This window comes from Haemorhous mexicanus, chromosome 14 (genome assembly GCF_027477595.1).
Source record: "Haemorhous mexicanus isolate bHaeMex1 chromosome 14, bHaeMex1.pri, whole genome shotgun sequence".
NCBI lineage: Eukaryota > Metazoa > Chordata > Aves > Passeriformes > Fringillidae > Haemorhous > Haemorhous mexicanus.
Window position 1 is genome coordinate 1828946 of NC_082354.1, and position 135839 is coordinate 1964784.

At 55.4% G+C, this 135839-nt stretch overlaps 6 protein-coding genes across 16 annotated transcripts; 3 read left to right on the top strand and 3 right to left on the bottom strand.

The window, feature by feature from the left end:
- The first annotated feature begins 4749 nt into the window (after positions 1 to 4749).
- On the top strand, positions 4750 to 32621 carry LOC132333963 (H(+)/Cl(-) exchange transporter 5). 4 transcript variants are annotated; one of them, XM_059859579.1, is made up of 14 exons: positions 4764 to 4870; positions 5483 to 5535; positions 14636 to 14785; positions 20663 to 20814; positions 21848 to 21947; positions 23283 to 23467; positions 23914 to 24036; positions 24473 to 24679; positions 24960 to 25040; positions 26211 to 26753; positions 27334 to 27520; positions 28660 to 29058; positions 30547 to 30763; positions 31107 to 32621. In XM_059859579.1, exons 3-14 carry the CDS (start codon positions 14653 to 14655, stop codon positions 31195 to 31197), a joined length of 2418 nt encoding a protein of 805 aa, XP_059715562.1. In that variant the 5' UTR covers positions 4764 to 4870; positions 5483 to 5535; positions 14636 to 14652; the 3' UTR covers positions 31198 to 32621. The 4 variants fall into 4 exon arrangements, with proteins under 4 accessions (XP_059715563.1, XP_059715562.1, XP_059715561.1 ...); XM_059859580.1 differs by lacking the exon at positions 5483 to 5535 and having other exon boundaries at positions 4750 to 4870; XM_059859578.1 differs by lacking the exons at positions 4764 to 4870; positions 5483 to 5535 and adding an exon at positions 12403 to 12532.
- Positions 32622 to 35325: 2704 nt separating this feature from the next.
- LOC132333964 (tumor necrosis factor ligand superfamily member 10-like) lies at positions 35326 to 41949 on the bottom strand. 3 transcript variants are annotated; one of them, XM_059859583.1, is made up of 5 exons: positions 41634 to 41949; positions 39696 to 39842; positions 39393 to 39429; positions 38772 to 38879; positions 35326 to 38539 (listed from the first exon to the last, which is right to left on the bottom strand). In XM_059859583.1, exons 1-5 carry the CDS (start codon positions 41901 to 41903, stop codon positions 38106 to 38108), a joined length of 996 nt encoding a protein of 331 aa, XP_059715566.1. In that variant the 5' UTR covers positions 41904 to 41949; the 3' UTR covers positions 35326 to 38105. The 3 variants fall into 3 exon arrangements, with proteins under 3 accessions (XP_059715566.1, XP_059715565.1, XP_059715567.1); XM_059859582.1 differs by having other exon boundaries at positions 35326 to 38542; XM_059859584.1 differs by lacking the exon at positions 39696 to 39842 and having other exon boundaries at positions 35326 to 38542.
- Positions 41950 to 45831: 3882 nt separating this feature from the next.
- Positions 45832 to 50321, top strand: LOC132334001 (HEPACAM family member 2-like). Its single transcript, XM_059859658.1, has 6 exons — positions 45832 to 45904; positions 46989 to 47318; positions 47408 to 47677; positions 47847 to 47906; positions 48277 to 48325; positions 48987 to 50321. The coding sequence occupies exons 1-5, from the start codon at positions 45832 to 45834 to the stop codon at positions 48312 to 48314; spliced, it is 771 nt and encodes a 256-aa protein (XP_059715641.1). The 3' UTR covers positions 48315 to 48325; positions 48987 to 50321.
- A 966-nt stretch (positions 50322 to 51287) lies between these two features.
- Positions 51288 to 59751, bottom strand: LOC132333687 (uncharacterized). Its single transcript, XM_059859015.1, has 10 exons — positions 57822 to 59751; positions 55858 to 56199; positions 54383 to 54652; positions 53793 to 53909; positions 53488 to 53589; positions 52928 to 53050; positions 52653 to 52745; positions 52305 to 52397; positions 51974 to 52046; positions 51288 to 51443 (listed from the first exon to the last, which is right to left on the bottom strand). Exons 1-10 carry the CDS (start codon positions 58117 to 58119, stop codon positions 51395 to 51397), a joined length of 1560 nt encoding a protein of 519 aa, XP_059714998.1. The 5' UTR covers positions 58120 to 59751; the 3' UTR covers positions 51288 to 51394.
- Positions 59752 to 59897: 146 nt separating this feature from the next.
- Positions 59898 to 70624, bottom strand: TMLHE (trimethyllysine hydroxylase, epsilon). 5 transcript variants are annotated; one of them, XM_059859018.1, is made up of 9 exons: positions 70485 to 70622; positions 69943 to 70074; positions 66789 to 66961; positions 65993 to 66169; positions 65039 to 65318; positions 63853 to 63972; positions 63285 to 63521; positions 62435 to 62573; positions 59898 to 61556 (listed from the first exon to the last, which is right to left on the bottom strand). In XM_059859018.1, the coding sequence occupies exons 2-9, from the start codon at positions 69957 to 69959 to the stop codon at positions 61425 to 61427; spliced, it is 1275 nt and encodes a 424-aa protein (XP_059715001.1). In that variant the 5' UTR covers positions 69960 to 70074; positions 70485 to 70622; the 3' UTR covers positions 59898 to 61424. The 5 variants fall into 5 exon arrangements, with proteins under 5 accessions (XP_059715001.1, XP_059715000.1, XP_059715003.1 ...); XM_059859017.1 differs by lacking the exon at positions 70485 to 70622 and adding an exon at positions 67272 to 67401 and having other exon boundaries at positions 65993 to 66194; positions 69943 to 70069; XM_059859020.1 differs by lacking the exon at positions 69943 to 70074 and having other exon boundaries at positions 70485 to 70620.
- A 20441-nt stretch (positions 70625 to 91065) lies between these two features.
- SPRY3 (sprouty RTK signaling antagonist 3) lies at positions 91066 to 101553 on the top strand. Of its 2 annotated transcripts, XM_059859130.1 has the most exons (3): positions 91069 to 91374; positions 94968 to 95923; positions 99738 to 101553. In XM_059859130.1, the coding sequence occupies exons 2-3, from the start codon at positions 95015 to 95017 to the stop codon at positions 99897 to 99899; spliced, it is 1071 nt and encodes a 356-aa protein (XP_059715113.1). In that variant the 5' UTR covers positions 91069 to 91374; positions 94968 to 95014; the 3' UTR covers positions 99900 to 101553. The 2 variants fall into 2 exon arrangements, with proteins under 2 accessions (XP_059715114.1, XP_059715113.1); XM_059859131.1 differs by lacking the exon at positions 99738 to 101553 and having other exon boundaries at positions 91066 to 91374; positions 94968 to 98677.
- Positions 101554 to 135839: the final 34286 nt, after the last annotated feature.

The window sequence follows — 135839 nt, forward strand, 5'->3', positions numbered from 1 at the left end:
GCCAGGGCCTGCCCACCCTGCCAGGGAGCCATTCCCTCCCAATATCCCATCCATCCCTGCCCTCTGGCAGAGGGAAGCCATTCCCTATTGTCTTCTCCCTCTTTGTTCTTGTCCCCAGTCCTTCTCCAGCTCTCTTGGAGCCCCTTTCAGAGCCCAAAGGGGCTCTTAAGTTCTCCCCAGAACTTCCTTTTCACCAGGTGAGCAGTCCCAGCTCTCCCAGCTCGGCTCCAGAGCAGAGGGGTTCCAGCCTTTGGAGCATGGAGGGATTTTTCCCCATTTACAGGCCAGGTAGAATTTGGGCCCTTTTGGGTTTGCTAGGGGTTGCTGCTGCACCTCAGGGCTGGGAGGATCCTCCCCAGTGCTGGGACTTCACCGACTCCCAGTGTCCCTGGGGAGTCCCCGTCCCTGGTCCCTGGAGTGACCTCCAGCTGCCCAGGGGACAGGAGAGTTCCCCCTCCAGGGATCCCAGCCCCAGGGGTGGAAGGAGAGTTCCCCCTCCAGGGATCCCAGCCCCAGGGGTGGAAGGAGAGTTCCCCCTCCAGGGATCCCAGCCCCAGGGGTGGAAGGAGAGTTCCCCCTCCAGGGATCCCAGCCCCAGGGGTGGAAGGAGAGAGCCCCCTGCAGGGATCCCAGCCCCAGGGGTGGAAGGAGAGTTCCCCCTGCAGGGATCCCAGCCCCAGGGGTGGAAGGAGAGTTCCCCCTCCAGGGATCCCAGCCCCAGGGGTGGAAGGAGAGAGCCTCCCCGCAGTCCCCGGTGAGGTGCAGGGCGCGGCGGGCGCCACCATCAGTGGTTGGTGCTGCTTCCTCCGGCCGCTGTTCCCCGCTCAGCCTCTGACCTCATCCCGCAGCTATCCGAAGAGACAATGCCGGTGGCGGTGGCCAGCACGGTATCCTGTCCCCTCGTGTCCCCCCGGTCCGGTCACTTCCCGGGATTGTTCTGCTTCCCCGCTCGGGCCTGGCCGCGCTGTCCCCCGGGAGGGGCAGGGATGAGCCGGGGGCCGCTGGAGCTTTTCTCCGCCGGAGCACAGCTGGAGCACGGCATGGGGCAAGGAGAAGTCTGTCACTCTTGCGCCGAGGTCGGGGCAGCAACAGGCGAGAGGCAGGATCGTAGAAAAGGCAAAGAAGGCTTTATTTAAAAAAAAATGCTCGGTTTTTATAGAGTGGTAGAATAGATAGATTCTATTCTATTGGCTAACTAACAGAAACATCTTTCTCACGCACTGTCTTTGAGAGGAACAGAAAAAGAAAGTAGAAAAACAGCACTTGCAAATTGTTTATAGTCAACAGGTTATCATATCTTTCCAGGTCCCTAAAACTTCTCACAAGCTGCTGTGAGAAACGTTTGCCATTTCTCTCTGTCCCATGCCATCCACAGAAGTCATCCTGTCCCTGAGCTTCCTCCTTCCACCCTCTGCTCTGCCAGGAGCTGCCCAAACGCCCTGGGTGTGATGGTGCCAAGCCTGAGCCGGGTCGGGGTGAGCTCAGGAGCAGCGGGGTCGGGGCTGGACCGGGCAGGGCTCCCTGCTGGCCTAGTGGCATTAACCTCACAACTGAGCCGGTTGATCCAACACCAGGAGAATCCAGCCCCAGGTCACCATTCCCTGGCTCCAAGCCTCCATTCAGGCAGGGGCTGAGCCTGCAAATATCTTCCTCACCATTATCCCCGATTTCTGTGCCTAGAGGCCAGCAGCTTGCTCCAGCAGCGATCTTTGGACCTGGAATATCTGCCTGTTCCCATGCAATTATTCATGTTTTGGGAGCACAGTGCCCAGATAGGCTCCTTCCTTGCTGTGTCCCACCTGTCCCTCTTGTGTCCTGCCTGTCCAACCTGTTATGAACAAAAAAAGGGTTACCCTTTTTTTCCCCCAAAAGTTGTAGAATAACAAGTTTAACCAGTTCTGGCAGGGGAGTGCTTTTGTTAGCTGCTTGTTGTAATCACCTGTTAAGTATCGGGTCGTTAGCCATCTATGGTTGAGAATTCACTCTATTGTATCAGCATCACCCTGCTTGTGGCCAGGTGGGAGGATGGCATCCCCCCCAGACGGTGGAGGAGAGGGAACCAGGAGTTGATATGCAGATAAGTTTAGAGCCAAAATGCAATGGGCAAGCCCCCATTCCAAACGCAATTAATAAACCCCTAAACCAGCGAGCCAATATGGAATTCAGAGATCAAAGTGGTCTCTAGACAGCAGGGGTGAGGTGAGAAGCCAGCAGAGACTCTGAAAACCTTAATGGCCCCTCACCACAACTTAAGAAGTTGTTGGTTGAGCCAGGAGCCGAGACTGCCAACTCATAGTCGGGATCCTGGGGGTGTATACCCCTGCCTTCTCTCGTGAGGCCGGGCTCCCAGCTTTGCTCCCTGATGGACAAAGCTGCATTTGCCTCCTCCTCCGAGTCACTCCAGGGAACTGCGGCGGCGAATCTGCGGATGTGTCAGGCCTCCCAACCTTGAGCTGATCACTTTTCATAAAGGCATCAAAAAAGGAGAGATATTTCCTGCCCTGTTTATTTCACAACCGCTGTGGGGAAGTGTTTAGATTGTGAGGTTCAGCTTGTAAAGCCGAGTACTTCAGATTGTAAAGTTCAGCTCTTTTCCCATTTGGCTGTGATATTTACTTTTTTTGGGGATATGTTCATAGAATCCAAGACTAGTTTGGTTTGGGAAGGAACTTAAAGATCCAGTTCGACCCCCTGCCATGGCAGGGACACCTTCCATTATCCCAGGACACTCCAAGCCCCAATGTCCAGCCTGGCCTTGGGCACTGCCAGGGATCCAGGGGCAGCCACAGCTGCTCTGGGCACCCTGTGCCAGAGCCTGCCTACCCTCATGAGGGAGGATTTCTTGCCAATATCCCATCTACCCCTGCCCTCTGTCTGTGTGAAGCCATTATTCCTGGCTCTCAGCTGGCTCCAGCTGCATTCCAGCTGTCAGCCCTGGATGGTCGGTGCTGGGTGGGCATTGCTGGCAGCCCCTCTGTGCAGAGGCCAGGGGGATGAAGCATCCTGCTGCTCATCCCTGCAGCTGTGCATCCTCTGGAGCATCCCTCCTTCCCTCCTCCCTGCCTGCTTCTGGTGTGGTCAGCTCAGACCCCTGATCCCTCTGGGACAGCAGCTCTGGCCTAGCACTTGCAGTAGGAGCTGCACCAGGAGCTGGTTTTATCCTCCCTGAGGATTGCCCTGGTTTGTCCCAGCCAGGGAAGCAGCAGGGGAAGCAGCAGCTCTCCCCTGGATGCCCTCTCCAAGTGAGGTGCTGGATCCAGGGCAGCTCAGAGCATTCAGGGATGGCTCCTGGAGCACCCAGTGCTTTGGGTGGGGTTCTGCTGGCATCACATGGGTGGGAGATGAGGATCTGCCATAGGAGTAGAGGCAGAGGGTTCATCCTAGAATGATGTCAAGGGTCTGTGCTGGGAGCTGGGGGGACACTGGCCAACTCCCCCTGGCCACATGTTTCCAGCTTCTGCTATTTCAGGGCTTCCTGTTTCCCTCAACAGAGTGCCTTCCCGCAGGCTGGGACCAGCCTGGGGCTGTCCCTGCCTTGCTGGAATGGGGTTGGGCTCCATCCAGCCAGGGGGATTTGTTCTTCCTTCTGGTGGTGCTCCTGAGCATGGAAAACAATGGGCAGGAAATGGGGATGGGATCTGTGTTCCTCCCCCCTGGAGCAGCTCAGCCCCGGCTGAGGGAGCTGGGGGGGCTCAGCCCGCAGAAAAGGAGGCTCAGGAGAGACCTTTCCTATCCCTCCAGTTTCCTGGAGGTTGGGTGGAGCCGGGTGGGGATTGCTTCTCCCAGGTAACAACTGGCAGGACAAAAGGAAACGCCTCAAATTGTGCCAGGGGAGGTTTAGTTTGGATATCGAGAAAATTCCTTCACGGACAGGGCTGTCCAGCCCTGGCACAGCTGCCCAGGGCAGTGGTGAAGTGCCCATCCTCGAAGGGGTCAACAGCCCTTTGGATGTGGCACGCGGGGACACGGGCTAGTGGCAGCCTCGGCAGTGCTGGGATCTTGGAGAGCTTTTCCAACCCCCCAAATTCCATGGATCTGTGATCACTCCAGGGCTTCGTGCTCCTCTGGATGGTCTCCTAGCAGGAGCTGGCCACGTTTCCGGACCCGGAGGAGAAAGCAGCGGCTTTTGAGGCAGCCGCGGGACACCGGGAGCTCCGGGATGCTCGGCGCTGGCTCTGCTCCTGCCCGGGCCTCTGCCGCCCTCTGGTGACCCCGGCACGGGGACACGGGGGTGGCGCTGGGGACACTGGGGGACACAGGGAGGGCTTGCGTGGGGGGACAAGGAGAGGGCAGCCCTGGTGGGGGTCTCTTCTGGGGAGGCCAGGGACGGTGAAAGATGGGGGGGGACCAGCGATGGAGGTCAGCGATGGAGCTCAGCGATGGAGGTCAGCGATGGGGAGTCAGTCATGGGTCAATGATAGGTCAATGATGGAGGGTCAGGAGCAATGTGGGGGTCAGTGATGGGCAGTCTCTGCTGGGGGACCGACGGTGGGGCTGAACAGTGACGGGCGTCCGAGGTCGGGTGCGAGCGATGGGAGGGAAGGAGGGGGCGGGGCAGGGGCGGGGCAGGGGCAGGGCGGGGGCAGGGCGGGGCGGGGCGGGGCGGGGCGGGGCCGGGGCGAGGGCAGGGCGGGGGCCGGTCCCGCTGGTCGCGCTGTCCCCGCCGTGCAGAACGGGATGCGCGGTGCCCTCACCCAAGATGGCGCCGGCGCGGTCCGCCCGCGCTTCGAATGCGCCTGAGGGGGGCGTGGTCTCAGCAGGCCACGCCCGTGGCTCGCCCCGCCCTTTCCGCCCGCCCCGCCGGAGGAGCCGCCGGAGGTGCCGCGGGCGCCGGGCCCGGGACGGGCCAGGCCGGAGAGAGCGGGCTGAGGTACGGGGACAGGGCCGGGGCAGGGCCAGGGAGAGCTCAGAGGGCGGCAGCGCGTCCTCTTCCCCTCCGGTGTGTGCGGCCGTGCCCTGGGCCCTGGTGGGGAGGAACGCGGCCGCCGCACCGGGAGCTTTGCCGAAGGCAGTGGTGGAAGCTCGGGGCAGTGACGGAACCAGGGGCTTGCGGATCCCCGCGTCGGGCAGGGACGTGCCCGTCACTCGCAGGAGTCAGTGACTTCCAACTGCCGGAGGGCAGGGTTGGCGGGCTGGGGTACTGGGAAGGAGTTGTTCCCTGGCAGGGTGGACAGGCCCTGGCACAAGGTGCCCAGAGCAGCTGTGGCTGCCCCTGCATCCCTGGCAGTGCCCAAGGCCAGGCTGGACACTGGGGCTGGGAGCAGCCTGGGACAGTGGGAGGTGTCCCTGCCATGGCAGGGGGTGGGAGATGGACTTTCAGGTCCCTCCCATCCCAAGCCCTTCTCTGACTCCGTGAGTCCCGTGTTAAGTGCCAGCAGCCCCCCTGTGCCAGGTATAGGCTGGTCCTGCCCCACGGCTCAGCCTGGGGAGTGCCTTGTGTCCCGGCTGGGCTTCCTTGCCTGAAACCCTGTTTCTCATCCAGTATCTCCAGGAGGTGCCAGAGTGGTGGCAGGAGCAGCTGATCCTTGGCAGAAGGTACTGACACAGCTTGTTGGATGGATAAATGACCCTCTGGAATGGTTGCTGACGTCTCCATGGGGAATGCTGATGCTGGGGGCAGAGGATGGGGTGGGGCAGCACAGGGATGGGATTCCCTCCTGTCTGTCCCTGCTGCAGTGCTCGGGGTGGAGCTGGTGTCCTTCTGGGTCTGTTTGGATGCCCAAGGAGAACTCACCTCTGAAGAAACCTCCAGGAACAGAGAGGGTGAGAAACAGAGCAAGTGGAATTTGGGAATCCTATGGTAACTCTGTGTTCCCAGCCTCTGGGTGCTGTGAGCTTTGGCTAGTCCAGGCTTTACAGCCTTCCTTAATCTTGGATCTTGTTCCTCAGGTTTTTGCAGCCAGAATGAAATGAATGATTCAACTTTTTACATCTGTTCAGAGCAGGTGTTTGTGGGATGCACACTTTGGAATTTTCCAGGTGTTAGTGGTTCTGTTCTAGGCTCAGGAGTCTTTGGGACAGGACTGGGAGCACCTGGGAGGCGGTGGGGACATGGCTGGCAGACACTACTGCTCTTCTGACTCCCTTTATTCCCACAAGGACTCAAAAACAGGATTGCTTTTGTTTTCATGGGCTGCATGGGTGGCGCATGTGTAGAATAGAGAATTGTTTTTACTTCTTTGGGATGCAGCAGCCAAATCATCTTCTGGCTGTGCTGAGCTGCCCCCTTGGGAATGGTCTCCATCCTGTGCACGGTACAGGGAATGGGCTGGGGGGTGTGACCTCACACTTGGCTGCACCAAAATAGCTTTTGAGATTTGGATTTGTGCTCCTGTACCTTGCATCTGCCTTCGCCCCCCCCCCCCCCCCATCCCAAAATCCCAGATAATTTCTTTCCCTCTGTCACAGTCCCTCATTTTCTTTTTCCCTCCTTGTTGTGCAAGGTGGCACCAGCTGTGTCTCCAGCTGGATGTGGCTGCTAGTAAAGGAAGGCAAGTTGGCCCCAAATTTCTCACCTGGAGCATGTTACACAGAGTTCATCCAGACAGTATCCCACATCCCTTGGGTGTTCTGGGAGTTGGCCAGGGTGTCTGCAGCCCAGGCTGCCCAGACAGGTGAGGGCTGGCACTGACTGACCTTGCCATGGTCTGGTCACGGACTCATCCAGCAGGTTTGTCCAGCAGCTTGGATTTGGGTGTGAGTGCAGAGGTGACAGCATGGGTGGGAGGGGTTCTGTTCATCAGGCCTTTAATTGTTCCCTCTGGGATAACAACCCCCTCCTGGTGCTGCAGCACAGCCTCACAGCAGGTGTTTGTGAGGGACTGTGAGCCCTGGATTTATTGGTCACGGAATGCTTTGGGTTGGAAGGGACCTCAAAGTCCATCCAGTCCCACTCCCTGCCCGGGACAGGGACTCCAGGCTGCTCCAAGCCCCAGTGTCCAGCCTGGCCTTGGACACTTCCAGGGATCCAGGGGCAGCCACAGCTGCTCTGGGCACCCTGTGCCAGGGCCTGCCCACCCTCACAGGGAACAATTTCTCCCCAGTATCCTACATAGCCCTGCCCTCTGGCAGTTTAGGCCACCATTCCTTGCTCTCTGTGGGTGAATACATATTTTAGTTGGAACAAGGATGCTACAGCTGTCCCTGGAGCTTTGGGAGAGGAGCAAGCCTAGCTGAGCACTTTGGTCTGACAGAGCAACTGGTGGCATTTTGGGGTGGGATATTTCCATTGTATCCCTGGTTTTCTTAATAGTCCCTTTTCCTCTTCATGGCTTTTCCTCCATAATATTGGACCCAAAATGTCCCAGTTTGTGCTGTTGCTGGGTGGAAGGTGAGGTTGGAATGTGTGTCCTGCTTTGGGAGGAGGTTGGAACCATCCCTGGAAATTCAATGAGCCTGGAGAGTGGCTCCAGTGCTGTGCTGGCCCTGTGCTACTGTGCCAGCCTGTTCTGCCTCAGTGCACTGAGGTTCAGAGCTGCTGGGCTGTGATCCAGCACTTCCAAAGGGCTGCTTTTATTCCTTTCTTCTTCAGGAACTTCTGTTCTTAACCATCGGCAAGGAAGGAGAGTTTATAGTTCAGGTCAGGGAGGTGCCTGTGAGTGGAATGAGATCCTTTGGTTTGATAAAAATGTATAAAATCATCTCCATGTTGTGTGCTGAGCAGCTGGGATGGATTTTGTGGAGAGGGAGGGCTTGGAAAGGTATGTGGTGTGCTCAGCTCTCCTGGTGTAATTCCCACTGCAGTTGGCAGCAGCTCTGGGTCATCCATGTGGCTCCCCGTGAGCTCAGCAGCTGCCCCAGCCTGGGCTCTGGCTCTCTTCCCCTTAGCCTTTCCCTCACCTCAAGGAGGCTTTCCCGGCCTGTTCTCTCCTAGGATTTTGTGCAAACTGGGTGTTTAGTGTTCTCTGTGCACCTGAAAATCCCCTGTTAAAACTGTTGCAGCCAATATTTCGGTATGGTGGGGGTTTTCTACCTTGCTGAGCAAGAGGCAGAGCTTAGTTCTCGTCAGCGTGAATCTGGACCTGGTTCTGTGTGGTGCTGTTTGGGTTATTGGGTGTGCTGAGAAGTGTCTCCTAAAAAGAACACCTAAAGTGGAAGGTGTTCTCTGGAAGAGATCCAGCTGGGTGTTCAAAAAATATGGAATGACAGATTTCTGGCTGGGACTTGATGCAAGCATGACACTAAACTGGACTATAAAATATAATTGAAAATATCTGTTGAAGTCTTGCTTTTGCCGTGAAATTCCTTAAAATAATTAAAGGAGAAAGGAAAAATGGGAAAAAATATGTGGTTTTTGAGACGAGATGGTATTTTATCAGTGGTTATTTGGCTTTTTTCTGTCTGGCACAGTTTTGGGTATCAGCTTTCTCTGTTAGATCTGTAAGAGCAGATCCTTTTTCCTCTTGAATTCCAGGAGAATAACTAAATACAGCAGATATGGGAAGAATGGGGTAAGTGTGAGGCATGTGATCCAAAGGTACGGATCCTCTATGGTGGTGAATGGACAGCGTGTGACTCCAGCAGAGTCATTTATAACCTGGAAAATGGAAATGAGCTTACAAAATACTACAGAACAAATTCACAAACCAGTAACTTACTTATTTGGGAAGTAGAGAATTCTCTTATTTGCTGCACAGAGAAGCTGTGGCTGCCCCATCACTGGAAGTGTCCAAGGCCAGGTTGGACAGAGCTTGGAGCAACCTGGGATAGTGGAAGGCGTCCCTGCCTGTGGGAGGACATGAACTTTCAGGTTACTTCCCACCCCAATCATTCTGGAATTCCATGGTTCTGGGTATTAACATCTCATTTGCACCCAGGCCATTTTCCAGTTGCTTTTGTGGCAGATGTGCTGGGGCTGTTTTCACACTCTGCTGTGAACTGGGGTGAATCTGTGGGGCTGCACCCTCGGGACCCAGTGAACACCAGCCCCGTTAGCTCGGGCTGCTCCCCTCTGGGTATGTGTGGTCACGCTGGTGCCGCGGGCTGTGAGCGGTGCCAGCTGCGTGCTGGGCAGCGTGCAGGGTGTGCCATGGGCACCTGCTCCTCATCGCTCACCAGCCACGCAGGGTGATCCTCCCACACGGAGCTGTGACACCATCCTGGATTCCCAAAGTGGCTAGCAATGGCAGAGAAGCTGTTATTGTGCTTGAGTGTGGAAACTGCTGTAAACAACTTTGTTTACAGCAACTTTGCTGTTGAAACTTAATGTTACAACTTACTTTAAAAGTTTTTTGACCAATCACACAAAACAAAAACATATTGATGGTAGTTCTATCCAATCACTATAAGTACACGTACTTTCAATTAAAACAATGCTTGCTTATTACAAATACAATACCTGTTTGTTAGCCTTAAAATACAATGTACACAGCTCCATTCTTAAACTTGAAACTTCCTAATATCTTGCTAAATATACTTTCCTGCAACTTAAACAATTATTCTAGACAAACATTAATACCCTAACAATTGTTCTATTTGTCCTTACTTTTCTACTTGTTACATAATTTTTCTGTTGGCCTGTCTCATAGCTACTGCTTAGCTCTGATCACAGTTCTGCTGTCTCTGAGGCCTGCCTCTTGCAGCTTTCCCAAAGCCCTCTGATTTTATTTAAAATTCCCACACTATGCTGGGCAAACAGGGTGATCCTCCCACACGGAGCTGTGACACTGTCCTGGATTCCCAAGGAGACTAGGAATGGCAGAGAAGCTGTTATTATGTTTGAGTGTGGAAACTGCTGCAAACAACTGGATTTATTCTGGAAAATACAGTTTAGAGTCCAGTAGCAACCTCCCCTCAACTGGTCACAAGCTACCTGTAAATTTGATCTTGGGCATTTTCATGTTGAGCTGTTTTTAGTCAAAACATTAAGCAAAAAGGAAAGGAAGCTGGCAGTACTTATGAGGAAACTCCTGGGAAGAGGTGGCTGAGCTGAGATTGTGGCTTTTTAAGTGAGAGCTAAAATGGTAATGACTGAAAGTTTAGGAGGGAAAAAAGAGGTTTTGTGGTGAAACTAATGGATGGGGCAGATGACTGTGAATAAGTAGTCAAGATGTGTTCCTGATTCTGAGTTGTGATGTACCAGTGCTCCCAGCTCAGCTGGATTTGTGTTAAACAGTGTTTATTTTGGCTTTTGGAGGACTGGTGCTGGTTCTGAGCAGGGCTGGCAGTGCCTTTGGGCACATCTGTGCACTTACCTCGGTCTGTACCTGCTGCTGGAGCAGTTGCTGGGGTGGTTTTGGGATGGGTGTGTTGCTGTTTGCCTCCGTTTGAGTATTCCAGTGTCCTGGGCTGAGGGGCAGAAGCTCTGTGGAATGGTGAATTGATCCAGAAGAGGTGGTCCTGGTGTGGATGGAAGGACAAGGACTCTGTGTGTCTGTGCATCCTGGGATGGCAGTGAATCCCACAACACCCTGTGAGCCCGGATGCCTGGGAAACCCAAACTGCCACAGGATTCATGTGCTGCTCTCTGCTGTGACTGGTGACAGCCCCCGTTTCCTTGTTGGAGGGATGTCAGAGCCTGCTATATTGGCTCCCAGGGCCCATGAGGGTATGAGGTGTCAGAGAACAGCAAAAGAGCCCCAAACAAGCCCTAGAACAATGCAAGTCTTTGTGTTCAGCCTGTGTTGGTAGAATTCCCAGTTTCTCTCAAACCTATTGTTCGGGCTGGCGTGGCTGGACAGCCCTGGCCCAACACAGGCAGCATTCCCGGGATGTCTTTGCCTGTGCTGGAGCAGCTGCTGAGGGCGAGAGGCTGCCTGGAGAGGTCAGCCTTGTGCCAGGGCCAGCTCTGTGCCCCTGGCCCAGCAGGGACAGCTTCTCCAGGATCCTGCTCCTGCACTGGTGCGAGGCTGGGGCAGCACTGGCGTCCTCTGTGGCCACCCCAGGAATGGAGCTGTCAGAATCCTGGAATGGGTTGGACTGGAAGAGACCTTGAAGACCCTCGATTGCCATGGGCAGGGACACCTTCCACTATCCCAGGTTGCTCCAAGCCCTGTTCACCTGGCCTTGAATATTCCAGGGATGGGGCAGCCTGTGCCAGGGCCTCCCCTCTGTCACAGGGAGGAATTCCTTCCCAATATCTAACCTGGTCCTCGCAGGGGTGAAACCATTCCCCCTAGTCCTGTCACTCCAGGCCCTTGGAGATTTTGTGTAGCTTCCTCTCTACCAAATCTTGTGGTCACTTCAGACAGCACAGGGAATTGGAGGAGAGTGTGTCTTGGAAAAATAACAATCTTGGGAACTGCCTGAGGCAAATCATCGGCTCTTCTGTCACAGCATGGGGACACAGGGCTGGCTCCTCCCTGGGGTATTGATTTGGCAGCACAGCTCTGCACGAGGCTTCTCAGTTCAACTCCTGCAGAGGGTTCCATGTCTTGAGGGCTGGAATACAACAAAATCCAAACCAGCTCTCTCAGTTCACACATAGGTGGAGTTTCACTCTCATGGAATCCCTTCCTCTGTTTAGGATGGGAAATGTTGGGATTTTTTTAGTGTTGGTGGAAGCCTGTAGATTGATGATGTTGCTCAGAGATGTTGTGGACTCCCTGTCCCTGGAAGTGTCCAAGGCCAAGTTGGATGGAGCTTGGAGCAACCTGGAATAGGGGAAGGTGTGCCTGCCCATGGCAGAGGGGATGAGCTTTAAGGTCCCTTCCAACCCAAGCATTCCAGGACTATGAAAGCCTGGCTCTGCTGGCTCCCAGCCAGGCACCAGGAGTGTTGACCCAACAGCCAAATGCTACATTTTTTCTCCTTTGTTTTTGCATTCAGTTAAAATTGGCTTATTCTGCACTTTTTTCCTAGTCTGTACACCAGTGGTCTGGTACAGGGATGTGCCTGAGAACCTCATGGGGCTGGCAAGGAAGGAAAGCCCCGAGTTGTCAAAGCTCAGGTTAGATTTGCTGATCTTTAAAGAAGCCCTAGTCCTGAGATGCAGGTTTTGGTTTCCCAGTGGAAAGAGCCACTAGGTGGTAAGCTCGCTCCTTCCAACAGCAGGAATGGCTCCCGAGGTGGCTGCTTGGGACTGCTGCCTGCTCCTGGGGGGTGCTCCTGGTGTGATTTCCGTGTGGTGCTGCTGGAGCTGGCAGCAGCTGACAAGGAGGAAAAATTGCTGTGGGAGCTTTTTCCGTGCTGTGACTGGGGAACCCTAGATCCTGTGTGCTGGAAGGGCTGCTGTGACGGAGCTCTGGAGTGCTGGTCCCATCCCCTGTTGCCACGGTGGCACTGGGATGAGTGGTACAGCGAGACTGAGGGAGCCCATCTCGGTGGCACCCAGCCTGGAACTAGGAGAAAACCTTGGAATGCTTGGGTTTTGGATTGGAAATAGTAGCGAGGCTCCGGCTTCCTGCTGCCAGTGCTGTCACTGAGTCACTTCTAGGTGGTGGCCTGGGGACCCTGCTGGGTTCTGCTTTGCTGCTTCCCTTTCTCTGACTGCCATGGGGAGCACCAGGACGGAGTAGAAGGGCAGAGGAGGTGGATGGCAGCAGCTGGAAGAGGATGGTGTCACATGGGCGTTGGGGACACCAGCTGTCCTGGGGTATGTACGAGTGCTCCCTGGGTTGTGGCAGTGCCAGGGCCTGTGCAAAGAGGCAGCTGTTGCCTGATGGAGAACTGGGGTAAATGATCAACCAGATAAGCATGAAAGTGGTCTATTTTTATTTAATTGTATTCCTTGTGCCTGGGAAAGCATCTGTAGAGGGTGTGTTTTGGTAAGAAAAAGTGTCTTAAACCTCTTGTCTCGATCTGACAGGAGAAGAGAGCACGGAATTATCCTCCTGTGTGTCCTTCTTGTGTTGCCAAGCGTTCTCTGGGCTCTGCTGTGGCTGGAAGGTGCCGTGTTTGCTGCTGTGCTTTTGGGTTTTAAAGCTGTCAATGAGAACCACCTCAAGGAGGGATTGAGGGGAGCAGGAGCTGCTGTTGCTCTGCCTGTGCTGCAGGAACTGCTGCTTTCTGTGCAAATCAGAGAGCCTTAGAAAGAATATTAGGGAGAAATTCTTCCCTGTGAGGGTGGAGAGGCCCTGGCACAGGGTGCCCAGAGCAGCTGTGGGTGCCCCTGGATCCATGGAACTGTCCAAGGCCGGGTTGGATGGGGCTGGGAGCAGCCTGGGACAGTGGAAGGTGTCCCTGCCCATGGCAAGGGGTAGAATGGTATGGACTTCGAGATCCCTTCTCACCCCAGCCATTCTGGGATTGTACAAATACAGAGATATTTTAGCCCCATTTCCCACATATTTACACCCACTGAGTCTTACTGGAAAATATCTGTAAAACCATGTTATGCTGTAAATGAGCCCTGAGACACATGAACATAGTTCCCTTAATTCTCTGCCAGGCTGACTGGGCCATCCCTGCCTCCCAGGCTGGGACCTGGATCTTCTGTGCTCCCTGGAAGCAGTTTACTGGCAGAGCATCACAGCACTTCAATGCCATTGAATTGTTTTCATTGTTAAACTGGCAAATAACTTTGAATTCCTGGGTTTCTCCTGCCCTTGGCTCTCTGGGCCGCACTGTCTGTGTGCTCTCAGGGTGTGCAGCTGATTCTGTGCCTTCCCAAGCACTCAGCTCCCCTTGTCTCCCCCCTTTCCAGGATCTTCTATGGCAGTTTAGTGAGAAAACATGGTGTAAAAGTTAGGGAATGTGGTGTTCCACAGTGTAAGGCTCAGCAGAGAGCACCCTGTGTAGTTCCAAGGCTTTTTGTGTGTGCTGTGATGGCTTCTTCTGTGTAATAGGAAGTGTTTTCTGCAGAGTATGTAATTCAGCCTGTTGGGAAGTGCTGGCTGGTGTTTTCCCTTCCTGGTACAGGTCTGAGCTATGTAGTTGGTTTCTCTCATAATTCTCTGGAAGAAAATCAGTGTTTGCAAGAGCAAAGTGCACGTGGCCAGCAGTGAGTCCAGGTAGGCAACCTGGCCTGGATCAAGAACAGTGTGGCCAGTAGGACCACGGCAGCCTCAAGCTGTGCCAGGGGAAGTTCAGATTGGACACCAGGAGGAATTTCTTCACAGGAAAGCTTGCTAGCATTGGAAGGGGCTGCCCTAGGAAGTTTGGAGTCCCCATCCCTGGAGGTGTCCAAGGAAGGCCTGGAGGTTTCACTCAGTGCTCTGGGGTGGGGACGGGTGGGGATTTGGCACAGTTTGGACTCGATGGTCTTGGAGGTCCTTTTCAACTGAAATCATTCTGTGCTTCTGTCTTCTCATGGAGATGCAAAGATTCCCATGTCCATGTGGCAAGAGCTGTTTTCGAGGCTCATATCTCACTTTCCCCCCCATTTAGTTTGTTATTTTGTTTTCAGAGCTTGTGCTTTTGTAGTTACTCTGCTGTCCTGCAAAAGAGGAGGAGAGACAATGGGTCTCTTGTTGTGGTGTGGCATGGGCAGCTCCTTGAGATTGATGGGGTCCAATAAAAAAATCATTGCAAACCTCCTGAGAGCACGTGTGGAGATTATTTAATAAATACATAGAAGTGGCTCTTGCCCTGGCTAACACTGGAATTCCAGCCTGAACTTCAGGTGACATCACTGCATTCAGCCTTCCCATGGGAAGAGCAGTGCAGCCTCTGGGTCTCCAGGGTCAAGTGTCAGTCCAGTTGGGTGTAAAAATGAGTTTTCCTGCTTGTGCTCTAAAAAGCTTCCCTTTGCTGGCAGGTTTGGAAGTTCTGGCCATGGATCAGAAGGGCTTTCGTCGGGAGAGCTTCCAGAGTGCGACGAGCGATGAGGATATGCTGGAAATAGCTGGAGCATCCATGGATTTCTCCATGGCCGACGATGACCCGCCACTCGACAGGGAGATGGGAGGTAACACCCACGAGCTCTCCCCTTTCTCGTTTTCTTGATGGCTTTGGATAGGATTTAATGGGAATATTTGCTGTGTGGGTCTCACTGGCCTCTGCCCAGGGTGGGTCTGGTGTTTCCTGGCACCAGGGTGAAGAGTTTACAGGATTCTATGCTGGATTGTGTCCCTATCTGTGTGGCTCCTGGGCTGTGACATGGAGCATATCCTCTGGCTTCAGGAGAATCCTTCCTGGAGTTTTCTGAAGTAGCTGCTGTGGAGAAGAGCTGGCAGTGGCAGGAGGGAGGGCTGTGAGCACCATGAAATTGCAGCACTGAGCCATTCCTGAGGGTTGTGATATGAGCACAGTCTGTCCCCTCCCTTCCTTTCTTGCTTATCTGTAATTTTGGAGGTTTTCTGTTGTGGAGAGAATCTCTCAGTGTGGCAGCACAGAGGATTTGGTGCTTCCCCTGCCACCCCTTGTCTGGCCAGAGGGTCTGCTCCTCCTCCTGGAGTCTGAGCAGTGAACTTCATTGAGAAGGGATGAATCCACATGGATATGCTGAACTCTAAGGAGTGCTTCCCCTGGATGAGGCTCTCTCTGTTGACAAGTGCTCAGGTCCTCAGGGGAGGGTGACACTGAAGTAAAAGAGGGAATTTTAAAGGGGAAGAGCTTGCCCAAATGCCAGTTTCAGTTCTTCCTGTGAACTTCCCCTGCTGACTTCAGATGTTTGCTGGCAGATGTTGTGGTGCCAGTGTGAAACCAGAAGCTGTGGGGCTCAGCTGGGAGGTGGTGGCCAAGGTTCTCTCATCCGTTCAGAGGAAGACTCAAAAATGTTCCAGTGGTGGAAGGTCTCCTTTTCTCTGTGGCGTTTTAAAAGTTTTTTTCTCCTTGAGTTTTAAAGGCAAGAATTGAGGCAGGTAGTGACAGGGTTTGTTTTGAACTGAAAGAGGGAAGATTGAGGTTAGATTTAAGAAGAAATTGTTCCCTGTGGGGGTGGGCAGACCGTGGCACAGGGTACCCAGAGAAGCTGTGGCTGTCCCTGGATCCCTGGAATTGTCCAAGGATAGGTTGGACACTGGGGTTTGGGGCAGCCTGGGACAGTGGAAGGTGTCTCTTCCCCTGGCAGGGGTGGGATGACATGAGCTTTAAGTCCCTTCCAAGTCAAAGCCTTCTGTGACTCCATGATCAGAGGTCTGAGTGCCCAGTTTACCCTCAGTGATTCCCTGGTGCTTATAAGCACTAACAGGATTTAGCAGCGAGTTATTCTCCATCTTAAATTAAAAATTAAAATTGAAGTGGAAGCCTTCAACTGGCTCATCTCCCGTGCTTTCTTTACCCGCCTTCCTCCTTGACCTCACACAGAACCCGGGAGCTTTTATCAGGGAGACCAAAGTCGATGTGGGGAGTGTGCAGAGTTTCAGCCTCCCAGACAATGCTTGAATGTCAAGTTATCACCAGCAAATTGGAGCCCGAGGAGCTTAATCACCAGCCCCTTTGAGCTCTGTGTGCACTGAATAAAGGTGAGATAAAGGCTGCTAGTGTGTTGGGAGATCCTTTGAAGTCTGACTGTGACCAGAGGACAAAAGTAAAATTCAGTGCCTGCCTGCTGGAAAGACAGGGAGCAAAGAGCATTCCTGGAGTTATTAAATAAGGAAAATGTTAGCTGGGTGGGAAGAGAAGGGGGTTTGTCTGTCAGTGCATCAGTGCATCCTGACCCACCTGGTTTGTCTGTCAGTGCATCCTGACTCACCACTGTCAGGCGACTCTTGATAAATGTACTTTCCTGTGCTGCATTGTGACTTGGGGCAGAGCTTTGGGAAGGGGCTGCAGAGCAGGGAGTGTCCCAGACTGGGGTGCCAGGAGCATCTGATGTGGGAGGTGGTGAGCAGAGTGCTTGTGTCTGGGTGTCCCTCCATGGTTAAGGTTGGGTTTGGTGGATCCTCGGGACTGGGCTGTCAGGTAAAGCAGAACTGGCACCTGGGTTGGGGTAATCGCAGGAACAAATCCAGCCTGGGGGGGAGAATGGATGGAGAGCAGCTCTGAGGAGAAGGACTTGGGGCTCTTGGTGGATCAGAAGCTCAACTTGCCCTGGCCATGATGTTGGAAACCCCTGTGCCCTGGGGTGATAGCGCAGCATGGGCAGCAGGGGAGGGGAGGATTCTGCCCTGCTCAGGTGAGACTCCACCTGCAGAGGTGCCCCAGCCCTGGGGCCCAGCACAGGAAGGAGCTGGAGCCGCGGGAGTGGGTCCAGAGGTGTCCCCCTGGTGGGGTGCAGGGCTGGCCCTGGTGGCAGTGTCCCCCTGGTGGGCTGCAGGGGCTGGCCCTGGTGGCAGTGTCCCCCTGGTGGGGTGCAGGGCTGGCCCTGGTGGCGGTGTCCCCCTGGTGGGGTGCAGGGCTGGCCCTGGTGTCAGTGTCCCCCTGGTGGGCTGCAGGGGTTGGCCCTGGTGTCAGTGTCCCCCTGGTGGGGTGCAGGGCTGGCCATGGTGACGGTGTACCCCTGGTGGGGTGCAGGGCTGGCCATGGTGTCAGTGTCCCCCTGGTGGGCTGCAGGGGCTGGCCCTGGTGTCAGTGTCCCCCTGGTGGGCTGCAGGGGTTGGCCCTGGTGTCAGTGTCCCCCTGGTGGGGTGCAGGGCTGGCCCTGGTGTCAGTGTCCCCCTGGTGGGGTGCAGGGCTGGCCCTGGTGTCAGTGTCCCCCTGGTGGGGTGCAGGGCTGGCCCTGGTGGCAGTGTCCCCCTGGTGGGGTGCAGGGCTGGCCCTGGTGGCGGTGTCCCCCTGGTGGGCTGCAGGGGCTGGCCCTGGTGGCAGTGTCCCCCTGGTGGGGTGCAGGGCTGGCCATGGTGACGGTGTCCCCCGGCAGTTGGAGGGGCTGGCCCTGGTGACAGTGCCCCTGGCAGTTACAGGGGCTGGCCCTGGTGACGGTGCCGGTGACGCCAGGGACGGGGAGGGCCCAGCAGCGCTGCGGGCTCGCCCGGAGGAGGAGCAGGAGCATGCACGGAGTGCCGCTGTGAGCCCCGGGAATGTCCCACTGCGCCCGGCCCCGGCACGGACAGACCCCCGGAGCTGCTCCTGAGGGATGGGGAGTGGTTGAGCCGGGGTGAGCAGACCCTTCCAGGAAGGAAAAGGAGCTGTGAGCCGAGGGGAATGTGTCCCTGTGTTCGTGCACGCTGTGGGGCAGCAGAGCCAGGATGAGGGTGGTGGAGCAGGCTGGGTGGGCTGTGGGATTTCTGCTGTGTAATGGTTGTTTGTTCACTGTCCCTGTGAACCCCCTGCGTTTCTGGGATTTGCTGGTGTAGGGAAGCAGCCACGGAGATCTCCAGGTGCCGTGGCTGTCCCCTTGGCACTGGCAGGACGGTCAGCAAACGCTGTGGCTATGTGGGGTGGCACATGGCACAGCCTGGAACTTCACAAGTGCAGCCTGGTTTTCCTAAGCTTGGCAGGGTCTGAGGTGCAGCATTAATTAACCCCTTCTGGGGAGTGATCAGAACACTGAGAAATCTCTGTTTGAAATGAGCTGTGACAGGGTCACTTTTCACTCACTGTCTCTGATTTGGAGATGTGGATGTTACAAACAGGGAGATCTGTGCAGTCTTGGATGTGTTTTGGCAGGGCATCATGGAGCTCATTTTCCTCCTTTATTCCTATCTGGGAGTCCTAGGAGCCTTGATTTGCAGCAAGCTGAAGCAGGAAATAAGATATTTATAAATATTTATAGCTGTCAGCCATTTCATAGTTCTGGATTACCCCTGAAAAAAAATATAAAGTTGTTTTCTCATTATTGTCTGTCAAATGAACAATTGTCTGTGGCTGGAGACCTCAGGATTCTCCTTTGGGAATAAAAATCCTGGTGCTGTAGGAGGGCAGGCTGGGCTGAGCAGGGATCCTGGAGAGCAGGATCCAGCCTGCACCTGCTTGGTCTGGAGTGGGATCAGCCCATCCCGTCTGCCCATGGGCTCACTGGGGCTGTGGATGGGATGGGATCACAGGGGTGTGCCTGAGGGCTCCTGCAGGAGCCATCAGGGTCTTGCTGGGGGTACCAGGACTTGCAGCCCCTCTGTCATTGCAGCTCTGTGCTTGCTTTGTGCCTTGGGGTCTGGTTCCTGGTGCTCCAGGACAAGCTTTTTGCTGGGAGAATGTTCTCAGGACAGCTCAAAGTCACTGGTCTGGGCAGTCATTCCAGTAGAGTGAGCATGGAATGTGCCTGATCTCATCTTCTCGTGGAAAATGCTTCTCAGGGTGTTCTATTAGCTTGGTTAACTCTTCTTCATGAATACTTTTCTTTAGGACAGCTGTATCTTCTATCTTTAGAAAAGATTTGGTAGATAGGCAAAAAAAAAAAAAAAGAAATAGCCAGAGAGAGCCTGCTGTCTGCAGCACAGAGTCAGGGATGATTGGGGTGCTTCTGGGAGAAGTTTCATTCCTGTGGGAACAAACCCAGCTCCTGCTCTGGGCTGCAGGTGGGACTTGTTCAGGTGACCAGGATGAGGCCTCTGCTTGTTCCCTGGATACCTGTGCCAGGTAGCTCTCATGTCCTTGGAGCAGCACCAGCCAGGTGGCAGGAGGGGTTCCAGGCACTTCAGTGTTCCATGTTCTCCCTTTGCTCATGTTGTTGACAGGATGGTTTATTCCAGGAGGTTCTGATCCATCAGATTTAGAGAGCTGCATCTAGGATTTCCTGCAGAGATGTTTCAGTGGGAAAATCTCTGGAAGCCTTGATACTAATTTTGCATTTCCAAGCTTCTGGTCTCAAAAATGCTGTTAAAACCAGGGATTCCTCACGGAAAATGTGCCTCATTTCTCTCCCAGTGCAGTTGGGTCTCAGAGCCTGTGCACTCAGCATTTGGAAGAGCTCTGCAGAACTCCATCTTTTTGTTTTTGTCCCAGGTGAAGCGAGGAGCTGTTTTAAGTGGGTTATTTTGTGGTGGTTGTCAGTTCTGTACATGACTCATCTTGTTTTTCTGCAGCTGTGGCAATCTGCAGTCTGGGAGATGGACTTGGGAAGACTTCACAGCTCTTTTCCCTTCCTGCTTCAGATGATGGGGCAAAGGGCAGTTCTTTGAATTCCTTATTTTTCCCATCTGGAGGCACCTTTGCCCCTGTCATATCTGCAAGCTAAATATGCTCAACTATCAACTGTTATCCTTCTGCCTGGGAGTTTTAACCCTCCTTTCCCCCTCCCCTTCCAGTTTTGACTGGATTTTGGTTTTCACTCTTCTGTTTTTCCCTCTGAATGACTGCAAACACTCAGTGTCTCCCAGAACCGAAATTTGGGGAACGTACACCCGAGCTAAGCGTTGTTTTCCATGGGCTGGAACAGGTTAAACAGGAGGCCCAGTGGCTTGGCTGAGTTCTCACCTGAGGGAGGCTGCAAGTTCCAGTTTGGTGTTTTCCCAAGCCCCCATTTGGTACCAATTTCTGCTTCCCAGGCCCCATTGGACGCTTTGCTTTCCCTGTTTCCCTGCTCCCATCATGCCTTCCTGCCTATCCTGATCTCATCCTTGCCAGATCTACCTGGGATACCCTTCAGCTCTGTTGGAAATCCTAAATATTCCTTTTCTCCTCTCCCTCTCCCATCTGCTTGCCTCAAATGGCAAAATATCCTCGTGGCAAGTCCTGGATTTGGGGAAAAGGCATCATCTAGATGCTGGTGGTGATTTACTTTGCTCTGAACAGTCATTTCCAGGAGCAACCCCATCTCCAGGTGATCTGCTGAAGCTGGGGAGGGTGTATCTGGCACAGATCACCTGGGAACATGTGTCCCTGGTATTCAGCTCAGGAAACACCTCAGTAGCTCTTTATTTCTGTTGAAATCTGTGGTTTTCCTCCTAAATGAGTTTTGTTTTTTTTATAAAAAGAGGAAAAACTAAGAAATGCTCAATTTTCCGCCTTCCTCCCCCACCAGGCTTCTCCTCATATAATGGAGGAGGGGTGAACGGCAGGAGTGCCATGATGGATTTCCTGGAGGAGCCTCTTCCTGGCGTGGGCACCTACGAGGATTTTAACACCATAGACTGGGTGCGAGAGAAGTCCAGGGATCGAGACAGGCACAGGGAGGTAAAAATTCCTCCTCTCTGGCTCTGAGTGCAGAATAATTCATGTGTGACTCTTGCTAGGGGAGGGAGGCTCTTCTTGGAGACCCATGGGACGGAGGGATTGCCCTTAGGATGGGAGCTGAGAGTTCAGTTTGAGGAAAGGGAGCACTAAATCAAACGTGTTGCAGTTTTTTGGTTGCTGCTTCTCTTCTGAAGGCTTTGATTTATTCCAAATGGGGGTTTGGAGACCAGAACCTTCCTTGTTTTCTGCTCTCACATTTGCACTGGTGAATGGTGCTCTTTCCATTGAATTTTTTTTGTTTGAGAAGACTGAGTTCAATTCTTCCAGAGTTCCTTCCCAGGTCTTCAGCACTCTGCAATGAAAGGAATCTGCTCAGAGTGCAAGGGGGGCTTTAGCTGAAACACCCATGTCCCCAGCCTGCTCCTGCCTTGCTTTGTCACAGGGAATGACAGTGGTGAGCTGGAGCGTTTCCCTTGGGAGAGGCAGCTGGACACACAATGGCTGTTCTGTCACCCTTTGTCTGCCTGTCAGGAGCAGTGAGACTGACAGGCCTCAGCCATCCTGGGCATCTGGGACAGGGCTGAGTCCCACTTCCCAGTGCCACCAGTGCCCACTTCCCAGCTGGACCATTCCTCTCTGCTGGCATTAAATCTGTGACCCCAATCTCTGGCCGTATCGTTCAGACTGTGGCACAGGTGCCCACAGAAGCTGTGGCTGCCCCATCCTTGCAAGTGTTCCAGGCCACGTTGGATGGAGCTTGGGATAGTGGAAGGTGTCCCTGCCCATGATGGGGGGTGGTACTGGGTGATCTTTAAGGTCCCTTCCCACCCAAACCATTCTGGGATTCCATGATCCTTGATCCATTCTCCTGCCCACACCCAGAGCTGCAGCAGCTGTAGGAGCAGCCACTGATGCTTTTTCTCTCCCTCCTCAAAGCAGAGTCCCAGTGTCACCAAGTAGTTTTAGAGCATTTACACCACAGTGGATCAGAGTCCTCACAGGTTTTTGTTTTGTTCTGCAAACCCTTTCCCAGATCACCAACAGAAGCAAAGAGTCCACCTGGGCCCTGCTGCACAGCGTGAGTGACGCCTTCTCTGGCTGGCTGTTGATGCTCCTTATTGGTTTGTTGGCAGGTGAGAGCAAACCTCCAGGTAAAACCAATTTCTGCACTGCAGCATCAGGATACATTCCTCCCTAAGGCCTGGCAGATCCTTAGAGCAGCAGGATTTTGGAGTAAGGACTTGTGCTGACACCAAGGGCTCTGTTGCGGCCTTGTAAATTCACAGGGAATTATTTTTAAGTGCTTTGAGCCTATGTTTGTGCAAAACCAAAATACAAAACTGAGGCTGAGAGATGTCCTGGACACCCAGACTGGGTCTGCTGCTGGCATAGAACTCTGAAATTAATGAAAAACGTTCATTAAAGCAGAGCTGATTGAAACACTGGGAATGTCTGTGCTGAGTGCTCCTTATGGGTACTGAAGTGGTTAATTCCAAGGGCTGCCTGCAAGTTTCTTATTTTTTGGGTTTTTTCTGTCTATACTTAGATATAAAAAGAGGGAGGTGTTGTTTGGAAATCAGGTGTCTTTCAGAATTCAGCTGGCTGAGATATATTACTTAGAACCAAACTCTGGTCCCAGGGCAGCAGGAATAAATCACTTGGATACAAATCTTCCTCACAGGAAGCAGCAAGCATCTGTCACGAGGGATGGAGCGAAATCTTGTGTTAATGTTTAGCCAGGAAGGCTGCTGGCCAGTTGGTCATTAACTGGGGGATTTGCTGCATGTTTATTGCAGCCTCTGGAGCTTGTGCTGTCACTTGCTTCTGTGGATCAGAGGTCCCTGGCCTCTGCCTTGGTTTGGGGGTTTTGGGATTGGAGGAGTTATTAACAAAAGTAACTTAAAGATTCCTCTTAAAACCTGACTTCTCTTCCGTGCTGGCTCTGCTTGCCTTGTTTTACTTGGCACAGTTGTAACTTTCCCCTGCTTTATTTTTCTTTTTTTAAATTAGGGTTGGAAATGTTTTCTCCAAATTCAGAGTTATTCGTGTCACAGTGTTGCTGTTGTTGGTACAGCTCCTGGATCCTGGTGACACATTTTGTCTGAGTCCCCAGGAATGTGGGACATCCCTCTCTGCCCTCCCACTGCTGCTGTGCTGTATTTAACAAACAGTTATTTTATTGAGAAGAATTAATTGCTGATGATGCGGGGGTTGGGGGTTGGACACAGTCAGCCTTTGAAACATCATCAGCCACGCTCTGTTTCCTGACTTGCTCTTTTCAATATATTGAAATTGTTCAAAACTAGGCAAATCCTCTCATTTAGCTCTCCACAGAATAAAAGTGAGTTGTAGGCAGAAACACTGCTCTATGTGTTGGGAGGCGAGTCCAAAATTGGTCGGCAGACTGTGACCTTCAGGTGTTTGAGTCTGCTCATTAAATTATTTTGGTTTTTTTCCCTTTAAACCAGGTTCCTTGGCAGGTCTGATTGACATCTCTGCCCACTGGATGACAGATCTGAAGGAGGGAGTGTGTCTGGCAGGGTTCTGGTTCAACCATGAGCACTGCTGCTGGAAATCCAACACCACCTTCACTGACAGGGACAAGTGTCCTGAGTGGAAGAGCTGGTCCCAGCTGATCCTTGGCCATGGAGAGGTGATGGGTGCCTGGAACTGCTTTTGGTGCTGAATTCCCTGTTTGCCCAGGCTGTACAGCATCCCTGGGGTGATGTGGGTGCCAGAAGTCCAAGCTCTGGGTGGTTCAGTGGTTCATTGTTGGGGCCCTAAAGGGTTGTGGGTGTTGTCCTTGCAGGGGATGTGGGGAGGCTAAACACTGCCACATTTACAGGTGCAGTGTGCCACTGGAGTGTCCAGGATGTGCTGTTGGGGGGTATTTTGCCCATTAACGTTCTGGGAGAATGCCATGATTGGTAACCCAGCAAATGGAACCTGGCCTTGAAACCTGAGAGACTCAGATCTCTCCATTTTTAGCTGATAAGTCTGTGTGGTGTCCTGCTGATTCCCTTTGCCCACTTTAGTGCCCAGGTCTGATGTGGTTTTAGTTGAAACCATCTGATTTTGGCAATTTCCTCTGTGTTTCAGGGGGCCTTTGCATATATCCTCAACTACTTCATGTATGTTATCTGGGCCTTGATGTTCTCCCTGCTTGCTGTGCTCCTGGTAAAGGGCTTTGCTCCCTATGCCTGTGGCTCAGGGATCCCAGAGGTGAGTGAGAATGAGAAATGAGTTGTTTTGCTGGCAGGGTAGGGATCCACTACCCAAAATTTACACATGCGTGTTATGGAATAATATATTCCACTTTAGATGATGGCTTCATATGTAGGTGTTTTTCCAAGCTGTTTGAAACATGTCTAATACTAAAGTCTCTGTGCAGTTCCTTAGAAAATCAGATGTTCTGGCATTGCTGCAGGAGGTACTGCTTAGGTGTTCCTCCAGCAGATATAGTAGCCCTCAGGGAAGGACTCGGATGGCTGCTCCTACCTTTGCGTGGAGAGATATTTTTATGGACTCTCACTTTTGATAGCTCAGAGGAACTCTTGTAAGCTGTGGAAAAGGGCAGGATTTGGAACTTCCAGTAAATCAGGAGCTCTGACCAGGGCTTGAATGAAAGCCTGTAGAGCTTTGTGTGCTTGACTTCCAGATCAAAACTATCTTAAGTGGTTTCATCATTAGAGGCTACCTGGGCAAGTGGACGCTGGTCATCAAAACTATCACCCTGGTGCTGGCCGTGTCCTCAGGGCTGAGCCTGGGCAAGGAGGGGCCCCTGGTCCACGTGGCCTGCTGCTGTGGGAACATCCTGTGCCACCTCTTCACCAAGTACCGCAAGAACGAGGCCAAGCGCAGGGAGGTGCGTGGGGACACCAGTCTGGGGAGGTCAGATGGGCTTGGGGCTCTGGGGCTGAGGGTAAATGGTTCTGTTTTGGGGTAAATGGTCCTGTTATGCTGATTTTTTTGGAGCTCCTTCTTAGGGAATTGGCTCACTCCACCTTTTCCCTGCTGCCTTAAAGCAGGTCAGACCTAGCTGACTGTGCCATAGATAAACATTGTACAAATTTAAGTGAAGACAAACCAAAAAGGGTGGTGGTTGGGAGGGCTGAGGAGTCTGAGTGCCTCTGTCTGTCCCTCAGGTGCTGTCAGCAGCTGCCGCCGCCGGTGTGTCCGTGGCTTTTGGAGCTCCCATTGGAGGAGTGCTCTTCAGCCTGGAGGAGGTAACCTTGGAATGCTGTGGGTTAGAAACACAGCCCATGGAGAACCAGCCCTTCCCCTGGCACAGCCTGAGGCCATTTGCCCTTGTCCACTCTCCTGACAGCTGTGTCCCAGGGTACCTGGGTGTTGCAGCAGTCCTCTCATTAGGGGTAGAAATGAGCCAAGACACAGACTCTCATTTAACAACGTGAAAAAGGTTCCAGTTTATTATTCTTTACACCTTAGCCATTCTGAGTGACTACAGCAAATTCCTGCTGTTGGCTTCTCTGACAGACTCTGACTGCTGGCTGTTTCCTGCTGGAAGATGACTGCAGGTATTTCCTTGCTGCCTCTGACCAGGCTTTTGCCTAGCTCCACTATGACTGCAGGCTCCAACAGCAGGCTCTGAGTCTATCAGACCCAAACTGATCTCACAGCAGATCTTTTGCAGCAGATCTCTTCCTTGTTCCTTCTTCCTCAGGGCTCCTCTACCTCCTCAAGATCTTCTCCCTCAAGGTCCTCTTCCTCCAGGCTTTCCTTGACTGGCCAACCCACCCCTTTTATCACACTTATCTTTATTAGTCACAGCTGCAACCCATTAAGGGTAAGGCTGTTCTTCTTCTTTGGTAATTAGTACAACTGTGATTTATTAGGGGCAAGGTCACTTGTAATCCCTTCTTCTACACCTACATGTAGGAACAAACTTCCCTGGTTTATCAATCCTCTTTTCTTCCCGAGGACCACCTAATCCTTAATCTGTTGATCTAGATGTGAAAGGCCGTTGCTGTTTAGCTCAGGGGAGTACCAGAATAGGTTTCAGAGGAGGGCTGGGATGGATTTGTTCAGCTGAGCAATAGTTGGTGGCAGTGATGGCAGGCACTGCTCTTTGGTACTTTGGACCTTGCAGAGCCACGGAATTCTCTCAGTTCAGCTCATGGCTGATGTGTGACAGGTTTTATTACCCGAGTGAGTTGCTCCAGGGATCACAGAGGACACATGCACGTGCTGCAGTTCAGGACCCATCCCACTCACTGAAGCCCTCATTGAACTGGAGCTCCACAGCAAGCCTTGGGTGCTTGGCTGGAGAGCAGGGAATGAACCAGTACTCATGGGTCTCTGTCCTGGCTTTACTCCCTGCAGTGTGGTCGTGCTAAGTGTTCAAGTGACCAAATGTGCTTGGTTCTCCTCTTCAGGTGAGTTACTACTTCCCTCTGAAGACCCTCTGGCGTTCCTTCTTTGCTGCACTGGTCGCTGCCTTCACCCTGCGCTCCATCAACCCCTTTGGCAACAGCCGCCTCGTGCTCTTCTACGTGGAGTTCCACATGCCATGGCATCTGCTGGAACTGGTGCCATTCATCCTGCTGGGAATATTTGGTGGGCTCTGGGGAGCTTTCTTCATCCGCAGCAACATTGCCTGGTGCAGGCGGCGCAAGACGACGCGTCTGGGCAAGTACCCGGTTCTGGAGGTGATCGTGGTGACAGCCATCACGGCCATCCTGGCCTTCCCCAACGAGTACACCAGGATGAGCACCAGCGAGCTGATCTCAGAGCTCTTCAACGACTGTGGGATCTTGGACTCGTCCAAGCTCTGCGAGTACGTGAACAATTTCAACAGCACCAAGGGGGACGATCTGCCTGACCGCGCCGCTGGCCCCGGGGTGTACACAGCCATGTGGCAGCTGGCACTGGCCCTCATCATGAAGGTCTTCATCACAATCTTCACCTTTGGCATGAAGGTGAGAGTTTCCTGTAAAGGAACTCATCTTCTTCCCATGCTCTTTAAGACCCTTAAAGTTTTATTTCCTCTCTAACCAGACTTGTGTTACCCCAAGCTCTATCAGAAGGGGACAGACTGCAGTTGTTTGTCCTGCTGCTTGGACCTTCCAGCCTGACTGTGGGCACCAAATGCAGGCACAAAACTGGTGCCTCAGGGTTCCACATTCCATTTTCCAGACACAGAATGCTCCTAAATTGTCCTGCCTCAAGCATTTTTGATAAATATGTGATTTAGATGAAAGAGCTAATTGCAAAGCAATCAGTGTCTTAATTTGTTAATGCATAATTGGGGCTGTTCCTTGCTCAGAGGGTTTGGAAGTTGTTTGGCGCAGCCTCTGGAGCTGCAGGTGCAGTTCCCAGGTGTGAGCTGATGGACAGTTTTATGTCCCTGCTCATTGCAGGGGAGTTGGACTAGATGACTTTTCAAATGTCCCTTCCAGCTCAGCTCCAGCAAAGCCTCTGCCTCACTCTGGTTTGAGGTTCCATCACTCCTCTGTGCAGTCCCTGGGCTCTGCAGCTCACTGCCCCTTGTTCCCACAGGTGCCCTCGGGGCTCTTCATTCCCAGCATGGCTGTGGGGGCCATCGCGGGCCGGCTGCTGGGGGTGGCCGTGGAGCAGCTGGCCTTCTACCACCATGACTGGGCCATCTTCAGCGGCTGGTGCAGCCAGGGGGCCGACTGCATCACCCCTGGCCTCTATGCCATGGTGGGCGCTGCCGCCTGTCTGGGTAAGCTGGGGCTGCCTGGGGCCACTCTGGGGCTGGGCCTTGGTTGGCTGCGTGAAGAGGTGGTGTGGTGGGTGAATGGTTGGACTCCCTGATCTTAGCGGTTATTCCTGCCTTAATCATTGAACCACAGAATGGTTTGGGCTGGGAGGGACCTTAAAGACAATCTCATTCCACCCTGTAGTGATTCTACAGCTGAAGAGCTGTGGTTGTGACTGACCATCAGAGCTGGCGTCAGCTCAGGAACCCCAGGAAACTCTGTAATAGAGCGTGCCATGTGTTCCTCACCTTGGTGGTGTTCTTTTGCCATCTCCAGCCCAGTGCTGGGCACAGCAGCTGCAGTGGGGAGCTCCTGAGTGGGAGCCAGAACAGTTGAGGCTGCCCAGGGACTTGAATTTTCCTGTGGGGTTTTAATTCATCTTACTTCCTGTTCTGGCCTTAAATCTCATGATGCAATTCTGCTTTTAAGTGCTCTGTTTTTTGGTAACACTTCTTCCTCTTGGCTGAGTTGGAGACTCTGGGTGCATGACACCGAACTTCACTGTCACAATTCCCAGCCCCCTCATCTGTGGAATAGTACAGGAGTCCTAATGGACTACTTTATCCGGAGAAACTCTCCTCTAAAAACATGCCACCAAACCCCATCTTTGGCCTTTTAGAGAGAATACACCTTGTTTGAGTAACCCAGTCTAGTGGGAGGTGTCCCTGCCCGTGACACGGGTTGGAATGAGATAGACTTCAAGGTTCCTTCAAACTAGACCCCTGTGGGATTGTTTGCATGTAATTGATAGAAGATAAATACACTTTGACTTCATTAATGGTTCTGTTTACTGCTGGGCAGCACTGAAGGGTCTGTGCCCCTTTGGGAAATGGATATTGGAACAAAACTCCTGTAAAATATTTGGGAGTAGTTTTGGGACTTAAATCTCAAAAGCGTAATTAGAACATGCCAAGACAAAAGCCCGCAGAGACCCTGAGCTCTGTGCCAGGGCCTGGTGGCAGGACAGAGGTTTTTGTGCTGTTCCGATTGTGTTCGGTGCTGCTGAACGGGGCAGTCCAGCTGTGCTGGCACCACCCTTCTCTAGAGCTTGGAACTGGTGTGACACAATGCCAGAGTGACCTGGGCTGTGCTGTGTTGGCAGGGGGGGTGACCCGGATGACCGTGTCACTGGTGGTCATCATGTTCGAGCTCACGGGGGGCCTGGAGTACATCGTGCCCCTCATGGCAGCAGCCATGACCAGCAAGTGGGTGGCCGACGCCATCGGCCGCGAGGGGATCTACGACGCCCACATCCGCCTGAACGGGTACCCCTTCCTGGAGGCCAAGGAGGAGTTCTCGCACAAGACACGGGCCATGGACGTGATGCGGCCGCGCAAGAGCGACCCTCCCCTGACGGTCATCACGCAGGACACCATGACCGTGGAGGATGTGGAGACCATCGTTACCAGCACCACCTACAGCGGCTACCCCGTGGTGGTGTCCCGGGCGTCCCAGCGCCTGGTGGGGTTTGTGCTCAGGAGAGACCTCATCATTTCCATCGGTAAGGGGTGGCACTGCCTGGGTGAAGGTGCTGTCATTAATGCCAGCTGTCACTCCTGGTGCTGGTGGCTGGGCCAGCCGGTGCATCCCTGAGCAGTCTGGGTGGGCTCTGCTTGCCTTGGATGTGAAGGGCAGGAGGTGGCTTGTCACAGGATCACAGCATCATTTAGGTTGGGAAAGCCCTCCAGGATTATTGAGTCCAACTTGTGTCCGATCCCCACCTTGTGACCAGCCCAGAGCACTGAGTGTCACATCCAGGCCTTCCCTGGACACCTCCAGGGATAGGGACTGAAGCTCCCTGGACAGCCTTTTCCAATGTTAGCAAACTTTCTTGTGAAGAAATTCCTGCTAATGTCCAACATGAACCTCCCCTGGCACAGCCTGAGGCTGTGTCCTCTTGCCATGTCACTGCTTGCCTGAGACAATATAGAATAAAACAGGGGAACAATGCATCAGGATATTATGTGCGTTGCCTGCCTTCTGTGGTACCACCGTGAGTTCCTCCACTTGGGTTCCTTGGAATCTCCAGGGATTCATTAAGAGTGGTCCTGTCCCTAAGCTGTGCACAGTGATGCACAGGATGGGATTTGGTTTTTCATGATCAAATATCCCAAATATTCTGAAGTATTCTGAGTATCCAGCCTGGTGTTTGGGCTGCCAGGATGCCAGACCTGGCCTTCCCAGGAAGCCTTGGAATGCTGATATCAGATTGCAGTGTGGCAGGTACCCACAGTACCTGTGTGTGCACTGCTGTGAAGGTCTGAGGGATGGCCAGTACTTGACTTGTTTGCCCTTCCTGACCCTCGTGACATCCATGGAGCCTGTGCCAGTCGTTGAGTGCTTGAAAACAGTCCTTTAACTCTTCTGCATGGGACCCAAATCAGTGACTCATAAAAGTACAAAGCATTTTATTTATCTCCTCTAAAAACTGGGAAGTTAAAAGGTCTCCAGAACTTGTATTTACCTGGCCAGAGTACAATGAGATGCAACAGCCTTGGCTTTGGGCAAAGCTGATGTGCTGAGCCTGCAAGTGGAACTTTGGAGATCTTGGAGGTTCTCCCACGTAATGAGTGACAGGACAAGACCTGAAGTTGTGCCCAGTTGAGGTTCAGTTTGGATATTGGGGAAAATTTTTTCATGGAAAGGGTGGTCCAGTCCTGGCAGAGGCTGTCCTGGAGTCACCATCCCTAGAAGTGTTCAAAAAAATGTGTGGATGTGGCACTTGAGGACATGGATTAGTGGTGACCATGGTGGTGGTGCTGGTCGACAGTTAACCTTGATGGTCTTAAGAAATCCAACCTTAATGATTCCATGGTTGCCTTAGAAGAAAGTCTGGAAACCCATCACACCCTCCTTGGGTAGGAACAGCTCTGGCAAAGGGAAGGAAAGGACTTGTAAAGCCATTAAATGTGAACTGAGGAAGGGGAACACTCTTCTGTTTGAAAAAGGAAAAGAGTGCTGATACTGATTCAAATATTTCTCTTTGCAGAAAATGCCCGGAAGAAGCAGGATGGGATTGTGAGCACCTCAGTTATTTGTTTCACTGATTACTGTCCCCCCCTGCCTCCGAGCTCCCCGTCTGTGCTGAAGCTCAGGAGCATCCTGGATCTCAGTCCCTTCACGGTGACAGACGAGACGCCCATGGAGATCGTGGTGGACATTTTCCGCAAGCTGGGATTGCGCCAGTGCCTGGTCACTCACAACGGGTAGGAGCCCTGGGGTCACAGCCTCCTCTGCTCCCAGGACATAGGGGACTGGGATCCAGCTGGGGCTGGATCCTGGAGCAGTTCTTGCCTGGCAAAGGTATTTGTGACAGCCCAGCTCCAAGCCCTGTCCAGCCTGGCCCAGGACACTTCCAGGGATGGGGCAGTCACAGCTGCTCTGAGAGCCAGTGTCAGTGTTTTACCACCCTCAGAGGGTGCAATACTTTCTGTGGGGTGTCACTTTGGATCCTAAAAGACTCTTCAGCACCTGCAAGGGCCTCAAGTGGCCCTGCCAGGGTCCCTTCTGGCAGCGTCGGTTCATTAAAAGTGTTTTTTCATTTTCCAGGAAGCTGCTGGGGATCATTACCAAAAAGGATGTACTAAAGCACATTGCACAGATGGCCAACCAGGACCCTGATTCCATCCTCTTCAACTAGAGGCAGACTGTAGGGATTGTGTGTCCCACATACCTGGAACTTTGTAGCCCATCCTGGGTAGACTTTCCTATTTTTATTGAGACCATGGATTTCCAGCGTTTTCCTCCATGGAGCTGAAGAAGATATGTTTTTTTTCTACCAGATAACGAATTGCACTACAGAATCTGTGGAACATGATCTTCTTTTTAGAAGACAAAAAAGAGACTTTGTTTTTGTTGCTTTTGTGAGGTTGCATTGGAAAGATTCCATGAAGGAGTAAAAGCAAAATGTTAGAGAATTTTATTTCCTCCTCTTCTTTTGTTGGAACTGCTGTTACAAACGTAGGGAGGAAAAGCCAAGGTGTTTGTGCACTTCCAGAGGTGTGGAAAGAGCAGGATGGTTTTGCACACAGTATTCAGGTGGTGGCAGAGGGACAGGGCTGGGCTCAGGGTGGTGTATTCCCAGTTGTCTCCTTGGGAAAAATCACAACCTTGGGAAGCCAAAATAGGGGAGAGAAAAATAAAAATTTGGCTGACTGAGGCTGCCCAGCTGAAAGAAGGAAAAAATAACCCAGCAAACCAACCCACAGCCCACCCCCCCCCCCCATCAGATCTCCTTAAAATGGGGCCTAGTATCTGATTGGGAAGATGCTAGTTTTGATTAATTAGTGAATGTATTAATTACTCTGCCACTGCCATGTCAGGATGTCAGGAGAACCCCAAGGAGGAGATAGGAAGAGCTCACAGGTGTCTTCCCATCCTGCTGCCTTTCTCTGATCCATTCCCAAGGATTCCTTCTCTTTGATTTCCCCTGAGCACGAAAATCCCAGAGGCTGAGTCCTGAATTCCTGCCCTTCCCCAAAGCCCGGTGGTGTTGGACGTGGCACAGGTGGCCTCCTCCTCACCCTGTCCCACCAGGGAGCCCGGTGCCTGGGACAGGGATGCTGTTCCCTGCTCCCTCCTGTCCCTGGATCCCAGCTGGAGGATTCCCAGCAGGGAATTCCCAGGTCTCCTTTGGCCAACAACTATGCAAGAAACCCTTCCCACCACAGCCTCCTGTGCTCAGTCCCTGTCCCAGCGCTGACCAAATGATTTTCCTGTTAATAAAACTGTGTCCATTTACTGGAATCTGGGAGGCTTCTGGATGTCTTGGGAGACTGATGCTCTTCATCCTGGCCTCAGTTGTTTTATGTTTGTGGGCAGTGGGGACTTCTGGCTTGACTTGGCTGGGTCCCTCTCAAAATCTCTCCGATACAAACAAATTCCTTGTCTTTCCAAGGAGCAAAAGCCAGATTCTTGATTTTCCAAAGCCATCCAGCAGCCAGTTCCTGCTCTGCTGCTTCCAGCTGATGTCTCAATCCTTGTACAGCTCAAAGCTGCTTCAACCTGAGATGTCACTGATGGATCCAGTTCCTTCTGCTTGAGAAATAAATGCCTGGACTGGTCTGTGTTGGTTTTGTGCAGCAGGAGATGGTTGAACTTCTTCATGTTTTGCCTCAGCCCGTGCCAGTAGCAGCTTTGCCTTTAAATGCCCTTTTTTGCTGTGTTTGGAGGGCAGGTGGATACTCCTGGGAGCTGGGGCTGAGTTCAGGGAAGAAGCTGTCTTCTCCCAATCCCCTGGGAGCTCCTTTCTGGGAATGCCTGTCCTGTGTACTTCTCTTCCTGTGGCACACCTGGGATACCAGAAACACAAAGCTTTCCTATTTTCTCCTCACCTTACCATCCTCAGGAGAGTCCCAGCTTTGGGAAATGTGGTCCTGCTTCAATTAGATCCATGATCCAAGAGTGGATTCCTCTCCCTGTGGGAAGGCTGCAACAGCCAGTGCAAAGGTAAGGTGCCAAAAGGGAAACCCGCGTGCAGGGTTATCCCAGTTGGAGCATCCCAGCTGGTGGTGGCTCATTCCAGCTGCTCCTGGAGAAGGAGGGCAGGGAGCAGCTGTCAGAGGGAATTGCAGCTGCTCTGCTGAATGGGGATGGGAGCCCAGGGCAGGAAACACCTTCCCAGCAGCTCCTGGCTCTCCTCAGCTGCTGCTGTGTCTGTCCCATGGATGTTTTTTTCAGTGGGAGAGGTTTCCTGGGGCTGCTGTCCAGAGAAAGTCCAGTCCAGGAGGGTGGGAGTGGGAAGGGCAGGAAAAGCCCAGTAGGGCCGGGCTTTAGGGAGGGTCACTTTGGGTGCCAGCAGATTCTGGAGTCCTCACGGTGCCAAACTTCCTGCTCCTGAGAAGGGCTTTGCCCAGTCCCGTTCTTGCTCTTCCATTGCTTCACTCCAGGAGGAGCCCTGTGGTTCCCTTCGGCAGACAGACGGAGATGCAAGACAGAGCCGGGGAGGTCCATCCGCTGGATGAGTGACCCGCGGGGGGTTGTTGCAATATCCCATTTATGGTCCATAACTTTGGGGACCTCTCTGGGACAAGGGCTGGATGCACTTGGCTGTGGGATGCTGCAAGGGCAGGATGGGACTGGAGGGAGCCGACTTAGAACCTTCCACTGAGCTGATCTTTAAGGTCCCAACCCAAACCAGTCTGATTTCTTGGTTCTGAGGAATAGTGCAGGGATTTAAACAGGACACAAAATGAGGAAATTTCTTTAAATGTGGAATTAATCCTTCCCGATATCTTCTGCTTGTCTCATGGGGGAATAAAAGGAGAAAGCCGCGTGTGAGCGGTGCGTGGGGCCCGCGCAGCCGGCTGGAGCTGGCTCAGCGCTCCCCTTGGGCCCAGCTCCCTTCGCCGCGGGCACAGCCGGGGCCGGGGCTGCTGAGAGCGAGAGGGAAGAGGGGGAACTGCCCCGCTGCTGCACGGGGAACAGCTGCTCCTGGAAAGGAGAGAAATCCCCTTCTTCCCCCTTCATTGGGGCTGCGGGAAAGGGGCTGGGAGCGGCACAGCTGGGATGGGACTGCACGAAATGGCCCTTCAAGGTCCTTCCAACCCGAAGCATCTGGGATTCCTCAAGGGATGAGCTGAGCCTCCTGCCCGCAGCAGCACCCGGCCTCCCCTGCTCGCTCACAGCGCCCCAGCATCAGTGCTTTCCTGAGGGTTTAAGGAGCATCCCGCAGCTCCATGAATCCTTCGTGCTGTAGGAAAGTGGCTTCTGTTTCGTTTACCTCTTCTTTCAGGCAGAATTCCTGCCTCGGGGGAGTGGTGGCTGGTGAGGTGCCCTGGAGCAGAGCGAGGGGCGCTGCTGGGCTCACACCACGCCCCGCTGCCTCTTTGTGTGCTTTATTTACAGTGTCCCAAGGAATGATTTCCTGCCGGGGCGACGTAGATTTCGGCGTGGATTTCCTCTCCCTTCTGTGAACTCGAGCCAGACTGGGGACTTGAAAGTAAAACGAGATCGTGTCTGGGCAGGGATGGAGACTCGGAAGTAGCAATGAGCTGGTTTATAACAACAAAAAAAGGAAAAAAGAGCCTTTGGCCCAGGATTTATTTAGAGACGAAGGCTCAGGGCTGTGAACGCCCTGGGCTGAGGTAAAAGCAGCTCCTCAGCAGTGGAGATAAGAGGGTCCTTTGGCAGCAGCTGCAGGAAGCACTTTGTGTCTGGATTGAATCCACAGGGCGAGACCATGGGAAATCAGGTCAGTGTGCAGATTTTATTAGTGCTGCCGTCACCCCCCACCTCCTAGGCTGGGTTAGAGCAGGAGGGAATCATAATTCTGGTTTGGGTTGGAAGGGCCATGAAGCTCATCTGGCTCCCCCCCCGCCATGGGCAGGGACATTTTCCACTGTCCCAGGCTGCTCCAAGCCCCATCCAGCCTGGTCTTGGGCACTACCAGGTATCCAGGGGCAGCCACAGCTGCTCTGGGCACCCTCTGCCAGGGCCTCACCTCTCTCACAGGGAATTTCTCCCCACTACCCCTCTACCCCTTCTGACCCTGTCCTCCTTCAGCTTGAGGTGTTAAGGAAGGGCCGGGAGGCTCTGAGCTCTGTCACTGCAGGGACACTGTGGGGATGTGCTGCCTGGGGAGCTGGAGCTCTTGGTTTTGGGGGACAGGGTCAGAAGGGATAATGGAGAGTTGTTTATTCTTGTGGCTCTCCCCAGCCTGAGAAGGTGCTGGCAGAGGAGGCTGTGTGAGGGGCTGCAGAGTTGGTTTAGGGACCATTGACTTTGCTTTTGAGGAGGAGTTACAGTGAACTTGTCAGCAATACACACATTAAAATAGTGAGTTGTAATTTGTAATAAACAATTTTAACAATAACAGAAAAGTTGTATGAGAAATCTTCAGTACTTTGCTCCATTTGCACAGCAGATTTTGTTTCCTTACAACAAGGAAAAGTGGTGTGTTCTCATCCAGGTCTTTCCACACTTTGTTCTTTCTTTCCTGGAGCACGTCCTGGGACAGGTACTGTTAGCACAGGTGCCTCAGGCAGTTTTTGTGGAGGCCAGGTTTTCATGCTGCTGGGTTCTCCTGCTGGTGGCCAATCCATTTGTCCAGGTGAGAGCCTGGCCCTGGCCAGGCTGGGGGTGTCCAGCCCTTCTGCTGGAAGCACCAGGACAGGGAGGACGATGGAGGAGAGAGAGGGGCCACAGGGACTGAGGCTCTTGGGGTAACCTGTGCCAGTTCCTCACAGCGAGGAATTCCAGCTGGGCTCTCCCCAGACAGGGTGAGGCTGCTCTTTGCCCTGATGCTGCTGCAGTTCTCCTTCTCCCATCCACCTACCCACGAGCCCTCTCCTTTCCAGGAAAGCAGGGTGAGCCATTGCCCGCTGGCACCGAGCCTGGCTCTCCCCACTCACTGCTTTCCCTGCTTCCTCCATGGCAAACACAGCCTCTGCTGGCTCCCTAGGGCCGTGTTAAACTCCCTTTCAAAGGAAATCTTGGAACCACCTGCTGCATTTCCTGCAGCCCCTGTTCCCTGCTTCAGCTCTGCTCTTCCATGGCTGCTGCCAGAGGTGGGATAAGCTTGGTGCTCCCGGGGGTGTTTGAGACCTGAGGATGTCCAGAGCCCTGCTGTGGGACACCGAGGTGGCTGGGACAGCAGGAACGGGGATGAGAGATGGAGGAAAAGGAATGGTTTTAGAATAGAGGGGTTTGGAGTGCTTTTTTTTTGCTTTGGGCAAGAGCCCAGCATGCTTTAGGGGCCAAATGTTGCAGAGCCAAGGCTCAGCTCAGCTCCCTCCAACCCTCCAAGGGGACTGGGAAAAGGGAGCCTTGCAGCCCTGCCATGGGGGGCTGTCACCCCTTTGGAGGCTGCAGGAAGCAGCTCTTGGTGCTCTCTGGCTTTGGATGAGCTTTTGGAGGTTCTGGATGAGCTGGGGAATCTTCCCTTGCATTGGGGCCAGTCCAGGTGCCTGTGTGCAGGTGCCAGGGTGGCAGTGTGCTGTGGGGGTTGTATCAACCCCCCTGGGTCAGGAACCTGCAGGAGATGGGGGCTGGAGAGTGGGAATTCCCAGCAGCTGGGAGTGGGGGGGATGTGGGAACTGCCTGGCTCAGCCCCCAGCCCTGGCCAAGGATGTGGCGGGCCGGGAGTCAGGCCTGGGAAGCTGCAGGAAGGACGGCAGGAGCTGTGCAGGAACAGCCCACCGGTGACCCCGGGGGCTGGCTTCCTCCTGGGCTGGGCTTGGCAATCCCAAACTCAAAGAGGAGGAGCACTGGGACCCCCTGGGAGCTGATGGGTGCAGGGGAGGAGCTGGGGTGGGCTCAGATTTCATGGGGTCTCTGCAGGAGCTGAGCCCAGCGAGAATGAAGGCTCTGGGTTGAGAAGCAGGAACACATCCCCTGGGGACTGCCTCGGGTGTCTGTGGGGGCTGGCAGCTGCAGAGCCCCTGGAGGTGCTGTGGGTGCAGGATGAGCAGGAGACTTTGCTGGGCTCTGTCTGGAGCTCTGGCAGTGCCCCAGCCCTGTTCCACCTGGCTCCAGGTCTACCCTGTCCGGGCTGTGTCCTGTGTGCAAAGGGGCCAGACCTGTGCTGGAGTACAAGGCTTTATTCTGTCCTCCCTGGGAGCCCCATGTCTGTGGCAACCCACACTGCCACTGTGTAAATCCCCCCAGTCTTAGTAGGATACAGAGAGTACAGGGGGAGTTGGAAAAGGGGACTGTGCCCACCCAGTGTCCATGGCCTGGGCCAGCTGGGCCCTGCTCTGCCCTGCCTGAACCCACCTCTGGCCTCTGGGCTGGTCTCCATCACCCCAGGGCTGGTTTGGTTCCTCCAAGGTCTTGCTGTGACCACTGGGCTCACCCAGAGCTGGAATCCTGCAGGGATTGCCAGGGCTGGAGGTGCGAGGAAGCGGGGACTGCACTGTCTGTGAGGTCTGGGGGAGACAAAATCCACCTGGGAAAGAGGTGCTGGGTCAGCAGCCGTGCTGAGCTCCTGGTCCTGTGCAGCCTGGCTTGGTCCACGTGCCCCAGTGCCACGTGCCGGGTGTGGTGCCAGGGCTGGCGACTGCTGTGGTGTCACGGTCCTGCCCTTTGCCCTCCCTGCAGCCATCGCTGCTGTCGCCCCAGGGTTTCATTTCCCAAACTGAAACTCCTTCATTCCCTTCCAGAGGCTGACACTGGACCTGCCCCATCCCCACAAGGTGTGCCAGCCCTGCGTCCCAGGGTGCTTCCAGCCCCAGGTCCTGGCACCCACAGCTCTGCCCAAGGTGGCATCAGACTCATGGGTGTCACCCTGCCATGGGGACACTTTGTCTTGAAGTGGCAGATGTGGCCCTGGTGCCTTTCCTGCTGCAGGGAGCCGTTGGGAGGTGCTGTGCCACCAGGGCTAGGATGTCCCTCCTTGTGCATGTCCCCTGTAGGCCCTCGGAGACCCTTCCTGGTTCACGGCTGTCTCCGTTGTGGAGGGTGGCACCGAGCACAGCAGGGCCCTGCAGGCAGCCATCGCTGTGCCCTTCTTGGCTCATCTCTCACCACAAGGGACAACGTAGCCATAAGAGCCCTGCGCCACGCCAGGCCATTTGCGCTGTCCAGGGGCCAGGTGGGAGCAGAGGGGTGTCACAGGTCGAGCCGGAAGGCCCCGAAGTAACTGGCGGCTGTGTCGCTGGAGTCGATGGCCAAGGAGGAGACGGAAACGAAGAGCTCGTCACCGGCCTTGAGCTCGAAGAGTCCCCCCTGGTAGAGCGCGTGGAGCCCGAAGTCAGCCTCGGGTGCCCAGCACTTGGTGCCCACGCCCTTGAGCAGCAACACGGGTGGGCTGTACGCCGGCTGCCACTGGATGCACTGCACGAGCTGCGGGCCCGAGTCGCGGCCGGCGCTGCGGTAGCGGAAGTAGATCTGCGCGTACACGTAGTACTTGCCCGGCTGCTCGATGCGCAGCCGCCCGGCCCGATACGTCATGTTCTGCACGTGGGACAGGAGGCTGCCGTGCCCCCAGTGCGTGATGGCGTGGCGGCACGACTGGGAGAGATTCCCGGAGCGCTGGGAGCGTCCTGCTGGTAGGGAGAGTTGCTGAGGGGAGCGACCTGACACGGTCACAAGGAGGGGGAGGGGGTGGCTCTGACCCCTTCCCAGTCATCCAGCTTGGAGGGCTGGAGCTTGGTGATCTTGGAGTGAACAGGAGACACCTCTCCCTGTTAGCCACCCAACCATCCTGGTCCCCTGCCCTTTGATCTCTCTGGAGTCTGGAGACCCAGCAGTGCCCAGAGGGGTTCCCCAACTCACCATCCTGAGCCAGGCTCTGTGGGCGGAGGGTGAGATGTGCTGAGGGTTTCCCGGTGATTTTGGGAGGAAGTTGCCCCTCTGAGGTGTTGAAGTAGCTCCGCCAGGCCTCTGCAGGAAAGGGACAGATGCTGTAAGAGCAATGTGGGGCCACATGGCCCCATGCCAGCAGGGCAGGGAATGCCCCACTGACCCACCAGAGCAAAAGGTTATTGAGGGATGGAAATGTCTTGTCAATCATCAACCAACACATCTGTGAGTGCCACGGCCCTGCCTCCCCAGCCTCTGGACAAACAGACACGGCTGTCCCCCAGCCCATTCCCGGAACATGTGCCTGTCATGGCAAGTGACAGTCCTGGCTCTGCCCTCTCCTGCCCCAGCTTACAGCACTGGAGTTTGCCCCACCCTCTGCTGGCCTCCGGGGATCACAGCTTCCATAGATCTCAGCTCCCATGGATCCCAGCTCCCCTGGGTCACAGCTCCCATGGATCCCAGCTCCCATGGATCCCAGCTCCCATGGATCCCAGCTCCCCTGGATCACAGCTCCTCGGATCACAGCTCCTCGGATCACAGCTCCCCGGATCACAGCTCCCTGGGTCAGGCTCTGGCCCAGGAGGGACTCACCCTTCATGGCGCTCCTGCGGATGATGTTCTCGGTCACCTGTGCCACAGAGAAGAGAAAGTTCCCTGGTTAAAGGTGACATGGGGATTCCCTATGCCTGAGCTCCTACTCCAAGCCTCCATCACCTTCCCTGTCACGCTGTCTCTGGGCCCTGCCACCTCCTCACTGTGAAGGACTTGAGTTCCACTCCCACCTTGAACTATCCTGGCTATTCCCCCCTCCCATTGCTCTGGTGAGGTGGATGGAGAAACTGAGGCACGGGGACAACCAGGAACTCTCCCGTCCACCCCTGGTCCCAGGCTCACCGTGGCCACATAGGTTTTGATGGTGCTGGCCAGCTTGAGGCAGCCCTGGCTGCTGCTCAGCTTCTCCAGGCTGGAGCCCTCGGGCTGCTGATTGAGCACCTGCAGACACCGCAGCTCCTCTGCGTTGCCCGGAGCCTGGGACTTGAGCTGGGATGGAAACAGAGCGTGATGGCAAACTGGGACAGAGTGAGGGAGCAGCCGGGATCCTGCTGGGGTGTGAGCAGGGGGCAGCTGCCTTCAGCCCGGCTCCTCCAGCACTCGGGCGCTCAGGGAACAACCAGGATATTGGGATCAGTTCAGCCTCTGTATCCACAGCACAGCGCTGTGAGGTCAGATTGAAAGGATCTGTGTTCATCTCTGCCCTCCTGATCCCCCGGCCGGCCCTGCCCCTGGCCATTCCCCGCGGGAGGGCTGCGCAAGGACTCGCAGGCTGTTCCTGTACACACCTGCCCGCCCAGGTGGCAGCGCCGGGTGCTGCCAAGGCAGCGAATTCCCCCGGGATGGAGCTGTTCCCTTGGGATGCCCGCGGCGGGTGCGTGTCCGGGCAGGGCCGCCCGCGCAGCTCCTCCGGGCTGGCTGCGGCGTGTGCCCGCAAGCGGAACCGGGGCCAGCCCGGCACGGGAAGCTGCTGGAGCGGCTCCAGAGAAAACCACGGAGGTGTTCCGAGGGCGGGAGCCCCTCTACTCTGGAGCCAGGCTGAGAGAGCTGGGGGTGCTCACCTGGAGAAGGCTCCAGGGAGAGCTCAGAGCCCCTTCCAGGGCCTGAAGGGGCTCCAAGAGACTGACTCCCTACTCTCAGCACAGATCCAGTGACCGGCCGCTGAAATGAGCCCAAATTGTTGCACTACAGTGGTTTTCTCCTCTCTCCGCCTCTTCCCCGGGGCTGTGTCTCCCAATTCCCCTCCTCTCCCCGCCTTTCATGTAAATCCCTCACAGCAGGACCTCATGTGACCCAGGGATGGAGACAAAGCCCGAAGGAGGGCTGGAGCCCCCTCCGAAGGCAGCTCCGATGGATCCAGACAGACTGTTTATTCTCCCTGCATCCGTGGCAGGGCTTTTCCTTCTTCCCTCTCTCTGGTGTGTTTTGTGGAATGTCTGGCACTGCAGGACCCTTTTTTTTCTTGCCGCACCCTCAGGGATGAGGGCGGCTTCCACGGGGTTGCTGCCAGCCCCGAATTTCTCTCTCCCCATGGATCTCCTGACTGGCGTTTCCCTCCCTCTGCAGAGGGGTTGCTGTGGATCGGAATCAGCAGCTGAGGGGAGGGGCTGGCGAGGCTGTTGAAAGGATCAGACCGTCACGGCCAAGTTTGGGAGTGGTTTTGCCCGACTCACCCCGTGGGAGGTGGGAATGGCGGAATCCCAGCACAGTTAGTGGGGCTGCATTGGAGCAAGCAAAGAGCTGCTGGAATGGGGGTCCCAGCATCTCACAAAGGGGGTGAGGAGGATTTGGGGATCCTGGAGTGTGGGAGAGAAGGGAATGGGAGGAGGGAAAGATGAAGCCAGAACCAGAGGTCAGTGGGGCCTGGAGCCCAGCGAAGTCCCCCCGCACCCCCATTTGCGGCTGGAGACTCCGAAGGGATCCCAGGGCAGAGTTCCCCTCTCGCAGTGCAAACCTCAGCTCCAGGCGGGACCCAGGACAAAGGCGCCACATCTGGATCGGCGACAGTGCCCGCCCCTCCGCCCACGCCTGCACAGCTGGATCTGCAGCTCCGGGCGGAGTTCGGGCAACGTCCACCCCCAATCCACATCTGGCCCCCGCCTCCCTGGGGAGCTGGGGCAGTGTCCCCCCCGCAGCCCGCACCTGGACCCGCGGCGAGGCGGCGCCAGTCGCTGCCGTGCCCAGCGGGCAGAGGCGAGGGGCGGGAGCTGGCAGAGCCCTCCCGCAGCCGCCGGGACTCCCGGGGCCGCAGCCCCGCTCCGGTCCCGGGACAAAGCTCACCTTGGAGATGGCCATAGTGAAGTAGACGAAGAGGCCGGTGGTGGAGGCGATCTGCAGCGCCAGGATAGCCATGACGGCCACGGTGCCCCACAGCGGCCCGCACCGCCGCCGTCGCTGCCCCCGCGCCGCACCGGGGCCGCCGTCCGGACCGGGACCGGGACAGTCACCGGGAGCAGGCCCGGCAGCGGGACCCTCGGCCAGCATAGGCGTGTCGGAGCCGCCGCTGTCGGAGCGCAGGTACTGCCCGGCGCCGGGCGGGTGCGGGGCCATGGCCCGGGCCGGTCCCGGTGCCGCTGCCTCGGGGCCGAGCGCGGCGGGACGGGCGGGGCGGGGGCGGGGCGGGGGGCGGGGTTGGGGTGGTCTGTGGCCGAAGGGGCGGGGTCTCTCGTGGCCACCGTGGGGGTACCGGGTGCGACGGTGGCCCCGGGGCTGCGGCTCGGGTGGCAGCAGGGCTGCGGGACGGTGAGTGTCCCCAGAGAGCCCCAGAGTGTCAATTCACGGGTACACAGAGACAGAGCACAGGGAATGGCTTCACTCTGCTAGAGGGCAGGGATGGATGGGATATTGGGAACATATTCTCCTCAGTGAGGGTGGGCAGGCCCTGGCACAGGGTGCCCAGAGCAGCTGTGGCTGCCCCTGGATCACTGGCAGTGCCGAAGGCCTGGCTGGACACTGGGATTTGGAACAGCCTGGGACAGTGGAAGGTGACCCTGCCCATGGCAGGGGGTGGCACTGGGTGAGTTGTAAGGTCCCTTCCCACCCAAGGCATTCCATGATTCATGAATATGCTTCACACCGCCATCACAGGACAATGTGGGAGCTGCTGGGGTGACCCCAGGTGAGAAGACCCCAGTGACCCTGGGCTGAGAACAGAGGGGTCTCAGGGATGGAGGGACACGACCTGAGCCAGGTTTAGGTGATGGGGCTCACGTCAGCTCTGGCGACCAGCAAAGGCTCAGAGAGGAGCAGGTTTGCAGGACAGGGAGAAAGAGCTGCTGAGCATCTCCTGGAGGCCTTGCTGGGAGGGCCGTGCCCACCCGGCCCTCCTGGACTGGGCATAGGGCTGCCCTTCCCTGCTGAGCCCCAGGCTCTGTCCTGCTGCTGGCTCACATTCCCATTGCTCCACAATAGAAACGTGGAGCAGGTTGGAATGCAGAAAGGTGGGACAAGCTGCTGTTCCCTGGTGCTGCCGTGGCAGCTTGGTGCTCAGGTGAGTTTGTGGCTCCAGGTGCTGTTACCTGTGAAATGAAAGTGAGACCTGAGAAAGCACAGGAGCACTGGTGTCCCTGCAGAACCGCTCTCTCCTGTCCTGCTGGGCCTTGGGGAGGATGGGTGGCCTCAGCCCAGATCCCAGCCAGCTCAGCAGCCCCCAGACCATCATGGAGGTGGCTGTCCCCTCCCCAGGACGTCTGACCCTGCAGTGTCCCCAGAAGCACCAAGAAGCCCCAGGCGCTCAGAGCAGGGGGTCTCCCACCCCAAAGCATCTGCCAGGTTCAGGACTGATTTCCCTGCCTCTCTGCCAGCTCAGTGTCTACCCAGTGCCAGCTCCCCATCCCTGTCCTGGCATCAAGATCTTTCCCCAGGCGACATGTCTTCCTTGGAGTCTGGGAAGGGGGCTGATCTGGGAGGGAGGTGACTAATTATGTCAAAAAAAATCCCCTGACAACTCAACCCTCCTGTTTGTTCTCAGGAAAAGGGCTCAGGACCTGTTGAGCCAGGTGAGGGGGGAAGAACTGTAAAGGGCACATCTGGGGAACAGCTGCCAGCCTGGTCTAGTGTCCCTGTCCATGGCAGGGGGTGGAATGTGGAATGGGATGGGTTTCAGATCCCTTCCAAACCAAACCATTCCACGATTCTATGATTTGCCATTTGGGACATAGATGTTTGTGCTGAAGGAACCTGAGACACTGCTCTCTGTCCTGCTCCATGGGATGGGACAGGGGCATGGCTGAGCTCTGCTGAGGAGCAGAGGGAAACCAGCAACAATCAGAACCCTGGAGCCTGGGGCTGCCCTCTTGGAGAGAGCAGGTTTGTCTGTGAGTCAGGGCAGGACCAGAACTGGAGCTGTACAGAGAAAACTGGGTGGGAGCCAGGGGGAAAAGCATGCCTCAATCCTGGCTGAGGAGTTGTTTTTCACTTCTAATGTTTCCTGGTCTGTGCACTGGGAGAGCCGGGTCAGGCAGAGCCTGGAAATCTGTTTCCTCAGTGCCCCGTGGTGCAGAGCAAGTGCAGGGGAGCAGGAGAGGGGCTTGTTGGGCTTTCCCAGTGCTCTCAGTGAGGCTGGGATGGGAGAAACTCGGCAGGAGATGCCGACACGGATATGGAGCTGCGTCTGGGATTTCCCAGCCTGTCCCTTGGATTCGCTTCAGTTTGCTTCAGGCAGGATGGTGGAACGTGCAATTTTAGTTGTTGTCCATGTTTCCTGGGATGGCCAAGGCAGACCCCCTAAGCTGGGTCAGTGCAGGATGCTCCTCCTGGGGAGGTCCCAGGGCTGGCTCTCAGCTCCCCGCGCTGCTCCGCCCAGCCCAGCCCAGCCCGGCACTGGCTCCGGCCGCTGATGACTCCGAACAGGGTTGACCACACGGTCCTCCCTGAGGAAACAGCAGCCCCTGCGACGTGAAGTCATTGCGTGCGGCTCAGGAGCTGCTGTAACTTCCCTGGAATGTGCCCTCAGATGTTTGTCTTGCGATTGGAACCCATCAGCTCCTGTGGTGAGATGTTTTTCGGGAAAACCTCTTCCTCATCACACCGTGCTTCCAGAGGGAGAGGGCCAAGGTGTCCAACCGCCTCTCTCCAACCCTGGGAGCACCCCAGCCCTTCCCTGGCTGTCTCCTGCCCCTGGGCTGGGGCCAGCGTTTGTTTGTCCCTGTTTTCACAGAGGAGGTGGAGACATTCCCTGCCTGGTGGCATTGGAGCTGCTCCAGCCTCACACGTGCCAGCTGCAGGGTTGGGTGGTCGCCCAAGTGGGAGAGGACATTGGCGTGGACGGGCACAAGATGGTCCTCACAGCCCTTCCTGGCCTCTAGCTGGTGGAGGTTGGGAGCCAAGGCATAGGGAGAAAGGGAAAAGAGGAGCAGAAAGGCTGTGTGGGGACCCAGGGGGGCTCCCTGCGCTGCTGGCTGGAGTTTGGCAGGGAAGGGATGGATGGAGGAGCCCCATTAAACCCTGGACCCGCGAGCTTTCCCAGGAAGGATGAGGAGCAGTACCCTCTGGAACATCCCAAGGCGGGACAGCAGCTCCCGGGACATCCACGCTCCGGCGATGGATGACAGACAATGACAGACATAATGACAGGCAATGAGAGGCAAGTTCTGCTGCAGCTCCTTCCCTGGGCTGGGCTCCCCGGTCCCAGCGGCTCTTGGCACAGCTGATCTCCTCGCTCCCTCTAGTGGGATTGGGATGGCTGCGTGGGCTCCTGCCTGGCCACACCTGCGTCCCCTCCCACCTCTTGATGTACTCCCGGAGAACCTCCCAATGGGATATTTTTTTTCCCTGCCACAAAGCCCCCAGCACTTCCCAAGCTACCCAACGTCCTGGGGAAGGAGAAAAACATTGTCCCGACCCCTCCTGGAACATTCCGAGGTGAATCTCCTGCAGGAGCAGCACCCCAGCCATGTCCCGTTCTTCCCACAGACCTGCCAGGAGCTGGAAGGGCTGCTCCAGTAAATGGTTAAAGCCCCAGTTTTTGTGGCTGAGGTGAGATCCTGAGGAGAGGGGACAGGGGGAGGCCATTCCCCTGCTGCCCCCGAGCTGGGATTTGGGGGTTTTACACTGTGATAGGGAGAGGAGGGACGGGAGCAGGCAGCGCCTCGGGGGGTTCTGTGTGCTGGGTTTGGAAGTCTTGGAAAGGTGAGAGGGACGGAGGGGAAGGAGGAACAGAGGAGGAGGAGGGGGAGCAAGGGAGAGGAGAGGCGGGAGAGGGAAAGGAGAGGAGTGGAGGGGAAGGGAAGAAGAGGGGAACGGAGAGAAGGAGAAAGGCGGAAGGAAAGTAGAAGAAGAGGAGGAGGAGTAGAAGAGAGAAGAGGAGGTGAGGAGGGGAAGGGAAGAAAGGAAGGGAAAGGAGGGGAGGGGAGGAGAGGGGAAGAGATGAGAAGAGGAGCAGGAGGAGGAGGAGGGGGCGGAGGGCAGGCCCCGCGCGGTCCCGCCCAGAGGAGCTGCCCCAGCCTGGTGGCCGAGCTGTCGCCCGGCGGCCCCGCAGATGTTCCCCGTCCCCCTCCTCCTCCCCCTCCTGCTCGCCCCCGGCAGCGCCGCGGTCGCCCCGGGGGTCACAGGCGAGTGTCAGCCCCGGGGTCGGGGTGGCCGGGCCGGACTGGTCCCGTCCGGGTCTGCCCTGGCCCTTCTGGGCAGGTTCGGCCGAGCTGGGCCGCGGGGGGAGGCGGGCGGGACCCCCTGTCCCCCCCAGCATGGAGCCACTTCCGGCCTGGGGAAGCTTTTCCTGGCGCCTGATTTAAGACGCGGAGGCGACTCCCGGCTCGGGCACGCCTTAATCCCGGAGAAAAGCTTTTAGGGAAAGGTCGGGAAGGGACTTGCGGCTTTTCTCGGCTCTCAGCTCGGGTTCCCGGCAGGGGCCCGCGGGGCGGGGGCGGGGCTTTGCCCGGGGGTCCCACAGCTCCGTCTGTGCCCCCCAAAGCAGCCGGGAGCATTTCCATGGCGATGCTGAAAGATTTGGGGGTGGGAGTACCCGGCCAACGCGGCTTCAGCCCCAGAGTGTGGGCAGGGGGGAATTCAGCCCCTCTGCCCCTCAGTGAGACCCTGGCTGCAGAACTGCCCCAGCCCTGGGTCCAGCACAGGAGGGACCTGGAGCTGCTTCAGAGAGCCCAGAGGAGCCATGGAGCTGCTCTGAGGCCCGGAGTCCCTTTGGAGCCAGGCTGGGAGAGCTGGGGGTGTTCAGAGAAGGATCCAGGGCAGCCCCTTCCAGGCTCCTCAGAGCCTATCCAGGGCCTAAGGGGACTCCAGGAGAGCTTGGGACAAGGGATGGAGGGGCAGGCCAAGGGGAAATGCCTTCCCGCTGCCACAGGGCAGGGTTAGATGGGATATTGGGGGAAATTCTTCCCCGTGTGGGTGGTAAGGCCCTGGCACAGAGTGCCCAGAGCAGCTGTGGCTGCCCCTGGATCCCTGCCAGTGTTCTAGGCCAGGTTGGACACTGGGGCTTGGAGCAGCCTGGGACAGTGAAAGGTGTCCCTGTCCCTGAAACTGAGTGATCTTTAAGGTCCCTTCCAACCCAAACCCTTCCATGATTCATGATTCTATAAATAATTCCCTCTGCAGCTGAGGCAGGAAGGGCTCCTGCAGCACCTCCCAGGTGGATGAAGTGGGATCCCTGGGGCTGTGGGGTGACTCCTGTTTCTCTTCCAGCCCGCACGCTCGCTCCCTGCTACTCGGCTGACCTGCGCCCGGCCGCGGGCAGCCTGGTGTCGGCCGTGGGCTGCACCGTGCTGCTGACGGCCCCGGCGCTGCGCGGCAGCCGGGCCGTGTCCTGGGAGTACCGAGTGGGCTCCGAGGAGGGGGTCATCCTCACCTACGGCTTCCCTCACCCCCCCAACGTGTCCCGGCTCTATGAGAACCGTGCCACATTCAACGAGTCCAACCTGTCGCTGCAGGTGGTGCTGCAGCGCGGGGACAGCCGCCTCTACCGCCTCAGGGCCCAGGAGGAGGCCACGACCTGGTTCCATCTGCGCGTTGTGGGTGAGTGGTGCCACGACCAGCCCTCCTACGTGCCTGGGAGCTGGGATTGCCACGGGTTTGAGTGCTGACGCTGCCTCTGCCTCTCCCAGAGCCGCTGTCCCCGCCAGAAATTGTGGGCAACTCCTTGGTGAAGGCAGGAGGCAACACCAAACTGGTTTGCAGCGTGGTGCGAGGGACAGCAGATGCCTACTGGTGGAAGAAAAATGGGGAGCTGCTTGTGGGAAGTGAGCGCATCCAGTTTGTGGAGAACACCACGCTTCACATCCTGCGGGTGTCCATCAGTGACAGTGGCTACTACACCTGCGTGGTGAGCAACGCCGTGAGCCAAAATGAGACCTCCTTCCTGCTCAAGGTCCACCGTGAGTGCACTCCTTCCCTGCCTGGGAAAAAACCAGGGGGACAGCCCCAGAAAAGGAATACTCTCTCCCTGCCTGTGCTGAGCAGGCAGGTTTGCTGGGAGGCTGTGGGTGGGTTAAATTCAGGTTAAACTTGATCTGGTGCAGAGGCTCCGTGTTCTCCCCTTTGCAGACTCTGCCCATGTGGTGCTGCCTGTGGTCCTGTCCTGTGTCATGGTCGGCTCACTCGCAGGTGGGTGCGGGGGTGGGCAGGTGGGTGCTGAGGTGACTCTGCCCTGTTTCTGGCTGGTGGATGCTGTGGGCACCAGAGGTGGGTGAAAGGGTCCTGTGGGGCACATCCCTGCCAGGACCTGGCTCTCTCACCCTGGCATCCTGTGGGCAGGGGCTGGGTTGTGTCACAGCTGCTGTTTCCAGCAGGGTGTCCCCAGTCCAAGGAAGTCATGGTGGCCTACATTAATGATGATGGTGGTGGGGCTCTGAGCAGCCTGGGCTAGTGGAAGGTGTTCCTGCCCATGGCAGGGGTTGGAACTGGATGGGCTTTTGAAAGGTCCCTCCAAACCAAACGGTTCTGGGATTTTCTGATGCTGCTACTTTGTCCCCAGGTGTCTTTGTCTGGTACCAGAGAAGGAAGAACTCATGAGACAGCTGTTGGTAAGATGCCTCCAGCCCCCTCTTGGGGCGGCCCCCTTGCTCCAGCCAAAATTTTCTCTCTACAAGCCCAAATTTCTCCTTGGCTGGATCCAAGTGAGCTGGAGAAGTAGGAGAGCTCAGGGCACTATTCCAGCTTCTCTAGTGCTGCTCTCCCACCCTGGAGGCTCAAAGGGTTTGCTGTGCCCTCTATTTAATCCCCACTCTGGAAATATTCCTGATTCCTCCACCCAGAGCCTGACACTCCTGGTTACCTTAGCTCTGAATAATGGGTGGGCTTTTGAGTACTCTGGAGATTTCTGGGAAGTGAGTGATTCTCGAGATTTTTTCAGAAATTGCTCCCTCTCTGTGACCACAAACACATTCAGCCTGTTCACTGGAGCTTCTTGGAGGCTGAGGGTAAGGATGGAGAGGATAAGGATGGAAAACCCATCCCATGAGGTGGTAGGTTACAAACAAGGAGCTCTCAGGTGTCTTGTGCAGTCAGAACCCAGGGAACTCCAGGCAGATAAATTGGCCAGAGTAGCTCCTGGAATCTGGAGTAGGGCAGAAGTCCAGACCTCCTGGTGCTGCCACTGCCAGCGTGGGACACTGAGCTAGCTGAGGCCCTGGGGGGATCCAAGTGCCCAGAACATGGCTCACGTGGGGCCCTCTCTTCTTGCAGGTAGAGCTGGGTCAGCCCTGCTGCTACCCTTCCCTGGTGACCCTGGTGATGGATACTGCTGGGAGTGCCAGGTGTCCCATCCCATCCTAGCCTCTCCTGTGCTCACCTGTGAAATGTTCAAGCTGCCAGAACCTGCAAATATTTTTTTGGAAAACACTGGTTTGGACTATTTCTATGTTGTCCTGTTCTTCCTGTTGTTCAATCCTGGGGAGAGGGATGTACCTGCTCCCTCCATCCTCCTGGCTTCCTCCAGAGGCCTCGATGTGCTCTTGGCTCTGGAAAGAGCCACTGTCCCTGCTGGGCAAATCCACAGTCCTGGGACTGCTGGGAGGTGCCTCCTGGGGGCCTCCTGGTGTCCTGCTGTGCCAGGGGTTTGCCAGGGGACTCAGGGGCTGAGGCTCTGGGCATCCTGCTCCTTGTGACCCTTGGAGGGAGGAGAAAGGGCAGGATTGTGCTGGGTGTGCATCTGGAGAGAGCGGAGGCAGCAGGAGCCGGCAGGGAATGGGGGAGCAGCAAAGGAGTTCAGTTTCTGAAAGCAGATCCCAAGGAAATCCCTGCAGCTGCCTGAAGTGGGGATGCTCCTGAGCCCATCTCCTCCAGCCCTAGGCTCTGCAGGATCGGGGGATATTCCTGGGGACATCCCTCCTCTTCCCAGCACCAGTGCTGATGCCAGCTTGTCCTTCCTATTTGCTGTTCCTGCGGGTGACATCGGCCTTGGCCTGGCTGGATGCAGGGAGCCCTGCTCCTGTCCCCTGATGTCCTCTCCCTCCCCGTGCTGCCTCTGCAGGGCTCTCCTAGGCTGTGCTGTTGGGAGGGGATGTTACTCTTTCAGCTGAGCCTGGAGGCAGAGCAGGCATCCTCAGCCTGGAGAGACCTGGATCCTTTCCCAGGTGCTGGACCCCACTGTTGGTCACCCTGGAACATTTGCACCCCCTCTTAATCTGAGGGGGAAATCCCAGGTCCAGGGCCCTCCCTGAGCCAGTCCCCAGCCCCTCTGGAGCAGGCTGGGGACCTCTCAAAGGCAAACTGGAAAATTGTGGGAGAGATCACTGGGAGATTCAGGGGCTGTTAGCAAGGGGCCATCTCAGCCTCGGGTTTTGTGGAGCCATTAAAGGAAGCAGAGGAGTTTGGGTGGAATAAATGAGATTCCAATCCTGTTGGAAGCTGCAGGGCAGATTGTCATGTTTTCTGTTGCACTTGAAGGTGTAAAATGTAGCCACACGTTTTACAAGAAGTACTTTTCTAAACGTTTTGGGGAGTTGTCTCTGAATGGTTTTGGAGACTTTGTGTTTTGTTGATATCTGTTGCTGCTAATAAAGAGTGTGTGTTATTCCAGAGGGTATTGCTGTGATGTTTAGGGGTGGGAAGTGCCCCCTTGGGGTAGCTGGAGCCTGGGCTAGCAGTGGGGTAGGAATCAGCCCCTGGTGGGATGTGGCTGGTGGCAGACTGGGGAATGCTGGATTTGTCCCAGTGTTTGGCTCTGGGAGATGATCCCTTCCTCTTGAGGACATCATTTGTTCCTCTTGTGGGGTTCGTGCATCCCCACCCCCTCCCTCACCTGCTCCTGTAGCAGTGACAGCCTGAGGGACTCAGCTGGGGTTAAGAACAGCCCAACAACTCTGCTCCAAATCTGGGTGAGGGTATTTTTAACCTGGCCCTGTTCCGAGTTGTGGGAGCCTGGCAGTGGCCCAGGCAGTGCCTGGGGAGGAGCTGCCTTCCAAGGAGCTGGGTCAGGGCTGCCCCAGGGGGGCTTTTCAGGGAGGTTGGGGGTTCATCTGGGGGCCTTTGGGTGCAGGGCTGTGCTCAGCAGCTCTTTGTGGTTGGGAAAGGCTCCTTTGGGCTGCAGGAAACACCTCAGTGCTTTGTGACAGCCAGGACAAACAGCCCCTGGCACAGGCTGAGTACGATTTACAGAGTAAACAAATCCCAGAGTGTGTCAGACACCCTGGGATGGACCTGAGGAAGTGCTGTTGACAGCATCCACCTCCTCCCTGGTTTTTGTGCCTTCATGTCCTTCCTCCACCTTTACTACTGGTAAAGCCAGAATCTATTTCAGGTTACTACAGGGTTACTCCCATATTTCATGCTATTCCCAGGTATATCTTAGACAAATAGCTCTAAGTTGTTGTAAACATTAAATGAAGATAAACCAGTGAGAGACTTCTGCAGCTGCTGCTGCTGTAGGGGCTTCACTACTTCAGGCTTTGGTTTTCTGCAGAAAGAAGGGGAAAAATGTGCATTTGGCCTCCCCTGGGTCTGATTTATTATTAAAAAAGGCAGAATCAGGTTAATTTTGTGGACATTTATTATGAAGATCACAGAGGAACCAAACCTGAGACTCCTGAACCCACTAAACCTGGGGGAAGGCTTGGGCTGGCCCAGCCAAGTGAGAGACACCCACATGGATCTCAGCAGGGAGTGGTGTCCTTGGTGCGTGGCTGAGACATTTCGAAGGACCTGGAAGGAAGAGGAGGGGGGACATGCTGAGCATCAAAATTGTTCCCTGGGAGGATGGGCAAGCCCTGGCAGAGGGTGCCCAGAGCAGCTGTGGCTGCCCCAGGATGCCTGGCAGTGCCCAAGGCCAGGCTGGACACTGGGGCTTGGAGCAGCCTGGGACAGTGGAAGGTGACCCTGCCCATGGCAGGGGTGGCACTGGATAATCTTAGAATTCCCTTTCCACCTAAACCATTCTGTTAATCCATGAATCCAGGAGGAATGAAGGTTTAAAAACTTCAGGTTGAGACCATAAGGGGGAGTTTTGAGTGGGCTCTCAAGTGCTTTGTTGGATGGGGACCCCACCAGAGCTTTCCCTTAATCCCAGCAAGAACCTAGGGGCTGGAGGGCAGTGCTGGCTGGATCTTTCTTGGGATCTGTGTCTTAAACTAAAACACAGGACCAAATTCCATATGCTGCTTCTTTTGCTTCAAGATGTGCAAATTCATGTGGAAAATAGGAATTTATGTGGAAAATAGGAACAAAGGACCTACCTGGCTTTGTCCACCCAACAGACATCACGGTCCTTGCTCCAGCCCTGAGCCATGCGATATCCAAAAGACAAATCTGTCCCCAGATCAGGAGAAGGTGTTAGAGGCACCAAGGATGGGGTGTTGTATTTGGGATACAGTTCTTGGAGTATTGCACTTGGGATACAGTCCCTGGGGCTTCCCAGGGGAGGGAAACAGTCAGTGGGAACCATTAAACATGGGGGCTTCACACAAGCCGAATAAACCACTTCTAAACAATTCCTGTGGCTGCTGGGTGGTGAGGGGGACACCGAGGGTTGGGAGGGGCTGGAGGAGGAAGGAGGAGCAGACTTACAGCAGAGGCCAATGACGAGGAGTGGGAGGGCTGACACGGCTGCTGCGCTGCACACCAGGATGGTCATGTCCAGAAACTTGGCGCATCCTTCTTCTACCGCCGGAGAGAACAGCAGGGGCAGTGAAAGGAGGAAGGCAAGTTGCCACCATGAAAGCATAAACACATAAAAAATGGAAAATAAAATTAGTGGACAATGTTGGAACTGGATTTTGCTCCTGCCGAGATTTCACTTCCCTGAATCTCCTGGTTTGTTGGGTTTGTTTTTGGAGGCCTAGCAGCCGAATTGAAGGGATGTGGGGATTACATGAGCTGTGCTCTTGGGGTGGTCCCTGGAGGATCTCTGCTCACCATGGCGGTGGTAGATGCTCTTGATGAGGAAGGTGCTGCTCAGCACCACGGCCACCACGGCCCCCGGCGCGGCGTAGCCCATGGTGCGCTGTGCTGTAGCGGTGCACAAGAAAAAGAGATGTGAATGTGGAGTGCCTAGAGGTGTGGGTGCAGGGCTGGCCTCACCCAGCCTGAGTCACTACAGGAGTTCTCATTTTAAAATGTTAGGGATGATGTTTTGGGCAGAATAACCTCCCTGTGGACCAGTTTGGTCCATCCTTGGTGGGGCCGCTCACCCTTTTTGCTCTTCAGATGGCTGAAATCTGTAGGCTGGAAAATCACAGTGGTGGCAACCAGGAAGGTCACCACGGTGAGGTAGCTGAGGGTGATCTCGGGCAGTATGACAGCCGCAGAAGGGCCTGAAAGACAATGGGACAAGGCAGAGACCTCGATGTTCCATTGCCCATCCCCTTCAACACCTGGCCACTCTGTATTACATCCCTTCTCCACCCTCCTCTGACTTCCAGCCTTTCCTTGCAGCCTCTCCATTCTCTGATCATTTTACTGTCCTGCTGGGACCCATCCTGGGAAAGGGCTCTGGGAAAAGGGGAATAACTGTATTAATTGTCCTGGGGGGGGGGTGTGTAATGCAGGTGGTCCAGGCTCCCTCAGACCTGGAGATCACACATGGAGATCACAAATGGATCATGTATTGCTCTGAATGGGTCTGTCCCCCACATTCCATGGCATGACTCCCCTGTCCCTCCCTGCCTTCCTCCCTGGGCCCCACTGGACTCTGCATCTCCCATGGGGTCTGTCCCCCCTCCCTCCAAGCCTCCCCCCAGCCCCCTCTGACCTTCCTCCCACATCCAGAGGATGCCAGCGGTGCCATCCAGGATGCAGGCAATGCACACCAGCCCACAGATGTAGGAGCTGAGCCACCTCCAGAGCTCCCCCCCTAAAAACCCAGAGCAGAGTGGGGGTGACTGCTGTGACCCACGGGAATCCCGTGCCAGCTGTCACCCCTTTCCTCAGGGTGGGGTGCAGCCCATCCCCACCCAGATGCTGTAGGATATCTCAGGATCTGGGGGTTCCCAGAGCAAAGCTCTTTGCTCTCCCCCACCAGACAAGGGAAATGAGGTCCTACTCTCCCCAGCTCACTTATCCTGAGCTTTTCGGACTGGCAGACGGGAATAATTAATCCCCACGCTGAGACAACAGCAAAGACCACAGCGACCACCGCAATCCTCAGGGTGTGCTTCAAGCGACGGGAGAGACCTGGAAAAAAGCGACCCCGAGGGGCCAGGAGATGGGACAACAGCACGACCAGCCCCCTGGCTCTCGTGGCCACAGGGATCCTCCATCACCAGGACAGATTCCATTTATTTGCCAACTGGTGGCCACATAAACTCCATGCAATGTCCAGCCTGGGGTGGGTGCTCCCCACAGGCTTCCCAGCCACCCTCCTGCTCATGTCCTGCTCAGCATGACCTTGGCCAAGGGCCATCCTTTTGGACCTGCCCCAAGAGGGAACGGCCAATCTCCTGCCAAGGACTATGCCCCAGTGGGATCGGAGGCCAGGAAATGCTGCTCGTCATCCCAAGATGGGCAGCTCCTGGCAGCAGCATGTGGACACCCTCTCCTGGGGAGGGCAGCCAGACTGCAGGGGATGGAGGCTGAGGGATTGGATGGAACCTCTGAGACATCCCCAGGGAAGGGTGGAGGGCAGGAGGGGCAGTGGGAGGTGAGACCTTCAATGGTGACCTCCAGGGAGGTTTCTTGCCAGCTGATCCCGTTGCTGGCATTGCAGGAATAGGAGCCGCAGTCTGACTTATTGGCTGGCCTCAGGTACAGAACACTGTGGCTGCTGGACAGCTGGGAAACTCTGCCTGGGAGAAGGGGCTGCCCATCCTTCTTCCAGGTGATGGTGTCCACTCTGCCCTCTGCCACCTCACAGATAACCTGGCCAGTGGCCCGAGCCAGGAGACTGCTGGTCCGGAGCTGAGGGCGGGACACAGGCTCTGCAAAGGGAACAGAGACCCCAGCACTACTCTCAGACACAGAATCACAAAATAGTTTGGGTTGGAAGGGACCTTAAAGCTCATCTCATTCCACCCCCTACCATGGGCAGGGAGACCTTCCACTATCCCAGGTTGTTCTAAGCCCTGTCCAGCCTGGCCTTGGACACTTCCAGGGATCCAGGGGCAGCCACAGCTTCTGTGGGAATCTTTGCCAGTGAATGTGACCCAGAGCATCCCTGATGGGCCCTTGGGCTGCAATTGCCACCACAGCATCAGCCACAGCATGGTCACAGGTGCCTTTCCCTTGGGAAGGCCATCCTGCTGCTGTGCTTTCCAGAACTGCTTTTTTTCCCAGTTGAATCACTGCTTTAATGGATGTGGGTAAGTATGGAGCACTTTGAAATGCATCAGGAAATGAGAAAATAGCAGAGAAGGCAGCAGATCCCACTCGGATTGTGTGTGGTTGGAAGGAGAGGTGGGTGGTGAAGGGCTGCGGTGGCATTATGGCCATGGTGTAATTTGTGAGATAAGCAGAGCAAATGAAGGGAATTGCTGGCAGCAGTGCTGAGGAGGGACTTGTGGGCTGTTTCAAGTGCCCCTTCTCTCAGTGGTGGCAGCTGGCTCCCACAGAGGGCAAACGGGATGGTCTGGCCTTGAGGGGTGGTGGCTTCTCCAGAAACCTCAGCTCCAGTGGCTGTGCTAGGTGTCCCCTGGCAAAGTGCTGGGGGGAGGGACCCTGCAGGTGGCAGAGTCACAGCAACCCACCAGTCCCTCTGTTATCCCTCTGCTTCCTCCACCACCCCCCCAGTTCCTCCATCCTCGCACCGGTCCCTGCATGAGCCCCATCACCCCACTAGTCCCTCCATTATCCTATCAGTCCCTCCATCCCTACATTGAAATGTGGGAAACAAGGGATGGAATTGCCTTTCCAGGATGGAACTTGTCCCTCTGTCCCAGCCAGGCCCCTGGAAGGTCTCACTGGGCAGCACTTCCAGATTTGTTCCCCTAGGACAGGTTGGGAGCCTCTTTGCAAGATCTCTTGGTGCCATCTCCACACATGACAGGTGCAAACAAGCTCTGGACTGGCCCATCAGCCTTTGCTCAAATCCCCTCTCCAACCCCTTTGCCCTGGCTCTTGGTCCATGTACAGACAGATTCTGCTTGGATCCATCACCCTGCTCCTCCCTCCCACACCCTCCACTCACGGAGCACATCCAGCTGGATTTCCAGGCTCTTCCTGTCTCCTGTGTTGACAGTCACTCTGTAGGTGCCACTGTCACTTTCCTGGACATCCTCCAGCAGCAGAGATCCATTGGATGGATGGAAAACGGCTCGTCCTGCGTAGGGAGCGTGGATGGCTGGGGCGTGGGCCCCCACTCTGTGCTGCAGGATGGGCTGGGGGCCGGTGCCATTGAGGAACTCCCAGCACACGGAATTGCTGTGGGTGACATTATCCGGCCCAGGGAGCAGCACCGAGGATCCCACAGCAGTGGCTCTGTGGACAGCTCCCGTTGCTCCCAGAGCTGGAGGGAATGACACCAGCAGCCCTGGAGGGAGGAGAGGGGCTGGGAACAACTGCTCTGGGGAAAAGTGTCTCTGCCCATGACAGAGAAGTGGAATGAGCTTCTCCTACCTGAGTTTTTTTTGTACTGACCTAATTTCCATGTCTCATTCCCAATTCAGAGAACCCTGGAAAGGTTTGGGTTGGAAGGGAGCTCAAAGCCTGTCTCATTCCAGCTCTGCCATCCGCAGGGACATCTTCCACTAGGCTAGGCTGCTCCAAGCCCTGTTCAACCCACCTTTGAACACTTCCATGAATGGGACAGCCACAAAATTCCTGGAACTGTTTGGGGCTGAAGGTGTCCATGTGCCCCCCACAGTGCAGGATTTCTGCCCAAAATTTCTGGGCTTGTCACAACTTGGGCTCTGGCAGGTCCTCAAGGACTTAAGGAGGAACTGCTGTGGGAAGGTCACAGCTGCCAGACTCCCATCCCCAGAAAAGAGGATTCCAGGAGAGAGGAGAGGGAGGGGGAGGCTCCCCAGCCCCTGTGGCTCCAGAGCTGGGCAGAGGCCAGGGATCCTCACAGGCTATGTTTGCTCTCAGCCCTGTCTCAGTTCTTGCCCCGATAAGCACCTGTTCACCTGCATTCCCACTGCACCTGCCAGGCAAACTGCCCTCGAAACTCCTGCTGCTCCCACTGGGGATTGTGCAGCACAGGTGGGAGGGAAAATAAGTGTGACAATCCAGGTAAAGTTAAGTTCATCAAGTGATTTTAATTTTTCACTCTTATAACTTTGAAAGGCAGCTGTTTTCATGCCCTCCTGACCCCCAAACTGTAGATGTGGAAGAAGAAAATACAATTTAATGATTAAAAATTCTTATTCTCTGAAAAATTTCCTTTTTCTGCTGAGAAAACACTATTTACAGAGAGAAGAACAATGAGCTGAAGGAAAGAGGAAAACACTCCATCTTTTGCAGCTGCAATGGTCAAAACTCATCCTACAGACACTGAGAGCTCACTGACATCATCCCAAAATCCCAAAATCAAGCTGTAGTGTAATGGGCTTCCTTTCTATTTTAGATGCTCGTCCTGAAAATCTTTGTGCATTTGGATCCAGCACAGGTTGTGCAGAGCAGGTGTGGCTGCCCCATTCCTGGAAGTGTTCAAGGCCAGGTTGGACGGGACTTGGAGCAACCTGGAGATGGAATGGGAGGAACTTCAAGGTCCTTTTCAACCCAAACCCTCCTGTTATTCCATGGTTTGTGTTTCAATGCAGGCAGTGACTATTTAAAAGAGCACAGTGAAATTGCTCATGCGAGTTTAACAGGAATAAAATTTGTGGTTTTAAAACCATCAAATATTTTTACATAACTATTTTTAACACAAACACAAATATTAACATATATACCGATATTTCTGTGTGAGTACATCTATCAGCCCCACTATAAATCTGGCTGCAGCAGGCTTTTATCCCCGGAGCTGTGCGTGGCTCTTCCACTATCCCTCTCCTTGGGCAAACACGCCTTTGCCTTCCAGGTTAAACCTTTTACCCACCTAAAACGCCTGGCCCAGAGCTCCCCACGCTCAGCTCCAAAGGGCTTTGGAAGAGGTGAGGAGCCCCGGGCAGGCCCCAGCTCCCAGCCCAGCCCAGCCCGGGGACCCCTTACCTGCGAGGAGCACCCAGGTGGTGCCCAGCAGCTCCGCGGGACGGCACAGCAGCATCTGCCAAGGGAAAACAGCCCCAGATAGCCCCGGTTTCAGAAATCCCCTCACAATTGCGCGCTGTGCTGAGAGCAGCAGGTGAGGCGGTACCGTGGTTTTGCAGCCCTGGGATGGATTCCCGGTGCCGCTGGTGTTCCCAGCCTGTTTTCCTGCCGATTCCCCTCCCAGACTCTTCCCGGGAGTGGCAGCAGCGGCAGCTCCCGCTCCTGTCCCCGCTCTCCCGGGGGAAAAGGAGCTGCCCATGGCTCCGCGCTGGGATCCATCGGCGGCTGCCGGGGGGCTCTGCCGGCACAGGGCAGGGGGTCACACAGGAATGGAAATTACAGGGGGCATCCCAGGTCATTTTCATGCCTCGAGGCCAGAAGATCCATGCCTATCCCTTTCCCACAGCTCAATCCTCTCCCAGAGCCTGCAGCAGAGTTGGAACTCGCCCCCAGCCCGGTTCTGAGGGGAGCAGGGGTTCTGTCTGGCTCTGAAACACCTGTGAGCAGCTTTTTCCTCCACCCCTTGAGGTGTGCTGGGATCATCTACATCCCACAGGCTTTCTGCAAAGGGAATTTCAGTTTACAGGAGGGATACTCCTGGGATCAGGACCCCGGGACCTCATTTTGTTACATCTATCTCAAAATAATGGAATTCCAGACCAGTTTGGGTTGGGAGGGACCTTAAAACCCACCCCGTTCTACCCTCCAGCCATAGGAAGAGATCCCTTCTACTGGACCAGATTGCTCCAAGCCCCAAATGAGGAGGGAAAAATGGAAACACTTTTCAGCTGGGCTGGAAGCAGCATCCCCCGGTTTTGTTCGAATCTTGGGAGGGTCCGGATGCTCTTGGTGGCACCAGAGGCAACCAAGGGGGATGCACTGAAAGCTGCACCTGCACAATCCTGAGAGCTGGGAGTGAGCAGAGGGCTCTGCAGTGCACTGGGGGGAAGTGGGAAGCTCTTGGAGGTACTGGAGGGAAAATGTGGCCGGCAGGTGAAGAGGGAGGGTTTGGCTTCACTGCAGGGCTGAGGACTCTGGGGAGCCCCAAGAGATGGACGAGAAGCTGAACTGCAGAGCCAAGAGGAAAGGAAGGCGTTCCAAGGGAGGAATTGGGGTCCCTGTGGGACAAGCCAGCAAACAGGGATGGGGAGAGTGGAGCCAGCTGAAACCAGCTGGGTGTGCGGGAGGGACACACTCGGGCTGAGGGACAGCGGGCAATCGGGACCCACCCGGGGCCCTGGAACGTGCAGATGAGGAGGATCCCGGGATACAGCAACACCCTCCAGCCTCTCTCCGGGCCCCATCAGCTGCGCTGGCCTCACCTGCCTTCAGACCAGCCCCAGGGTCCTGCAGGCACCCGCAGGTCCCCCAGACCGAGGTCTCCAATTCTCTCACGTCATTCCCGCCCTCTGCTCCACCCTTTGGTACGACGGGCACCACATCCCACAGCTCCTAAAAAAAGTTCACAGCCGCAGAGGCGCTGAACAGCAATTCCTGGGCTTCTCCAGAAGGATGGAGAGAGAGAGCAGCGGCACGAACTTCACCGGCACCTCAGCAGCCCCGAGCCCGCCCGGGATGGGACTCGTGGGTTTTTGAAACACGAATTTCTGGCATCTTGTGCCATCGTGTGGCCAGCGAAAGGCCCGCTCAGCGGCACGGTATGCGGGAAGGCGGCAAGGGGGTGCGGGATGCCGTGGCTGGCTCAGCCCAGCCCGAGGGTCCCGCTCGCCCAGGACGGGAACATTCAGCGCGCGCTCGGCCGCGCTGTCCCCGCCGCTGGAGGAGGGCGACTTCCAGCTGGGAATGCTCAGACACTGCAAGCAGAACCTTTTTTTCTTTCCTTGGCTGTGGGAGTGGCTTTGTCCCCTTCCAGAACCGGAGGTGGAAGAGGAGGGATCCTCCTCCTTTTGCTGGGCTCACTCCAGAAGGAGTCTTCCCCACAGAGAGCACCTGGCCACACCACTGCCACCTCTCACCTTTGCCCCAGAAGCCCGGCAACACTTTTTGATGGTAAATATCCTTTCTGTGGGCAAACTATTCCCATTTTGTACAATCTTTTATTAATATCATTGTGACTATTGCGATTTCTTCAGTAAATTGTGACTCCAACTCAGAACCTCTCCTAGTGTTTTTCTTCCACTATGGAAAGGAGTTGGCTGGAGGGGGCTTAATTTTCCTGCTGAGTTTTAAAATTGGCTCCTACCAGGATTCAAGGCTGCCATTGGAGCTTCACGTGACAGAGGGCAGCTCCCCTGGCACCACCTGCCCAGCCTGGGCTCAGAAATCCCTTTGAGCCCTGCTGACTCCCAGGAGCTCACTGGGGATGGGAAGCACTGGGGAGGGAACGCTGGGACTGGGAGCATCAGGGAGCTCAGCCCACAGCAAGAGCAGATTTCAGGACTGTCTTGGCACCACGATCTCTACATTCAGTGTTTGGATTAAACAAGAGCAGCAAGTTCAGCACCTGTGCACCTGCACTGTCCCTGCCCTGAGGACACAGAGCACCGCACACAGCACAGCCAGGGGTGAAGGGGCCCAGCCCTGCTTTAAGGTCTGGTCAGAGCAGAAGGAACACCCCAAAAGATATGGCACAATGAAAAATGTCTAACGGCAGGATTTGCTTTTGTTCCTTACCCTGTGGCACTTCAGCATGCCAGATCCCAGCTCCCAGGAGCTGACAGGCACCTCTGAGTTACATTCAGAGGAGAATTTTGGGAAAAAATGCACCCAAAGAGTGAGTTTCATGCACCGAAGAGTATGATGATGACCTAACACCAATTCCTTAAGAAAGGATGGAAGAGGAGGCACGGTGGGAAGTTTGTTGGAAGTCTTGGGACTGCTGAGCGTTGCCCTCAACACAAGTGCAGTGCAACAGGCAGAGGTAACAGCAGCATGGCAGTCCTGGAAGTCAAGGAAAAGTGGGAATTCCATCCCTCATCTAACATTGTCATCTCTGCTTCACAACATGCAGATCTTGGTGCTTCCCTTTTCCTTCTCTAACCTAAACCTTCTCAGAAAGGCTCAAAGTACACCGGGATCTCTCCAGGCCCTCTCTCAGGCAGCTTGGCTGCTTGATCAGTGATAAGAGACAAGATCCCAGAGATTTCCATTCTGCTCTGCTAAAAGTCCCCTAAAACCAGCAGCTGGAAAAAAAGGCCAAAGAGGGAATCCTGAAGGCACTTGCTTGGAGGAGCACTTACTGTGGTGGGATTAACCATGACTGAGCCACCCTGGCTGGGAGAATGGACAGCAAGAGCTGCCTGTGCTCAAAGGCAGAGTGTGGTCCCAAAATATGGTACCACAACCTTTGGTTTCCACCTGCCCCCTCACCTGAGCAGGCCCTGGGAGCTGCTTAGAGAGGGTGGAGGTGCCTGAGGTATTGCAGTGTCCTTGCCGTGGTGAGGCACAGGCACATAGGGCCTGGAGCACCTGGGGAGGCACCAGCCCACCTGGCCTGGTGTGGAGTGGGGCTGGGGGCTCCTGCCTCTCCTGGCAGTGCAACTGGGAGGGTCCTGCCTCTCCCAGAGGTGGGACTGGGGGCTGCCTGGCTCTCTGGAGGGTGGGCTAGGCCTGCAGCCCCAGCAGGCGGGCAGTGTTCAGCACATCATCTCTCGTCAGGTAACACCCACAGAGCTGCCGGTACCCGGTAAATGCCTCCCGGCCGTGCAGGACGCGCCAGTTATCCACAAACAGGACCTGCAGGAAAGGGAAAAGGTCATCAGGAGGACAGCAACCACAGCAGGCAGAGCCAGGAGCCTCTGGCAGGGCAGGTCCTGGGGATCCCTGGACACTGGAAGAGCAAGTAAGGGTGTATCACAGTGGGCACGAGCCTCCTGTTCCACACTAGCACAGGTGAGGCTACAGCCAGCTGTTCCACAGGATCCAGCACAGCTCTTTCAACAGAGCTGTTTATGGAGCCAGCCCAGAAACACATTCTGGGGTTTCTTTGCCTTTCTACTGGAGAGGAAATAGTTCATCAGCAATTGACAGTGGCCAGCTTATCACTGAATCCCAGAATGCTTGGATTGGAAGGAACCTTAAAGCCCATCTTGTTCCACCCTCTGCCATGGGCAGGGACACCTTCCACTATCACAGGTTGCTCCAAGCCCCACGGAACCTGGATTTGGACACTTCCAGGGATGGGACAGCCCCAACCACCTGCCTCTGTGGTGTCACTTACCCATATAAGGACTCAAACATAACCTCAGAACTGTAATTTCTTCTGGAAGAAGTGAAAGCCTGAACATTAAGTGTTCTGACCTCTTTTCTCCTGAGGATTCTCATTTCAGTGGCTGGAAACTGGGATTAACTTTCCCCTGAGGCAGAGCTTGAACTAAACATCTCTGCCTCACCTGGGAGCTCATACTGCTTTAGGACAGCAGAAAAACACACATGCAGAAACCACTACTGTTAACACTGGAACATCCAGAATGAGGAAAACTGCTGGATATGGCAGTGCCCAGACACTGGCACACCCACAGAGCATCCTGCCTTTCTCCCTGTGCCAAACCCACGGGATTCAGCTCCCAGTCCCACCCTGGACCAGTCCTAGAGGATGCAGCTCCAGGTCCCACCTTGCCTGGCTTCAGCTTGACCCAGAGCTCGTTGTCAGGCCGGCGCAGCTCGGCAGTGAGGGCGCGGTGCGCGTGGTACCAGCGGCGCACCACGTCATGGGGCACCGTGTTGATCACGGCACGGTCGTAGTTGTTGTACCTGCAGGTAGAGCAGAGACAAGAGACTGCCCAACACGGCTCCAGGTGCCTCCAAGAGAAGCTGAGGAGCCTGTGGGATTAGTGGGCATTTAACGGATGCTGCAGAGGTGACCAAAGAGGTTGTGCTGCCAGCACAGGACTTTGGGAACACAGCACTGAGGGCAAGAGGACTTTATTATCAAGTGTACACTTGTTCTTCCTGGTTTTCCATGGAAGGACATGGCAAGACTGAGGGTTGCTTAGAATAAAAGTGCAAAGCAGTGCTGGACAAACTCTAGAACTAAGGCCAACCAGAGTTTCAAAAATCAGCCCAAGTTCCCTTTGGAAGGGATCACTCTGCACTCTCCCTGTTCCCTATGTGCCAGGATAGTTTCTAGAGGCTTCTCCAGAGAAGGGCTGAATTTTTCTGCATCTCACATAGAATGAGATGAGATGAGATGAGATGAGATGAGATGAGATGAGATGAGATGAGATGAGATGAGATGAAAGCTTGGAGCTGAAGGGAGAATACTAGCAGTAAAAAAATCTAAGTTCAGCACTGAAACCCATCTTTGCATTAGCAGTGCTGATGCTTCCTCTAAAGCAGGAGGAACACAGGGTGTTCATGTGGTTTCATCCCTGCTCAAAGACACACTGGTTTTCAGTCCAAGGAATGTTCTGGAAAACCATCACCACAATGCCCTCTCCTCCCCACAGGCCTCCTGGCCATTACCTGATAAGGTAAAGCTCATTGTTCCAGGGGTAGACGTTGAGCACCGGCCCCACTCCAATCATGTGGTTGTGGCAGCCACCCACGTTCTCCACGTACTCGTGTTTAAGGGGCACCTTGGCCAGCAGCTCAAAGTGCTCCGGGGCCTGGTGCAGCACCCGCTCGGCCGCGTGGAACCCGTCCACCAGCAGCGTCCGCCCTCCTGTGCCCTCGTGCTTCAGGCAGTGGAACACCTGGATGCTGCACGGAGACAGAATCTGAGAGGAATGACCTTGGCTGCCTATCCCCTGGGCACAAAGTGCTCCCCAAGGACCCAACCATCCCTGCTGCTTCTCCAGACTCAATCCCACATGTTTTGCTAGGTGAGGAGGCAGCAAACTGCCAGTGCTGCATCCCAAACCTAGTGACACAAGTCTGGGGACTTCAGGAGCTGCAGGATGAAGGCTGTGTCACCCAAAATCCAAACCCAAAGAGGCTGTGGCTGCCCCATCCCTGGAAGCATCCAAGGACAGGCTGGGTGGGGCTTTGAGCAACCTGGGATAGTGGAAGGTGTCCCTGCAGCAGCACGTACCCACAGGGCTCCTGGAAGTAGGTGGTGTCCGTGTGCCGGTCCAGGGCCAGCTTGGTGTAGGCTGTGTCTCCCCGGGAGAAGTCAGAGGTGAAGTACCACATCCTGCCATATATGGTCTCCCTGAAAAAGAGATGGGCATTTATCACAGGTCAGAGTCTGGTAAGGCACATCCTCCCCTACATTTGAGTTATTCCCCTCTGTCCCATGCACCGAGTCATGAAAGCAGAACAGCTTCACAAAATTCAGATTGTCAGGAGTGGTGCTTCTAATCCCTCTTTTGGTTTTCAGCTTCTCTCTTTCGTCCCCAAAAGACTGATGGTGATGAGTCTTCCCCTCCACAACCACTAATGTTTCCATACCAACCATCATCCCCAGTCATGGAAGTGACACAAGGAGTTGCCTAAGTGCAGCCAGCCCTTACTTGTATCCACACAGGGTTGCCCAATAATTCCATTTCTTCTTCCCAGTATCCTGTTTTCACTACCTCCCCCCTCCAACACGCACAGGAGGGAAGGGACACCAGGCAAGGCCAAACAGCACCCAGGGTCTACAGGGGAAGGGTGCCTGGAGACAAAAGCTGGCTGGATATTCCCTGACGCCCCTTGTTTCCATCTGGAGTCACTGTTCATTAACAGGAATCCCTCCTTTTCCAATGGCCCCAGGCAAATCAAACTGTTTCTACAGCTTGGATAAAGCCCCGAGCTCATCCCCTGGCATACCATGCTGGCTGTGCTTTACACAAGCCCAGCACCAACACTTCTCACTGTTTTTCTCCAGCAAGAGCTCCAACTGGTCTTTGATCTCCCTGGCTCCCAGGGCCAGGCTGCCCTCATGACCCCTCAAGTCATAACAGGAAATGTCTCTCCTTGCAAAGCCCTGCTCTTCCCAGCCAGCCACTTCCTTCAGTCCCTCCTCTCTGCACAGTCCCACTGTCACAAAAGTCATGGGATGCTCTAGGGGCAGCTCAATGACTGAGTGATTCACAGCTCTTCCATAAAGGAGGGTGGATCCCACAGTAGGATCCTCCATCCCAGGTCCAAGGGAGCAGCCAGAGCATTTGTCTGCAAACCAGGTCATGCCACACAAAACACAGGACAAGGAGGCAGCAGCTTTCCAAACAGAAAGAAAACAAGTTTATCCTTCCCAAAAGAAAACAAATTTATCCTTCCCAGGACAGCCCAGATACCTGATTATGCTGATCCTCTTTGCCAAGATTTCTGTGTCGTCTTTGGTGGGAGTGACATTCTCCACAAAAGCAATCCCATACAACAAGAAGTTCTGCAGGAATTCCTTCAGACCCTCGTCTGTCTCCAGGAAGCTCCGGCAGTCGATGGAGGGGACCTGGGCTTGCTGGTAGATCTCAGCATTCCAGAGGATTCGGGGGTGCATGACCTGCTGCTTCTGCCCCTCGTAGCTGTTCCTTGCCAGCCACTCCAGCCCGTACCGTGTCACGTGTCCATCTGGCCCTGGCACAGGGACAAGGGCAGAGTCACCGAAATCCCACTGGCCAGCCCGACATTGTGGCACCTGTCAGCCCAGGACAAGCCTCACCCTTGTCACCTGTCTGGGGATGGGTCCTTTGCACCCTGCTCCACCTGAAATATGACCTGAAAGGCCACGAGTCCTAAAGGTGTTGTCATTGCTGCCACAACTCCAAATTCAGGGCAGCTGCTACAACCCTCTCCAAATTCCCAGTCAACTGTTGCATCTGCAGTGGTTTTGGCTTTTATTGACAGGCCTCCAAGGACAATCAAAGCTCTGAAGTCAAGCCCTCAAACAAAAGTAAGCCCCACCAAAAGGAAGAAAGCAGCTGGGAAAGTGAGGAAAAAGGACAGAGAACGGGCATGGTGAGCAGGGCTGACAGCTGCTCACACAGAACAGGGAAGGAAAAGAGAAGCAACCATGTCATGCCCCATCTGTTCACCACCTGCAATGCTGGGGGACTTTGACCAACCCAGACACTGCATACACACAAGAAGGGCTGGGGCAGGAAAACCACACCACTCTGATGCAGAGGTGTGTTTACAGTGAGAGCAGTGTTTAAAACCTGCTCACGTCTCAGTGTCTTCCCAGACAGGCAGATCTGGGGGTAATGCTGTCCATCAGCAGGCACAGGAGGGCACAGGCGTTCAGGACTCACAGGTGAGGAAGAGCGTGGTCTCGTCCACCCGCACAGCCTGGGGCTGGATGGCCAGGTCCACGCTGGCCGTGTCCAGGCTGCGCTGGTTGGTCTTGGCGTTGTAGCAGGAGGCGGAGCGGCAGTGGTCCCGCAGCCACACGAAGTCCAGGCGCATCACGGTGCTGCCGTACCTCAGCTCTGCCAGGGATGGGAGCAGAGGAGGCTTTGGGGCAACAGGGAGGACAAACAAAGCCAAGAATTGAAGCCCAGAGCCCACACCTTATCATCCCAATTACAGGGGATGCAGTAGTACCCCTTGGCATAAATTGTCACAAGAAGAAGACCTGGCAGAGGATCTTATCAAGGCCTGGCTCCTTTGCTTTGGAGCCACTGTGTAAAATGCCGAGCAATTCCCTTTGCTTGCAAGTGACTCGGAGTACTGAGATTTCACTGGCCTCAGCTGCCAGCTCTGGGGCAGCAGAGATGGGCATACACCAGAGCTGAGGGGGGCTGTGCCAGGGAGAGCCTGAGCATGGTACAGAAAATGGTGCCCGACAGGGCACGGCTCAGACAGTTTTTGTTCAGGAATCCCTGGATTTGATTACTTATTTAGCAGTGCCTCACTTATCATAGAAAACAAGGCTGCTCCATCCTGCCTTTAGGAATTGCAGCAGGGAACATGAAACGGCCCCCAGTGTGCATTCCTCTGATGCAGGTTATTTCAGAAAGAAAACACACATCATTCCAGGGAACAAGGGTGGAATCCCTGCCTGCTGTCCCCAGGCAGAGCAGGAGCACCCTCACCCAGCACACCTACCGAGATGGTCTCGGTGCAGCTGCCAGGCACAGTGGGGGGACACTGGGACTGTGTGGTGGCAGCGAGCAGGGACAGCCAGGACGGGCCCAGGGCCCCGGGGCAGCCACGGCCAGCGATGTCCGGTGCTCCCACGCCGCCACCGGAGCAGCCACGCCAGCCTCTGGCACCACATCCTGGCAGTCAGGAGAGAGAGGACAAGGTGACTTGGATGTGATACTCTGTCCTAAACCCCATCTGGACACAGCCCTGAGGAGACACAAAGGACATACTGGGATCCTGTGAGGGTGGGCAGGCCCTGGCACAGGGTGCCCAGAGAAGCTGTGGCTGCCCCTGGATCCCTGGAAGTGTCCAAGGCCAAGTTGGATATTAAGGCTTGGAGCCACCTGGGCTTGTGGAAGGTGTCCCTGCCCATGGCAGGGGGTGGAATGGGATGAACTTTAAGGTCTCTTCCAACCCAAGCCATTCCATGATTCTGTGATTTACCAGGCAAAGCCAATCCAGGAGAGACAGTTGTGTTCAACACTCTTGGGCAAAACAGTGGCAAAGCCTCATCTCTGAAGGTCTTGTCCCCCCTCCAGCATTCCCAGTTTGAATTCACCATTCCTGGATGGAACTGCAGCAACCGGAGAAGCAAATTGACCTTGGTTAGGTAAGCAATAACAGAGGAATCTGGTAATTAGGTCAGTTCTAGAAAAAGCAGGCAAAACAATGAGGAGGAGGAAGATCTCTGCTGCTGGTGAAGGACACAGCTGGCATGGAGGAGAAACCACTGTGATTAATTTTAGGATAGAGGTTAGAAGGCGATTTCTCCAAGGGAAATTTGTAACAACTCTACAGTGCAAAGAGCAAGGGAAAAACCTGACAAGTTTTAAGAGATGATGCCTCAGTCTAAATGCCTGTCATGTTTATGAATTTCTGAGGGCCAGGTCTAAACCCAGCAGGATTTTAACAGCACTCTGAAGTGCACTGAAATGTGGTCTCTCTGGATAAGACACAGGCTCAGAAAGCCTTTCTTATCCTAGATGTCTGATTTTCCTTCGTTTTCTTATCTGGAGAGTCCAGGCACTGGAGCTCTGTCTGTCCAAGCTGCTTCTGCTCTGCAGAGACCTCAAAAGCTGCTGATAACAACCAAATCCACAGAGGTGCCACATTCCCAGCAGCAACTTGTTAAGCAGGGATAAAAGAATGCAGACATCCCTAGGGAGAAAAAGTGGGAATGTTTTTGAAGAGAAGGTTTGAGATGAAGGCACACTGACACACTTCAGCCACAGAGCCCTTTCCATGAGAAATTTTCCCAACATCCAACCTAAATCTCCCCTGGCACAGCTTGAGGGTGTTTCCTCTTGTCCTATCCCTAGTTCTCTGGGAGAAGAGAGCAAACCCCCTGGTTCCAGCCTCCTTTTTCAAGATATCCAGTTCCTGTTCCTGCTGCCCAGCTTTGAAAATCTGCTATAGGAAGAGGAATGAGCCCCACGTGACAGACAAATCTCATAACCAAGAGAAGAAAACCTACAGCTACAAAACCCAGGAGCTGCCCCTGATTTTTATCAGCTTTAAAATCTTAAAGAAATTATTTAAATCCCTGAACCAACAACTCACAAAGCTTATTGGAGACAGGGAAAGTCTGTCCAGTGGCTTTTGGATCCACTATCCCAGTGAGGGGTAGAAAACAGAAGGAATCTTGCTTGCACATACACACAGGACCCAAAATGCCAGGAAAAGGCTCACCCACAAATCCACCAGCACATGGCCTGTGCCTGGGGCAGCTCCAGCCTTAGTTTGATCTTCCCACACATATTCTTTTATCTCCTCCTCTCCCAGTATCAAAACTGAGAAGGAAATTAACACAGGTAATGGGAAGTGACCCAGATAATTAAACCTAATCAGGGAGATCTCATGTTGCTCTTCCTGGAAGAAAACACCACAGGCAGCCCAGTGAGAGCCTTAAATTCAATCTCTCCAAGAGATACTAAAACTAAGAGGCATTAAACCTCCAAAAAATCTGTATGATTAGGGAGGATTTATAATTTTTGTTGTTTCATCAGAGCTAACAGCTGGATGAGCTACATGAACAGCAAACTCTCTTCCTGCACCTCCTGCTACCTCACCTTTATGCTTTATGTGGTCCAGACACCTGGGCAGCAGTGAAATGAGAGAATTCCAAACAAAATTTCCCTCAGAATTCAAAAAGAAAGGGCAGGAGGGAGCAGACATTAAATACTCAGTGCATAAACACACATGGTGGGTGACACAGGACCTACAGGGTGAAGGAGAGAACAATGCCAGAGGGAAGAACAGAAACCTCAAATCTATTGTGGTTTGAGGAATTCCCATCAGTCTTTGGAGAGAAAGGACAGGAGATGCTGTGGAAGGAGCATAAAGGAAGGCTCTGTTTCACAGGGGTTAACCCTAACCCTAACACTGCAGTTTGTTTCACAAGAAACATTTCAAGGAAACGAATCTGGGCTTAATCTCTCTGAGGAAAAGCCACAGGCCCCATTCTGGGCAAAGGAAACAGTGAAAAAATGAGTGATCAAATAGTTTCAGCAATGGGAACACCTAAGAAAGGAGAAACCCCACAAACCTGGAGGCTTTCACCAACTTTTAGCCAAACCCTCCAGGGCATGGGATGACCCTGCTGCCCTCCCTGCCCTGCTCCAGCCCTTCCAGCCTGTTTGTCCAGCTCCTATGAAAAAAAAAAAAAAAAAGGTATTTTCTATGAAAAACACCTTAAACATTCAGCTGCTCACACTCGCTCAGTTTTTACTTCTGGAAGCACCTGGCTGGAACCAAGGTTTCTGTTCCATATGGAACAGGGAGCTGTAAGAAGCACAACAGTCCAAAGTCAGGGAAAGGAATTTGGCTTTTGATCCTCTGGGATCCTTTAACCTGACAGTTCTCTCTGCAGTGAAGGAACACCAAGAAAAAGAGGAATTCTGCAAAGGTTGCAGAAAAGCTGCCCTGAGGACTCTGCCGGAGCCAGAGGAGCCAAGAGCACAAGCCCAGGTGACAAACCAGATCCCCCAGGATGGCAACACCTCTTGGACAGGACACAGGCAGAGTTTTACAGCCTGAGCTGACTCAGTTAATTACAATTAATTACCACAGAGATAAAAAGCAGACTGGTTGTTCCCCGCTGAGCTCCTGCACTCACCCTGCAGACAACTCCATCAGATCTCAGCTGTCAGATTCCTCTTCCAGCCCTTCCCCACATGGGATTTCAATGAAATTAAAGAGCTAATAAAGACATCCCAGGCACTGCTAGCTTCACAGCTACTTCATTTTCCTGGAAGCAAAGGGAATTATCTGCTCACCCCATGTTTCACACTGACCACCTGACAGCAGGCCCCATTCCCAGAACCTTATTCCAGCCTCCCTTTTGCATTTCTCCCAAGCAAAGCCTTTCCAGGCCACACAGCTCAACAGAAACAAGTTCCAATTCTGTTTTTTTCCAGCAAAGCAGCCAGCCCTGATGGTAGAGCCCCCCCAGAGGAGCTACTCCAATAAACTCCTATTTCTAAATCACTCCATGCTCTGGGTCTTGCCCGGGCAAAGAGGAGCCAGGCAGCTCATCTGGGCAAGGTGGGGTTGTGTTTTTCCAGGGAATGACGGAAAACAGCTCTGCCCACGAGCTGCAGCCTTTCATTCCCTTTCGCTGGGACCATAATTCCCGCGTGAGCCCGGGCCTGGCATTACCTGGGACCCTGGAGCGCCGGGCGGAGCTGCGGAATGATGGAGCGAGGCTTCGGCCGGGCTCGGGATGCCGAAAGGAAGGCGGAGGGTCTCAGCCGGAGGGAATTCCGCAGGGTCAGCGCTGCTGCTCCGGGCTCTTCGCCGGTCCTTCCCTCCCCTCTGCCTCCCTGTGCCCACCAGGCCGAAAACGCCCCTCTGAGCTTTCCCACATCGGCCGCTGCTGCCCGAGGGAACCGGCGTATCGGTGACCCTGGAAAGAGGAAAAAAAACAAGGAAAAAAGCTACGTTGCAAACGGGTCCCTCTCCGAGGGGGCCCAAGCGCAGCCCCCGAGCCCCGCGGGCAGGACGAGCCCCGCTCCGAGCTCGGGGGGCTGGGGGGAACCTCGACCCACCTCGGCGGCTCCCCGGTTCCTCGGAGCGGCGTTGCCGGGCCCCAGAGCCCGCAGGCGGCGGCGGGGCCGGGTCGGGAGCGGGGCCGGGGCCGCCTCAGGCCGCCCCGGGGCGGGGCCGCCGCCGCCATAGAGAGAGGCGGGGCAGAGCGTCCGCGAGCCGGGGCCGGCGGCGACCGGGACAGGACGGGAACAGGACGGAGCCGCCCCGGGAGACGCCGCGCCTCCGGCGGCCGCTCCTGTCCGGGAGGCCGCAGGACGGCACGGAGCTCGGGGAAGGGGATGGAGCGCGGTGCACGCCCCACGGGGACCCGCGGGTGCCGCCAGCCTGCGGACAGCGCCGGCCGTGACGGGCTCGGGCACGAAGCGGTGCTGCAGAGTGCTGCCCCCTGGCGGGCAGGCGGCCACATGGACAGCGAGAGGAGCGGCGGTGCCCTGTCGCTGTCCCTGTCCCTGTCCCCGTCACTGTCCCTGTCCCTGCCACTGCCTTGCTCCATCCCTGTCCCCGTCCCCTGTCCCCGTCCCCTGTCCCTGTCCCTGTCCCTGTCCCTGTCCCTGTCCCTGTCCCTGCTCCCATCCCTGTCTTTTCCCTATCCTTGCCTACCCCTTCCCCGTCACTGTCCTCCCTTCTCCTGTCCCTGTCCCCGTCCTTCCCCGCTGCAGCTGATGCGGTGCCGGGGATACGCACTCCACCTTTTGGGTTACAAAGCGCTGATTTTCACCAGACCGGCGCACTGGCGTGCGCGCCGGGCAGGCGGCGGGTCCCCGCTGGAGGGCTGCCTTGGCCCGGCGGTGGCGACCGCCGCCCCTCGGCCCCCTTCCACCACCCCCGGCCCCGCAGCACGCCCGAGCCTGTCCTCCCGCCGCCTCTCTGGAGGGCGTCCCCAGCCGGGAGGCTGCCCCGGAGCAGCGCAGGGAGGGCCCGCCGGGACCCTCGGGACAGTGGCTCCGGTCCCTGGAGCTCCGCGTTGCTCTGCAGCACGAAGCACCCGCAGGGACTGAGTTGGTGGATCAGAAAAAGCTCCAGTGGGAGCGGCAGGTGGCACTGGAGAGAATAGATGACACGCGGTGACACAGGAGCACTGGGAGTGTTACCTGAGGATTAGGATGAACCTGTCAGACACAGACAATTCCAGAATGGTTTGGGTTGGAAGAAACCCTAAAGCTCATCCCGTTCCACCTCCCTGCCATGGGCAGAGACACCTTCCACTATCCCAGGTTCCTCCAAGCCCCGTCCAAACTGGCCTGGAACAGGGGACATCCTAGGGACATTCTAGGGACATCCTGCTCTGTGCTTAAACGTGCTGGTGCCTCTCTGGACTGGGAATGGGGCAGCATGAGGTCTCAGCGGCGCCTCCCGGGTACCTGGGCAAACAAACCGCCCCAGCGAAGCACTGGGAGATACTCCCCAGTGCTGTGCCGGCATTTCCATGCCTGTTTTTTCAAGACCCATGTGTTCTGATTCTTTCCAGTTTCCCTGCCGTGGGTGTGTGGACAGAGGAGTCGCTCGCTGTCGGTGTCCTGACAGCGAGGGGACGCGCTGGTGCCACCGCAGATTCCTGATTTCTGAGTGTTTTTCAGGAAAGGGGTGGGGGCGGCGCCTGGAACAGGCAGAGGAGCTGTCGGGGATCTGCTGCTTCCCAAAACCTCGGTGCAGCTCCCGCGGGAGATAAACAAGTTAGTCACTGGGTGAGCTCACGGCAAAGGCATCCCGGCCTCCATGAGAATTTGTCACAGGCCCTTCCCGGGGTGCGATCGTGTCCCGGTACCGGCTCCCGGGAGGAGGCAGCGGATGCGATGAGCAGCCTCGTGCTCCTCGTGCTCGGGCAGTGCCTGTCGCCTGTCCCTCGGTCCTTCCTGGCAGGAAGCCCGGGCCCTTCTCCCTCCGTGCCCGGGCACAGCCCCTCGGACCAGCAGGGACTCATCGGGTGCCTGCGGGATCCAGGCGTGTTCCCGATGGAAGTGATGGATGCGAGCAAACAGGATCAAACCGTGCCTGAGCTGAAGGGCTGGGCTGGGAGCTCTGGGGGCTCTGGGGAGGGGAGATCCCCCTTCCCTGGTGTCCCACTAGCTGCCTTTGGGATGGGCAGTGCAGCAGCACTGGCGTGGCCTTTGGGTAAGCTCATGGGGTTGTTTCTCCTTGGGTGTGGAGCATGGTGGTCTCCGGAGTTCACTGGGATTTGTGGTCCCTCCTGTGCCCCACAGGGTCCCGTGGGACAGGGACAGGCAGTGCCGGGGCCCTCTTGGAGGAGGCCCATGTGCCCCCTAGGAGCCCAGAACTCTGGGATGCACCTGCTGTTTGGCCTCAGCACATAGGAACGTGTGTGCTGGGAAAAAAAGTGCCTGGGAACTTTCTGGGGATTTCCCAGGGAGAGCTGGGCTCTAGGAATTTTCTGCCCTCCCCCTTGTCCCCTCCTTCCTCACTCACACACTGCTCCCGGGGTCACAAATGGCTTTAAAAAAAGCAACAGCCCACACAATGCTCTTCCCGTCTCCAGCGGGTGCTGGTGACGAGATCCCGCATCCGGCAGGGGATACGGAATTAGCCCTCTGCCTGGGAAAGGCCCTGCCAGGCCCTGCCAGCTGGTCCTACACCAAGGGGCTCCTGTGGCCACGCGCTGAGGAAAAACACTCTGGATCCTACAGGTGCATCCTCCCTTGGCCCCGTTCTGTGGAGTCATGCAAGAAATCTGTCCCCCTTCCCCACCCCGGGATTTCTTGGAGGTGGCCTTGGTGGTGCTGATGTCAAGCAGAGCTTTGGATGACGTGCAGGGCACACAGAAGTTTCTCTCTACATGTGGGGGATGTTTCTGGACAAGGTTAGGACAGGGAATTCGTGTTTTCCAGGAAATCTTGTGGCAATTTCCATGAAAGCAGCAGGAACCAAGGGTGGCTGAGCCAAGGAGATGTTCCTGGAAATGGTTTGTAGGGCAAAGGCTCTGAAAAATATCGCTGTGGGTGCCGGAGCAGTTTAATGAATGACCCACCTCACCCCTGCCCAACATGAATGATCCAGCAAAACCCAGCCCAACCAATCCAGTGGAAGCCAACACAAATGGCCCAAACCAACATGAAAGACCCAACACAATGTGAATGTCCAATGTAATCCAACATGAAAAACCCACCTCAATCTAACCTGACAGGAATGACCCAACCTAACTGACCCAACACAACCCAAAATGAATGACCTACCCAGCACAATCCCATGCAAAAGATCAATGTCACCCAGCATGAATGACCCACCTTGACCTAACACAACCCAACATGGTGGTGCACGGACTGGAGCTCCAGGTGGCTGGTCCTGACCTACCTTTGCTGTTGGAATGAAAGAGAAGGCAGTGGTCCACTGTTGAGGTGGCAGTTGGTATTCGTTGCTCTTCCAGTTTCAGGAGTCCTACTGCAGATAGGGACTTTCTGAATTGGTCATATCTTCAGAGCAGCAAGAGATTTTATTGTTTAATATTGTTCATTTCTTTTTGTGCTGGTGAATGCTTTGCCTGTTAAATAAACAGTTTTTTTCCACTTTTCTCCAAGGAAATATTTTCCCAAACCAGCTGGGGGAGGGGCTGCTTGAATCTGCTTTCTATGGGAACCCCTTTGGAAGTTTTCTCCAAAATTTGTCCTAAAGCAGGACAGCCATCAAGAAGAGCAAAGTCAAGGGACCTGCCCGAGAGATCCAGTTCCTGGGAGTAAAGTGGCAAGATGGACGGGCGTCAGATTCCCCCTGAGGTCATCAACAAGATCACCGCGATGTCTCCACCAATGAGCAGGAAGGAGACACAAGCTTTCCTGGGTGCCATAGACTTTTGGATAATACACATTCCCGAGTACAGTCAGACTGTGAGCCCTCTCTACCTGGTCACCCACAAGAAGAACAAGTTCCACTGGGGCCCTGAGCAGCAACAAGCCTTTGCCCAGATCAAACCAGAGGTCACTCATGCAGTTGCCCTCGGCCCAGTCAGGACAGGACCAGAGGTGAAGAATGTCCTCTACTCTGCAGCCGGGAACAATGGCTTGTCCTGGAGCCTTTGGCAGAAGGTGCCTGGGGAGACTCGAGGCCGACCACTGGGATTCTGGAACTGAAGTTACAGAGGGTCCAAAGCCAACTACACTCCCACAGAGAAAGAGAGATTTCTTAATCTTGGCTGCCTGTGAAGGAGTCCAAGCCGCCTCAGAGGTGATTGGCAAGGAAGCACAACTCCTCCTGGCACTCCGACTACCAGTGCTGGGGTGGATGTTCAAAGGAAAGGCTCCCACCACCCACCACGCCACTGATGCTACATGGAGCAAATGGATTGCCCTCATCATGCAGCGTGCCCTGAAACCTGAATCATCCTGGGATTTTGGAAATAATTACAAACTGGCCGGAAGGTGAAGACTTTGGTCTCGCTGATGAAGAGGAGCAGGAACAAGTGACGAGGGCTGAAGAAGCTCCACCATACAACCAACTGTCAGCAGAGGAAACACACTATGTTCTTTTCACTGATGGATCATGTCGCATTATAAGAATGAACCGGAAGTGGAAAGCAGCTGTATGGAGCCCCACACGACAGGTCACTCAAGCTATTGAAAGAGAAGGTGGATCGAGCCAACTTGCTGAACTCAAAACTGTTCAGCTGGCCCTGGACATTGCTGAGAGAGAGAAATGGCCAAAGCTCTGCCTTTATACTGATTTGTGGATGGTAGCCAATGCTCTGTAGGGATGGCTGGAAAGGTGGAAAAAGGCCAACTGGCAGCGTAGGGGAAAACCAATCTGGGCTGCTGATAAGTGAAAACACATTGCTACTAGGGTAGAGAAGCTACCTGTAAAAGTCCGCCATGTAGATGCCCATGTCCCCAAGAGCTGGGTTAATGAGGAGCACTGAATCAATGAGCAGATAGATCAGGCAGCAAAAATAGAGGTGTCAAAGATAGACCTAGATTGGGAACATAAGGGGGAGTTGTTCCTAGCTTGATGGGCCCAGGTCATGCCAGGTCAGCTTGATGCCTCAGGTCATCAGGGCAGAGATGCCATCTCTAAGTGGGCACGAGACCGAGGGGTGGATCTAACCAAGGACAGTATTTCTCAGTTTATCCATGACTGTGAGACATGTGCTACCATCAAACAGGCCAAGCGAGTGAAGCCCCTGTGGTATGGTGGGCGGTGGTCCAAGTACAAGTTTGGGGAGGCCTGGCAGATTGACTACATCACACTGCCCCAGACACGTCAAGGTAAGCGCTACGTGCTGACCATGGTGGAAGCCACCACGGGATGGCTGGAAGCATGGTACCCCCGAGAGAATTGAGTCCAACAACGGGACTCATTTCAAAAATAGCCTTATCAACACCTGGGCTAGAGAACATGGCGTTGAGTGGGTGTACCATATTCCTTATAATGCACCAGTGGCTGGGAAGGTTGAATGGTTCAATGGCCTGCTTAAAACCACCTTGAAGGCACTGGGTGGGGGGACTTTCAAGAACTGGGAGATTAATTTAGCAAAGGCCACATGGTGAGTGAACATCCGAGGTTCCACACACCGAGCAGGCCCTGCTCAGTCTGAGCCCTTGTGAACAACAGATAGAGGTAAGGCTCCAGTGGTACACAAGTGATATGCTGGGAAAAACTGTTTGGGTTAATTCTGCCTCCAGCAAAGTCAATCCCATCCATGGGGTTGTCTTCACTCAGGGACCAGGTTGCACCTGGTGAGTGATGCAAAAAAGATGGAGATACCAAATGAATACCACAAAGAAACCTTGTTTTAGGGTGAACTACTCATGACACTGGGCCTATATCCACAGCTGCATGTATATATGTCTTAGGTTGCAAGGTGTTATTGGGGGTGTGCATTCTGTTTGCCATCTGTCAGAGCTGGGGCAGTTCTCTGCTGTTCATGGGGCAGTTTTATTTATCTCTCCCATAGCCAGCCCTCCCTCCAGGAGATCTCTGCTGTCCATGGCCACTGAGTGTCCCAGGATGGCTTATCAAATTCCATCATCCCATGGGGAGATGCTCCGCCCAGGGGAGGAGCCAAGCATTCGACCTGGGTATAATCTGAGGTTTGAACACTACAGCAGCCTTTGCCCGCTGCATTCCCAGAGGGGCAGCTTTCTTCTGCCCTGCATTCCCAGAGGGAGAGCAGGCCCATCTCCAGCAGCCCTGGAGCTTCAGAGAAAAACTCCCCCTTGTGAAGGATCCCTGCTCCAGCAGAACCACAGCTGGCACTGCAGGAGGGCTGAGCCCCCCTGGGATGGGACTGTGCCACCACCCTGAGCCCCCCTGGGATGGGACTGTGCCATCACCCTGACACACAGGGGGTCAGGGCATATTCTGACTCGGTCAGTGGTCTGGGCTTTTTTGTTTCTACTATTGCATTTGTATTTTTAGTTTTCCTAATAAAGAACTGTTATTCCTATTCCCATATCTTTGCATGAGAGCCCTTTACTTTCAAAATTATAGTAATTTGGAGGGGGGGGGGTTATATTTTCCACTTCAGAGGGGCTCCTACCTTCCTTAAGCAGACACCTGTCTTTTCAAACCAAGACAGCCAGTCTGCTCCAGAAATGAGGTTAAGTTGAACTTCTGAATTTTTGTTAAATTTATGCAGTTATTTTGCCATGTAGATCCCAGAGTCACCAACGTGCAGGAAAGTTCAAACTCAGGGTTTTTTCTTTCTGTTGTTTTTTTTTTTAAATGTTTTTTTTTTAAGGACATAAGGAAAACTTTATTAACAGAATTAAAAGAAAAATAATTAGAAATCAGAATAAACCTTCAGAACACTTCTCATCCCTCCAACTTTCTAATTTTTTCCCCACTAACAATGTAAAGAGACAAATTTGGTATATTCAGTCAGGTTACCACCTTTAAAATAATCTTTCTTCAGTCCACTTAGGGTGAGGAGTCTCTCCTGCCATACCATGGAGACTTTTCCACAAGACACAGTTCTCTCGTGGTTTTAATTTTCACAAATAGCACTCGCCCAGAAATCTACAATTGTGAAGTCCCTCCCAAGGTTTAGTAGTTTTCCCACAACTGCCACCAAGGGTCATTTCAGCTTATTTGGGTTCAATTATAAGGATGAACTGTTCTAGTATAGAAACAAAAGTTCTCTTCTTTTATTTCTGGGAACAGAGGTTTTCTTTTTCCATTCCTGGGGCAAGGTTTTTCATCTGTCTCATTTCTCTCTGTTCAAGCCTCTCATTGGATCACAGCTACTTCAACATCTGCTTGCTTCAACACGGGTGCCTCTGCTTACAGTGATGGTTAGAACACCACATCCCCCCAGTGCATTCCATGAGTTACAGGGGAAAAAAGAGTTTGATGTATCAATTATATCTTCACCATAGCCTTATAAGAGAATTTCAGCCCAAGACTAAGGCATCTCCTCATTCTCCTCCCATCTGGGATTTGATTCCTTCTTTACTGACCTCGGTGTCTCCACGTTGTTTTCTTTACCTGTCTTCACCCTTTCTTCTCCTCTTACTTGAGAGAGGATTGATGTCTGTAAATTTCATCTGTACACTGAAAGAGTTGATATCTCACCTGGGCTGTGGATGGCCGTGTGATCTCTGCTGTGATGGCAGTGGAGCTGCTTGCGCTGTTGACTTTGGCTCCAGCTGCACTGGGTGGGGGGGGGCCTAAGCCAGGCTCCCAATGGCAGCAGGAGCGGCCAGAATTTCAGTGGCCTGCCCACAACTCAGCAGCAGCATGCCCATAGCTTCCCCTCTCCCTGTCCAGCGGCTGTGGGTGGAACTCAGCAGCGGCAGAATCTCAGCCGAGCTGTGCTGTGGGCTGGCCACATGGTGGAATGAGCCTGGCTCAGCCAGCGCTGCACCAGAGCAGCGCCCAGCCTGGCCCCTCCAGTGCTGCAGCAGAGCAGGGCCCAGCCCGGCCCAGCCAGCACTGCAGCAGAGCAGAGCAGGGCCCAGCCCGGCCTGGCCAGCACTGCAGCAGAGCAGAGCAGGGCCCAGCCCGGCCTGGCCAGCACTGCAGCAGAGCAGGGCCCAGCCCGGCCTGGCCAGCACTGCAGCAGAGCAGGGCCCAGCCCGGCCCGGCCCCATCAGGCTGCACAGCGGATCAGGGCCCAGCCGCGCCAGCGTCCAGTTACCTGTTCAAAGGCCAGAAAGAAAAGACTTTTTCCCGGGGTTTGTTCATTTTTAAACGTGATTTCACAGAGGCATGTCCAGCTTTCTTAAGTGGTTCAACAAGGTGTCAATATTCAAAAGTAGCCAGCTGATTGGTTCCGCTGGGCCTGGAGGAAGTCCTCGCAGAGAATCTCTTCCATATCTGAGGCATTTTATCGTCAACTGGAAACCAAGCTATGTTAAACCACAACACCCACCCCAACATGGTGATGCATGGACTGGAGCTCCAGGTGGCTGGTCCTGACCTACCTTTGCTGTGGGAATTAAACAGAAAGAGGAAAACAACATTTCCTAGCCGGAGTTCCCCTCCAAACAGGCCTGGTGAGCCATGGCTGTGTGTTGGGGACTTGGGAGACCACAGAGGACTTCTGGTGATCCAAGGGCTATCAGAACCAAGGGGCTTATGTTGGTTCCTTGGGTGCAGTGGTGGGCTGCACTTGATGCAACCACTTGGGGCATCCCTGGCTTTGCTGCTCCAGCATTGCTTCTCCCCAAGGCCAAGCTCCCACTCCCAGGAATGCATCATGTCACCATGGAAACACAAATGCTTATTTGTTTCACTTGTTTCAGTCTTTTTAAATTTAATTGAATTCTCCGACTCTCTCTTTTTTTTTTTGTTCTGTTTTGGTTTTTTTTTTTTTTTTAATTTTTTTGTTGGTTATTCGAAGGAAGGAAGGAAGCCCAAACTCGGATGTTTGTTTGTTCTGTCCTGGATGATGTTCCCTTGGTTGCTCCAGTGGCTGATAAACTGGCAGGGAAGTGGAGCGTGGAGCACGGCAGAGCCTGGGAAAGGCCAGGACCCCACTTCCCCTGGCCTTACGTCATGGTTTCTCTCCTATTATCTTGGCCTGGGGGACGCCTCTGACAGCTGCCTCTGCTCCCTCTGCTCCCGCCTTTGTCACCAGCTCAGGGGACTGCGCTTGGTGGGACATCCACAAGGAGAACGTCTCCTTGCCACACAGAGGCCCTCTACCTGCCCTGGTGCCACCTCTAAACTCCTGGCCCAGGATGCAGCTGGGACCCATGGTTCATCCTGCTTGTAGGGCCATGGAGAGGGAGAACCTGCATGGATCAGAGTTCAGACGTGGGCTGTGCTCCTCTCATGGAACTTCACCTTCTCTACCCAGGCAGGTTTCACCTGTGATGGCCCTACCCAGTGACATCTGAGGCTGTCACTGACCTCAGGAAGGGGAGGAGGGGGTGCTCACTGCTCTGAGCAATGTCAGAAACTTATCCCATGGCTCCTGCCATGAGCCATTAGCTTGGAAAGTCTCTCCTTTCTCCAAGCTGGAAGATGTCCCAGAAGGGAGAAATATTTGTGGGGTGTGGGGTATGTGCTGTGGGTGGGGGAGCTGGGAGCTTTGTGTTCCCCCCTCCCTGTCAGGGAACAGGGATGTGGTTCAAGGCAAGGGTCGATGGGGGTGGGATCAGCTCGGGAAGCTTCTGAGGCTCCTCTGGGATGAGCATCTTCCCTGGGGTATTAGAATGACTCCAGGGGAGGTGAGACCTCCTGATTCCCCAGCATCCCTGGGTTGGGAGGAACATTTGCGTGGGCTCAGGAGATGAGTCCCTGGGAGATTTGCAGGGTAAATGAGGATACGGGAGGTACCGGAGGGGAGGCGTGGTAGGAAATGCTGGAGCAGGAAGGAAGGAAATGCCTTCCTGCTGTCCATTGGAATGGAGCCTTTCACTCTCCATGGTCTTTGCAGCAGTGAGGGGTCCTGGGGACCTGCTTCAGGTGTCCCCTCTTTATGGGAGGAGAGGAGGGAATGTGGGTGTCCGCCCCACCCCTCAGCTGATGGTCCTTGTGCAGGAGACTTCTCCCAGCCAAGACACACGTGAATTGCTCCCAAACCTCCTCCCACATCTCAGCAACACTTCTATATCCTGCTAAAGACCAGTTTTTTCCAGGGATTGCAGCAAGTTCCCTCACCTCTTTCAGCACCTCAGTGCTTTGGGAAAGGGAATTGCTTGAGTGATCTGAGCACAAGCGTGGGCATCTGGATCTGGTGAGAGGAGTGCAGGTGGCTGAGGAGAAGGTGTCTCTATGCCCATCCTTCGGCACGAGGTCACTGTCCCTTTCCATGGTCCCAGCAGCCACCTGGGAGGCTCCCAGCTCTGGCTGCCTTCTCCCAACCCTATGTGCTTGACAGCCCTGTGGAGGAGGGTGGTGGGCACTGGTGGGCTCTGGTGGGGAGTGGTGGGCACTCGTGGGGACTGGTGGGCTCTGTGGGCAGTGGTGGGCTCTGGTGGGCACTGGTAGATTTTCTGGGGATGAGCAGGGATGCTCCATGGGGTCCTGGAGCTCTGTGCTGGGCCAGTGCTCCCCAGCCCCTGCCCTGGCTCTCTGCCCGCTGGCCCGGGACATGTTCCAGAGGATAAAATATGGCCTGGGTGCTGCTAATTGGAGCTCTTTCCCTACACTTCCTCCTCTCCCTCCCCAGCCCCGGCTCTGCAGGGTCAATAAGTGATCTGCATTAGGCAGAGTCTCTGTGGATTCCATGTGGCTCCAGCAGCAGCCAGGGCTCTCCAGGAAGGAAGGAGGAGGCTGAATCCTCAGGGGAATCCTCCAGAACCCCCAGGGTGGGAGACAAATGCTTCAGGGTCTCCTCCATCCAAACCTTCTCCCACCACGTAGTTCTGCTGCCTTTCCTCATGTCCCTGGGGTCCCCCTGCACCTTCTCCACCTCCCCCCCTGCCTCAGCCCCTCTCTCTCCCCCCCCCCCCCCCCATCCCCTCCCCTCAGGCTGGCCACCGGCAGACAGCCGCTATCGATTTTCCTGGGTAGCAAAACCCAGCCGTGGGGGGAGCTGGGCAGTGGTGACACGAGGATGGCAGTGCTGGCACTCCAAGGGTCCTGAGGGAGCTGTCAGGAGAGCTGTCCCATCCCCAGGTCCCCACCAGCACTGCATCCTGTTTCCTGCAAGACACAGGGGGCTCTTCCCTCCCTGTGCCCTGGGCAGCCCTGGCTGATGAGATCCAGGAGTGGGTAAACGCAGCTCCTGCATTAGATCACTCTGGAAGCTGGGGAGCAGGAAAGCTTCAGCCTTGCTCTGAGCATGAAGGGTCCTTTGCTTCCTTCAAACTGACCCCAGTGTAGGCCAAGACGTGGTGTTCCCAATGAGCCTGTGATCTTCTCAAGCCTTTTCCTAGCTGAAATCCCACTGTCCCCCCAAATTGCCTGGGACACCAGCAGTGGGAGAGGAGCTACATCCAACACAGAGACTGGATCCTCACCCTCTTTCCAGCCTCCTGGAATGATTCCTGGTGAAGATGCTTTGGATCATGGTGTATTGGGAAGCAGTGGCAGCTGGGGGGACACTGATGTCACCCCTCCATCGCTAACAGAGCCCTGATGCCTGTCTTGGAAGATGCTTTTCCTGGGAAGCATGAGCTGGATGTGTGAGGCCCTGGAGCATGGGATCACCATGGCCTGACTCTCCCCTCTCCTCCAGAGCCATCTGGAGGCAACAGGGAATCCTCTGCCCCTCCAGAGAGAGGAGCAGATCCCCCCTCTGCCCTGGCTGGAGACCCTCACCCTCCAAGGCATTGACAACCCCTCAGGGAGCTCCTTCCATGCTTCAGGGATCTTCATGCAATGGGTGGAAATTCCTGGGGGACTTGGGGGCTTCTAGACACCCAGGTGGAGGTGGGAGATGTTGGGGAACAGAGAGGGATGAGGTGTCAGGGCATCCTGGCCATGGGGCAGCATCTCTGTGTCAGCAGAGGAAACGGTGAGCAGGTGACAGAAGATCAGAAAAGTTTTTGCCTGGCCCAAAAGCCTGAGGCAAGAAGGTCCGAGATAACCACAGTTATTTAATTTATTTTTTCTAAATAAAAAAAAAGGAAGGAAGTTAATAAATAATGTAAAGTGAAGAATGCATTAATGAAAGGGAGAGAGAGGCTGAGAGAGGGAGAGAGAGGAAGGGACAGGGCAGAGTGAGAGCTCAGGGAGTGGTGGGGAGATATTCCTGCCAGTATCGATTGGATATGATTACATTAGAGCTATCAAATATTCATACTACATTCCACAAGAGGTCATTGTGTGTGTTTTTCCAATTTAGCTCTGCCTTGGTGCAGGCAGCAGGCTCCGGGTGGGAAGAGGCTGTGAGCACAGCTCCAGCCCCCTAGCCTGGGGCTGCCGCTCCCGTGGCCACAGGGATGTCACCCCCTGGAGGGACAGGGCTGGGCTGGCTGGGGAGGGTGTGCTGAGGTGGCTGCTGGCCTTGAGGGTCCTTCACAAAGCCCCTGAGGGCTGAGGATTGTATGTGGATACAGAAACGGGGACAGGCGTCTTCCAGCTCTGGCACCTCGCTCTTCCTTGGCAACCACTTCTGCTCCCTCCCAAGCCAGATCAGGGGCCGTGGTCACTATTTACTGGCTGCTCCAGGCTGTTCCTTGGTCTTAATGGAGCATTTTAGCTGGGATGTCACTTTGCCAGCCAGGAAGGTCACTCCAGGCCATAGAGCCAGGCCGGATGAGCTGCCGTGTGGATGTGGGCAGGGATGTGTGGCAGGTCTCCCGCTGTGGTGCCCATCTGCCAGGGCACTCCGGCCCCTCTCTCCCTGCCTCCATCCATCCCTCCAGGCTGCCTGTGCCGCTGGGATCCTCCCCGAGGGGACAACCATGAGGGACAAGGGCCCTCAGCATCAGTGCTCCCAAGTCACAGTTCAAGGACAGAGCTCTGCGGTGTCCCGGGTGCCAGCCTGGTCTGTTACCCTGAGGAGGCACCCGGGGGCCTGCTGCCCGATTTTACCTCCACACAAGGCACTTCCCTTGCCCGTGCCTCAGTTTCCCTGTTTGTCCATGTTCCCGCAGCATCACCGGGGCACCGCTGTCATCCCAGCAGCCCCTGGCCCTGGCGGCCCCACAAGCACCCCCGGCCTCCGCCTGCCGCGGCCCCGGGCTCTGGGAGCCAGCGCTGCCTTCTCTCCTTACATTAATAAAAATTTTACAGCACGGTGGCAGGAAATGCATTTTCAGTTCATCTGCTGCAGCTATTAGATTACCAGGAAATGGCTGGCTGGCCGGCAGCCAGGGGTCCGGAGGGCCGTGGCGCAGGGGAAGGTGAGTGGAGGGCTGGGATGAGCCAATGGCACAGGTCCCCATCCTCCTGGATGTGCCTGTGCTGTGCCAGGCTGTGCCCATCTGCTCGGCCGGCTCCTGGATGCGAGGCTCCCTGGGCATTCTCTGAGCTGGTGGGGATGGATCTGGTCCCTGATACTTTGGGAAATGGGATGAGCAGGGGAGGCGTCTCCTGATGAATCTGCTGCAGCCTGAGACCAACGGACCCCAGCTGGCCACAGCCTTTGCTGAGGCTGTGCTGTGCTGGGTTGCAGGGAGAAGTGGAGGATTTGGGACTGGGACCAGGGAGAGTTGGAAGATTTGAGGCTGGGACCAAGGAGAGTTGGGAGATTTGGGGCTTGGGCCAGGGAAAGGTGGGAGATTTGGGGCTGAGACCAGGGAGAGATGACTTATCTTGTTTGGACCTGAGAGGGGTGAAAGGTTTAGGACTGGGACCAGGGAGAGGTGGAACATGAGGCTGTGATAGGAAGGATGCATTCACTGAGTGCAGCAGGTCTCTGCAAAGGTTGGTTATTCCAAGCTGTGGGATTTTTAAATCACCAGGCTGGGCTGGTGTCAAGCAGAGCCTGGGAAAGACTTAAATGTGTGTTGTCTGTAACAGAGCTGGGAGTGGGGGGTAGATGCTGGCTATAAATACCTGTACCTGCCTCAGAGGTGGCAGTGCTAATGAAGGGAGGGAATTGTGAGCAGCCCCTCAGGGAGGGGGCAGGAGCAGCAGCAGTGGCTGCAGTGGCTCTGTGGGCCTGGGGGAGGGAGGGACAGACAGGACAGGGTTTTAGGGACCTGGTTTTTAGGCTAGGCAGAGTTTTCAGGAGAGCCCTCTTAGAAGTGACTGTGGCCAAGTGCTGGAGCTGCTCTCTACAGGTGGGACAATTTCATGCTGGGACTCCCAGAGCCCAGACCAGTCATGAGCCCTGGGATCCTTTCCACGATCCTGGAATGATCCTGGGATCATCTCCACATGAACATCAGGCACCAAATCAGGCACTCCACATGAGCATCAAGCACCAAGCATCTTCCCTGGGGCAGCGGGTGATCCCTCCCTGGAGCATTCTGGGCTCCAGAGGGGTGGTCCATGCTCCAGAGGGGTGCTGGAGGCTCCACAGGGATGCTCCAGGTTCCACAGGGATGCCTCAGGCTCTAGGGGGATGCTCCTTGCCAGTGCCTGGCAGCATCTCGTGGGGCTCAAGCCCTCTCTGCCTGCCCGGCCTCCCAGTGCCCCGAGCTGGGTGCAGGATGTGCTTTTGGGAAGGAGGTGACCCTCGCCCTGCCATGGTGACAGCTCCATCTCCACTCTGGTACCAGCAACTGCACTGGAAGAAAGAGGACACCTGGTAAATGAGCGTTGGAGAACAGGGAAGGCAAGCAATGATGGAAAGGAACGGACCAAGGAAGGAAGAAAACTATGGGGAGAAGGGAAGGTCTGAGCCTCGCCAGGGTTTATTAAAGTTTGAAAGAACAGAAACCGTGGTTTGCGTGGAGGGGACTGGCTATTTTTAGCCGTGGGTAGGATGTCAGCTCTGAAAATAGCCTGCTACCAGATCCTAATGAAATCCTCTCTTTGGCTCTCACACGGAGCGAATTTGGAGGGGGAGGATCGCTGTCACACCCGCAGCCGAGGAGCTCCTGACATTCACAGTGACTTGCCTGGTTTTCTCTTATTTATTTATTTTATTTTTTTTCCTTCCCCCTCCAGTTTCTCCTATTCTTTGCCGGCTCTGCCTTACACCGAACAGAGGAGTCACCAGCCAAAAAAGTGACTGCGGGGGCAGTGCTGCTTAGCTACGGCCAAATCCCAGCAGCATGTGACCGGCTTGGCAATTTAATACGGAGCCCTGCTCCCCGGCACACGCGCGCTCGAGTTAAAGTGACATTGAAACGGGGACTGGAAGTGCTGAAGGCACAGAATTTGGGGGGAGCTGCCTCCCCCAGCCCCTCCCATCCATCCCTGGGGAGGGGGGTTTGCTCCATGGGATGTGGGAGTGGGAAGGATGGTGCCCAGGTGAGGGAGGATGCTTGGGACAGGTGTGCAGGCTTGGGAGGGAGCGGGGATTGGGAGAGCTGCAGTGTGGATGGATCAGCTGGTCTGGGGAGAGCTGAGCAGCCTGGAGCACCAGCAGGAGGGATCCCCATGTACGTGGGATCCTTGGTGTACTTGGGATGGCCTGGTAGACACAGGATATCTGGTACAGAAGGGATACCTGGAGTACAGGGGATAGCTGGTGTATGTGGGATATCTGGTGTATGTGGGATACCTGGTACATCAGGGACATTTGGGACATGTAGGGTACCTAGTACATGTGGGATCCCTGGTGTGTGTGGGATACCTGTAGTGGATACATTTGGGGTATTTGGGACATGTAGTGGAGTTCAGTCTGGAGATCCTGAAGAAGACTTGGAACACTGGGTGGTGGCTGCTCCCAGCAATGATCAGGACCCTTCTGAGGAGCATCATGGAGAGCACAGGGCAAAGAATCCAGGGAGAGAGAGGGCCCTGAGGGCTTGGGGGCAGAAAAGACACTACGGGAGCATCACATCCCCGGCAGGGGTGAAGGTGCCACAGAGGCACAGGTTGGGTGAGAAACGTGTCTTGCAAAGGCAGGGTGTGACTTGGCAAAGGAACCAGTGCTCCAAGGGCTTTCCGGGGACATTCACGGTCTGGAGGGTGCAAGTCCTTTGTCACTTGATTCCCCCCAACAGGGATATAGCAGTGGGGTTTGGGCAGAATCCAGGCACAACAGTGTCTGGACACTTCCCAGGGAGCTAGAAGATGGAACTCACAATTTCCCAGCAAGGAAATGTCTGTATTGCACATCCCTTTGTTACCCAATATCTCCTCACCCATCCTGCTCACGTTCCCCAGGAGCTCAGGTTGGGACCTCACCTTTGGAGCCAACACTGCTGGAGTCACATCTGTGTTCACTGTTGGGAGGGGGATGTGGCTTCGGGCAGGGACCTCATCAGGACAAATGTGTGCTGTAGAAGAGCTGCTGTGGAAGTGTGGGGAGCCCACGAATCATGGAACCATGGAATGATCTGGGTTGGCAGGCACATTAAAGATCCTCTAGTTTCCATCCTCTTCAGGGACACCTTCCACTGTCCCAGGCTGCTCCCAGCCCTGTCCCACCCGGCCTTGGGCACTGCCAGGGATCCAGGGGCAGCCACAGCTGCACTGGGCACTTGGGCCAGGGCCTGCCCACCCTCACAGTGATGATGGCACAGGGACAGCCAACACTCAGCGCTTGCTGTGCACAATGGGACCTGGGGAATCGTGCCATGGGAAGTCACTGCCCTGTCCTACTGTCCCCTCCAGCTGGGGGGAGGTGCCAGATCCCTGCTCCCTCTGGGCACTGGAGAGCCCCTGGAGATGCTGCTCCTGCTCGGCGCGGGGCCGGAACCATCTGCATCAATGAGTCAGCAGGACCCACTCAACACTTCCCCAGCAGAATCTGCTCCTCTCTCGACAGAATGGACAGCTCTGGCGGGCTCTGGCAGCGTGTTACAATCTCAGCTCATTAAAGGACGCATCCTGAGCGCTTTATTGATGTTTTATGCTGCCTGGCTCCATCTTCAGAGGGAAACTCTCATTGCAGTCAATGACTACACCTCCGACTGCTGCAGGCTGAGCTCGGAGCTCTGGATCTGGCTCCCAGAGAGGCAGGCTCAGCTCCCATGGCTACACTGCAAACCCTGGGGTTTGACCCCAAAGGGGGTACGAAACTTCTCAGGGCCAGCATCCCTCTTTTCTTTCCAGGAACTAGGGAACACTCAAAAGAAGAACACAAGGAAGGGGTTGTTTTTTTTCCTTGCTCATCCCTCTTTCTGTTAGAAGGAGCTGCATGGCAGGGAAGGGAAATGATGTTTCCTCTCCCCCAGCACTGCCATCTGTTCAGCCGAAGCCCAGCCGGGTGGGTGTACCTGGCCTCCTCCTCTCCCAGCGTGCTGGGAGCCACACGTCCCCACTTCGGGAGAGTCACAGTCCTTTAATAAGTTCCCCAGTGCTGGCTGTTGCTTCTGAAAAGCTCATGGCACTGTCTGCCTTCAAGTGGCTTTTACATAATACAGACTGTCAGGCTAGATGAGCATCATGGTCCCTTCTGGCCCTAAAATCTGTGAATCTCCAAATTAGAGGACACCAGCACCTCCTTGTTTCTGGCTGATTGAATTAGGGGAATCGCGTGTTCTCTTTCTCCTCTCTTTTTTTTTCCTCCCTCCCCTGCATCATCTCTAACTGGAGGTGAATTACCCTCCCCCTGAGCCCGAGCTTGGCAAACAGCAGCAGGAGAGACCCTGCAGCTTCAGCCTTGCTCTGGGATATCCTGCTCTCCTGCCCACTCCAGGGCTGATTCCTGGGGGTGAATTGTCTGACTGTGGGCACAGCCAGGCCTGGAGCTGGAAAATCTGTATGGAAAATGGTGCTGAGCTCTCTTGACTGTTTTAAAATTCCAACTAAGCTCTCCAAGCTTCAGACTGAGCTCCCTGGGATTTGTGACCAAGGTGTGGATGTAGAGAAACACTTTTCGGGAAGGGAAATGAAGTGAGTGACTCCCCATGGTTATGGGGGTGTTTGGGATGTGTAGGGGGAATGGGAAGAGCAAAGCAGGGAGAAATTGCTTATGATCTCTGAGGATTGGTGGGGATGGGGGTTCTCCAAATGCAGGTGTCTGCAACAGGAGCTGGGGCCCCATTGTTCCCAGCAGGCTCAGCTGGAGTTGGGAACCCGGGGATGTCCACCTCGATCGTCTTGGTGCTCTCAGCTGCGCTCAGGACATGCACTGAGAGCCTCAAACAGAAATGGGACACCCTGGAGCTGCTTCTTCCCATCCTTTTGGGCAGGACCCCAGTGGTGTTCAAGGTGGTGGATTTCCACTGGGATGAGGACTGGGACCAAGCCCAGAGGTGAGCTGAGGGGCTGGCGTGGGGTGTGAGGCACAGTGGGGGCTGTGGGAAGGGTGCTCAGCCCCTGCTCCCACACCCCCCACACGGGGAGAGGCGGCCAGAAACCTGCAGAAGTCTCACACCTTCCTCTGCCATGGCTCATCCGGAAGAACAACATCTGTCTCCTGACAGCCAAAACTTCTCCTAAGGAGGGGGGCTCCATCCCAGACCCTTCCTTTGGGGGAGACTCTAAACTTTCCTGCTTTGCAAGTGCACTCGGGTTCCCAGCCCTCCTCTCCAGCAGTGCTGTGGTCAATAACTCACCGGGAGGCTGCTATTCTCCCTGTGCTTCCCACCCTCCCACTCCTCCCGGGAGCTCTGCATTCATGCCTTTTTGGCCCTCCCTCGGCAGCGAGTGAGGAATAAAGCGGCACCGGCTGAGCACGACGCGGGATGCACTGGGATGCTGTGAGCCAGCGAGGGAAGCCTGAATCACTGGCACCTCAAGGTGGGAGTGAGAGATTTGGGCTGGGAAAAAGGGAGGACATCACACGTGCTCCCGGGAGTCAGGTGCTCTCAGCAGTTGGCTGGGAATTGGGCAACTCGGATCCTTTCTGTGCCTTTAAAGACAGAACTGAGAGCAATGGGGAGAAGAGGAGGGGCTGGTGGGAGTGCAGAGGGGTTTAGCCAGAAGGCTCTGAGCTGGAGCCGAGGCTGAAGGATGCTGTCAGGGACTTGTTCTTCTTGGAGAAACTCCTGGAGAAGCATCCCTGGTGGGATCCCATGGAGATGGAGAAACCCTCAGCCTAGAAATACCTAAAAATGAGACTGCACAGGCTCAGCTGGGAACCATGTGGGAGATTGGAGTCACTGGCCCCAGCTGGGGGGATTCCAGTGCTTCTGCTGGCATCAGCTGGGAGGGAGCCTCCGAGGTCTGTGGGATCATCCCAGTTTGTCCCCATCTGTTACAGCCACAAGCAGCAGAGCTGGATTTATCACTCTTATTCCAGGCCCTTCTCCTCCCCTCTGTCCCCATCCTGCTCTCACGCACTCAGACCCTGTGTTTACCATCCAGCCTGGGAACCTGCCCACCTCGAGGTGGTCCCGTGCTGCTGGGCACCTGGCTGCGGGGGGCTGAGGGCTTGGTGGGCTCATCTTCACATGTCTGAGACAGATTCTGAGCCCTCCCCGAGCTGGGGCTGTCGCTTTGCTCATCTGGTGAGCACTCCCAGAAAGAATGGGTGACCACCCTGGAAGTGTCGAGGGGAATGAGGAGGGAAGGTGGGGGCTCTGCTGGGGTCCACAGGAGATGTCCAGTGTCATCAGGGTGGCCTTGTGTCTTTGGGACTGTCAAGCCTGGTCTACTTTAATATAACTGGGGGTGAGGGGGGTCACAAGGACCCCTGGTGCTCCTGAGCCACAGGCAGGAAAGCAAGGGACTTGGGAAAAGCATGCAGCGATTGGGAAAACCTCTGGGATGGAAGATCCAGGTCCTGCTTGGACTTTGAGTCTAAGCTTTTTGTTTCTGGGAGAGTGGGATGTGTGTGGGCTGGTTCTGTGGGTCTCAGTATGGAAAAGCTCCTTCCCAGTCTCTCTTCCCAGTGTGTCTCTGCAGGGGCTCATTCAGGTGTGGGTTGGGACTTTAGGGCAGTGTTGGACCTGGATGGCACCTGGGCTGTCCCAGGGGCCTCCTGGGAAGCGGTGAGCTGGAAGAAGGTTGGACTTGATGACATTAGAGGTCTTTTCCCACCTTTTCCACGATTCTATGAGGTGACTGAGCCCGTTTCACGGCGATTTATGGATCAAACCCCAGGTGATGGATCCTGAGTAGCTGCCGGCCCCTTTGTGGCCCAGCCCGACAGGACCTGCCCACGGTGTCACACTGTCCCCGACCCATCCCGTGACGCTGCTGTGTCCCCAGGGGGGGCTGTCCCGGGGGGCGCAGGGGGAACACCGGCTCGGGGTGCGGGAGGGCCATCCCGGGGGGCGCCGGGAGGGACACGGAGCCCGGGGCAGACGGAAACGTTTAAATAGCGGCTGAGCATCCCGCGGCGGGGCTGGGCGGCAGCGGCGCCTGGGGAGCGCTGCGGGGCTCTGCGGAGCCGCTAATGGGCCGAGTCCATTTCAGAGGGATGACGCCACTTGGGTAAAGCGTTAAGAGCTCCGGGAAGGCAGCGCAGAGCGAGGGGGAGCGCGATGCTCCCGGGCAGCGCCAGGTCCCTCCCTCCTCCCTCCATCCCTCCTCCTCCTCCTCCCTCCGCCCAGCCTCCCGTTCCCACCGAGCGCGGGGCCCCCCCGCCGCTCCCGCTGCCCGCGGCGCGGGGCTCGGCTGCGGGGCCGGGGCTACCCCGCTGCCCGCCCCGGGGCTGCCCCCGCCGCGCTCGGGCTCCGCGGGCGGATGGACCGGCGGCGGCTGCGGGGTGAGTCCGCTCGGCGCGGACACGCGTGGGCTGCGGGACGGCGGCGGAACGCGGCGGGGAGACACTCGTGGGCCGAGCGGGAGGGGGTCCTGGGTACTCGTGGGCAGCTCCTGAAGGGACGCGGGTCTCTGGATGCGCACGGGCTGTGCAAGGAAACTGCGGCTCCGTGCGGGGGGGGGGTTGGGGTCCTGCACACGCGTGGGGTGCGCGCTGTGGAGCTGGGGCCGCGTGTGGGTCCGAGTCACGCGTGGGCTGTCCCGAGAGTTGTCCAGCACACGAGCGAGCAGCGGGCGCGGCGGTGCCCGGGAGTCCCGGGGACACGGGGGCTGCGTGCGCCTGGAGGGGCTGCGGGACCGCGCCAGGTGAGACCCCCGCGTGGGCTGCGCGCTGAGTGAGCCTCCCCCCCAGCACCCCACTCCACCCCGCAGCACCCAGACAGGGCTAGGGGGTCCATTTTCTCCCACCTGGCGCCCTGAGCCGCTTGCCCCCGGCTCGCAGCCACCTCCAGCCTGTAAATCATTTGCTTTTACGATCCTTCCTCTGGCCCATTATCACACGAACTTTATATGTTTGAGGCTGGTGGTGGCCATAAAGCCGGCCCGATTTCCGGGGCTGGCATGCCTGCCTGGCAGGCAGGGTGTGAGGAGGAGGAGGAGGAGGCTGGGGGAACGCTGTCCCAGGCCCCCCAGGCAGGCAGGTAGGCAGGGAGGGGTGCAGCAGAGCCCCGGGGATGCTCAGCTCAGTGCGGCTGGGATATGGACTGATTGCAGCCCTGGAACCAGGCTGGAGCAGGGAGGGCTGTGAGGGACTGGGGGGCACTGGGCTGTTCTGGGGTGGGGGAGGAGGAAGAAGCGGGGTCCCAGCCCTGGTCATTCAGTCCCTCTGCAGGACCCACAGATGTTCTTTTCAGCTCCCCTTGGCTCCCACAGGGACATTTACATCCCCCCAGCCAGTGAGTTTAGGTCCTTGTCTGATCCCTCCACCTTGGAATCACAGCTCAAATGCTTGGGGGCATTTGGGCCCTGGTCCAGTGTTGGGGGGCTCCCAAGATCTGTTTTTCTCAAGATGCTGTGTCTGAGCCCTGCCCCCAGATCTGGAGTGTCCGGCACAGCTGATGGTCAGCTCCTCTCTGGCTGTGTCCCCCAGGCTCGGTTCCTCCTCACATTGTCCCTCCTGCCCCAGCCAGGCTCAGGGGTCTCCTCATGCCTCTTGAGCTCCAGGTGTTCAGAAGATTTGAGTTGCCTGTGTTGGGCCAGCAGCCCCATTGGCTCTGCGTCTACAGGCACCTCTGTGGGGTCTCTCCCTTTGGTACTCCCCATGGTTGGAGCCCCCCAGGACCCTCACAGGGGTCATCTCACTGGCCAAGTCTGAATGACCAAGTACTGAGCCCAGGTGAGTGGGGATGGATACCTGGTGTGAGCAGATGCTCCCAGGTGGAATCAGCATCGTTCTCTGAATGATCCCATCCCGACAGGATCTGGGTCATGAGGGATGTGGGGATGCTCTGAGGCTGCTCCCTGCTCCCCTCTGCACAGTCCCAGCTGCAGGCTGAGATGGGCTCTCCCTCTTCAGGGGGGCTCTGGGGCTTCATGTCTCCAGCCTGTGCTTCAGTAAGACCCTCCCAGGTGAGGAGCTCGGTGACAGCAGGTGACAGCCATGAGAGCTTCGCCTCTGGCCTGTTCCATCTCATAAACCTTCCCCGAGTCAGCCATGCCCTCCTAATTCCCCTTGGTACTGCTGTGAAAGAAAAGGGTACCCAAATCGCCTGTGGGTGTCCTGGGTGAGTGACTCCTCACTGTCTGCATCTTCTCAAATGGGGAATTGCTTGGAGGAGAGAAAACCCCAAATCTGAGCAGATCAGTTGCCTTTTCTTTCCAGAGAGGGGGATGGGAGAGAAGAGATCTTGCTTGAACAGTCAAAGTGAGTTGCCTTTGCTTTTCCCTGCTCCTCAAGGTCAGCCTAGCTAATGAAAATCAATCTTCCCTCTGCCTCTCTCTGCTGCATGAGCAGATTCTACCTGTGGCCCCTTCACCCACTTGAAAGTGGCGGCCGCTCTGTTCTGCCAAGCGCGGGCAACGCTGGAGGGAGCTCCCCCCTGACCGGCGTCTTCCTGCGGGCCCGGGCACCGTGGCAACATCTGTGGCATGGAGGGATCACTCCTGTGATCTGTCCTCTCTGGCCCGGGGAAGCTGGCTGTGCATGGGAAGCACGTATCCCACATGGAGATCTGGGCTGGAAGTGGTGGACTCTGGCATGCAGTGAGTGATGTCTGTCCTCTGGGCACTCCTGGGCAGCTCTGTGTGCAGGTGGCTGGAGCGGGAGCTTTGTGTCCCCCTCCCAGGGCCGGAGCTGTCCCGTGTCTCCTGTGCCCGCTGCTCCCTCCCCTCCCCTCTCCCAGCCCCACCAAGGGTTTTCCCTGCCGATGTCTGGCAGATGAAGGTTTGGAGATGGAGATGCTGCCTTGTGGTTAAGCTTGCCAGGAAGGGGAGTGGTGGCACGTGGAGTCCTCCCTGCCCCATCCCATGGCCCTCAGCAGTGCTGCTGTTCCTGGGCACGGCAGGCTCTGCTGCCAGCACTGCCACCCGGGAAGGGCCATGTCCTGAAAACAACAGCAAAGGGCACAGCAGGGTGGTGTGAGGGGCACCACAGGGCTTGCCTGTGCCAAGGCTGCCTTCCCTTGTGTGTGTGCCAGGTTTGAAGGGAAACCTGCCCTTCCCCATGCTCCTGATAGGGGCAAATTGGCTCCTGGGCAGGGGATGGGGTAGTGGGATGCTGCAGTCCACCAGGACTTGAAGTCTGTGGGATAGTCCTGTCCTTGGCCAAACACAGGGCTCAATTTCATCCCTGGAAGTGTTAAAAAAAAGTGTGGATGTGGGTCTTGAGGACATGGTTCAGTTGTGAACGTGGTGGTGGTGCTGCTGCTGGGTTGATAGTTGGAGTTGCTGATCTTAGAGGGCTTTTCAAGCTTCATAGATTCAGTAATTCTAATTTGTCACTGTTGTTGCCTAGAGTTAGAGAATCTGTTTTCACATTCCCCATCCCAGTGCTCCCAGTGTGTGCAGGGAATGGGAGCAAGAGGCTGCTCAGGGTGTGCTGAGAAACGCCAAAGCAGAGAGAGCCCCTGCACTGAGGGAGATGCCTTTCCCAGCTCTGTCATGCCTCTGGATCAGTCACTGCTTCCCATTTCCCCTCCTCCAGAGAGGGCCAGCATATGTCCCTGGGGAAGGAGAAGGAGGTGCTGGTGAGGGGTGGGAAATCCTCTGGAAGGACACGAGAGGCTCAAAAGCATGGAGAGAGGCTGTGCCTGCCGGGGTCGAGGGGCAGATCTGACAGCCCTTCCTTTGGGATACATCCAGCCTAAGTGTTCCCAGACACAAAACTACTCCAGGTCTGATTTCTGGAAATCCTTTCATTTGGAGTTCTCCAGCCAGCCTTCGTGTCCTGCTTTGCTCTAGTGGAAGGTGTCCCTGCCCATGGCAGGGGGCTGGAATGATATGAGCTTTAAGGTCCCTTCTGTCCCAAACCAGTCTGTGATTCAATGATTTGGATGGGCGTAACAGGGATATTTTCTCTCTTCCTGCCCCATCCTTTAGGATCTTTAGATGTGCCCTGATGCTGCAGGGTCTCCTGGCTCCTGGAAATGCAGCTCTCTTCCAGCGTGGCTGAACTCAGCTGTGAGGAGACCATGGACCCACCCGCCGAGGACTTCCAGCAGGTCCTGTCCATCGACCAAATCCGCTCCATCCGTGCCAGCAACAACTACGTGGAGAGGCCGGCGGCGTGCTTCCAGCAAGCCCGCTCCAACCCCTCGCTGTCTCAGCCCCCGCACAAGCAGGAGTGGTCCCAGGACCGGCTAGCGTCTTCCACCTTCCAGGACCTGCACCTCAGCCACAGCCAGCAGCACCAGATGCCACCTCTGCAGCCGCACCTGAGCCACTCGAGCACGGCCAGCTCGGTGTCTCAGAGCACCACGGCCTCCGAGCAGGGCCTGCTGAGCAGCCTGACGCCGTCGCACTCCGGGCACTCGCTGGTGCGGACGCAGCCCCGCGGGGCTGAGCTGAAGGCGGAGGAGTCCCCGCGGAAGGGCGCGGAGCCGCCGCCGCCGCACGGGCACCTGCTGCTGTGCGAGGCGTGCGGGCGCTGCCGCTGCCCGCGCTGCACGGCCGCCCGCAGCCTGCCCTCCTGCTGGCTCTGCAACCAGCGCTGCCTCTGCTCCGCCGAGAGCCTCCTCGACTATGGGACCTGCCTCTGCTGCGTCAAGGGGCTCTTCTACCACTGCTCCACCGACGACGAGGACACCTGCGCCGACGACCCCTGCTCCTGCGGGCCGGGCTCCTGCTGTGCCCGCTGGGCTGCCATGAGCGTCCTGTCCCTCCTCTTGCCCTGCCTCTGCTGCTACTTTCCCACCCTGGGGTGCCTCAAACTTTGCCAGCGGGGTTATGACGGCCTGAAACGCCCCGGCTGCCGCTGCCAGAGCCACACCAACACGGTCTGCAGAAAGATCTCCTCGGCCAGTGGCACGCCCTTCCCCAAAACGCTGGACAAGCCGGTATGACCCCCCCCGAGGAGGAGAAGCGGGCTTTGCTCCTCTTCTCTTCTCCATCCCCCTCCTCCCTCGGCTCCCTCTGCTCTGCAGTGCCCCCCCTCCCCACCATCACCTTCCAGGATTGAGACGGGTGACCTGGGGGTCCCCCAGGTTTTGGGATGCCCTGGCTGGGTGGCCGGGGGAGCTGGCACTGAGCTGGGGGGTACCAGTGGTTTTGCACATGCAGGAGAGGAACAGGAGAGGCAGAGCAAGCTGAGGGTGCCCTCCCTGGCTGTGTCCCATAGGGAAAGGTGACCCAGAGGGTCCTTGGGCTCTGCCCCCATGGCAAGGGTACCTGAAGCCCCTCAGGGCTCTGCTCTCCATAGTTTTAGGAGCTGCCCCACAGTGTGGTCCTTATCCGTGGGGGAGGAAACAGGTCAGTGAGTCCCTGTGCCAGAGTCCCTCGGGAGCCAGACCCCTCTCCCACTCTTTCTCCCTCTCCTGCACTTTCTGTGGGTGGCCTTTCTCCCCTCAGATGGCCACTGGTCCCTTTCCCCAGGGGGCTGGGGTGCCAAGGGGTCTCACCAGTGGCAGTGGCTTCCCTCCAGGCTTGGAAGCTGCTGGGAGAAGCGAGTGAGCTCCAAAATGAGGTGGCACCGTGTTTTTCTATCTCAAAGAGGAAGAGAAGGTGTGGGAAGCTTTAGAAACCTTCTGGCAGGGGAAGGAGCTATCGGAGGCAGCCCAGCCCACTCTCTCCTGCCCGACTAAGGCAAGGGAAAAGTCCCCTCTGGGATTTGGCTGAGAACAAGGAGCTGCTTGGAAATTGCCATTCATTTCTCCAGGCAGTGGAGGGCTGCCTGAGGTGGGAGCTGCCGCCTGGCTCCATCCCACCACCCAGCAGATGCCACAGGCACCAGCTCCGTGCTCGAACCCTGATCTGGTACCTTCCACCAGCACTGAATTCACTTTAAAAAAATATTGCAAAGCCAACTGTGAGAAGCCACCACTCCGGGGACTCCTCAGCAGGGCTTCTGTCACCTTGCCTTGGGCTGGAGGACACGGAGAGCAGGAGGGGGTGTCAAAGCTGGGGACCCTGACCTTCCCTCCCTGCTGAGTTTCCTTGGAGTCCTCATCTCGCTGAGGGGGTTCTGCCACTTGCTGACAGCCGGGAGTGGGGCTGGAGCCAGCCCTGGAGCCGGTCCTGGAGCCAGTCCTGGGGCCAGCCCTGGGGCCATCTGCAGAGCGGAGGACGCTGCAATCCGGGTCAGGGTTCTGTGTTTCCTGCTGGGATGATGATAACCCCAACTGGGTGCTGTGGCTGGGGGACTCCTGGTGGTCCTGGGCTCAGCCCCATGTCTGTGTAGTGCCAGCTCCTGGTTGTGACCCTGCTGGCATCATTTGGGGGGAGTTTGGAGCCGGGATGGCTCTGCCTGTCCTGGAGCTCGGCTCTGCCTGCCTGTCCCCCTTCCCAGGTGTGTGAGCACGAGAGGAGGGAATGGTGCTCCTGGAGGAATATATGCAACACATCCCTTGGCTTCTCCAAGACCCAGCTCCCAGGGCCCGTCCGCTGCCTCCTCCCAGCCGCCTCTTTCTGTAGAGTTCTGTGGATCTATTTTTGTAGATATAAATATAACGTTAGGATGGGTAGGTCTATTACTAATGATATTCATGATACTGCTGTGAACGGTGCCAGGTACAAGGTTTGGCTTCCTGGTGCACTTGCACAGGCTGGAAAAGATGATTTCCCAGTTAGCTTATTGCTAATCCCAGACCCTTGGTTCCCAGGTTGTTGGGAGTGGGGGAAACAGAGGTGTACAGATTGTCTGGGGATCTGCTCTGCAGGGAGGGTGGCATTCAGTGCTGGCTGAGAGGTGAGGCAGAAGTGGAATCTCATTGTGGGACTCCTCTTTTCATCCATTCACTTTCTAAAAATTGTGGTGGATCCAAGATCCCTCTGTTGCGGGGAAAAGTGGTTCCAGGGAGTGATTCATCCCACTTGGAAGCATTATTCATCAAATCCTGTGCTGGCTGTGCCCGGCTCCCCTGACTCAAATGGCACCCAAACATTGAGCTCCAGGCTCCATGGGGTGGGAGGTTTGTGCTGGAGAATGTTATGGACGTGAGTGAAATCCTCTCCCTGATTTCACCCAGAGCCCGAGGGGGGATGTGGAAGGATCTGTGGGTATCTTAGGATGATGGTCTGGGATGCAGAGGGATCTCCTGGCATTAGGAAAGGACAGAGCCCCATTTGGGCATGGTCCATCTGTAAGGCCAGCCTGGACTCTGGAATCATTTGGATCTTAAAGCCATGACCTTCTCAGAGGATGCCCTGAAGGTGTGTGAACCCCTCTAAGATCATTCCTGTGGCAGCAAATATAAAATGCATTGCTAATACATTTATCCTTATGCCAATAATTGCTTGGCTCCCTACTTCCAAGTGATGTTGTGGGGAGACACTTCCTCCCAGAGTCTCCTTCCTTTGGAAGGCTCAGTTCACTCTTCTATTGGTGCTGATTAAACTCCTGCTTCATAAAAACCAGAGAGCATTTTTAGGGAGAAAAGGTCCCTTTTTCCCTGTGGGTTGGAGGAACTGTCTCCCTTGAATGAGAATGAGAAACAGTTCATTGAAACTTTTTAAAGAAAACTAATGAACAGAATTTTCCAACTTGCTCTACTTTGATTTTTTTTTCCTCCTCCTTTTTAAACGGATCCCACTTGTAAATTTAGTTACCACCTCTGTATCTTTGCAATTCATTGCTTCCTCTCCTGATGGTGGAATGACTCAACATGTGAAGCTTCATCATTTTCACGGCCTCCCAAGTCATGCGAGCGCGGGGTGACCTCCCCCAGGTGCTGGAGCTGGGGGATGAGGAGAGGCTGCCCATGGATCAGCTCCCCAGAGCTCTGCTTGGCACACAGCAGCAGCACAGTTACCTTCAGGAGCTGGGGGGAGGCCAGGGCTGACAGGAGCCTCCACCTAAAGGGCTTTTTCTGGGTCAGTGCAGAGGCTCCCTTCCTGCCAGGGAATGGTGCCACAGCCTGGTGAGGGCTGAGGAGCACGGCCAGGGCTCTGGAATGTCTCCTCTCCATGAAATGACAAATCTGGGGGACACGTTTCATGAAATACTGGACATGTAGAAGGGGAGGGATTTAAAAGCTGTGGACATGGTTTAGTGATGGCTCACAGTGCTGGGTTAATGTTTGGACTCAGTGGTCTTAGAGGCCTTTTCCAGCAGGAATGATTCCATGGTTCTAGGAAAGGGAGAGGACAAGAGCCCCAGCTGGCACCAAGGGCTGTGGGACCAGAGCAGGGCTTTGTTTTCACCGAGGGCAGACACGAAAGCCGCGTCCAGGACCTGCAGGGGCTGGAGGAGTTCAGCTTGCTGTTCTCTGTCCTGCTTATGGGGGCAGATGGCTTCGCCTGGAGTTCCTGCTGCCCACTCCAGCTGGGGGTGCTCAGCACATTTCCCCTCCTTGCTCTCAGCAGACAGGCGAGGTTGGGAGGCACCAAAAGCTGTCCCAGGAGAAGCATCCAAAGCTCCTGTTCACCAAGCTCATCCGTGATGGGGAAAGCTGTGGGCAGCCTCAGATTCTTTCCCCAAGCTTTTCCCAGCCTCCTCTGACCAGATCCATCCTGCTCCATCCCAGCTCAGCTGCCAGGCTGTTTGGTTTGCCCACAGAGAGGGCCCCGGTTCTGGTTGGAGTTGGGAGCCCCTTTCCTGCCCCACCCTCCGTGAGTCAGATCCCATCTGCTCGGGGTGTTTGTCTGCAGCTGCCTGTCCCAGCAGTTGGGCTTTCTCTCTGTCCTGACGTGTCTTTTTTGATTTTCTTTTGGAAGCGTCACATGTGGAGCCCTCTGCTCTCCCACGGGATGGATCTGCAATGGAGGGAGCGTTCCTGGGCTGCTGCCTTCCCTTTGCCAGGGAACATGCAGGTGGGGGCAGACTGGAGCAGGGAAAGAGATTCAGGTGTCAAAGAAGCAGGAAGCAGGAGCTGCTGAGCAGGACCTGAGCTCCTCCTGCTCCCCACCCAGAGCCTCCTTTTCCCACCCAGGAGTCCAAAGCTCCATCCATGCAAGAACCTGTCACGCTTTTTGCTTCCTCCAAGGCTTCCCTTGGTCCCACTCCCCTTTTTCCCCACTGGCAAATCAGTCTCAGCAAAGGTGGGGAGGGGTTTTGGGGACCGGTCTGGAGTGTCCCTCCCATCCCATCCCCTGGTGGAAGGGCCAAAGAGGTCCTTGGGCTGCTGTCCACTCATCCTTTAGAAACATCAGTGCCTCAAAGAGCAGGGGGAAGCTCTTTGTGACTCACAGATTCCCATAAAATCCCACTGAGTTCACTCCTGCCCATCCTCAGGGGTGAACACTGATGGAGGGAGGAAAAATGCCATTGACTAAAAGATGCCAAAGCCTGGAATCAGAGATTAGGAATGGCTCTGAAGTGTGGTAGAGAGGGATGAGCCAGGTTTTAGGGTAGCTGCTGTGGCATTGGCACAGGAAAGGAGCCCCCTGCGCCCTAAACTCCTGTTCCCAGCACTGCTGCTGTGGCTCCTTCCTGGGCTGTTCCGAGGCTGGAGAAAGCTGGGAGTGCTCAGACACTGGGAGGTCAAATGTTTGTGACAGGGATGTGATAAGGGCTGACCCCCACCCTGAAGCTCACTCTTAGTCTTTAACAGGATCCAGTTCAGGCTTGGCTCTGCTGAGGAACCCATGGAGTCCATGGGATTCTCACTGATCCAGTTGGTTCAAACCACCCTGAGCTGGGACCTCCTGGGCTTGTTTGGCTTTGGGTATTTCCCTGTGAGCACCAGAATCTCTTGTCACCCCTCCTGGAGTCACACTGGGAATGGAGCTGGGATCTGTTGTCCTGCTTGGGGTGACGCTGCAGAAGTATCTCCTGAGGACACAGTCCTGGGGCTCCTTGGATGGGCACTGCAGGCACGAGTCTTTTGGATGGGTGGGAGGAGGTCACAGCCCTCCAGGGCAGCGGGAATGTGCGAGGGAGGCTCTGGATCCCTCTCCTGCTGTGCCCAAATGGCTTCGTCACTAGCAGGACCAATCCCACCCCGGAGCTGGGCCTGGGAGAGGAGGTCCCACCTCTGTGCCAAGGTCACCCCAAGCCCTAAGCTTGGCCCGTCTCCACCTTGCCCCTTTCCCCCTTTCCATTGGGATGCTCTCCTGGCAGCAGCTCCTCATCCTCCTCCTCCCCTGGTGTCCTCAGCACAAAGCTCTCCATGGAAGATCCCCCTGGGCTCCACAGGACAGGCCCAGGATCCCAAGGCTCCCATCCCGCGTTTCTGGGTACAAAGCCCTTCTGTACAGCCTGTAAAGATCCCTCCCCAGCTCTCTCCATTCCAGTTCCTTTCTTTAAGGTATAATACATGTTTATAACCTGATGGCTGTTTTTTTGACAATACTCTTGTACCTTTTAAGGGGAAAAAAATTAAAAAACCAAAGTATTTATTTGAAAAGTTTATTTTAAAGATAAGAAAAAAAACCTATTTATTTTACTGCACCCTCTTCTGTTTGGTTTTCTTCTCTTGCAAAGCTGATAACTGTTACAGAACCACTGCTGAGGTGAAAGAAGTGATTCTATGGGTGGCTTCACAAGCCCACTTAGAGCAACTATTCAATAAAAATATATATTAATTTTGAACGTGGTCTTGTTCTTGTCTCCATGGTGGCTGGGGCAAGGCTCAGGCTTTGCCTGGGGTGTCGGATGGCTGGGCAGGGACTGAGAACTGGGGGGACTATCCTGGCCTCCGTGAGGTCTCCCCTGGGAGTCTTCTGATGCTCAGACCTCCAAAATTCAGTGTGGGCTTCCCTGCTGCAGCTGCCCCACATCCCTGAGGAAGGGCTGGCTCAGGCAGCAAAGGGCAGGAGCACAGAAGGGGAGACTTAGATAAGGAATTCCTGAGTGCTTGGGGACTTTCAGTCACCCCACAGAGATCCCAACGTGCTCCCAAAGCCTCTCCCACTGCCAGAGGAGTGGGGGTGATGCCACAGGGCCATGGGTGTCTTCTGCACGAGAAGCAGCGGCTGCCACCTGGCTCCTTCCCCAGCAGCTGCTGAAGGCACCTTGGAGGTGGGTTTAGCCCAAACCAGGAGGAATTTGGGCCACACTCCAGCAGCTCCTGGGCCAGGCTGGTGCCTCTGCTCCCTGTGCACATCCCAGAGCTGTGTTTCCCAAAGCCCTGCCTATCCAGAGTGCAGACACCCTCATCCTGAGGGCTCTCTGCTCCCCAGAGCTCTTCTCTCACACAGCTGGTGGAGCTTTCTCCCAGCACCTCCAGAGCACGAGGTCCTTGCACACAGATTTGGTGGCTGATCAGTCCCATGGTTTGTGACACCCCCCCTTATTCCTCTTTCATTTGTCGGCTTCACTGCATACCCCTCGGCTTGGGCTGAACCTGTTTCCTCTCTCTGCAAGAGTTCTTCCTTTCCTAGGAGGCTTCCCTAGGCCAGACTTGTGCTGAGGAGCCTTCTCGACCCCTGGCCTGAATTAAACCCAAGCACCCTGCACATCTCTCACCACAAATCCTTTTCCCAGGCTGTTTCCCTGTTTCTCCCTGGCTGTGGCAATGCTGGTATCAGAGCCTGCTTTCCAAAATCGGTTCCAATGCCTCATCCCCAGCATCCAGGATCTGCCTGAGGGCTCTGGAGCACAGATGTGAGTCCAATCCCTGCTGTGACTCACTCTTCCCCTGCTTTTCAAACAAAAGATGGCTGCGGGCCATTTGTCACCCATTGGCTCCTTTCAGTGCCAAAGTCCCTCTCCTTTGGACAGAGCCAAACACTTTCATTCCCAGATGTGCAGCTTTCTGTTAACTGTGTTAGAGCCCTATTGGTGCCTGTAGTGTCACCTTCCCAAGCCTTCCCTGTCCTCATGCCACCAAATCCCTTGGTATCTCTGGGTCTCTCTCCTGTGGTCCTGTGGAGGAAGGCTTAGGAGCTGAACTGCAATGAGACAGTGACCTACAGACCATGGTAATCTGAAACAGATGTTAATTTCTCACTTGAACATTTTCCTTCTGTGTGAAGGAAGTCACAATGGTCCCAGAAATCACCAATAACCTGCAAAAATTGGTTTTTTTTCCTAAGATTAGGGTGATTCTTTGAACTACACAGTCATTTTCTGTTTGGCATCCATGTGAGGACAAGGAGAGACTCCCCAGGCTCGAACACCCCATGGCACCTACTCCATGTGAACTGGAGCTCTGAGCCACCCAGAGGGTTTAGCCTGGAATAAAACCCCAGCTGTCCTTGGCTGACAGGGGTTGTTCAGAGCTGAAATGTCCTGTTCTGTCCTGTCCCAGAGCCAGCAAAGTCCGAGCGAGCTCAGCTCGATGAAACCCTTCTCAGACACGGACCATGTTTTCCAGAAGTGCATTTCCACCTTCCTGGTTTTGAAATCTTCTCTTGCCCGGAGCAAGCAGAGTCAGGGCCAAGCTCAGATCCCCCTGAGGATGCCCAGGTGTGATCCAGCCCTGTGCCTGCTGGAGCATCTCTCGCATCCCGGGAAGGTGCCTGGCGGGCTCAGGAGAGCCGGGGAAGGTGTTTGCAGTCAGAGCTTGGCTGTCTAGACAGGAGAGAGAGAGGAGCCCTCAGAAGGAGTCATTAATCTCTTCCTAAGATGGCTAAATAGGTCAGATGACTCATGCCCTGAAAGTGCCGATGTCTCTGCGCTGACTACAAAGAGGGAAGCAGCTCCCGCCGTCCCCCTGCGCTGCAGCCTCCGAGGGGAGCGGATCCGAGCCTGCCTCGTGGATGTGCCCTGGGTCAGCAGGGAATTCAGCCTCCCCAGGGATCCTCAGTGCTGCTTCCTCAGGGATACTGATGAGGAGATGGAGGATTAATCAAACACGCGTGGGTTTTGACTCGTGCTGAAGGTGATGCCTGTAGGAACCTGGGTGTGCAGAGCCCAGAGGGACTGGGCAGAGGGTCCATCCCAGTTCCCTGCTGTCACCCTATAGGGACCAGAGGACAGGAGTTCAGGCTGGAGGGATTTGCACAATGGCTTCTCCACCATCAGACACCCTTTCCTGCCTGGCCATGGTCATGCTCTGGGTAGGGCTGAGGGCACCTCTGCTCTCACACCTCCGGCCTCACAAAGCCAAGACTGCCCTGGGCAGAGACAAGGGGCCATTCTTATGTTGGCCCACCACTGCTCAGAGCTGCTTAGTGAGGTTTAGGAATCTCTGGAGGCATCACAAGGTTGAGGGGGCAGCTCTGAGGGCAGCTAGGAGCCTTTGGAATATCCCAGGCGAGAAATGACCTGCTCAGAAGGGTGACTTGTGCTGCGATTGCAGCCCTGGGGATGTGGGGGATTTGTTCCCTGAAGGAAGGAGGGTCTCCAGGACTCCAGTGTGTACAAAAAGGACAATTTGCACCCTCAAAAACCACAAAATGCCTGCAGGTTTCAGCACTGCCCGGGTATCACAGAGCCACACTCCGTCCCTGCAAAACATCACGAGATTGGCTTAAAAATCAAGATGCAGCTCACAGCAGATTCTTGTTTTTCGCTGCTGCTTTTGGAGGCTGACTGAGTCATGCTCACAAGCCTCCTCTGCCAGACAGCAGGGCTGGCAGCTCACTGGGCCGTGGGGTGAACGCGGGATCCTCCCATGGGCAGGAGCAGGGCTGGGGGCAGCTGGGCCTGGGGACAGCCTGGGCACCCCTGGCACGCACCAGCTGTGCATGAAATGGCCAAGGATCCTCAGCTGGGGACGCTGCCCAACACCCAGCAGGGATGGGAAGTCCATCTTCTGGCTTTAGCCTGGTCACTGGCAGGGTTCTTCCTCTGGCTACCTCACCTTGGCCTCGGTGGTGCCCGTGCTCGGAGCCCCGGGGCCGAGGGGTGTCCTGGGGTCCCTGGGCAGCAGCTGCAGAGCATTGCAAAGCTCTCCACTGGTCTCTGAAGCAGGAATGTTTTCCCCTGGCTGGAGACCCCCTCACCAGGGTCTTCCCTGGCCTCCTTCCTCTCTGTGTTCTGCTCCTAGGATGCACCTGAGGTTCAGAATATTTCTTCAAGGCACATCTAGAACAAAACTGTTTTCCTGATGTGGAACTCAAATTCCTCCTGGGGAAGTTTCTAAAGGATTTATTTCCTGTATCCACTTCCCCTGTGCCTTGCTGCTCTCCATGAGGACATTTGCATGGTACAGTAAGATCTCAGTCTTTTGATGTGCAATTATTATCTGCAGAAATGACTAATCAATTAAGGACAGTCACTCCCAGGCTTTCTATTTATTTCTTTCTCATTGAAACCAGAGCAAATGTGCCCTTTTTTTCACAGGGAAATGATGTTTCTTTCCAGACATGCCTGCTGAAAACTTCTAAGCGGATCTGAAAATGACATCATGCCCTTCTTGGTCCCCACTGTTGTCACTGTCAGTGCTGAGCTGGCCCTGCTGCTGACAAGTCCCTGTCACCAGCCCTGCCAGCTCAGCGGTGCCAGCAGGAGCAGGGACTCACCAGGAATGGCTGGGATCACACTTGGAGAGCAGCTCAGGCAGGTAAAAAGTGCCCAAAGTGAAAGCAAGAGTGAAGACACTCCACCTTAAAGGTGGTGAAACCTGAGGGGAGAGAGGGACTCTTTACAAGGACATGGAACAACAGGACAAGGAGAATGTCTTTAAGCTGCAGGAGGGCAGGGTTGGATGGGATATTGGGAAGGAATTGTTCCCTGTGAGCAGGGGGAAGCCCTGGCACAGGGCAGCCAGAGAAGCTGTGGCTGCCCCTGGGTCCCTGGCAGTGTTCCAGGCTGGAGCAACCTGAGACAGTGGAAGGTGTCCCTGGCCATGGCAGGGGTGGAATGAGATGATCCTCAAGCTCCCTTTCAACCTAGCCCGTTCCATGATTCCATGATTGGCCCAACCTTCAGCAGCTGAGATTTCAGAGCAATGAGCCAAGGGATAAGGAAGTTCAGGTCCTTGTCAACTGCATGTAAGGACAGGCAGAGGCACTTGGGAAGGGGCTGTGCAGGAGACCTTTGCAGGTGAGGGGCTGGGCACTGTCACCATCAGGGCACCCTGAGGAGCAGAAGGAATCTTCCACCCAAACACCTCTCTGCTCTGCCTGCTCACCCCACTGCTCCCAGAGCCCCTGGTGACCCTGAGCAGGGGCACAGAGCTGGGGGTGGCCCAGAGGCTGAGCTGGAGCTGAAAGAGAAGCGGAGCTGTTTTGTAACAGCCTCCCCTGGGGATGGATCACACCACGCTGGAGAGCGCCTCCGGAGAGGTGCAGCAGGCACGGAGGTGACCAAACGAATTGACACCAGGCAATTCTCAGTGGAGATCCAGAGACAAAGTAATTGAAAATAAATGAAGGAACATGACACCTGGCTGGCAGATCAGTTATCTATAGCATCCCTTTCCTGAAATAACTGCCTCCCGAACTCCATCAGTCGAGGCAAAACCAAGGAGATGCTCACGTAAAATAGGCCACTCCAGCAGGGACCTGGAGGCCCCTTTATTTTTAATGGAAGCTGCCAGAAGGGTTAATTGGATGGTGCATGGCAGTGCCCTCCATCTGAGGATCGCTTGCCCTTGCCACTACCACCAGGAACATTGAGGATGAGGTGTCCCATCACTCCTGTCCTTGGGCAGCACTTGGGGCACAGAGGGGCTTTCCTGGTTCTCCAGCCTCAGACACACCAGGGTGTGCTGCTCACCCCACAGGTTTTGGGTCGTTAGGATTCAGGGTGAGTCATCAGCACATCTACACTATGTCCCAAAATTCCTCTAAGGGTCCTGCAGAAGGCACTGACCCCAAACTGCAAGGGTTGTTCAAAAGTGCTTTTATTCCTGATGGGACTGAGCTCCTGCAGAGTCTGGTCTGGGCAGTCTCTTCCCCTGTGGAGAGCTGGAAGCAAACGTGAGGAGAAAGGAGCCTGTGGGAGGTCTGGTGTGCACAGCCCTGCCAACATAACCCTGGGGTCAAACCATCAATAGGAGCCAAAATGCAGCAAATACCAGATCACCCACTGGCCTCTCCAGTGCTGCACCAGGGTCACAGCTTCCCCCTGCAGACCTGGGCAAGGGGACATCCTGGAACCATGGAATCATAGGGTACCCTGAGTTGGAAGGACCCACAGGATCATTGATTGAACACACTGCCCTGCACAGACACCCCAACAATCCCACCCACCACCCCTGGGAGCGTTGTCCAAACTCACCCAGGGCTCTGGCAGCCTTGGGGCCAGGACCATTCCCTGAGTCAGGAGGTTGGAAGGGATTTGGCTGATGAGCTCAGGGCCCAAGGGCCCAGGCAGGCAGAGGGGCGGCTGTGGCAGTGCCACGCTCTGTTCTGCACCCTTTGGAGGGCTGGGCTTGTGCTGGGGCGTAGATTTATCCTGGCTATGGATATCGGCACGAGGCAAGATCTCTGCCCACAGGAAACAGCATCTTCCCGAGGGAACCGTGTCCCCCCAAGGGAAGAGGTGTCCTGGTGACTTGCAGACAGGGACATTGGCACGGTCAGCTTGGCCTGCAATTGCTCTGCCAGGACCGTGGGGAGGGACCCACAGCAGCAAATGGAGGAGATCCTGCGGACCCCTGGTGGCTGCTCATTCCCAGGGGAACGGTTTGGCTTGAACCTCACTGCTGGTTTTCCTCCCTGGCAAAGGGAAGTTGGGTTAAATCTCCCTTTAGGAGCAGCCCCATCAAAGCCCTTCTGTCCCAAGGAGACACCACTTGCTTTTCCCTTTTCATCTGTTTCCGCTTGTTCCAAAGATGAAAGCAGCCAGGACAGAAAGCAGGTGCTGTACTTTTTGAACAGAGAAAAGGAGAAAATAAATGGCATGGGGAAGGTCTGGGCCCGAAAAAAGAGTGGCCTTCAAATTGAGGGGCCAGGAGACATCCCAGCTCACACAGCCCTAGCACAGGGCTGAAGGATCCCCACCATTCCCTGTCACCTGGGGTAGCACAGGGCTGCACCTCACTGGAGACCCCTTCCTTGGAATAAAACCTGACCACACAAGGGCTTGAGCTTTGGGGAGAGAAACCAGGCTCACTGAGCACTCCTGTCAGGGCTCTTTGGGGGCCTTTGATGGGTCCCTCCATTGCAGTGAGACTTTACACCCCCAAACACGCCAGCTCTCTGAAAGGCACAGGCAGGAGCAATTCCTTTCTTTTACAGCATGATGTGGTCCTGATTTCTCTAATTTATCTCATCTGTTCTCCTGATTTTTGGTGGTTCTGGCACTTGCTGTTATTAAACGAGGCAGAGGAGGGGATGGGGAGCCAGGAGTGTCTCAGCTGGGCCACGTCTGTGAAAAGAATGACAGAAAGAAAGCAAGAAAGAAAAGCTCTCCCTCCCCCCCAACAAACTCTGTCATGAAAACATGGCCAACCCTGGGCTCTGCCCTCTGCCCTTTTTGGGGCAGGTTGCAAGGTCACAGGGACATGGTCCCCCGGTATTGATCAGGACTCTTTGGGACTGGCATATGGCACCAGGTTTCAATGGCCGAGCAGCTCTAAAAGAATTAAGTGGGGGCAAAGAGTGGAACGTCCCAGATTGAACTCCTGACACGGGGGGGTCAAAGAGCGCCGGGGATAAAGCGGGGTCTGCAATGGTCTGGGCAATGGCAAAATAAATACACAGGCATTAAAAATCAACACCCCGAAGGCTGGGGATGAAATCCCACTGTGCTTCTGAGGGACAGAAGTGGGTTGGGTGAGATGGATGTGCTGGGGAATAACCAGCAGGGAGAATGTCCTTGCTTGTCTCAGGGGTGACAGCAGGACAGCTTCACCTGGAGAGTGGCTCCATGGGCTCCACTAGGTAGAATTTTGTGGGGTTTCACCTTCCTGCTGAATGTCCCTCAGCTCCTTAAGGACAGAAGGGCCACCTTTGGAAAGGGAGAGAGTTGGAGAGTGAACCTCTGGCTGTGCAGGAGCATCCCTTCTCCACCAGGAAAATGGCTAGGATACAAAGGAAGCAGCATCAGCAGTCCATGCTCCAGAGTAGGATGAGTTGGGATGTGGAAACCCAGGGCACTGGGAATATTTCTCTGTCTGCTCTGGGGTGCCCTGACCCCCAGGGGAGCACTGACTTTGACCCTCATCCATGGAGAAAGTTTCCTAGACTTCAGGACAGACTGGAATCCACAAAAGTGTGACATAGATTATAGAGAGCAGTGTAGGTATATCACTTAGTGAGAAATTTAGGTTTTCAGATTTTTACTATGCTGTGGGTGGAAGCAAGATGGAGGGCACAGGGTGTTGTCCTGGGTTTCTTCTTTATGCTTCTTCTTCCTCCTTCTTCATGAGTATGGGTGGCATTTTGTAATTGGATGGAAAAATCCGCATTGTGGACTTCCAGGGATCAGTTATTGGGTTAAAAGGGGAAATAATCTAGGTGTCAGCTCTTAATTGGATAGTTTAGTCTTCAAAGAGATTGTACCAAGAGATTGCTGGCCATATTTGTGGTGTTTTTCAGTGTGCTGATCCTGGCGTGGACAGCATGCAAAACTAGATAAGATAATAATAAACAAGAACCTGAAGACCGAAAAGATCCAGTGAGTCTCTCTTTCCTGACACAAAACTGCTCCAGGAGGCTCCCCCCCGACAGGGGAGCACCCTGGGAGGGCCCAGCCTGAGCCCCAGAAGTTGGGGAATCAGCAACAGGTACCCCAAGAGTGGGAGAGGTGGACGGGTCCAAGAGAGCTGGAAATCCCAGCTTGTGTCAGAGGCCTGTTCCCTGAGCCACAGTGTCAATCCAGTGGGCAAGGCACTCCTGAGAGGGGCTGAGGGCAGGGAACCACCTTCTGCCCCTCCCATCAGTGGGTCCTTCCTGTGTCCAGGGGCTCCTGGTGGGAAATGTGGTGCACAAGGATAAGAAAATCAACAGCTTCACCCGTAAATCTCATGGAACGCCGTGTCTGGGTCACGTCCTGGTGAGGGTTGTGGCCTTGGTACCACAGTGAGCATCTCCTCCCAAAATCAGCTGTTTTTTCCAGCTGCTCTCACCTCACAGCCCACTGCAAAGGCCAAATCCTGCGCTACATTCCTCTCAGGAAACTCCAGCTCTTCCTTTGAGGCCCCAGAGAGACAGACTCCTGAGGGACTGTGTGTCCCAGTCCTTATCCATCAGAGCATTTCCTGGCTCTCATGCCCTTCCCTCCCCTGACTTTTGTCATGTTTGTGATGCACAGCTCCAGGGTGTGCTAAAGGAGCAGAATGGGAGACTGTCAGGGATGCAGTGAAGGACAAGGGAATCTCTGGAGCTTTCCCTGCTGGATGGAGGCTGGTTTATAGCCTACATTTGTCTCCCAGAGCAGACCCACCATAGCCTTCCCCAGAGCCCTCAGCCCCAGTCTGGGAGCTCTGGGGAGGGACACAGAGGGCATCCTGTGTATCATGGGAACCCAGCTTCCCACAGCCTGGATGGGCAGGGGAGGCTGCAGACACCTGAGCATGTGGATGCTTCAAGCCCAAGGCACAGGCTGATGAACTTAAGCCTGATTTTCCATCTCCCTCATCCTCTCTGGGTGCAGTGCCAGGATCTGATCCCAGAGTCCTGCTGGAAGGAAAGGCACATGGCCTGGGTGAAAAAGGCATGAAAGGAAGAAGCTTTCAGTTCGTGGCTTTCCCGTGGTTGTTTGGGTTCTTCCCAGCGTTAGGATGCTCTGTGGGACCCCACAGGCTGCATCCTCATCCCTCTCCTGTCTGGACCATGTCAGAAACACAGGAATCCCATGGTGCCCTCTGCTCCAGCTTCACTGAATCCCCAAATCTGTGGTGTTCAATGCTGAGAGTCTTGGAACAAATCAGGGAGCTTATTTTCCTGGCTGATTTTTGTTGATTCCTCTTCTCCTGTTCTCCCAGACCCTTTCATACCCAGCCAAGGTGCTCTATCTCCCTCTCCAGCTCTGCCTGCCTGGCCTCGCTTGGCTCTGCTGTGTCTCCTCTGTCTGGTTCCTGATAAAACAAACTGCTCAGCATGGCTGGGTCAGCTCCCAAACACAGCTCAGGCATACAGAGCCTCGTGACCATGCACTTCCACCAGAACACTTCCACCACAGCACCTGGCTATGGATGTCTCCCACAGCAATTTCCCAAAATTTCCTCTCAGAGTGTTTCTAGTGTGTAAGGGAACAAGGACTCCCCTGCTGAACACCTTACCAAGGTTTCAATTTTTTTTTTTTCCTGAATTTTTTAAAGAAAATTTGGGGGGGGTTGAGAGGTAGCTCACTAGACAAAGAAAACAACTGGATACTTGAAGAAGTGGGAAAATTTCTGGCTGTGAAGGCCAATTACATATCCAGAAGGTTGTGCTACATCTGCCCTCTCCCTAGACCGCTCAGCCGTGGCAGACAGGAGAGGCAGAATGGCATTTTGTGCCTTCAGATGTTTCTCCTCCATCTGTGTAGGTGGAATCCTCTGACACATTATCCCTTCCACTCTGCACTTCCCCCTGGATTTCTCCTTCTCATGACTGCTCGAAAATGTGTTCTAGAGCTGCTGTATGATGAGCAGTCAGTGCTTGAAAGCGCTGCCTGCTTTCCCCCGCCCCGCTCCTCGTGGAGAATTTAGTAGCAGATGGCAGCCCCAGAGCCCTGAGAATGAAGTGCTCCAGAACTGACAGCACAACATGAAATCTTCCTCCCTCTTCCAACGCCGTGGCTCCGATGGCGCAGAGTGAATAATTTAGCATCCATCTCTCATTCAGCAAATGCTGCCGGTGAGCTCTGGGAGGATGATTTTTATTAACTGGCCGGCTGCATGCAATTTTCCAGCAAAGCCTGTGTGCAAACAAATTGGAGCTGAGTGCTGGGTGAGTGCCAGTGCTTCTGGCTGTCTCCTGCTCCGGGGAGATGAGATGCCCACATCCTGTTACACCATCTCTGCTGCTCCTCCACTCTTTCCCAAGCCCACAAAGAACTTTGCTACTGGACAATCCTGGGTTCATATCAGCCAGACTGTACAGCAACACACATGTTCATGGTGGGGTTTTTTTTGTTGTTGTTCCCTGGGAACACTTGAGCAGAATCTGGCTGCCCAGCCTGGTCTGGAAAAGCCATCGCGGATGTCGCTGATGGGACTCGTGGGATCTGACCAAGAAAAACAGTTCTGAGCCCTTTTGTTCCTGCACCATTTGTCCCTTTCCGCCTCATTCCAGCACCAGGGTGACCGTGTCAAGAGGTGAGAGTGGCATCTGGGCTCACTGGGCCCCGCTGCTCTAACCTGCCATTGGCAGGAGAGGTGGGGCTGCAGCAGCCACCAAAGCCTGGCAGATCCTGGAACCCCAGGATGGTTTGGGTTGGGAGGGACCTTAAAACCAACCTTGTTCTACCCCCATGGGCAGGGACACCTTCCACTAGCCCAAGGTGCTCCAAGTCCCTTCCAGCCTGGCCTTGGACACTTCCAGGGATGGCAGTGTTGATTTGTAGGCGAGTTCCTGGTTTGGCATTGCCTCCTCCCTGCCAGTTGCTGTTTGCAACTCTCTGCAGACCCCAAGGGGTGACGCTGTGGGGGTGACAGGTCCTCCAGCCCCTGTTCCTGCTGCACACAGCCTTCCCGAGCCTGGGGGAGTGGCAGTGGCACCTCGAGAAGCCTGTAGGGGAGCGTGATGGATACGGATCCTGCAGTGGGCAGGTAGGAGAGCGCTGTTGGACAGGTGCCTGGAACATTAGGCTATTATTGGAAGCACCAGGCTTTTATGGTAAGTAATTGTGATGTTATTGGGCGTTTTCCCTAAATAATCCACCACACTCCCATCTGCCAGCAGCTGATGCTGAAGGAAGAGTGCAAAAACCGGGAAGGTGAAGTGATTCTGCTCCAGTGGGATGTGAAACGGGGTTGCTGTGGGGTGAAACGGGGTGGCCGTGAAGGGCTGTGTGGCTCTGCTCCCGAGCAGGGCTGTGTCCCTCTGCCCTGGAGGCTGGCCAGCCCCGAGAGCTCTTTTCCAGCTCTCTCTGAGTTCCTGTGTGCTCTTGGTGTCCTTCTCCTCTTCCTGCCCTCGGCTGGAGCAGGGAAGCACTCGGGAGATGCAGGAGATAGCGGTGCCTTGGCAGCGGGGGGTCAGGAAAACTCCCGGCATCCAGTCAGGTCGGGGATGGGCTAGAGCCCGTCCGTGTGTCCGGCTGCACAGCCCCATACAGCCCCTGCTGGTGGAGATGTGGAGATCCCTGGTTCTGGGCCGTTCCTGCAGCTCTGTAAATATGGGGTTTTCCTGGGATGTGAGCCCCAGCTCAATGGAACTTTGGAATTCCTGCTTCGCCCTTCCCCACTCCCCAGCCGCGTGGGATATTCACCTTCTGTGGAGAGATACAATGCACCAGAAGTGCAACCAAGGGTCCTGGTTTCTGCAGGAGGTTCTTTTCCATAGAAACGTGGATTTGTAGCAGTTGGAAAAGCCCTTTCAGGTCATAGAGCTGAACCATTCCTTCAGCCCTGCCAAGGCCACACCAAAACATGTCCCTAAGTGTCACATCCCTGCAGTTCTAAATCCCTCCAGAGATGGGGACACCACCTCTGCCCTGGGTTGCCACTTTCATGATGGGGCTATGTCAGAAGTGACTTTTTGGGTCACTTTTCCCCAAGTCCCAGCCAGAGGAAGCCTTTTAGGAGCTTGGGGGTGTATATGGGTATCTGAGGGGCTTTGGCACCACATGCTGTGGAGGCATCTGGGTCAGTCAGGGCTTTGAGTAGCATTGGTGCTGTGCCACGGTGAGATTCGTCCTCTCCTGAGCACCTACAGAAGGATAAGAGCATCCCCAGAGCTGGAATCAGCAAGGACAGCTCTGGCAACCAGGCCACCCTGGCTTGAAATAACCCATGGGGCAGGATTAGCATCGTTCTCCCCGAGGAGAATCCCGAAAGGAAAGAGATCTCCCTGGAAAATTCAGTCTTCTCCTTTCTTCTCATACTGAGCCTAAAGGAGAGTCTCATTGCTCTTCCCAGCCCCCCTTTCTGACTCTCTTGTACACAAACCCCATCACTCTGCAGGATCCTGGCTGGCCCTGGAATTACTCACCAGGAATGAGCCATTTCCATGTGCACATTGTCACCATACAGTTGTCTGTGAGAGCTGGGCTGCCAACATCTGACTGCTATAAATAGCCCAGGGCTTAGAGGAGGCAGGAAAACACCTTTGAACTCCCCTGAAATCTCATGGAACTGCAGAGCTGCAAAGGGACAAATCATAAATATTGACCTAAAAATGCATTTCATGGAATGGTAGAACCCTAGAACAGTTTGGAGTGGAAGGGCGCTTAAAGATCTTCTAATTTTTACCCCCTGCCATGGGCAGGGACACCTCCCACTGTCCCAGGCTGCTCCAAGCTCCATCCAGCCTGGCCTTGGGCACTGCCAGGGATCCAGGGGCAGCCCCAGCTGCTCTGGGCACCCTGTGCCAGGGCCTGCCCACCCTCATTCCAAAAACCTTCTCCTTTTTGTCTGCTTTGAATTGACCCAGTGGGGACTTGGAGCAATTCAGGGCTCAGCTTTGGCATATTCCCTCCTGGTGGTGCCTCGCAGAAGCCTCAGAGCCCCCCCGGAGCCACTTTGGGATTCGCTTTTGCCCGAACTGTCCAGACCTTCTTGCTGCTGCCTCTCCCCTTCCTCCCCACCAGCCCACCCTCCTCCTCCTCCTCCTCCTCCTCCTCCTCCTCCTCCTCCTCCTCTCGTTGCCCTGGCAACCAGAGGCCAGGACGCCTCTGCCCCGGGTGACAGCCCCGCAACAAAGGCGGCTTTGAGAGCTCTGCGGGACGGGGGCGTCCCCGGCGCCCTTCAATGCGGGCCGGCGAGTGTTGGGGGTGGCCCCGAGCCCCGGGGGATCCCCGGAGCCTCGGCGGCTCCGGCCGTGCCCCTTGGTGTCCCACAGGTCAGGGGACAGGGTTCACGGGCTCCTCTCCGCCACGAGGCCGAGGTGGGTGAAGGAGGGGCACGGGCTCATTCTTGTCACTGTGGCAGGGTGAAGACCGGCTCAGGCGTCCTTGAAACCCCTCACACAGCCCGGAGGGTCCCCAAGTGTCATTCAGCGTGAAGGAAGTTGTCCATTAAAGCTGGGGGGCTGTAGGAATACCTGTGGGCAGGCCAGACAGAAGGAGTGCAGCAGGAAGAAAACTTACAGTCCTCTGGCCCTGCTGCTTTTCCCTTTTCCCTCTTCTCCCAAAACGAGCTGCACTTTCCCAGACCCATGAGGCTAAAGGAATTCACTGGTGCAAATGTAGAAACAGTTTCTCTGCAGCAAGACTTGGCATTTGCTTGGGTAAAGTGTGAGGCTGGGAAGTTATGCCAGAGAGGAATTGATCTGCAGGTAAAGCTGGAGATCTTCTTGCCTAAACCAGCAGCATGGCTGGGTTAATGGTTCGACTTGATAATCACAGGTCTTTTCCACCCTAAATGATTCCAGGATTCCATAAACCTAGCAGCAGGTCCCAGGGATGTCAGGCACACAGCACATCATTTTGGAGGCAGCCAGACCTGGGGCAAACAGGCTTTCCCAACATTGTGAGGCAAGGAGGAAGAAACCCTCCTGAAACACAAACAAACCCCATGGGACTTGTGTTCCGGGGCAGGTGGGAGTCAGGAATGCAAAGGGTGGCCCCTCATCATCCTCTCTGCTCTGAGGCCACAGGGACCAGCTGAGGGGGGAAGGTGCTGCCCACATTTTTCATAGAAGGGACCTTAAAATCAATCCAGTCCCACCCCCTGCCATGGCAGGGACACCTTCCACTGTCCCAGTCTGCACAAAGCCCCTGGTCCTGTCACTCCATGTGCATGTAAAAGGTCCCTCTTTGCCATGCAGGGGGCTGGGGCTGTGCAGCATCCTCTCCTCTCCTCTCCTCTCCTCTCCTCTCCTCTCCTCTCCTCTCCTCTCCTCTCCTCTCCTCTCCTCTCCTCTCCTCTCCTCTCCTCTCCTCTCCTCTCCTCTCCTCTCCTCTCCTCTCCTCTCCTCTCCTCTCCTCTCCTCTCCTCTCCTCTCCTCTCCTCTCCTCTCCTCTCCTCTCCTCTCCTCTCCTCTCCTCTCCTCTCCTCTCCTCTCCTCTCCTCTCCTCTCCTCTCCTCTCCTCTCCTCTCCTCTCCTCTCCTCTCCTCTCCTCTCCTCTCCTCTCCTCTCCTCTCCTCTCCTCTCCTCTCCTCTCCTCTCCTCTCCTCTCCTCTCCTCTCCTCTCCTCTCCTCTCCTCTCCTCTCCTCTCCTCTCCTCTCCTCTCCTCTCCTCTCCTCTCCTCTCCTCTCCTCTCCTCTCCTCTCCTCTCCTCTCCTCTCCTCTCCTCTCCTCTCCTCTCCTCTCCTCTCCTCTCCTCTCCTCTCCTCTCCTCTCCTCTCCTCTCCTCTCCTCTCCTCTCCTCTCCTCTCCTCTCCTCTCCTCTCCTCTCCTCTCCTCTCCTCTCCTCTCCTCTCCTCTCCTCTCCTCTCCTCTCCTCTCCTCTCCTCTCCTCTCCTCTCCTCTCTCCGGGGATCCCGGGTGCATGCAGAGGCGCATGCAGAGGTGCATGCAGAGGTGCATGCAGAGGTGCATGCAGAGGTGATGCCCAGCCGAGCTGCTCAGGGCTCAGCCCCGCGCAGATCCCAGCTGGACGCAGCACGCGGGTGGCTGGCGATTCACACCTGGAATATTTCCGGAGTCCCCTGTGGGACATCCTGGGCACTCCTGTGTCTCAGCCCGGCCTTTGGGATCCGCCTGGGTGCCTGGAGAGAGGGGGGGCACATCCACTGCCAGTGCACCGGGTTGATGGGGCTTTGGGGATGATCAGAGCCCGTGGTGCTGGGAGCGCCAGGCACGGTCCCCGCGGCGGTGCCACCTCTGCCCTCCATGGCTGCCTCTCTGCTTCCCCTCCCTCTCTGTCCCCAGGAGTCTCCTGCCTTCCAGGAAATGGATATTAAACGGTGTTAATGAGCTTCTCTGGCAGACCCTTCAACAAAAGGCTCTTCCCAGGGCTGCTGGATGGGAACGGATGGGTTCAGGGGAGGGGAGGGCTAGGGGGCACGGCTGGGCTGCTGAACCTCCTTCCTCTGCCATCCATCAGCTGTCAGGGCACCGCAGAGGCTCCGAGCCTGGATTCCCTGGGGACAGCCCGGCTCCGGAGTGGGCAGGGTCAGTGTCCTGGGTGGGCTGAGACCCCCTGGCGCTGCCGGGCTGGGTGGGGGACAGGAGGAGCAGTTTCTGCGTGTGGATGGGTTTGTTCTCTTAAAGCACGGCTATTCCCGCAGGCACAGACAGCATCCTGCAGGAATGGACTTCCAGCAGGGATGGTTGGACCCACAGAATGGTTTGGGTTTGAAGGGAAGTTCAAGCTCAGCAGTTTCACTCCCTGCCATGGGCCGGACACCTTCCACTGTCCCAGGCTGCTCCAGCTTGGCCTTGGACACTTCCAGGGATCCAGGGGCAGCCACAGCTGCTCTGGGCACCCTGTGCCAGGGCCTGCCCACCCTCACAGGCAACAATTCCTTCCCACTATCCCACCTCACGCTGCCCCCTGGCAGTGGGAAGCCACCACCTGAAGGGGTAATGTCTGCAGGCCCATGTGCAGGCATGGGTGGCTGAGGTGGATGTCACATCCCATGTCCTGCCCCTCTGGCTCCTGACACAGCCCCAGTCTTTAGATAGCCCCAGCTTCCTGTTTGTGGGTTGTGCAGGGCCTGCTCGCTCCCTCGCTCGCTCTTGTCCCTCTTGGCTGAGGGCAAGAGGGAGCCAGTGTCCTGGGAAAAGTAAAACTTGAAAGCAAAGCTGTACTTTTCATTGTCAGGAGGCTTCTTTTTATTTTTTTTGATGCATTTCCTCTGGGTTGTTTCCTTTTCATTCGAATACGGATAAAAATAAGTTTCCGCTGACATCAGCCCGCCATCCCTTTTTGGCAGGGATCGGCTGCTGGTCTCCCTGAGCACCCCAGGGCTTTGCATTCCTCTGACAGCCATGAGAAACACGCCTGGAATGAGCAGCCAGGCCAGCTGGGGCGGCTGGGTGACTGGGAAGGACCAGCAGGGGCTTTTTGGGGGGTTGTTGATGGGGTTTGTGGTGCTGCTCTTGTTGTGAGGGGCGTGCAGCTTTGTTTGCTCCCCCACAGCTGAGGAAATGGGGAAATTCATCCCTTGTGCCCTCCCAAGCAGCATCCTCCCATGGAGGGAGAGGATGAGACACTGCCCTGCTCTGCTTGGCACAGGGTGCCCGGAGCAGCTGAGGCTACCCCTGGATCCTTGGAAGTGCCCAAGGACGGGGCTTGGAGCAGCCTGGGACAGGTGCACACCTGGAAGGTGTCCCTGCCATGGCAGGGGTGGAATGGGATGAGCTTGAAGGCCCCTTCCCACCCAAACCAGTCTGGGATTGGATGAGAGGTTTCATCTAGGCCTGGACTTACAGCCAGTTGTGGAATTGGAACAAGGTGATATTAAGGACCCTTCCAACCCAAACCATTCCACGATTTTATGAACACAAGGGCTACTCGAAAAATCAAGGCTTTGCTGCAGCTCCATGGGAGAGGACCTGGAGCTGCTCCCTCGTTGGAGATGGGGGTGAGGCTGGAGCTCTTCTCCCTTGGTTGCCACACACACACTGAGAAATCCCAGGGATACTGGGGACCCAGATGTTTGTACAGCTGTGTCTTCACCCTGTTTGCTTTGTGCTGGGTGGCCCTGAACTCACATGAAATATTTGGTGTGGGGGGCGTGGGGTCCCTGCAGCCGTGGCTGGGGCTGCTGGCTTGGGTGGGGATCAGGGAAATTTCTGGCCTGGCCTCTGACGGATGGAGCTGCTGGAAAAGGATTTCTCCCCAAGCTCTCTCAGCTTTCCCATCCTGATGAAAGCATTTGGAAAGCGAGAGGCCAAATGACTCCTCTGGAGCTGGTCTCTCCAAGAGGCTGTTTTGTTGTCCCAATCAACTTCAGAGAGAGCTTCAGGAAGGAAAAGCTGTCCCAAGGAAAATGAGGCTGTGGAAAAATGGGACGTTTCGACCTCTTCCAAACATACTTTCAATGAGGAGAGATCTGGAGGCGTGGAACAGCTCCAGTTCAAGGGAGTCATCATTTTGGGATGGCAGCAGTTTATTTGAGGAGGTCCTTACTGGAACAAGGACAGGAAATCCCCAGGAACAGGCACAGAGAGCCACTTTTCCATGTCCAGACCATCAGTGCTATGCCTCCCTAGCACTGCTCCACCTCTCCAGCTGGGCCACTATTCTGGAAAAGGGGAATTTTCTCTGTTTTATTTCATCCCCCCAAGAGTTCACCCCTTTGCTCACCTCCCCCACTGCTCCTCCGCCTTTCCCAAGGGCAGGTCCATCCTCCTGCTTGCCTCCTGGCTCCTCCCCTCCACCTTTCCTGTCCTCCCTGCCCCGGTGCCTTCAGGGGGCCCATCAAATCCACGGGCCTCTCTTCCTTTGTCCACGATGCTCCTGGAGAGTTCCGAGGTGCAGCCACACCCCAGAAAACCAGGCTGGGACCGGGGTGGTTCTCAAGAGGAGTTCTGCATCCCAGATGGAATCCTGGCATGAGGATCTGAAGTGCTGCTGCACTGTCAAAGTTCATCCCCAGAAGTTTTGCTGAGACCTGGGTTCTGTGGGCAGATTTTTGGGTGCAGAGAGCCCCGTGGGGGGACAGAGCACAGGACAGGCTGTGGGATGTGGGTGCAGGAGGCACAGAGTGGTCCCGAGTCACCTTTGGCTCTCACGTTGCCTGTGCAGGGAACGTGGTGCCGCTGGGAGAATTCGAGGAGCAGGTTTGGATTCAGGCATCCCCTGGGACAGGGACCTGGGACCCGGGAAAGGAAAACCCACTCACCCAGGTTGCAAAACCGCCCCAAGACAGGCCAGGAACTCCCGGCGGAGCCCAGGCGGGAATGACAAATGGGGCAATTGCTCCATCTTGTGACCCCAGCTGCGAATGCAGCGAGGCGGCCGGGAATGACGACGGGGATTGGAATCACAGGATATTCTGAGCTGGAAGGGACCCACAGGGATCACCGAGCCCAGTCCCTGGCCCTGCCCAGACCCCCCACCAACCCCACCCTGGGCATCCCTGGCAGCGCTGGCCAAAGGCTCCTGGAGCTCTGGCAGCCTCGGGGCTGTGCCCATTCCCTGGGGAGCCTGGGCAGTGCCAGCACCCTCTGGGGGAGAACCTTTCCTGATCTCCCACCTAACCCTGCCCTGATTCGGCTTCTGCTGCAGGAATTGACCTCCCCATCAGGGGAGCTCGTGTCCCACTGCTCAGCAGGAAACCTCTGGGAATCTGGCTCCATCCTCTTAGTGGTTCCCATTGAAGGCAGCAGCTGGACTCCCTATGAGATTTCCCTGCTCTTTCCTCCTGCCAGTGGGAAATGAGGACGTGGAGAAGCAATTCCTGGGCACCAACTGCACTGTCAGCCTCTGGCTCAGGCCTGGGAATGATCCTGACCACCAAGGAGCCTCCTTCGGTTTGCTTTAGGGCTGCCCCTCAATGGGAAAGCAGAGGGAAAAAAGGGTGAGATTCCAAGTGCTCTGTGGGAGAGGCAGACCAGCTCATGGGGCTGTGGATCACTCTGGTCCCACTCCAAACATAAAACCAAAAATGGAAATCATTCATGAGCAAAGTCACTCCCTGGTGATTGACAGCTCCTGAGTCCAGAGCCGGGCAGAGCACGGAGCAGAGGGATGGTGCTGCCTCCACCTCTCCTCCATCCTGTAGGATTTTAATTTGGGAAAAATGTTGCTGATCAGATCAGCCCCAAATTCCCATCATTCACTCCATGGAGAGGAAACCTTCCTGATGAAAGGCTGCAAGAGTAATTTAGCATCATGGAATCATGGAAGCTGGGATCTTCTGGAAAACCTGACTCTTTTTCAGTGTTATTTGGATAACTTGCTGAGGTCAAGGATAGGAAAGAGGCACTGAACCTCATCCAGACCTTTGAGCTGAGGCATAGGATTGTAATTCTCTCAGGTTCATGGATAAAATCCCAGTCTGGAGTTTGGAACATCTGCCCCCCATCCCAAATTTCCTGTGTGGTGTCACCTGTCCCCAAGCCCCAGGTGTGACCCATGAGCTGTGAGCTGACTTAGGTGGGGCTGCTCTGTGTCCCCTGGGCAGCTGGACAGTGGTACCCGTTCCCTGTTCCCCAGACCACTCGGGAGCACCGGGAACTCTGCAGAAAACCCGGAGAGGAGCAAAGCAGAAAGTTCCGAGCAGCCACTGGCACCTCAGGCACGTCCGCAGACGAGTTTTGCTTTCTTTTGTTTCTTTGAAGCGAAGTGCGAACAAAGGCTTTTCTCCCGGAATCCTGGCTGCCACCGAAGCAGGCAGCGAGTGTCACCCTGCAGCGACATCGCCTCGCGGGAGAGGCAGCAGAGCGGAGCCCGGCGGTGTCACAGTGCCCGGGCCAGGGACTCGGCTCATGCATCACTGTCCGGGGTGTCACCGCTCTCATGGAGATAAATGGGGACATGGCTCCGGCAGCGCTCCCGAGTCACTTCCACTTAGGAGACTGCAGGAGGAGACGGGTCCCAGACAGGTCAGCAGGAGACAAATCACAGCCGGGGTCACGGCTGAGCTCCTGATGGCAGGGATGTGTCCCATCCCATAACCTGTGTCCCATCCCGTAACCCGGCTGTGCTGGCAGAGAAGGGGCTCGGGGTGGATCCAAGCTGTGAGGATGAATTACAGCCTCAGGGAATGGTTTGGATCAGAGGGGAGCTTAAAGATTATCTCATCCCAACCCCTGGCATGGGCAGGGACACCTTCCCGGGAGATGTGACACACAGCAGGTGACACAAGGGAGGTGACACAGCAGAGCCCCTCAGGGCACAGCAGAGAGGAGATGTCCTGGCTCTGCTCAGCTCCAGGAAAATCATATGAATGTTTCACGGAGCTCTCACGTATGGGAAGTGTCTAAAGTTCTAAAGCATAAGGATAAAAATCAAGGCAGGCCAGGGGTAGGTGGCAGCCGGTGGGAGCATCTCCAGGTGGATAACACAGGGAATTGTGACCCAGCAAAATGGGTGTGCAGGGAGGGAAGAACATGTCCAGGTATAAAGGGAATGCAGCAGAGAAGGATGGGGATTTGAACTGGAAACAAAGTGCCCAGGGAATGTCTTGGCAGAGAAGCATGTGCCAGGCCATGGAAGATTTCCCTGGAGCACTGCAATCCCATGGAGAGCACTGGAGAGAAATGAAGGGAACATGCTTTGGCAGCTAGGACAGCCAGGAGCAGGGAGGAGGGAGGGAATGTGGACATTTCCAGGCTCAGCAGCCACTGGTTGCTGACAGCTGGGAGCAGAGTTCCTGCCTCAGCAGTTTTTCACTAGTTTAGGTTGGAAAGACCAAACTCTTTCTCCTCTGGGCTGAGCTCAGAGATTCTCCAAGTCTCAGAGCAGCTCCTGAGCTCCAGAGCTGCCCATCCCCAAGGAGCTGGGCTCTGGGACATGGAGGAGAAGAGTCCAGCCTGATGGGGGGTCCCTGGGAGAGGGAGATGTCTCTTCCCCAGCTCCTGGGGAGTGGAGCCATCTGTAGACCTTAGTTTGGGACCTGCCTTTCCATGGGCCTCCTTTGATGGCACTAATTGGCTGGAGAGCTGCAGGGAGACCCTGGCACAGTGGTGGAAGGATGAGATGAAACGGGAATGCAGAATAAATCATGAGCCAGTTTCCAGCATTTTCTTGGCTGAGATGGAATGGCTAATCATTCTGATGGCAGAATTTACATAATTACTCTGCCCACTTGCCCAGGATGGTGCGAGCAGTGAGAAAAGCAGGCTGGTGATTCCAAGGGAGATGTTGGGGAAGTGATTGAGGGAGTCGTGGGACTCGGAGCTGGGAACAGATGGGCTTGGTCATGGGGCTGGACCTGGGGCTCCCCTCTGCTCCGTGCAGATGGTGCTGCTCAGACAGAATCCCATAAACAGCATTTCCAGGCAGAATTCCTACCTTTCATGGTCAAGGTTCTGTGACTGATGAGGGAAATGAGAAGGAATTTGGAAAAAAGCGGCAAAGCCAGAGGAATCTGGCAGTGCTGTGATTAGTGGGGAGGTGCAGCAGGACCTTGGAAGCTGATTTCCTCACACCCTGAGCACCCAAAGAAATCAAATTCAGAAATTCTGATGGACCCCAACTCCCAGGATGCTCCAGCCTCCAGCTGCTCTCAGAAATTTTCCAACTTGGAATTAGTGACATTCCACAGAATCCCAGAAGGATTTGGGTGGGGAGGGACCTTAAACCTCATCCAGCCCAGGCCCTGCCATGGACAGGGACACCTTCCACTGCACCACGTTGCTCTAAGCCCCATCCAACCTGACTTGGAAGGTTTTCCTCTCTTTTCTCATGTTACACTCCTGTTTTTCTCTCCTTTTCTGCCAACCCATCATGGACCCCGCACACAATGTGTCAATTAGCACGAGGCCATGGAAAGTATCTGTGGGAAGCACTGGAATCCCATGGAAAGCATTTTTGATGATTTAAGACACTTCCCCATCCCTGGAAGTGTTCACAGGAGTGAACACTTTCCTTACAAGAGGACAGCTCCCAGGAATGGATCCACTCCAGCCCTGACACCCTGTGCAGCCCCAGCTTTCTCTGATCCTTCTGAAACATTTGACAGAAATCCTTCTATTGCTTGGAAAACTAAAATCAGATCAGCAAAGCCAAAACCTTTCAGTGCCACCGTGAGTTCCTGTGGCAAAAGTGGCTCCAGTCCTACATTCTCTGTGAGGTTTTGGACTGCAGAACATCCCAGTGTGGTGTTAACATCCTCCACAAGCAGGACAGTCCATGTTTCTTGTTTGGTTAACACTGGGTAGCTCCAGGGCCTTTCCACACACATTCATTTGCATATTTCTTCCAATGGAACCTAAAAAAATATTCATATCAATAAAGGAGAGGGGGAAAACAGGGGCTGCTCCTGTGACTGAGGGAGTGGGAGAGCTGTGTTCTCCAGCAGGGGAGGGTGGGGGAAGAGGGTGACACTGATCTTGAGGGGACACAGAGGGTGACACTGATCTAGACGGGACACTGACCTTGAGCTGTGCCCTGGCCCTGCTGAGCTGTCACTGTCCTGCAGCCCCTGGCCTGCCGTGCCCCACAGACTGGGATAGAGCAGCCCCAAATATTCCCAAAGGTTCCCCTTCCCTCAGCCTCGTGTGGAGGCAATGCCTGCCAGGCACAGAGGGAAACTGTCAGGACCCAGGACATCCTCTGGCTGCCCTGGGTGAGTCAAGACCCTGGCAGTCGGCTCAGAGACCTTGGCGCGGAGTCAAAGATTTTAGTCCATGGAAAAAACAATTACCAACCTTGTGTGAAGATTTACAAGCCACAAGAGTTTGAGTAGAATGATAGTTAATTTGTCACAAGGTAAAAAAATAAAATTTTGGAGTTTTAGAATAGAACTTCAAGAGGCAAGATGAAATCTAGATGTGTCCTGTTCTTCTTCTCCTTCTTCTTGTCTTCCGTCTTCTACTGGAATAGTGACACTTTTTGATTAGTTTAAAGTAGAGACAGACTATCTAACATAGGTGATAGATATTAAAAAATTATTGTAAATAAAGTACATGTAGTTTGTAGTGTAAAAAGCTAACACCACCCCATGGGTGGTCAGTGTGCCACAACCCGACCTGCTAGACAGATCTCAGCAGGTCAGAGAAAGAATGTCATAGATAAGGAAAAATAAACAACCTTGAAAAGCAGAACCAATGAATCTCAACTTCTTCTTTGGTTGCAGAGCTAGGATAAAAGACCTTCTAATATCTCAAGAGTCATCTCAACCACAGAAACCCGAGAGGAAACCACGTCCTTGTTGGTTCCTCCTCTCCTCCCTCTGTGCTCCCACCCAGGGTGAGCAGCAGGCTGTGCTCTGCAGCCCACGGCCTGTGCCAGGCCCCTCCATGGCCGCCCTGCCCACGGCCTGTGCCAGGCCCCCCCATGGCCGCCCTGCCCACGGCCTGTGCCAGGCCCCTCCATGGCCGCCCTGCCCACGGCCTGTGCCAGGCCCCTCCATGGCCGCCCTGCCCACGGCCTGTGCCAGGCCCCTCCATGGCCGCCCTGCCCACGGCCTGTGCCAGGCCCCTCCATGGCCGCCCTGCCCACGGCCCGTGCCAGGCCCCTCCATGGCCGCCCTGCCCACGGCCCGTGCCAGGCCCCTCCATGGCCGCCCTGCCCACGGCCTGTGCCAGGCCCCTCCATGGCCGCCCTGCCCACGGCCTGTGCCAGGCCCCTCCATGGCCACCCTGCCCACGGCCTGTGCCAGGCCCCTCCATGGCCGCCCCGGCCGTGCTGAGGAGCAGCAGCACCCTGGCCTGCAGAAGCTGAAGTCAGGCTAATCAGGATGTATAGCCAGCCACCGAGGCCATGAATATTTAATGAGGCCTGTTAAAGGATTTTTAGAAGTGCTCTCCCCACGGACACCACGATGACTTCTTTGTTTATAATTTTTTCCCCCTTTCCTGTTGCCACTAATCACCGACTCTCGACTCCTTAATGGCACCTTGGGGGAGCTTTGTGGATGACTTATTTCTTTATTTATTTACTTGCTCCAAAGTGAAGAGAAACCCTGCCTGCCACTGCCATGGGCGGTTCCAGGTGCTAGGATCCATCCTCACAGGAATGGAGGTTCCTGGCTGGGCTGGGGGAACAGGAGTGGAACCTGGATCCATCCCCTCCCTGGTTCCATCCCCTTCCTGGATCCATCCCCTCCCTGGTTCCATCCCCTTCCTGGATCCATCCCCTCCCTGGTTCCATCCCCTCCCTGGATCCATCCCCTCCATGGATCCATCCCCTCCATGGATCCATCCCCTCCATGGATCCATCCCCTCTATGGATCCATCCCCTCCCTGAATCCATCCCCTCCATGGATCCATCCCCTCCATGGATCCATCCCCTCCCTGGCTGAGAGCAGAGAGAGGCCGAGGCAATGGGCAGAGAGGGAAAAGAAGGGAGGGTCCCTGCACTGGAGTTAAATGAGGGGTTTTCTATTGGAATAAAATCTCAATATTGCTGAGTAGAGCGTGCCTGGGCTCGTCCCGCCCTAATGCTCTGGACCAAAGGCAGCAGCTGTGGATGTTTCACCTGAGAGACACTTTTGGCTGGCTGGAGGTTGCAGTTAGGCACTCAGAATGAGTCTAGGCAAAGTAGAAACTCAGTTTACCTCTAGTGGAAAAGTTCAGGCGATGGTGAAGAGAAAGAGAGCGGATTCCGCTGGAGGGTTAAATCCACAGTTTATTCCAGGGTGACAGAGCTCTGAATCTCGGTAACAGCTCCAACAGAATACAGACCGCATGGCTTCAGTGTCTTTTAAGCCCACAGGGAGGGGGGAGGGAGAGGATAGGTGAGCCACCAACCAAGTGGGAGGGGGAGGGTCTCAGGGGACAATGACACCTGGACAGGCCAATGACCCCAGGTCTGAGAAGCATCTTTTGAATTTCTGCCAATCATACGACACCCTTACTGGAATGTGGAACTTGACAGACGACACTTAGGAAGAAGGCAGGGAGCAGGGGGAGGGGAAGGAAGAAGTTGGCACACCTGAGGAACAGGATATAGCTTCACACCGCAACAGTTTTCATTGGAGAAAATGAAGGTGTTTATTACAAAAAGGGTGGGCAGGGCCTGGCCCAGGTGCCCAGAGAAGCTGTGGCTGCCCCTGCATCTCTGGAAGTGTCCAAGGCCTTGCTGGCCTTTTTCTGAAATGTCCAAAAGCATCTTCTGTCTCACACAACCCTGAACATTGCCAGTTGGCCTTGGGAATCTGTTCCAGGAGGAAATTTGCCTTTTTTAAAACTTATATGTTTTTTGATTATTTAAGACAGAAAACTCTGCCTGCTTTCAAAGTGAAGTGTTACATCTTTAATTTTGTGAAGAAGAAGAGCTGGAACTTCTGGTGCCCTGACTTTCCCCTGGAGATGGGGGAAGTGTAACTCAAAATCTTCTCAAGAAGATGCTGACAGCTGAGGATGGGGGTCTGGGGCTGCCCCGGGCCCTGCCCGTGCTGCCCAGCCCAGGGCATCTCCCCCAGCCTTGTGTGGGGCAATTTGGAGGGAGCAGAGCCAGCCCAGCCACAGCTCCTTCTCAGCTGAGTGCGCTGGGGATGCTGAGTGGCAGCAATTCAAGATGATGAGTGGCAGCAATTCCTCTTCCTCCTCTCATCAATTTGCACCAGGTTCTGCTGCTGGCTGGGCCTCCATGCCAAGCTTTAGTGCTTTTTAATTGCCTGGTGGAGCTGGCTCAGCTCGGAGCTCTCCAGAGCCCCAGACTCCTCTTGGTAACTGTCTGAACTACCAGGGCAGAGCAGCAGGAAAGCAGGACAGGGAATTGAGCTGGCTCCTCTCTGGGAATGTTCTCTCACCCCTGTAGTTGGTTTTCCAGACCTTCTCTTCGTCCTTTTACTGGAAGCGAGTTCTCCTTTCCCAGTGCTGCTGTGAGAGATATCACAAGACAACCACTGCATTTCCAAATCCTGCTCCTGCCCAGGCTCCTGCGCTTTGGCAGGAGTTGTGCTCCATCCTGGACAACCTGTTGCCATCAGCTGAGCAAAATCTGCTCTTGTTCCTAAAATTCCACCACCCTTCCACTGCTGTCTCTGGCCCCAGACAAGTCCCTGGAGGATTTTGTCATCCTCGTTCTCTGCTCCCAGTCTGGCACAAGGCATCCTGCAAGTCACAGAATCACGGAATGGTTTGGGTTAGAAGGGACCTTAAATCTCATCCCATTCCAACCCCTGATGGGCAGGGACACCCTCTACTAGACCAGATTGCTCAGAGCTCCCTCCAGCCTGGCCTTGGATGAAGAATAAAGGCATGGCCAGGATTTACATGTGTGTTTACCCTGCAGGCAGCATTCCCAACCCAGGGAGCCTGGAGAAAGGGCTGCACCTGAGCCCTGACTCCCAAGACCTGCTCACGACATGGCTGGGAAGTTATGCAGGGATGTTAATGGCACAGAGAAAAGCCATTAAAGGAGGAAGAGTTGAGGTTACAATATTGTGCTGAAAAGTTTATTGCTGCCTGTAGAGACATCAGGTCTGTACTTCCAGGATTACTCAGTGCTTAATGCCCAGTGCCTGCACATTAGTTTTGCCGGGAAGCCCATTTGGGGTTCTTCCAAAACGGAAAAAATAAAGGGCTTCCCTAATAAATGTGCTGTCCGACAGCAAAAGGGAGAAAAAAAAGTCTCCAAGCCCAGCTCAGAAACCCAACTTGAGGCAGCAGTGTGGGGCCAGGGGCTGTCCTGGTGGCTGAGCCCTGGATGGGCAGGACTGGTCCCAGGAAGTTCTGGGAATGGACATCCATTGCTGCTCCCTCGCACCTCTGGCTCCTCCTGACACTAAGCTGCAGCAGGAAAACAATGCAAATTTACACATGAATTTGACTGTCCAGCAGGTGAATTTGCCTGGGAAATTCTCCTGATTTTACAGATAGATGGAAACTCCAGAGCAGCAGTGACTTGCTTGTCATCTTGCTATCCATCCATCCATCCATCCATCCATCCATCCATCCATCCATCCATCCATCCATCCATCCCCTGTGCTTGAGAGAACAGCCCTTTTCTTACATCCAGGCTCTCAGGCCAACCTTTTCCCAGCATTTACCACTTACCCTCCATATGGGAATGGAATGAATGCCTGGAATAGATGCAGCCTGCATGAGGAGGCAGCAATTTGGGGAAGCGGCAGCGATTCAGCCTGAATACTAGTTGGGCTCCCTCCTGCTCCTCTCCTGGCACCCAGCTCCGACCTGAAATCAATGTGAGTGAGGTGCCAGGATGTGAGTGAGACTCTGTGTCTCTTTGCAATCCAGAGAACCCAGAACTTTGTGTAGGCACTGCCTGGAAACAGAACAGCATGGAGCAGCAGCTTTGTGCTGCTCTCAGGAGATGCTTAACTGCTTTGGGCTGCACCTTGGGTGGGCCAGGGATGGTTTGTGTCCTCTGGCCATCTCCAAGAGTTCTGGGGGCTGGGGGTTTCTCTGTGTGCCCAGGTGAGGGTTTGGTTCACTTGGAAACGTCAGTGGGAGCATGGAATACCACCGAGGTCCAGTTTGCCTTGGGAGTAGAGGGTGGGAGCTCCACAGCAGCCCCTGCTCCCAGGGACATCGATTCCGTGGTGGCTCAGCTGGAGAAAAGGAGGCTCAGGGGGGCCCTTGAGGCTCTGCTCAACTCCCTGACAGGAGGGGACAACCAGGGGTCGGGCTGTGCTCCAGGGATCAGGGATCAGGGATCAGGGACAGGAGAAGAGGGAACGGCCTCAGGCTGGGCCAGGGCAGGCTCAGGCTGGACATCAGCAGGAATTTCCTTGTGGAAAAGATTGTCAGGCATGGGAAGGGACTGTCCAGGGAGGTTTGGAGTCCCCATCCCTGGAGGGATCTAAAACTCATGTGGATGTGGCACTTGGGGACATGGGTCAGTGGTGGCCTTGGAAGTGCTGGGGAATAGTTGGATTGGATGACCTTAGAGGGCTTTTCCTGTGTAAATGATTCCATGAGTCCATGAATTCACCAAGGAATGTTGCCTGCACAGAAGATTTGTCTCTTCATGGGGTCCTACTGAGGGAATTTAAGGTTTGGCTCCTTTGGTGAGCCCGGGGCTGGGCTGTGGCTCAGTTTTTGGCTTAATCCCTGTGCCAGGGACATTGTGGGACTGGGAGATTCCCTGGCAGGAAAGTGTGAGGATTGTTTTGTCAGTAGCAAGGAAAAACAAATAAAGAAGAGGAGAGAGGAGAACAGTACAGGCCAAGAAAGCCCAAGGCAGTGAGCACTAAACCTCAGGGAGCACAGGAAGAACTCACAGACAGAGCCAGACTGGGCTGGGGGGTGCTCACCTTAAACTGGGTCTGGATCTCTCCATGAGCTGAGCTCAGCATCTTTTGGTGAAATTAGAAGATCTGTGCCTAAACTTCATCAAAAAGAGGCAGCAGAAGAAGATGAGTGGGATGATTGGAGATTACAGGGAAGCAGTAGAACGTGGGGAGGGGCAGAATGAGTGTTGAAACCTCAGGGAGCTGTGACTTTCCTTACACAACCAGATCATTTGGGAATGTCAGTACGTCCAAGTGTCACTCCTCCAGAGTCTGGGTGCTCTGCCCAGGGAGGGATCTCATCCCATCACTGTCTCCCTCTTTACTGCCCGAGGCTGTGCTGCTCTCCAGTCAGGAATCCTGCTAAGGAAAGCTGGGATTGCAGACCCGGGCAGGGGCTTGGCACACGGATCCACGTGAGGGGCAATGCCAGCTTTCCTCCCTGCCACAAATCCCTCCCCGCCTTCCCGGGGGAGCGGCTCCGCTGCTCCGAGGGTTCATTAGGGCTCATTAGTGCCCATTAACAGGTCTGTCCCAGAGCTCAGCCTGACACGGGCTGCTGTGAGCTCCAGGGAATAGCTCCCGTTCCTCTGCTCCTTCCTTCTCTGCAGCTCCTTCTCCGTGCCTCAGTTTCCCTGCCTGGGTAACCTCGGGGCTCCTGATGCTCTTTGGATACAGGATTTCTCCTCCTGCCCTCCAAGGGCTGTTTCCTTTCTCTGCAGGAGCACTTCGGCTGCTCCATCCTTGGAAGTGTCCAAGGCCAGGTTGGATGGGGCTTCCACTGGCCAAGTTGGACACCTTCCACTATCCCAGGGTGCTCCAGGTTGGAGCACCCTGGGATAGTGGAAGGTGTCTCTGCCCGTGGAAGGTGGGGATGATTTTAGGGTCTTTAGGGTCCTTTGCAATCTCAACCATTCCATGATTCTCTGATTTAAGCACACAACGTGTCTCCTCTCACCTCTTGTCTCTTTTGCCCACACCAGTTTTTTCCTAGATATTATTTCTTTATCTCTTGACTTTTTCCAGTTTATATTTCTTATTAGATATTTATACATTTCTTACTAAGGAGAAACAAAAATTTTAAGTTTGTTTTTTTTACTAAACAAGAAACTTTCTTGTTTTTATGTTTTTTTATGTTGGTGGCTGGCGGTTCACGGGGAGGTGACAGCTGAGTGACAGCTCTGGCAGAGCAGGAAGGGAGGGACTCAGTACCTGAGATCAGTCATGACAAACTCCCTGGGGAGGGCCTTTCCTTGCTCACATCCCTGTGACTGCCGAGGAGCCGTTCTGCGGGAGCTGACGGGGCAGGAGATGGAGTTAAACCCAGCTTAGAGAACTGGGACAGAACAGGAGGAGGAGAGGCTGCTGCTGGACCTCCCAGCACTGGAAAATTTGGGGATGTGGAGCAGAAGGTGCTGAGGGGGAAAGGGACAGGGCCAAGGATCCTGCTCCTTTGTGGCAGCTGAGGAAAGCCTTTGGGGAATCAGAGCCAAGCATGGTCTGCACTTCTCGGGAGGTGATGTGGAAGATGAGTGGGAGTGTTCAGGTTCAACAGCCCTGACTGCAGAGGTCTCTGCATCATTCCCCACCGGGATCTGCTCCCTACATCGGCTCCTCCCGTTCCTTCCCCACCCAAATTCCTCACGGCACAAGCAGAAGGGTTCCAGCCGAGCCAGGCCCCAGCCCAGAGCAGAAAGGTGCAGTGGAGGATTCCCCTGTTCCCAGCTGCATCCTCGCTCCCCTCCTGCCTGTGTCGGTGGCCCCGCGGAGGAGCAGGGACCGTGTCTGCTGGCAGCCCGGGGCCCTGCAGGAGTTGTGCAATGTGTTATCAATTCCGCAGGGGAAGATAATGTTGTCTTTCACAGCTCCTGTGTCAGCTCTGCTGATTAGTCTGATGCAAATGAGCTTTTAGCCTTGACACGGAGCCCGAGGTCCGGGAGGAGAGGAGGGGGATCCAGCACAGTCCTGGAGAGCTGGACCTCTCCTGGCAGTCCCAGCGCCACCCTGAGAGAAACAGCAGGACTTGGGCTTGTCTTTTCTGGGGTTTCTCCATCATTTTCACCTCAATAATTTCCCTTTGGTCTGTGAATGAAGGCCTTTTGCTCTTCTCCTGCTTTTGCCCGTAGATTTGCACCAAGGCCAAGTAACTCCCACCCATCCCCCGTGGCTCTTCCCTACTCTCCTGCTCTGGGACACACTCCTGGGGGGCTCATGGAAAATGTCTTCTGGACAAAGAGCTTTTTGTACCTGCAAACCGAGGGAGAGGGGAAAAACCTGTGGAACGTCCCATTTGTGCTGCTGCTTTTCTAACCAGAACTGCCCTCAAACCCAGGCCTTTCCTTTCCTGTCCCCAACACCTGCTACTGCTAAAAAGCCACCCAGCACCAGCCTCCCTGCCTGGAAAGGTTGGTATTTTATTTAGGGCTGATCCATTTTTCTTTTAATTCAGATCAATGCAGGTTAATTGAGAGTAGCTTATTTTTACTTCTGCTGGTCTCTGCCTGCCAGGATCAATAGTAGTCATTTCCACTTAAACCGTTGTACCTTTACTGGAACCAGCAGAGCCCCCAGCCCTCCACACAGCCCCATCCCTGTGGTTCCTGGTGCAATAATTCCAACCAGGCTCTCGTCAGTCTGGCTGCAGCGGCATCCTCGTAATGCTGGGAGGAAATGGAGCCGTGCTCAGCCCCGACCGGGGGAGATGGATTACAGCCTGCAACATTTGCACACTAAAAATACCCAGCGAGGGGCAGCCGCTCATTGATCCCTCTGCCTTAATGGGCCGCAGAAGGTCCCTCTGGCCGCCCACTGCCACTAGATGGGGCGATGCGGCAGCGCTGCAGCCCCGAGCCGTGCTGCGCCTCCCTACACACGGAGGCGGCTCCGCTCAGCCCAGCACCTGCACGGGCCCGGTGTTTCCACACCTGAGACTCTTTACGTGGATGCAAACCGGCATTCCCGGGACGCTCCGGCCGTGGGGGGCTGAAGGAAACATGGGTGTTCTGCTGCTGGTTGTGTGTCCAGAGCGAAATCCTCGTGGATGAGGTCGGTTTGGGGCCAGGCTGCTGCATCCCAGGGGTTGTCCTTGGCCAGTGGAAAGTCATGGGGTGTTTTGAGTTGGAAGGGACCTTAAAGCTCATCTCTCCCCCTGGATCCTGGGCGGCTCAGATATGTCTTTGTGTGACTGCTCTCTTCGTGGTGCAGTTTCATGTTTAAAACTTAGGACATAAAATCCAGTGGGCAGCATGGTGGCCCAAAGGTGCCACTGTCCCCTTGCTCTCCCTGCTCCCACCTTCCCTGGCTCCCTGGCCATCATCCCCATGCACCCAGCTCTTCCCTCTCTGTTCTAGCAGCTGAGCACTCGTCCTCACCGGAGCATGTGGAAGCATTGTAGGAATTCTTTCTGGGATGTTATCAGTTGATCTGTTAATGGAGAGCCAAGTCAGGTGGGCACAGAGGAGGGAGATCCTCTGCAGGACATCAGTTCAGTGTTTAAAGGAACTTTTCCTCTCAATCACTGGGCAGAGGTTGGTTTTAGTTGGAATTCTTGTGGAGCAGTTCCCTGCTCCCGTGGCTCTGTGGCCACCTGGGCAGGTGAGGACCAGTTCTGGGGGCTGCTGAGCCTTGTCCATGGGAAGGAAAAATGGAGCGATGGGAGAAGGAGCCATCAAAGCAATGCTAAAGTCCTTCCCTCCCTCCCCTTCCCTGGCAGTAATCCCTGATCCCTGGGTTTGCTGCCCTTTCCAGAGCTGGCAGATTGAGACCTCCCAAGCCAGCAGATGTTTGGGGAAGACAAGAATTACCAATTTCCTGATGGGTAAAACCAGGGACAGAGCAGGCAGTGAGTTCTGGTCATAAATGTCAGGGAATAATGGCGTTGGCCCCTACCCCTGCAGCAGAACTGATTTAAAAGGTCGTTAAAAAGGGCCAGTGTCTATAAGGGTGGTGCACAGGGTCTCCAGCCCAGCTCCTTTATTTCCTCTGGCTGGATCCACCAGGGCCATGGGTTTAGAGAAGCCATATGTCAGCTAAATGTGTCTCTAATTGATTTCTGGACCTGCATGGAGTGTAAACATTTTACCAGTCAGAGAGCAGCTGATCTGGAGAGGAGGTGGGAGGGGAAAGGGCAGGAGAAAGTCTGGTGTGAAGCTGAGGGGAGCCTCGGAAAACGACTTTTGTCTGGCCCCATCAAACCCCAACTCACCGCGGCCCCTCCGCGGGGTTCCCGGGTAATGGAGTCGCTCCCAGGGCAAAAGTTAACTCCAATTAGAGGCTGTGCAGGGAGGGGTTTCACTCCCACGTTTCCCCGCCGGAGCCGTGTCAGCTCCCGTTACGGAGATGGGCCGGGCAGCAGCTGGGAACAGCGTGTGGACAATGAGGGGTGTCCTGGGAATCCTTCCTGCAGGAACACAGCCCGGCCCCGCCGCTCCTCCTCCTCCTCCCAGCCGTGGACAGCTCGCACACAGCCCTTATCTCCTTTGAACCACCCAACCTTTGCAAGAGCGTGACCCCACTAAAATGGTTCCTTCAAGACATTCCCCAAATTTCCCCCTAAATTGTCTCTGTTCCCTCATCCCTGCACACAGCCCCTGTTTTAACCCCTTATTTGCCCAGCTCCCCTGGGGATGCTGAGTGAAGCCTGACGGGACCAAAGTGGGAAAATCAATGCCAAGGCTGATGCTGCCCTGTAAAAACGATGGTCATGAGCCAAACCCAAGTCCAAACAGGCGGGGAAAGGCAGGTGAGTGTGGCAACAGTGTCCCCTGTGTCCCTGGGACTGCCCTGGAGAGGTGGCCGTGAGTGCTGAGGAGGGGACCAAAGCCCCAGAGTCACCCCATGTGAGACCCCTCTGGAAGACCCCCCCCCCCCCCCAGGAGCCCTGGGTCACCAGCCCCCCAGGGCAGTCCCCAGCACCCCTCTCAGGCTGTGTTTTCTTTCTCACCTCAGCTTTTGCTGTCACCTGCAGAGGACGAGGAGTCCAGGTAGTAAACAGAGATGGAAACCAGAGATCCTTCATCCCTTACCAGCCTTCAATTCAAGATTTTGTTCCAGAGCCACAAAGAGCAGGGAGGATTTGAGATTTCTCCTTCTGAGCAGGAAAAACAAAGTCTATTAGAAATCTCCTTCTACTCGATAAATAATCAGCTTTACTGAGCCTTTTAATTAAACAGCAACACTGGACTACTTACTTTAGAAAATGTTGTGGAGCATTTACTGGAATAAAACACAACAAATTCTGTTTCAAGCCAGGTTTTTCTTCCTTTTTTCCCCTCTCTCCAAGCCTGTGTAATGCAAAGCTTTCAGTCAACTTGAATTTAATAAGCCAGTTCACCTGCACAGAACTGAAACCTGTTCAATAAACCCAAGGCAAAAGAGAGGGAGAAGTGGGGAATTATTAGAAAATGTTGGAACGTAATGATTTTGGGGAAGCTGGGGTTTTTGGGCTTCAAAATTGTGATTTTGTTCTTAAACAATCCTAAAGTGAGCAATGACAAGTGCAAACAGGTTAAAGCTGACGTCCAAATAGCTGCTGAAGGGAATGTTTTGGGAAGAAATAGGGTAAAGCGTTGGGGTGTGTGCGTGTGTATCTGTGTTACACTTTTTAATATTTATTTTCCTCCAGATGGAGAGAAAAAAGAAAGCCTCGCTGTGTATCCAAACCGAATTTTTCCTCCCGTGACTCAGTGGGATTCTCTGTTGGTGCAGGCTGGGGCAGGAGCTGCGGTTTCTCCGGCTCCCATCCATCCCCGCAGCCGCGCTCTCAGCCCTTCGCTGTGCCCGGCCCCGCCGTCTGCGTGTGCCCTGCGGCCACCGCAGCCACCAGCAGCCACCAGCAGCCGGGGTGGCTCTTTGTGCCTGTGCCTGACAGCTGACGCCGGCTCCGGTGACCCCGCGGGCCGAGCCCCTCGAGCCCCCGCGCCCGCCTGGCTGCTCCCGGGCCGGGCCGCGGGCGCTGGGAGCGGCCACCCGCCCCACCACGGCTTTTCAAGCCCGGGCCGGGCCGGCCCAGCTGCCGGCTGTCGGGTTTGCGGGGGGAGGAATAGCTCTACACCGGGATTACTCCGAGGTGGAAGCCGCCGGCAGCAGCGCTGCAGCTCCGAGCCAGCGGCAGATGGAATTCCGTGCGGCTGGAGGCTCCAGATGCGCTGGGTCCAGCTTTCCCTGCACGGGTTCCTGGCTTCAATTGATCAGATCCAGCATTTCCTGCACGGGTTCCCGGTTAAATTGATCAGATCCAGCTTTCCCTGCACG

What these genes read in the sequence shown, in the direction of transcription:
- LOC132333964 (XM_059859582.1), bottom strand. Translation starts at nt 41,903, where the DNA reads ATGGCCCCGCACCCGCCCGGCGCCGGGCAGTACCTGCGCTCCGACAGC. An exon ending in TCACTATGGCCATCTCCAAG is followed by an intron (nt 39,843 to 41,633) that starts GTGAGCTTTGTC and finishes TTTCCATCCCAG; the next exon opens with CTCAAGTCCCAGGCTCCGGG. An exon ending in TCAAAACCTATGTGGCCACG is followed by an intron (nt 39,430 to 39,695) that starts GTGAGCCTGGGA and finishes TCTGTGGCACAG; the next exon opens with GTGACCGAGAACATCATCCG.
- LOC132334001 (XM_059859658.1), top strand. Translation starts at nt 45,832, where the DNA reads ATGTTCCCCGTCCCCCTCCTCCTCCCCCTCCTGCTCGCCCCCGGCAGC. An exon ending in GTTCCATCTGCGCGTTGTGG is followed by an intron (nt 47,319 to 47,407) that starts GTGAGTGGTGCC and finishes TGCCTCTCCCAG; the next exon opens with AGCCGCTGTCCCCGCCAGAA. An exon ending in CATGGTCGGCTCACTCGCAG is followed by an intron (nt 47,907 to 48,276) that starts GTGGGTGCGGGG and finishes CTTTGTCCCCAG; the next exon opens with GTGTCTTTGTCTGGTACCAG.
- SPRY3 (XM_059859130.1), top strand. Translation starts at nt 95,015, where the DNA reads ATGCAGCTCTCTTCCAGCGTGGCTGAACTCAGCTGTGAGGAGACCATG. An exon ending in CCAAAACGCTGGACAAGCCG is followed by an intron (nt 95,924 to 99,737) that starts GTATGACCCCCC and finishes TTCTTTTGGAAG; the next exon opens with CGTCACATGTGGAGCCCTCT.
- LOC132333687 (XM_059859015.1), bottom strand. Translation starts at nt 58,119, where the DNA reads ATGGGCAGCTCCTTTTCCCCCGGGAGAGCGGGGACAGGAGCGGGAGCT. An exon ending in GAGCATCTACCACCGCCATG is followed by an intron (nt 52,398 to 52,652) that starts GTGAGCAGAGAT and finishes CTCCGGCGGTAG; the next exon opens with AAGAAGGATGCGCCAAGTTT. An exon ending in TGTTGGGTGGACAAAGCCAG is followed by an intron (nt 51,444 to 51,973) that starts GTAGGTCCTTTG and finishes TCTTCCTTCCAG; the next exon opens with GTCCTTCGAAATGTCTCAGC.
- LOC132333963 (XM_059859578.1), top strand. Translation starts at nt 12,493, where the DNA reads ATGGTGTCACATGGGCGTTGGGGACACCAGCTGTCCTGGG. An exon ending in ACGAGGCCAAGCGCAGGGAG is followed by an intron (nt 24,680 to 24,959) that starts GTGCGTGGGGAC and finishes TCTGTCCCTCAG; the next exon opens with GTGCTGTCAGCAGCTGCCGC. An exon ending in TCTTCACCTTTGGCATGAAG is followed by an intron (nt 26,754 to 27,333) that starts GTGAGAGTTTCC and finishes TTGTTCCCACAG; the next exon opens with GTGCCCTCGGGGCTCTTCAT.
- TMLHE (XM_059859017.1), bottom strand. Translation starts at nt 67,389, where the DNA reads ATGGTGAATTCAAACTGGGAATGCTGGAGGGGGGACAAGACCTTCAGA. An exon ending in AAGAGGATCAGCATAATCAG is followed by an intron (nt 63,973 to 65,038) that starts GTATCTGGGCTG and finishes TCTCTTTTTCAG; the next exon opens with GGAGACCATATATGGCAGGA. An exon ending in AATGAGCTTTACCTTATCAG is followed by an intron (nt 62,574 to 63,284) that starts GTAATGGCCAGG and finishes CTCTACCTGCAG; the next exon opens with GTACAACAACTACGACCGTG.